The sequence below is a fragment of the Callionymus lyra genome, chromosome 1 (assembly GCF_982586985.1).
Source record: "Callionymus lyra chromosome 1, fCalLyr1.hap1.1, whole genome shotgun sequence".
Taxonomy (NCBI): Eukaryota; Metazoa; Chordata; class Actinopteri; order Syngnathiformes; family Callionymidae; genus Callionymus; species Callionymus lyra.
This window is the reverse complement of record NC_141818.1, coordinates 17,667,814-17,806,244: the sequence shown is the minus strand read 5'-3', so window position 1 is coordinate 17,806,244 and position 138,431 is coordinate 17,667,814. Positions and strand designations below refer to the sequence as shown.

The window sequence follows — 138,431 nt, the reverse complement described above, 5'->3', positions numbered from 1 at the left end:
ACCATCCTGGTCCTTTACTCTACGAAAAACACCTGCTGACGACTTCCTTTTTTAACGACTCTTCTTCTGGTTGTTTGTTTCCTCTCCGTTTAGATTCTCCGGGGCTCCATGGGAAAAAATGCATAGATCAATGACTTGTGCTTATCTCTAGGCTGAAGTTGGTGTTTGAAGAGCAGGTGCACTGTTGACGTAAAGCACCATTAGACGGCTGTCAGGGGAATCAGATCCTTGTGATCATTTATTGCTTTTAGCTCCTCCTCCGCTGCCAGGACTTGAGAGACACGACGGCACACAGCAACTTGGACATCAGGGCTGAATATACACTTCCACACCTCCTGAACAACTCCTGCTCTCCTCTGACAACAACAAGGTACAACTACTAGAACTCTTTAATGCTGTGAAGCATTTAGCTTAGACTGTTTGGGGTTTTTAAACCACTAGATTGTTACAGGAAAATATAGCTATATATTGCTACCTTTTTGTTTAATATTATGTCATGTATAACAATACAAGTTAATACACTTCATCTATTTTTGTTTTATTTATGTCTTAAATATTGTTGAATGTAGAAATAGGAAAACAAAAGTGTTTGATAGTGTTAAATTCATCAGGAGAGGGTCAATACAAGACTTCAGTGAGAGCAATTAACATTAATTATTAATACACTTTCGGAAAATCTATTTTCTAACTCCACAGTAAATACTCAATGGCAGGGAGAATTGTATGTTTGTGTGTATAAAGTATATATATAAATGTTTGCGTGTGTGTGTATTTCATTGTGCTTTGTAACACTTCCTCCTAATTTATTTAAAGAATATAGAAGTAATGCTTGTTATTTTTCAATGTCTTAATATGTAGTATTTTTCAATGTTAAAAAACTTTTTTTTTTTCAGAATGGGTCGAGGTGGAAACACTGCACATTTTACTGGAGCAAATCGGATGGAGGGAATCAAGGAGTGGCAGATTCTAGACCTGGAGCCGGAGCCTTTGTTTATCCGCTTCCTAAGGACGTTCAAGGAAGTCCTTAAATTCATCCTGTTCAGCTACACTGTGTTGTTCGGAGCTCTGCTCCTGGCACAGTGGACAACTTACTTTGTGGTGGCAAAGTACAAGTAAACTCCTCGCTGTATGCAGTGGATACAATCATGTATGTTGTTTTTCAAGTGTATGAGTGATGTTCAAGCACAGTGGCCTATGATGTACTTATTTCATGCTGTTGTGCCTGTTATGGATCTAGAGACTGAAATATCAACTGCACACTCATGTTTTTCTTCAACATGTAAAACTTGCACTATTGTTGTTAACGCTTGTTAATGTCTTTTTTTTCTTTTGCTGTAAACATTTGTCACAAAAGTATGTGTAAACACCATGATGATGACACTCCCATAAGTCAAATATATTCATGTATTGTGGATTTGTTTCAACTGTTTGTTTTAATATTCTGATGGCTCTGTTTTAAGAGCCTAGATTTATCACCTTGGACAATAAAACTCTCTGTTCTGCGTATTTTGTTGTTATACATATTTGTAAATAAAGATTACTTTTGATGTTTTTAGTTCATAAATAAACTATCCACTTGATTTTAACCTCATCTGTCTATCAAAATTACAGCATTTATGTCTAATAATAATTTATTTGTATCAAATACATTCATTTATTGAATGTATATCCATTTGTTTAAAAAAAGATGACAAAAAAGATATTGCTTATTTCAATGCCTAGCTTGACCAGTATGTTGTCGGGTAACAACCGGAAGTATGTGTCATGTGATCGTTTCAAAACGGTAAATAATTACATTATTTTATTTATTTCGTTTTTGTAATACAATTAACATTTTGAAATTAAAGTTCACATACAATGTATTTGAAAACTGTTGTTTATTTGTGTAATTTATTTTAATTTACTTTCGCCGTTTAGTGGAAAAAAACAAAAAACTATGGAGTTGTTTGATTTTACCATCATGACAATCTGAACGAGCGGGGTTTAACAGTTTTGGTCCTATAATTCTCCGATAAGTGGATTTGATGTATTTATTGTGTTAAACCTTTAATTATGAACCGTTTTATAATTTTATGCAACCAAAACTGGCATAATATATCCGTACGTAGACTATCGGTTCCTTGTGTGGGCATCTCGCTCTACTGCAGCGAGCGCATCCCTCGTTGCGCCATCTTGAAAGTGTAATGCAGGGAGAGGCAAAGGCGAGGGAATCTCAAAGTGGAGTTCAAAGTCGAGAGAAACAACTTTACGTTCTAAACATTGCATTTAGTAGTTGCTAATAAGTTCGAACCCCCGCCGTTGGTGATAAAGCAGTTTGCAAGGGGCTCCGGATTTTTACGGCAGTGTTTCCTGCTTCATTCCAGAAACCGATTGGGTCAGAACCTCCCAGCCGATCCCGGGTTAGCACTGTCCCTGTCAAGGGCCCGAGTCCGCACCGGAGTCTCTCTCCGAGTTTCTTACCATGGCAGGTATGTTACAGCCGTGACCTGTCACTCAGTCTGGTCGTGAAAACCCTGTATTTTTTGTGATAATCGCCTGCGTTGGTGTCGGTTAGCTGTTAGCATGTTCCTCAGAGCTAACTTACATGTGTTCATCTTCTCTGGGAACTGCCACCAACTGCTTGTTTATGACTGAAAATGTTCCCACTTTGAGATCATTCCTTCCATGGCACCAGTGACCAGTGTTTGAAATGATCATCGAACACGTGAATGTTTGATGAAAGCGTCTGTGTTGCAGGGTCTGGTGGTGATGTGCAGTGGTGCTTCTCGCAGGTCAAGGGAGCCATAGATGATGACATTGTAGAAGGTAAGTGAACGACTTTTACTGGAAACTCGTGGTTGTGTATTGATAAAAGCAAGTATTAGAAAATAGTCCCAGGAAGAATTTAAAAAAGACAAAAAAACATTCATCAGAAGCAACTTTACGACCATCCTTTTGAATGATCCTTCAGGGAATCACTTGTTGTATCTTCACATGCTTCCGTTTAAAAGCATTTCCGGTTTGTTGTGTAAAGGAAGCTTTTTGAAGCTAAAATCCCACATCACACTACTAGATGCATACAATTCTTCCACCAGTTTAGAGTTCTATTTCTATCTGTTATTGGCTTTGCATTATGATTGGTGGTTCCGTTTACTTGGCTTGCTTATGTGCATTTCATTGACCAAAGGGTTGAATAGAGCACGATGACAAACGTGGAATCTCTCTTATTAGTTTTGTATATCTGATGTACTCCATATTGTATTTTTTTTATGCAAAAAAACAAGTCAAAACTTAACATTTTAATAAACAATATCTGAATGTGCAGAATGAATTTTGTTTTGTCCAACTTGCCGCAGTTCGCAGATGAAATGTGATGCCCAATGTTTACAGTAATCTTTACCTGAACTCTGGGCTTCTTGTGTCAACTTCAAGAAGTCAGTGAGCTAGAAAGAAACTAATAAACTGTGCTCTTCCCCTTCTAGACATGAACAACAAGTTCCGGTGTTGGTCGTAAATGACTCACAACTCAAAGTGCTCGCAATAAATAAAACATGAGGAAACATTACAATGCATTTCTGCAACCAATCGGTTACTTGGTAATTGACTTGGATTATTAGGCATTGTAGAGAAAAGTAATTGACCTGGATTATAAACCATGCTTACAATAAATGGTGAACATTTGACCGATTTTAACATAAGAATGCTGGGAAAAAAAATCGACATTTCAGTTTTATATTTCCCATTCATCGCTTCTAATAATTCAAGCTTCTTGCCGACAGCGGATATCATATCAACTGTTGAATTCAACCACACTGGAGAACTACTGGCCACGGGAGACAAAGGAGGACGAGTCGTCATCTTTCAGCAGGAGCCAGAGGCAAGTTTTAGGATCCAGTGTTGGATTTGTGTTCAGGAACATTAAGGATCGTTTTGTGCGACACAATCTGATGAGTGCATTCATGGAATATTTGTACGCTTGTGTACTGCTACAATGACTTGATTCGATTGTTGAGTCAGAAGCTGTTTTTCCGATATGGTTGCCAAGCATATCATTCTGTGTCCGGGCACACCTGCAAGTACTAAAACCACTTCTGATTCAATTGGTTTTGGTACTTGCAGGTGTACCAAAACCATTTCAAATCTTTTAACATCTTTTTAAATAAAATATCTTAAATCTTTTTCTAGAAATACTGCAAATGTACCAAAGCAGGTGATTAGAGCAGTATAAGATGCACAAACGTTAATTTATACAAAGTAATTAATACTCGATTGTCTCGATCACAACTTTTTGACTTTATTTAAATTTTTCTTCTAGAGTAAGACCCAGCCGCAGTGCAGTGGGGAGTACAATGTTTACAGCACCTTTCAGAGCCACGAGCCAGAGTTCGACTACCTGAAGAGTCTTGAAATTGAAGAGAAGATCAACAAGATTCGGTGGCTGCCTCAGAAAAATGCTGCACAGTTCCTCCTGTCCACAAATGGTACATCAATTGCCTTTTTATGTAAGATATTGATTTAAACTAATGTTGAGTTTGATCTTTATTTTTGTTTGAAGACAAAACCATTAAGCTTTGGAAAATTAGTGAACGCAACAAGAGACCAGAGGGCTACAATTTGAAGGAAGAGGACGGTCGTTACAGAGATCCAAATTCAATCACATCACTACGGGTCGGTACACAAGAACTTCTGTCTATTTTGCTCTTTTCTTCTCCCTTATACCAATGATTCTTCTGTGATTTACTCTTGAATCGTTTAGAGGTAAAATGTCAATTCTTAATCACAAATACGGCCACTGGATAGGTGGCTGTTGAGAAAGACGAATGATTATAACAAAAATTTATATTAAAGGAGTTGAATTCTTTTATCCAGGTACCGGTTTTGCAACCTATGGATTTGATGGTGGAGGCGAGTCCCAGGCGCGTGTATGCGAACGCTCACACGTACCACATCAACTCCATCTCCGTCAACAGTGACCACGAGACCTACCTGTCCGCTGACGACCTTCGCGTTAACCTGTGGAACCTGGAGATCAACGATCGTAGCTTCAGTATCCTCTGCGTTCCAGTTAAATTTAAAAGAACATAATATGTTCATGTCCGAACACTTCAGCATGGCACCTGCATTAAACTTATTATGAAGTATTATTACATTTTAAAAATGATATTTAGTTTTTCTTTCAGTCAAAATCCTACTGTCCAGGGACTTGTTTCTCCTTAACAGTCTTCCTCAGATATTGTTGACATTAAACCAGCTAACATGGAAGAGTTGACGGAGGTGATCACAGCTGCGGAGTTTCACCCAAATCAATGCAACACGTTTGTCTACAGCAGCAGCAAAGGAACCATTCGTCTGTGCGACATGAGAGCGTCTGCACTGTGTGACAATCATGCTAAACGTAAGTATTGTTTAGAGAAATGTTTTAATTGACATGTTACCTGACAACTGTTTTGTTTTTTTGAAGATTGAAATTGTTTTGTGAAAAAGACATCTGGATTGTTGATGGATTTAGTATGAGAAAACGACACATTCTTTGTTTTCCCTAACAGAGTTTGAGGAACCAGAAGATCCAAACAACCGATCGTTCTTCTCTGAAATCATCTCGTCCATCTCCGATGTCAAGTACAGCCACAGCGGCAGATACATGATGACCCGGGACTACTTGACTATCAAAATCTGGGACCTCAACATGGAGACACGACCCGTAGAGACGTACCAGGTGATGAGGCGGTCTGAGGCTTCGGATATGAACCCAAATGTTTTTTCACCATTTCACCACAAGGTGGAAACGTTTCCTTATCATGCCTCTCATTACAGGTGCACGAATATCTTCGGAGTAAACTGTGCTCTCTCTATGAAAACGACTGCATCTTTGACAAGTTTGAGTGCTGCTGGAATGGCAGGGACAGGTACGTGTAGCAGTAAAATGGACTCAAACTTGTGTACTTATTATTTCACTAATACTTAAAGACAAAAATGTATATAAATGTATCTTCACAACATGAACTTGTGTGGTTTAATAATATTTTTTTGCAGTAATGCTTAAGGGTTTAAGTTATGGGGAGATAATCCACAGATGACGAAGCAGGAGAAGGAAATTCACTCCATTTATTGCCAGTTTAACATGGCAAAGTCTTACAATCTGGAATTTTGCTCATATTGGTAACCACTTTAAACTTAAAATCTGAAGCCGATGGGTTGTAATATTGAGTCATTTGTGACGTTTCCACACAATATTCTTTGAATATACTATTTTTCTTTATTGATTTCACGGTTTGTCAAGTAGGGTGGATTATGGGTCTGTAAAATAGACCAGTATCTACTTTAAGGACGGCATAAAACAATGTTCTTAATTCTATATATTCTGTATATGACAGTACTTATTTGGAGGTCTTAATTGTCATTTTTTTGTCGCTTTAAAATCTATTTTCTACTATTTAAAATGAACAAAGTATATCTAAACTTTGTCTCTTCATTCACCAACAGTGTGGTTATGACCGGTTCCTACAACAACTTCTTCAGGATGATCGACAGGGGCTATAGGCAGGACATCACACTGGAAGCTTCCCGGGAGAACAGCAAGCCCAGGTCCGTCCTCAAGCCACGCAAAGTAAGCTCTGGTGGGAAGCGCAAAAAAGAGGAGATCAGTGTAGATAGTCTGGACTTCAGCAAGAAGATCCTCCACACAGCCTGGCATCCACTGGACAACATCATTGCGGTGGCAACAACCAATAATCTGTACATTTTCCAGGAGAAGCTTAACTAGTTTTTGAATAAGTGTTTAGTTCTATTGAAGCCCAAGTGATCTGAATATATTTGTACTTCCCTGAAGGCTCACATTGAGTATCAGTTGTCTCTTTTGTAAGATGACAGGCCTCACTGTTGACAAACGGCAAGATCCAGACCTTCTCTACTCCGGTTTGCTTGACACTGTAGAGGGTTATCTGATATTTTCTTTGACTCTTTTGTAGCTTTAGTTAAGTTCAGGCAAGTTAAAAACACAATTGGATGGATGTCTTCGACTTAAGGTTCTGTTTCTCTTGATGCAACTTAATCCCTAAATTGACCCTTTTCTTCACACAGTGACTGTTGATGCATAAGTTATTTGATGTAAAAACACTGTTTATATTGTTTATATTAGTTTTCTACTCCATCTAGAACACATTCTCACCATTGAAATTCACTTTCGCCACTCTTATTGAACCAAAGTGTTGTTGCCAAATACTCTTTCAATTGGAAGCAAGAATTCTTCTTAATTTTCAAAGTATTCACTATTCCTTGATTATTGATTCTTTGTTTACGGTGTAGATTGGTCACATCCTAGTTCTTGGGATTTCTTTGTCAAGCTCTTTCACTAATCAACGGTAAATAAAATGTTCAAGTGCCGTTTTGGAAAATTTTTGAATCTTGTTTAGCTCTACAGTAATGCTGTTATTAGCAAGACGGCCAAACTAAGTCACACCATAACTGTTTTAATCGAACTTTTCAGATGCTTGATCAAAGTTGTAAATATGTGTTCAGTTTCATGAAATGAGAAGAGTAATTAGAATGGGCTGATTTTTGGGGCAGTTTTTGTGTTTTATGAATGGGAAAATCATACAATCAGATGTGTACTTCTTGAACATGATGTGGACATGTTTATTGATTTCTACTGGTTACTTTTGGACTTTTTCAGCTCTTGTTCGTTCGGACCATCATACAGCTCAGGACTAAAGCTTGTGTGTGTGTATATATATGAAACTTAATGTTGCCCGAGATACCCTTTATGTGTCAGTTACCAAAGGGCTGCTGCCACACATCTTGCTGTGGTATTGGCAGAGAATTGCTCTTACCTGTGGATCTATTTTTTTAACGAACAGTACTGTACCTGTGAGAATACAGAGATAATCACTATAAATGATTTATATTTGTATAGATCAAAGCAATAGGACTGCAGGTGATTTTTTTTCTTTTCTCTTTGAGTGGTTATTAAAGCCCATGTTCGTTTGAAGAAGAAAGCAAACAGGTGGCTGAACCTCAAGTGTTTGAAAAGCTGGAATTTGACTATGTTGCTGGTGTCTTTGTGGATTAGATGTGTCAGATGTTTGAGATTTAATTTTTTTTATTTGTGCCAATTTTTGTTGCTGAAACATTATTGATCACTGTGGAATGAAGCGCCCAGGTCAGACTGGACAGAAAGGACAACTAAAGGTGGTCGAGGGAGGGTAACTGATTGTTCGACTGCTTGTTTTAATGCACTCTTATTGAAAAAGAATCGTTAAAGCACTTGCAGATGAGCTCATTTATGACCACTTTGTACGTGAAATCTTCTTAAGGGATTCAAGTCTACTTTCATTGTGAACACTGTTCAACGACTCCTTCAGCCTCTGGATCTGGACATTGGATTAGGAGTCGAATGGATCTTGCTCATTTACAGAGGATGAGTTACTACTTCATGAAGTCTCACTCAACCGATGACTGGTGAGCTGTTGTCTGGCTCATGTAATGTCCACTGCTCTTAAGATGCTCATTTCATACTAAAACATTAGTCTTTGTGTGGCTGCTGCCACTCTTGATATAAATGGAGAACCTTCATCTATACAGTAGTTTGTATTGTTTGTACAAACAAGGTTAAAACTGGCTTTATTTGATTTAAATATAACTTCATTCTTTAAAAACATTCAAATACAGTGTTGCCTTGCTCACCAAAAAAAACGGATGATTTGTCTGACGGGTCACAGAAGGGGAACTGAACACCTGCTTCAACACAACTGCTCCATACTTTATTGATAAATGCCTTACTTAATATACAAATGTGTCATTTCCAAAAAAAACAACGTTTTTCGACAGTAATGGAATAGAGCTTCACTTGGAATTTAAACGGTGTCCACTTTCTGTACGCATGTTTATTTATGTTTAAAGAAAAATAAAATGCACTTATTTTTGTGACTTAATGTGTTTTTTTGTGTGTGTGTTTGAAGATAAAGTGTGATAAATCTTCTTATTTCCAGACACTACAAAGACTAAAGAAATGTGGGTTTATTACTTTTTTAATGACTTCTATTCCTTGTGTTGGGCATTTCTTATCAGGAGCTGCCACAGGAAGCCAACATATCTTGGGGGACCTACTTAGTCACACTTATCAGTCCCCAACATGTGAAGCATGAGCACTTTATATTAATATATAATATATCAACTTTATTGCATATTGACCATCAGTCCACTTTGTGTGCTTATAATACAGCATATACCTGTGACATCACACTGTGTACTTTTAATGGTATGTTTGGTGAAAGATGATCAATCCTGCTGCTCAGGAATAATCCAGACGACAGCACACATGAAAACAGCAGCTTTGAAGGTCAGTCGATTATTAGATTCAAATCTGATATAAAAAGACAGACTTTACTTGTTTATGTCACTGTTATTGTGTGGTCATGACAACGGTACTGACCCACCATGCGCTATTTGTAGAATGTAAATTTAAAGACGACTTAATCTGTTAAATCTAATTTCCATCTAGACTTGCTTTTGTTTTTATGAAACAAGGGACAGACCGGAGATAAACAAAGCGATGACCGGAAACGACCAGAGCGATTTAAAAAAAATTGTTTGGGAAACAAAGAGTACGTTAGAGTTTAATAACGTGATGCTTCAATACAAATAAGAAAACGATTCATATTAAGAAAATTAGCACAAGATTTTTTTTTTTTTTTATGAATACTGTTTTTGGGAGCGATGATTCGAGGTCCGCGCATGCGCGCCCAGCCGCCTGTGTGCGTGTCAGCTCTTGAACGCTACACTGTAGTCACCATGTCCGCCGCCGCTGCACTGAACAATAACGAAGAGCCCGGACTGCAGGGTACGTACCTCCGCTCTCTCGCCCCCCTTTTCGCTTAACAATAACTATTCGTAACGATACCTTAGTTTTCTTTCATCGTAACAAATGTGAAATTTTTAATGTTATTGTTAAAGTTCCCCTGGACATGGAATTTCCTCTTTGGGAGGGGCGGTTGCTGGTGATGCAGGACGACATCGTGTATCGACCAATAGGATGGCGTAGAAGCCTTGACTGACGTGGCTGTTAGCCAATGACGTCTGCGAGATAGCGTTGGGTGGATCTAGTCGAAATGAAAACAACTCTGAGACAATAGACGAATGTCCTTTTCCTGATAAATACAGAGAAATGTCGCATTTGAATGATTTTAAATGGTATATATAAAATAATAATACAAAATAAACATTTTAGACTTAAGATTTCCACCGATCTTATACATTAGATATGCGTTCAGATTGTAAACTAGGTCAAGTTTTATTAATAGTAAAAGATAAAAAATGGTAGGTTCGGCGATGTAAACATTGCGGGGGTGAAAAAGGGTGACAACATCACAGCCTGGACATTGTTGACATGTCTGGACGATTAGTCTCTCGCCTGGTTATGCAAGCCTATGAAGCCCCGACGACATCAACACACCAGGGGATGGTTTTAACATCAACACGTCGCCTGGCAGCAATAAAATCATTTGTTTTCAACAAGAACAACAGAGGGCGTACCTGGCCATCAGCTGGTCACAAAAAGCTATAATACAGGATTGCATAACAACCCCCTCCTCCCCTCCTGAGAAGCAACTGTTTGTGGGGCAGTGGTACAGATCCAGATGCAACATCCTCTGATGTGGTGTTTTTAGACCCGCGGTGTTGCCAAACAGGTTTTTGAGGATTTGTTTTTCAAGGTTTATTTCTGTGCCTGACAGGCTCATGGGTAGAACTGGAGCTAAATGGAAACAATAGAGTCCAGGGTGCACACTCCGACGAAGTTGTGAGTCCTTCTGCGGACCAGTTAAACGCAAATGCCGGCTCAAGTCAAACCTTAGAAGTGGTGCCTGAGAGCGACGAAAGTCTGATCGGAGGACTTGAGCATGTGCCTTCTTCGTCCTCAATTCATAATGGGGACATGGAGAAGATCCTCCTGGATGCACAACATGAGTCCAGTCCAAGTAGTTCCTCGTGTAATAGGTATGATTTAAGATATGTGTGTGATATATTGGCTGTAATGATGTACAGACTTATAAGACTATTTATTCCTATCAGTCCGCACAGACCACAAAGCCCTGATCAGGACGAGGGTCTGATAACGTTTGATGTTGATATGTCCAGCGCAAGAGGGAGTCAGGTGAGAACACGATCTTTAATATTGGCTATCATCATTAACACTATTGATCTTTACCCTGAAAATGTAAAAAAAAAACATTTCTGTGCAGTCAGAGGATGATTCTCTAGAGAGAGAAGATGATATCCTCATGAACAAAGAAGTAGACTGGGTTGCTGACTGGTCAAGCAGACCTGAAAATATTCCACCCAAGTAATACATCTTTCCGTTTTTTAATCACTTCTAAGTCAATTAGTTGAGTCATTAAATACAAGCCTCTCCTCAGGGAGTTTCATTTCAGACACCCTAGACGTCCAGTGACTCTCAGCATGAGAAAGAGTGGAGTCATGAAGAAAGGTGGCGTCTTCTCGGCTGACTTCCTAAAAGTCTTCATTCCATCGTTACTCATCTCACACATCCTCGTTCTTGGCATCGGGTAAGTCAAATGTAGTTTATTTTGCAGGTCAAAACAAGTTATTTGGCACTAATGTTCAATAAATATGAATGTGTGTCATTTTTATATATTTAAATGCTTAAAGTTACTCACTCTTTCAACCCTTTTTTTTTCTCCTCTAGGGTGTACATTGGGAAAAGAATTGCCACAGCCTCGACCAGCTCATTCTGAGAGGAACACAAATCAGTGCCTGGATGTCCTTCCCTCAGATCAATGTTCACCAGCCCTCCTCAGTCGTCAAGATGTGTGGCTGCATCTGTTCTGTGCACCCATTTACCTCCTGTAACACATAATATGATGTCACGTTGTAAATTGATGTCCATCATACACATGTTGTAATGTGGTTTCACCCCTTTACAACCGCGTTGTCTACAGTTGTCACCATCTTAAATCCAGTAGATAGCATGTGTGTGATCCTGGTCATCTATAGGATTTGATCTGATTTGCTTTTACTCACCTTTAACATTAGTGACATTACCTGCAATTTACTAATCTATCTTTTACATTAAGTGCACAGATGGAGACTCAAAGCTACACAGAGAGGCTGTTGGAAATTGCACACTTTATTTTAATTGTTTGGAAAAAGCTTTATTTGTTAGAAGATATCTATTCTCGCCATTAGAAGCTTATTTACGTTCCAATGATTGAAATATATTATCTTGACACATGTCCGATAATATCTATAGAATCGTAAAACAAAGATGTGTGCCAATTTTTTAGGTTTCCTTTGATGCCGATTTTTTTTTTTTTTAGAATCAAATAGATACAAACTATAATTTAAGCTGTGATGTTTGTAATGTAAAACCTCCTCTCCGTGTACTTGTTAATATGTCAATATTAACTTGTATTATATATTACACATGGAGTCTCAGTGGAGTGTTACTGGTGACAATATCCACCCCAGAATTGTAATTCTAGTGGCCTCCTTACAACGTAGTGTCTTGAGTTTATAGCTCTAATTCACTGCAATAACGTCAGTAACACCTAATATGTTAAGTGAACATAGAAAGCTGACGTCTAGATATGGGTATGACTGAACTATTCAGTACTCATAGATTCTTCATAATCATGCTTACGAGGGTGATCAATATGTACGGCTAATAGTTGTTTATCTGGATTCAGCTTGATTAAATGCACATATCAAGCTCTCATGCGTTTTAATATAGTCAGGTTAACAAGGTTGTTGTGCTATATGGTCCTTAATGCTGTGCAAGGTCAATACTTGAGCTAAGAAGTCGGACAAAGAACTTCTGCATTATAAGGATGTGATATTGCTGCATGTCTATATGGATCTTCATATAATATGAATCACATCTAGTTTATATTCTCAGCAATCTGTGTGATAACCATTTTGTCTGCATCATTTTGAATAAACCTGAATACATTTCTGTCACATAAGCACTTGTGTTGTTGGTTTTAAAAAATACTTATGACTATGTGTTGCTTAATCAAACATTTTGGATGTGGAGCAAAACGTGGAGCAATTGTTGTGGAAATTACGGAACATAAAAATTAAATAATACAAATGAAATGATAAAAGAGAATAATAAAATACAATAAAATATGAGGTGCTACCATACAATGTAATATAAATAAATAATGAATACAAAATACAATATAATACATTAAAATTAAGCGTGTAATTAAACTATTCATTATCCGGGCAGGTAGAAAAAGAAGGGGGAATTGTTGAAAAAGATCAAATAATACATAAATAAATAACTCTAAACAAACATCTGCATTAAAAAAAAATATATATATATATGCATTAAACATTCACAAAATTACAATCATTGAGTCTAATTGAATGGAGGGGAGAAAAAGAATCAAAAGAAAATATAATCTACAAATACTATACAAATAACCTAACCATCCGTCCGGTCTTAAATACAGAATCATAATACAGATAGCTGTATTGAAAAAATATAAAGTTCACAAATGTCCTCAAGATAATAACCGATTTTGATAAATAATTTCCGAATAAGATTATTGATATTTTGTTATTTTAAATATATTTTGAATCGATCATATTGCTCGAATGGCCTCGACTACGACAGTTGATGCAGTTTAAAGTGGTTATAAATAAAAATAAATAATTATTATTAATGAAATAATGGGAACGAGCTGAGCAGGGCGGGGTAGAGCGCATGCGCGATACCTCTTTTGTGGCCCTGAGCCTGGTACTTGTCTGGTCTCTGGAGACCTGTCCTAGCTGATGATAGTCTCAGGTTTGAGAGTGAAAGGTGAACTGAATCCTCTTCCCACTCACCTATCATTGAGGTTATTGTGAGAAAGCTGTGGTTTCTGTCGTGCACCTGCACCAGTAGCCTGAGACTGAACAGGGGCGTCGACTGGACACAAGCATCCACTCATCCTTCCATTGAGGTCTTCTGGTCCTGCTAGCTACTGTTAGCCCGGAGGCTGTCGTCAAAATGTCGGGTTACCAAGGAAAGAAGAACATCCCCAGGATTACAGTAAGTGATGTTTGTATTTAGTTAAGCTCGAGTAGTCATTTGCTGACGTGTTGGTGGGTTTATCTCATTGAAATAGAACCGTCACCGTTAGCTTAGCCGTCAGTGTCGCCGGCGAGAACAATAATAGACACTTCGACACATGCTAGCATTTTTAAACCTGAATGTATTTTTTAATTTTTTTATTTCAAATGGGGTTGACTGTCAATCAACTGGTGCTTTAACCCTTTGATCATAGTTGTGTGATGGAGATGACATGTCATTCCTCCATCATCTTCATTTCCACTTAATAAATCCTCGTAAAAATACATTTGTGGGTCACGATGGAAGTGGTCACTTGTAACTTAAACTGCCTTGAAATAGTAAATAAAAACATGAATTGAATGTCTATCTAATAATAGCAGAGGACGGTGATAATGGCGTGCAGTGGTGGTGCAGTCGTGTTCCAAATAAGTAAAAGCTTTTATTGAAAGTAGGTCATTGGACTGCATCCATCTCAACCTTCTCGCTCAGCTCCCATAATGCTGTGGAACCCAGATTTAAAATAGCCATGAAGTGCTTTGGATCAATTTATGTTGTGCTTCCTATCGATGGATAATAATATTAATTTTAGGGACACATGCCCACCATTGAACCGTCATGACAATAAGCCAAACCTATGATGCACCTCTGTGCTTACCAGCTATAATATTCTAAAAAGATTTATTTGACCAATATTAGCTGTTATCAGTTGTGTCTTGCCCTTTAAAGTGTATACTTTATTGAATATTGTTTTGATTGTATAAGCGCGAATCTGGTCTGGAAAAGCGCTATACAAATAAAAATTACTTACTTACTTACTTACTATGTATAAAGATTCAGTTGTTTTCTCTGACATGAAAAGCAAACAAACCAACACGCATTACAGCTTCAAAACATTTTCTTCTTCCGTTTTTAAGTTGATGTTAAGTGGTCTGGACCTACAAGTCTGTTTACAATATGTCCATACTGTGTGTACTACATTTTAGAGATAAAACCTGTACTTTAAACCTGTATTTGGATGTGTTACTCAAACTAGCTTCATTTTTACTTTGAATAAATGAATGAATTAATATTGTTTATTTCCAGCATGTCAGTTTAAATCATCAACATCACACTGTAACGTAGTTCACATGCAGTAATATGTGAACTACGATGTGTACTTTGTGTGTACACTGAGAAGTATTCCACAGTAGCAATGGTTTTGAAAACACTTGTAATAATAGATTGTACCTACAGTAGTTCAGGCAGCTTGTATTTTAAATATCTTTGGATAAAAGATACTGCAAAAGTAAGATCGGCTTATAGATGCAGCAAAAACTAAATTCCCAGACTTCTATAAAAAAATAATCATCCCAGGAACAATAAAACTCTGGAACACTGAATCACAAGGGGCCCTGGGCTTGTGTTTATCTTTCATTCATTTTTGCTAATTTGCTGGCATTTGGCCAAGATAATAAAACGATTTTCATATAAATGAAACAAATTCAGTCTTTAATTACCAATACAATGGAAGTTATATGAAGTTATATATGGTTGGTGACCACTCTCCTTAACCTTCATTTAATAAACCTTGAACATCCTCAGGGAATCTTATTATTCTGAAATTTTGGTAAGTTTTCTTAAGCAATAATTTAAAAAGGACAACTCTTGTGTTGCATATCACTTCTGTTCTTCTAACTTTGTCTTTTAATACACTGTACGTTCTGTCTTTGTCTTTCAGAGTGACCGTCTCCTTGTTAAAGGGGCAAAAATAGTGAATGATGATCAGTCCTTCATGGCTGATATTTACATGGAGGATGGAGTCATCAAGTAAGTATATTTTTTCTTTAAAAATTATAATAAAAACATCAGTTTAATTATAATTAATCTCAAGAGAAAATGTGATGGATATTATGTATTTGTGTATTTTATCAATCAATGAAAGACATCAGATAAAATGTTTTAGCCTGGAAAAGTTCCTCTTCCCGGTCAATTATGGCTATAACTTCTTACCAAAGGCAACTAGGAGACAACCTCATCGTTCCGGGAGGGGTGAAGATCATCGAGGCTCACGGAAGGATGGTGATGCCAGGAGGTATTGACGTGCACACCCGCTTCCAGATGCCAGACCGAGGCATGGTGTCAGCTGATGACTTTTACCAAGGCACCAGGGCAGCGCTGGCCGGAGGGACCACTATGATCAGTATGTACCACAACATAACCTCGGCCTCTTAAAATTCTAGCACACAGAGAAGTCATGGGCTATGAGATCTAATTATGCCGCCTCATTACGCTCACTTGCTCCAACCTGCTTGTTTTTTTCCCACAGTCGACCACGTGGTGCCGGAGCCAGGTGTTGGTCTGGTAACTGCGTTTAAGATGTGGAGAGAATGGGCTGACAGCAAGTCCTGTTGTGACTATTCTTTGCACGTGGACATCACTGACTGGAGCAAAGCCACTCAGGAGGACATGGAGACACTTGTCAAAGAACATGGTACACAGAAAATATTGAGCTGTTTTATCTGCGTCAGCGTTTTCTGATGATTTATTCAGTGCATTTTATTAACTTGTCCCTTTGATGATACCTTTCCTCTCACACCAGTATCCTTCCTTTTTCCGCCTTTGGCTGCTTCTCTTAAAACGTTTCTATCTTCAGGTGTCAACTCTTTCCTGGTCTATTTGGCTTATAAGGATGTTTTTCAACTTTCTGACTGTCAGGTACGCTGCCCCCCCTCTCCGTGTCCCCTCTCTAACTAATTCTATCTATTCAAACGTTATCATGCATTTTTACCAAATAAGTTTTTGCTCAACGTGTAGATCTACGAGGTGTTCAGTGTCATCAGAGATCTCGGCGCCATAGCTCAAGTCCATGCTGAAAATGGAGACATCATTGCAGAGGTAAGTGTTGTTAGTCAAGTTTTCTCTTGTGTGTAATTTACATTTTTTCTTAAATACTTGTTCTTTGTGGAATATCTAGGAGCAGAGACGCATCCTTGAACTGGGCATTACTGGTCCTGAGGGCCACGTCCTGAGCCGCCCAGAAGAGGTTATTTGATGTTTGACAAACACTTCTCAACAACCTTTAACATCCCTTTTTACTAATAAGCTTAACCTAAACTTTTGTGTGTTTAGGTTGAGGCTGAAGCTGTCAACCGCTCGGTCACTATTGCCAACCAGACCAACTGTCCGCTCTACATCACCAAGGTGATGAGCAAGAGTGCTGCTGATGTCATCGCTCTCTCCAGGAAGAAGGGTATAAATCATCAAATGTTTTATCACTTCATCAAAAACGACGTGAGTATTTGTTTCTGTAGGTGCTGTGGTTTATGGAGAACCCATTTCCGCCAGCTTGGGCACCGATGGGACCCACTACTGGAGCAAGAACTGGGCCAAGGCGGCTTCTTTTGTCACTTCTCCACCACTGAGTCCAGATCCCACCACGCCTGACTATCTCAATTCACTGCTGTCCTGGTTAGTTTGATTTGAATACTTCATCTGTCAATTTTATAAGTGTGACAAAGTCGTTTACAAAATCTTTTTTTGAAGCCTATCCAATTTGTTTAAACCTTCTTAATGTTTCATTATTTCCATTTATGAGATACGGGGAAATGCTCTGTTTTCCTTTAATAGTGACTTATTTCAAGTTGCTTTTTGTGTTCTGTCAATTGATGAGCTGTCAAAAATGAAAATGTGTAAAAATATTATTTAAAAGAATCGGAAGCGTAAATTAAAAAAAAATCATTATGCATATTTAAATGTTGTGTACATTTAAGGCTTTTTAGTCATTTTTAGTAAGCATATGAACAATTTCCCCATGTCTACAATTTCCCATACAGAATTTTGATCCAGCATATTCAATTTTGATTCTAATTATTTTAATTGAACCTTTAATTGTATCATTACAACTAAAAGTTATAGTAAAAGTTTAATTTACCATGATTTAAGTCCATCCTGCAGTTTTATTGTATTTTTCCATCTAACATCTTCATGCTATTACAAGCAGATAACATCACTCAAAACCCTTGCGGGATCCGAGGTTTTAAGAAAAAAATATCTGCAGAATTTAAATGATTAATTGAATCTTCAAATCTCCTTTTAAATAACAAAACTAACATTTTAAAAACACAGGACATGATGTTAAGTCCAAAGTGCCTAGTGAGTTTGCAAGGCAGGGACGTCCTACTCCCTGAAGAGGGTTGCACATGACCACATACCTAAAAAGTGAATACTTGTGCACTGTGATGTCGAGATGGTTGGACAAACACTTCAGTGTCAAGTTGAGTCCTTCTTTCACCACCGTTTCGCTGATTTAACCCCACAACGTCTCCAGTAGGCTCAACTGTGTTTTCTTGGGTCCCAGAAGCACCCGCTCTGCATCTGCCCAGCCTATTGATATCAGAGACACGTTCGGGTCTTTCCTTTTCAGCCAGAGCCAATGGCTGCTCTGCTCTGCCAGCTTGGGAACTCCTTTTTGGCTTGGCGCAGGACTTGCCCGTTGATGCCCACGTCCTTCATCAGCCTCACAGTTGATGTTGCCACAAAGCTCCTGACCATAGAGGGCTACACTACTTGGGCATCGAAGGGGCCCCCTAACCATTTTCTCAGGCCAGAGCTGATCATCCTTTCCATCTTGTCAACTCTTGTGAGTGGGATGTCATACGTGGTTAGTGGCCACATGGATTCGTCAATGACCTCTAGGCCTTTGATGAGTTCTTGTCTGATCGTAGTCCTTTGAGTCATACCACCCTTGAGACTTTTTGATTGGCTTCTCAGTGACCTTTGGGGCAGGTTCTTGGTCGAGGAAGAACCTTTGTTCTATGCCTATAACTAAAGAGATGCTTCTTGATATGGATGGCTTGAATTTCATTCTGGCCCCAGTGATGTACTGATGTACTTCCCTAGAAGGCACCTGGTACAAAGTACTGTGTTTGTCATGGTTGTTATGCCACCCACTTGGATGGTACATTCTGCCACTCACTGCCAATCTCCATGCGTTGCCATGTGATGGTAAACTTTGTCGTCGTGAAACAGAGCTGAAGGTATTTGACATAGCGGTTAACAAGGTTCTTTACGGTCTTGGGTATCCAGAAGTCAAAGGATGAGCGGAAGAAATGCATAAGTGAGGTTTAGAAAAAAACAACGTTGAGATCCCTCTTCACCTTCTTAGCGCTGAGTAAAATCTAACCCAATACATTGAGCGGTCCGATGGGGCGGAATTGGTTGATATCCATAGATTTATAGTAGTTTTTGAGCCAGGACTCCTACTGCACCGTGCTTTAGGTATTAGACCACTCCCATTAGTCTCCTATAAAGTCTAATAATAAAGATTTTGAAAAAATTGAAGATTTTTTATCAGGAAAACATGTAATTTAAAAAACAATTTAGTGATTTTTTTTTTTTAATCGAATGGAGAGAATCTTCTGTTACGAAGTGAAATTTTCTGCTCTATAATAAACACAACAAGCTTAATTTTAATTGGGTTTAATATTTAAATAGCTTGTCATCAATGATTTTTATGGGGTTTTTAGAATAATGATATGTATATGTCAAAAGTGGACAGAAAACGATAAAGACAAAAACAGGAATTGGAAATGTGTTGAGGATGATGGATGATGTAGAAACTATATGAAAACACTTTTTCTAATGTGATTTATTTCCTGTGTAGTGGAGATTTACAAGTTACTGGAAGTGCTCACTGCACCTATCAAACCTCCCAGCGTGCTATTGGCAAGGACGACTTCACTCTGATCCCAGAAGGTACTAATGGCACTGAGGAGAGGATGTCACTCATCTGGGACAAGTGTGTGGTGAGTGAGATGTTTGACACAAACTATAGAACAGCCTTGATTTGTTGATATGTTACTTGATTTATTGAAGTAATTCCTCCTTTGTTTCTCAGGTGACTGGAAAGATGGATGAAAATCAGTTTGTTTCTGTGACCAGCACAAATGCTGCCAAAATCTTCAACCTCTATCCACGCAAGGGACGCATCGCGGTGGGATCTGACGCCGACCTTGTTCTGTGGGACCCTGATGTCAGCAAGGTCATCTCAGCCAAAAGTCACAACCTGGTGAGAGAATTTGAAAGTGGCTTAAACAAAGACGCACTTGTAACATTGCTTTCTGTTGCAGTCTGTTGAGTACAACATCTTTGAGGGCACTGAGGTGCGTGGAGGTCCTCTGGTGGTCATCAGCCAGGGAAAGGTTGTGTTGGAGGAGGGAAACCTTCACACCACAGAGGGCTGTGGACGATACATCAGCCGCAAACCCTTCCCTGACCAGGTGTACAAGAGGATAAAAGCTCGCAGCATGGTGAGCGCATTTAGATGATACAAGATGAAAGTCCGCCTTCTCATTCCTCTTTTCATCCTCAGCTGACAGAGCTGCGCGGGGTTCCCCGCGGCCAGTATGACGGGCCGGTGTGCGAAGTGACCGTCAGTCCAAAGATCATGTCCATGGTCTCGTCAGTGAAGACGTCCCCCACCAAACAGCAGCAGCAGACGCAGCAGCAGATCACTGCCCAGCCGGTGCGCAACCTTCACCAGTCTGGCTTCAGTCTGTCAGGTGAGTTGGCACAAGTGCAATCCACTCTTGTTCTTCTGCTCTACAGGTGACATGTCATGGTGAAGGTAGAGAAGAAAAGATGTTTAATAACGGACCATACGAGGGTGTAGAGTCAGCTTAATCTTTCATTAATTACCATAATATTTGTACTCCAGGAGGCGCTTACAGAAAGGACAAGGACAAGAGCAAGACAAGAAGCTTAATGAGACGATAGATTCCAGATCTTAAAGTTAGATGTCAATTGTTATTTAACAAGAAGAAAGAAAAGTTTCGCAATCCGTTATGACAGAAAACACACAGAATTTGGTGCAACTGTTAAGTTTAAACAAATCCATCTGGCTGACAATGAAGGAAATGGAAAAGCTGTTCATTGGAGACGGCAGCGTAAACTGAATCAGGAAATAATAGCAGACGGCCCAAACCTGACATCTACTGATCGGGTTGGCCAGCATATTTTTTCATCTTCCCGTGTTACTGCCGTGTTAAAAGCACTGTTCACAAAAAGCATTTAATTTAATTAAAATATGTTCTGTATACTGTCTTATCGTATAACATCTTTTTTGTGTTAATAGTTCATGTTACAACATTGACAGCCATGGTTTAAGATACATGCAGCTATATATATATGTACACTTTTCTTTTTTTTTTACTTCGTTGGCGAAGTTTTCATGCCGTTCCCTTATTATAAGCTAGAAATGAACGTTATATTTACAACATGATGATTAAAAATGACACAGTAACAACAATAATCAACACTAATCATTACATGTATTATATATTTGTTTGAATTTTTTTTTTTAAACCATTATGTTTTTTATGGTGATAAGAACATTTTTATAGTTACAATAATAAGAATGAAGAAATACCTGTTAATCAAGTAATAATGAGGAATTTAAATTTTCTAATTTTGTAAGATTTAAGTCTCAGTTAAAGGACAAATCGCAAGTGATACAAACTCGTGCAGATGGTTCTAACTATTATTACAAAGAATTAAGGAAACCTTAAGTTGTGTGCATGCTAGCTTAAAAAGAATGACCATATCATCTTCATTATTTTGTAGGAGCTCAAGTCGATGACAACATTCCCCGTCGTACGACTCAGCGCATCGTGGCGCCCCCTGGAGGAAAAGCTAACATCACCAACCTCGGTTGAGCTGATGACTCCACCGCTCCGGGGAGGGGTTCCTACTTTGCACTGTCATCCCTCATACGGTCTGCCCCTGCTCCCTGACCCTCAGCACCGCACTCACTTTTATTCACACTGTTTCTTATAGAAAAGTTTCTCAAATCATATTTCTTGATTATTTTTATTTATTATTTATGTTAATGGTTTGAAAGCTCTTCTGTTGCATCGATCAAGTTGTAACTGATGTTACCATCTTGGCTGCCAAATTTTATGTGAAAAGAATGGTTTAAACTACTGGATATTTTTCCCTCTGCTCTACTTTCCACCTTCGTGATGGAATGTGCAGGTGGTCGTGTACAATGCCACCCTTCACTGAAAGTCCAGCTGCTCCGTCAGTAGAAAGTATCACATTTTTATACAAGGACGAACACAAACGTTTTCTCATTGCATGCTTTTACATGGCTCTCTCATTGACCCACTGTACCTGGTGTCGCTCCACAATTCACCTTCCTTTTGTATCATATTTAACTTTTTTTGTAACTTTTTCTCGTTATAGTTTGTGTTATGATGTCTGCAATGAAAAGGGGGGAAAAAGGGTAACGCTGCTTTAGCTTGTCAATGATAAAACTTTATTAATTTGTTTGCTTTTGTCATCCCACTAAAAAAAAGTGCGTTGAATTTGAGCTTGCTAACTCCACACCTGGTGCTATATAACTATTTCTATATATTATATTAAAACAGAAATTCTGGTGACTATTTTAAATATATTGCGTTTGAAGCTAATAAACATAAATGTGAGCGTCTGAATCCTGTAGATTTCCAAATAAGATGGTCTATTATATTTAATCAGCAACAACAAGTAATTCAACAATTCCAGCTTCATGACCTTGTGCTATCTTGCAGTGTTATTTAGAGAATCAACGTGTTTGACCTCCTCCTCACACACTCGCACACAAAAAGATGTCCACCTCAACCATCTCCAAGATGTACGTGAGCTTGCAACTCGTCAAGTAGTTTTGTGTTTGAAAGGATATTTGTTGACCGATGTACTTGCCTGCTTGTTTTGTAAGATATTGATAGCACACTGTACCAATGAAGGTTGTACTTGCTTTGAGACCTGATGGAATATCCTCTGGTGTGTGTATATTTTGTTCCCTTACAGCGTGCTGGTGATGTGTCCACTGTTGTTGATGTTGTGAATGACTAGATATCCACTAATCCTCCGACTTCCTGACCAGTCGTTGCCGCACAGTTTCACCATAGATTGTATCTACGTTCACGAGCCACTACACCGATGATGTAATCTGCTGAACACTGGATCACCTCCCGATGAAACGTGTATGTGATGAGAGTTATCAGATCAGGATTCTGGTTTCAAGAGTGTAAAACTGTCAGTCCTGTCAGCAGTTAACCCTTTCTGTGTTGACTTATGTGGATTAAAACAATAAAAAAAGATTGCACCAAACCTTCTTTGACCTCTTAATAGTAGTCACGTAAACTAATTATTACAACTGAGGCGAAAAAACTAAAGAAAGTGATGATTCTTTCGACATAACTACTGCAGTCACTTGTATTGATGTCACAGCTGATCATTATTTAGTATTTAAATTACAAAATGAATAACTTTCACTTCCGTTAAAGTAAATACATTTTGATAACAAGCAATTTGCCTTCCAGCAATTTATATTTTCTTATTAATTCATATTCTTTTTAATTATATTATTATTTTTAATATAATTGTGTTAATCTCACTATATTAAATGTATATTATTTTTATTCTGTAACTGTCATTGTAACACTGGCAATACAATTTTTGTTAGTAATTTATTGAAACTGAAAAGTTATTCTTATGGAAAAAACGATTACCGGTAGTTCCATTTAAAATATACAATAAACAAACTTAATCTTTATATTTCAATCAATACATTTTAATATTTTGTCATAAATTTGAAAAAATGACCTGTAAGAGTAATAATAGTACTGTTAGTATTAGTAGTAGTACAACTTGAAACGCAAAATAATGTAAAAAATGTGTTAAATGTTAATGTGAAGATAAGAAATCTCTATCATTAAAGTAAAGAAAAATGTATGGTTAATGATATACATTTTAATTCAAAGAGAAGTTTGGTTTGACTCCTTTGATTTATACTTTAAATGATACAGCAAATTGTTTGTGAACGGCTGTGATCTTTTTTAATTTATTTATATTTGTGTTATATTATAGTTTGTTTCTATGAATTTTACTCATTTATGTTTATCTTTTTTTTCTATAATCGATAATAAATAAGCGTGTCGGCTACCATGTAATTTAAGAACGAGACACTAGTAGGCGCCAGTGAGTGACAGACAAAAGTGTCCATCACAGCTTCAGTCTTCAGTCAACGTTACCTGCGGGGCTCAGCACCCACGTGACTGCACACGTCACAGCTCCTCTGAGCCCTCCAGCTGATGACTCTCGTCCAATTATGAGTCACATGACTGTGAGGTGCGCGAGCACGAGCCTGCAATCATCGCTAATGACTCTTCACGTGAACTCATGTGACTGTGACATGAATAATTACAGCTTCAAGTCTTTTATTTTAGCATCTGAACCGATGAGGTGAGAAATCATGAGCTTGCTTTTGCTTGTTTTCTTTTTCATAGATGTGTAATATGATCCAAAGTTCTGTCTTCGTCTTCCCTTTTTGTACGTTCGTCACACCTCCAAGGAGCTCGTTGTATAATCAAAGCAGGGTGTGATTACAGCTGTCTGCAGGAGGAGTGAAGCCATTATTAGGTCATAATGGACTTTTCTCTTGTAACCTCTCATTCGCTGACATTTCAGACGGGAACTTTATAAAGTGATAACTTTTTGAAGTTATTACTTTATAATGTACGAAGGAATGGAGAATGGAGTACGAATATTGCATCTTGGGGGAATATGGAGGTAGATTTGTTACTTTATTATTCAATTTAAAACAGTTAAAAAATGCTTACAATAAAAAAGTTGCTTCAATAATTAAAAAATAAATCTTCAATAAAAACTAATACAAAAAAAACTAGTTGTTTTAATTAAAAAAAAGATTTAGATAAATAAAAAATATTTATTGCTATGATTTAAAAAAAAAAGTCGTTCTTAAAAGAAAAAAATCTTCATAGTATTGAAAGACTTTTACATTTGAAACATTAAAACCAGGAAGTTGGGTTTTCACATTAGTTGTGTCATGTCTATGCTGTGTCTCAAATCGCATACTTCTCTTAGTATACTAGAAGTTAGTATGCATCAGGATAGTGTACATACTAACTAGTACGCAAATTCTCCACAGATAGTATGTCTCAAATCAAACTCTGCTGCTACACACTAACTGGAATTGAGGTGACAGCTTTTTCTTCTACTATCTAAGGATGATTTCAACCAGCTGTTTGGACGCTATCGCCACCTGCTGGCAGCACGTTTTGCAAGTTTGGATTTTTGGAAATTTGAAATAATCTGCAACTGTTTAACCTTTTAGTCGTGGCTTAAAATGAATGAAAGTTCATCTTGTACTCAGACCTGACTGGAAATCTGATTTTTATAAAGTAAAACTGCTGCCATGGTGTGTTAAACATATTTTTGATTGATCTATTTTTTTTATTTTTATTTATGTATATATAATTTATGTTTAATGCATTTCTAATCACGGTCGGATTCTCTATTTGTGGGATAGTTGTCTCGAAGAAAAAAACGGAGACTGACTCCTCAAACTTATCTGCAGGATGCAATTGATGGACAAAGATGCGACAGCTGGGAAACAACTGAGGTCTGTTTTTTTTTTTTTTAAATAAATGAACGCAAACATTTTAGATGTAGTTTGTTTAAGTTGAATTTTTAATGTTTATTTTTAGAAATAAAAATTTGCCTCCTATATTCAATATTATCCAAAAGACATTCAACTTTTTTTTTTTTAATAATAATTTAAAATCAAAGTTTCATTTTAAATGTAATCTTCAAATGTCGTCTTGTTGCCATTTCAAATCAGACTTGTTTGGATGTGAAAAATGTTTCACTTAAAATACCAAAAATGTAATCTGTTCTTAAAACAGTGAAGACCCTGTAGTACAGTAACTTTAAATAAAAACAACACAAGTCAGCACTAATTAAAATTTAGGTTTAAAACAATCTTAATATTTTTCAAGTACTGTACAGAGTTGACATGCTAGCGCAGCTATGCTAGCAGTCATTCCACTGAACGCTCAGTGGCAAACGTCTCAAACAAGAAAGGGGGGTTACTCAATCGTGCCAGACTCAGCGTTCCAGATCAATGGTCTATGACTCCTTGCTGACAAATGTCCTACGACATCATTTTCCTATATCGCCCATGTTTTGTATTGTTTAACGAGCTGTTATATAGCTGTCACTCCCAGGCAATATTGGATGAAATGACAATAAAACTCCACAAATCCTTAGATTTGAACAAGACCTTTTTCCCAGTGGAGTTCTACAAGGGTCTGTGCTTGGACTTCTACTTTTCTCACTTTACCCTCTGTTCTGAACTCTCCTGGCTTTTCAGAATCAGATCCCATTCTCAGTCCCACAGGGGAAAATGTCATTGCTACATCGATGACATTGAAGGCATCGTCTGCCTGTCCCGTCCTTGAGGGACAGCTGGTCCAACCCACTTCTGCAATCACAATCCAAACCACCACCATCTTAACTTTGTCAGAGGAATAAATCAATGTGACCTGAAGCTTCTGTCTGTTTGATTTCTTTGTGCAAACTCTCAGGATGACGATGAGACGGCCCGGTCCGAGGGAAGAACGTCTCAGCCTCTGGGACATGACACAACACAGAATCTGATAGGTTTGTAAGAGGCTTGTGGCTGAGTCAGGATTGAGGTCAGCCACTGTGAGGTCATCTTAAAACTCTTCATTAACAATCCCTCTGTTTCTGCTGATGGATGAATACAATTGTGCAGCTGGGATCATTTAAATGTCAAATCCAACAAAAGAAACTTTGTAAAAAAAATCAGGTTTTATTCAACAGAAAATGGTGCATGGGTTGTTTAGTTTCACAGTAGTATACACAATAATCTCACAACAAGAGGCAGCGGCAGATTTTTGATATGGTGAACCTGTAGAGTTATGACTGGAACAGTAAGCGACACTGAACTGGACAAATTCAAAAAAAGTGGAAGACCATGTGAGCACCAGGAGATGGAAAAGAGGTTTGACTAGGATCCAGTGCTGTCACTTCAGGAGAAAAATTGTAAACACTCTTTACTTTTGTCACGAATTGTAAGAATGAAAATTGACCCTTAATTCATTTTATATCACAGCTTTTTATCCACCAGGACAGATCAATAAAGCATTTCTCCACCGAACTCCCTTTAGATCCATCATTTAACCACTAAATCAGCTGGTAAATGTTTCACAAATTGCTTCATAAGCAATAGATGGATGGTGTTTTTTGGAGCTTAACTATTTGTTTAAGTTTTTATTTTTGATCTTAATAGGTTATTATTCTTCTCACCCAATTGTATCATTTCAAAGTGACCGAACCTTTAGTCAAGAATATAAAAAAAAACAAATTCATATTTAACTTTGATTTAAAACATTTGAGCTCTTTTAAATCACACATTCGTGTTTTCTTACTCTGTGTATTTGTAGCATATTAAATATGATATTCAGCGAATAGTGAAGGTTTCTTATTTGTGCGACTAATACAGTTTTATTTGTATTGTTGTGCGTCACCGGCAGCAGAAAATCATGGTTTTTTTTCCGTTTATGAAAAAATAATTGGAAAAAGAAATGAGAATAGTTTAAAGAACGGAAGAGATGATCACGTGTTGTTTTCATGACTCATCTGAATAATCGTCACTCTCCGTGGTATAGAAGTGTTTGTGCAGTGTGTTGTGCATCAAGTCAGGAATGTTACTGTCACCTGCTGTCCCATAAAAAGTATATTGCTAAATGTGTGGGACAATAATATTGGGTAAAAAAAAATCACAAGAATCAATGTTGTTGATGAGCTGCTTGGGGGAGGTCTGTGTTCTCTGAGTACTTATGTTAAATCACCTCTATTTGTGACCTTTATAAACTTCATTTTAGAGTCAAATTTTTCGGTTAGTGTTCTAAAGTTGGTCAGCACAGTGGTCTAATATATAGGGTCATAATAACAAGGTTGGTGGTTAGAATCCAGCTTGCAACAATGTGGTACTTCTCCTTTTGTTGGTTTCTTCAAGGGAATCTTAACTGAATTTATTTTAAATTATGTGTGAGGTTGTATCAGACTAGAAAATAAATGTACACACTTTAATATTAAAGTGAATTAGATACATTATTTTAGAAGTCGGAGCGTCACGTTGACACCTTGATGATAGTGAAGAAGAGTGATTGAAATTGACATCTTCAATTTACTAACAACTTTCTCCTCGGAGACCGAAGGAAAAAGACATGATTTGAGGAAGCGGGAATCATTCTCCATCATTCATGGTGACACTGAGTCGGTGGATCACAAAAGCGGCTCATCTTTCAATATGAAATGGAAAACCATCGCTTTGAAACGAGACAAGAAGATTGAAGGTTTTCACGGATTCATTGAACTCCTGCAGACGGAGCGAAAGAGAAGAGGGAAATGAAGTAAACTATATTATTGCGTTGGATGACGGGCGTCTTCTCAAGTCGTCAATTCGCCTCCTACTGACTCCACGTTTGCCTAATCAGGTCAAATCTGAGTTGGAATTAATTGTTATAATAAATATATTTATTAAATTAGTTGCATCCTGATTAATGTGGAAAAGGTTTAATTTGAGGGGTAAGTCAGTTTTCTTTATATTTAATTTTCGCAGGTCAACAAATGTTTTTCTTTGCAGAGCAGAATGAGAAATAAATAATAAATATATTAAGGTTCTCAAGTTTATTAGACGTTGTTTTATTGACTGTGTCTTTTAAGCATAAAATCCGATTTTAGAGAGACAATCATGCCTGTCATCTTCTTCATAAGGTCCACAGGGACAGTGTGTGACCGAACGTTGCAGTTTTTAAAGTAATATATGCACATAATTTGGGAGTTTTACTGTATTAGATGGGGAATTATTTATGACCACTTCATTTCTGCTGATTTGCAGTACCATAAATACACTTTAATATCCAGCCATAAACTCTCCGAATAAACTCCTTATTCATATAACAAAATATGTTTTGGTTTAAAAAGCGAATGATCTGATCTGGTTTACATTTTCTCACGTCTTTCTTGCTGATATACTTGATGGTTGCGGAAGGTCTTATTTGTGTTGCGAGTATGACAAACGTGCATCGTCACATCTGACATATTTACATCTTTGTTACAGATAAAGTGACATTAAAAGTCAACTGTTCCCGGGTGGAAGGAAAGAACGTCTGGTACCATTGGTCGTTAAACAGGCTCTCCTTTTTCTGAGAGAGACAACTGATGGATTTTGATCGTGGGGAGACTCGTAGCTGGAAGAGGGGGTTCACTGTTTATCTGAGGGGGTGGTCTTTCGGCGCTCTTGAAGCAGCAGCAGGTTCTGTCCAAGCTTTTACTGCAGAGTTTTGCCACTTTAGATCCGCCCGTCTCTCCTTGTCCAGATCCTCCTGCAGGCTCACCAGAGAAGTTCTTCCACTCCCCGCTGTCCCTGGATGAAGGCGTCCTGGACAAGCCCATAGAGGACGAGGGGCTGAGGTGACAGGGCGCCCCCCTTATGTCGATGCCTAAGCTCAGGGGTCCGTGGGTCTGTCTTTGACTCTGTCCTGGAGTCGGATGATGATGAGGATGATGATGATGATGGTGGTGGGGATGTGGCCTCGGGGTCTCGCCCAGACAATGAACTCCCAGCAGACTCTGAAAGGCCTTTTTGAACTCCTGGTTGGAGCAAGGGTAGATGATGGGGTTGATGCAGCTGTTGAGGTATCCCAGCCAGAAGACGATCTTGAAGACGGTGTCCGAGGGTCTGTACGCGGGGAACATGGAGCCTGAGGGGACAGAGGAGGAACGAGCGACTCAGTCTCTGACTTAAGAAAAACAAGAATCAATCATACACAATATTAAACCAAAATAAATGTCCTACTTATTTATTCTGGTCTGTCTTTGAAGCTTCGTGTCAACAGAGGCTTTATAAGAATCTATTCTTCTCCGCAACTTAAATCCCACTTAGTTTGACCTCTAATTCTTGTATTTTATTCTCTCTGTTGCTTCTGAGGATTTCAAACCATACAAAACATTCTGCTGCAAGAACTTTCACCCATTCAAAACAAAACAATTAGTTTATTCTTCAACATTCACAGAACAGAATTCTATATTTTTGTGTTTCCAATATTGATTTCACATCAAAAAGCTTTACTCTACAGCAGTGATCCCCATCCTTTTGCAACTCAGGGCCCACTTTTATGTCTCAAAAACCTTTGCGGCCGACCTCCGACCCCATAAATACGAAGGCATTATAATGCGTTCTTATTTCCTTGTCACATGTATAATACTACAAGGAAAAACAATATAATGAAAATAATATTTGAAAATGTTTAATATCCTTTAAACTTAACGGGTTTTAACATTTAAAACATAATGATGTGTATTTTTATTTTTATCTTATCACATCCCCCCTCCCACAAAAAAATTATACCATTTTGTAAACCATTTTGCGGCCCACTTGCAATACCTTCGCGTCCCACCAGGGGATCGAGGCCCACAGGTTGGGAATCACTGCTCTACAGGACAATTCTGTCTGGCTCGGACTACTGGTCTGTGGTTGATGACAGGGAACTGAGTGCTTACTTACACATGTAAGATGTTTTCTGGCTTTTTAATTGTTACACTTTTATTCTGACTTGGCACGCCTACAGTTGCTCTCTGGATACTGAATGAAAAATTTGCAGCTGGCGTCCTCTGCTGCTGGACCCGGACTGTCTTCTCACCAAACCCCGATCTGTTTCCCACTCATCTCCTGCCAAAGATTCCCTGCTTAAGCCTCTCCCTTCTTTCTCACACTTACTTTAGACTTGAAAGGCAAACCAAGTTTGTTCACTTTAAAACTCTAAATGGAAGCGGCCAATCGAAGCAGTGAAAATCCTCAATCTCTTAAAACTAGCTTTGTAGTTAATCTTTTCCTAAATCTTTCTTTGATTCTGTGTCGGTGTAAACACCGTCACAATAAGTCAAAGTGATCTCGGACAAATCAGCCGGAAAAGTTAGTCGTGTAGAAAAGAGTCATCACAACAACTTACTAATGTCTCTGAATGAAGAATGTTGGTGGGAGGGAAGAACCAGATTGCAGAATATTTATGAATGCATGCACAGTGGATTGTTCGTCTTTAATCTTATATCTTTGGAAAAGTAAGTTCAACAAAATTAAATCTTCTCAAGAGAATTATAGCGTTCAGGACCTTGGACAGTGAACAAGATGGTGTTGGGATCTCCAACTTTTTACCTCTGATCCACTAGTGAGAAATGTATTGGCAGAAGTTAATTGATTGTACATTGAAGGAATATGCTTTTTATTTAAGTGAAAATAACAATAATTGTATTGTGTCCTCATTTTAAAGTGAACATTTTTATTTTTGATTACATTTTTTGGCATTTTCACACGACAGTTATCATGGTCAATTCTTTATAAAGCAGTACAGAGATAATGTGCCCTGGGATAGAGACATAAATAGAAATTTGAACTCGGAAGAAGTTTAACCATCACAAGCATTACAATCAAACGAACACAGAAACATGTGCTTTAGGGACATAAAGTGTGGTGCAAGTCTCTTGGGATGAAAGTCCACATCCGTGGGACATGGAGAACAAATGATCTCAGAAAAAGCTAAAATTGACAGAAAATCCCATTCAAACTGCAATGTTATATTTAAGCTCTTTATCTCTCCTAACATTGGCAATAACTCACTCAGTGCGGTGGATATATCCATCAAAATGTTTTCTCAACTTGAGTATACAGTTTTCTGTTGATTTGAATAAACTATTTTTAAACAATCTCTGCACACATCTCAAATAATATTAGTTTTCTAGCAAAAAGTCTCCACCACATTACACCAACATTTGTCTTTCCAAATTGAGTGAAGAACCTGACATAAGCAAATATTCTTAATAGAATTGTGCCTCTCAATCTTGGAAATAAAACATCATCTAAGGTTCACAAAGATAAGACACACATTCACTTCAAAAAAACTAAAAAATGACTACATAAATGTTCTAAAAACGGTGCTGGAGCTGCATTCATGGCAAATTATTCTAACAAACCAACATTGAACTTTTCTCTTGTCCCGACAGAAAATGTCCTCGTATCAGCAGCAATTAAAACACAGATGTCTCTAGATATTGCTCTGGTATTTAGGAAGTTAATGTGCAAAGTCTTCTGTCGGTGTCTGGCCTTAAGCTTTTTCCATCACAGGCACATTGATACTTCTGTGTCTTAATAGCACGGTCTACACTACTAGTGCCACTTCGTAAATATTATCAGTGTCTTGTCTTACATTCTGTGTTCATGTATATTACTTTATTTTGGTATACAATCGACTTTAAAGTGACAAAATAATCTACAGTGCTAATATTTTCATATGCTTACATAATTTTCACCGAGCTCAGACTGCTTCTGATTGCTTCTTCTGTCTGGATAATTCGTTTTTGTTAAGGTTCTGCCCGTGAGACATCTCTTCACTTTTAATCGTGCAAATGTCTTGTAGGCCAGGATCCCATCTCACCCACAGTACTTATTGGATTTCAGGTACTTTTTTGCAATTTACGAACAATTCAATGCTCAGTTTGTAAAATGTTTATCAGTCGGCATGAATTAGTCCGTTCAAAAATTATGCAGAGTGAGAATAATTGTCCATTTTCAACACCCAAAGTTACTTATTAAAGGGGCTGCCAACCATCTTTCGAAATGAAGCATCTGATACTTTACTCCACTCATCTGCTCGCGCTAAAAGGAAATCATTAATCATCACAGGACCTTGAACAAGAGGCCGCCTTCCGGTTTGGCTGCCTCTTAAAACGGGCCAGGGATGATCAGAAGCTACTAGAAAACACCTCCACACTCATTTAGATCTATTTTCTGTATATTGATCGGCACCGGCCTCCTGTGATCTGGGAGAGAATCGAGAATGGTGAGGACGAAAATAGATTTAAAAATTGTGTGAGAACTCTGAGGCTGTAAATCAGAACCCTTGTATGTGGTGATGAGAATATCCACGGCGGGCTGGCTAAGAGGTGTCCTTGATGAAGAAGCAGAGAAAATGGCCTTAATAGGGACATTAAACGCAGCCTCGCCGGTTACTGCCGTTGTAGAGGGCTCTCCACGAGACCTGGCAGCTGCCGGCGAAACATTACAATTTTTAAATGGCTTGACTTTTCATGCTGCGATTGATGTATCTGCCGAGGAAGAGGGGGGGTAATCTGCTCGTGTCGTGTGCTGCCGCAGACGTTAAACACCGGCTTTTGAAAAATGAGAGGGGGATATAGGGTTGATCGACGGGGGAGGAGGGGAGAGTTGAAGAGCAAATTGTTTTCTGCTTGACTGTACAGCTCATTCTTCGGTCTCCCCAGCTGTGCTAAAAGCCACACTTCTGTTGTTGTACACACGCTTGATAGATGAACTTTTGAAGAGGGAACGAAGGCTGCGACACTGTTTGATGAATGCCGTTCTGTAAAATCAATGCCAGATCACTGCCCTGTGTAGCGTTGAGGCCGGGCCACTGATTGTGGAGAGAAAAACCTCAGCTAAAGGGTGTAAAGAAGTTTAACTGTCTGGCAGAATCACCTACAGCTGATCGAGGAAAAAAAGTGTTAGTCAAGGGGCTACAGTTTCCCCATTAAGTGTTACAACATCTCTGCAGTTGCTTTTATGCTGAGTCTCAGATCGACTGCCATCAGCCCAAGATCTTCGCACCCTGCAATCCCCCAGGCAGGCAGAGACTGCGGTAGACCACTCTTAACTGTAGTAGCAGCTCAGATGGAAGGTAATGGTCCGTTGGTTCGAAGCACTGACAAGTAGCACGTAAAAAAAAGATAATCTTTCCAACTTTTTCTGTGGATTCAAAGGTTAACTAATGTCAAAACCATGTTCTGAAGTTATAAGTTTATAAACTTCTCCCCGTCTGAAATCTCAGCGAACAAGAGGTTATGAGAGCCGAGGCCATGTAATAATGGGTTTCACTTTTCCGCCAGCCAGCTGTAATCAAACCCCGCTTTGTTTATACAATGAGTCCCTTGGGGGTGGAGATTCCGGTATTGATGAAGTGAGGTGACTTCGATGTTTGACCAATCACAGCGGAGTGGGTGTGGTAATGGTAAACAAGATTTAATCTCCGGAAAAGTGTTTTCAGTGGGCAGGGCTTAGCACCATTTCTAATGTATATATTTCATTGAAAGAGAGTTTTGTACCGACAGACACATACTGATGAGTACGATAAAGGTCCAAGATCAATTTAAGACACACTTAAATCAACACATTAGTTTCTTAGAGCAACAGCTCTGTAGTGTGTATGTTTGACTGCCAAAGATGGTCGAACGTATTGATTAGCGATCAAGCAGAAATTGGTTAATGTTTGACCGTGTTATGGTGAACCCCATATCGATTTACACATAGACATTGACATGATTTATTATTTTTATTGGTAGAATTTTAGACATAGTATTCAACCTGCTGCACATGTATACAGTAGATATGCATGATTTACAGTCTACAGTAAAGCTTTTACTGTGTAATCGAGGTCACATTGATTAACCCACGTTAACAAGAATCCTGGGACTTGGAAATGAATAAAATATTTTTATTAATGATAAGTCCATCTAGAGCCAGTCTAGTGATAAATGTGTTAAACTATATGGGTGACATGTTTAGCACTATGTGTGTAAATAAAGCAATAGCCACTAGTATTATAGTGGTAACAAATGGTAATAGTACGAGGACGGGTGTTTGCAAACACTTTCCAAGGTAGAGATGGTTTGCTCAAATCTTATGTTAAAAGTGAAAGACTGCAACACCCAAAATATGTAAATCAAAGACACATTAAACCAGATGTATAAAACTGAAAACCCATGGGCTAAATATGGTCAATTCAGTTGTTTTTTGTGGCCCATAAGAGTTGAAATGTTTGGCTCACAGTGACATTAAATACTTATATATGTTCACCGATACAGGTGACATTGTTTAAGCTTGGTTTTTAACTTGAATGGATAATTTCTGTATTGCAGAGAGCTGTCAAAAATGTATGCAGTTAATAGAATAATAATACTTATTTTAGTCAAGACTGGTGTGTCAAGACTAAGACAAGACAAGACCAAGAAAAGGTTCCCTCCACATAAGTGTCTTTTTTAGCAGCAGCCCATGTGAAAGCAGAGCACAGACCATCACTTTTTTAATCAACTTGAGTTTGAGGGCACATTTTTTTTTCAGTTTTGTTTAAATTTACTTTAGAATCTGTTGAAGACACATTTAAACGCATGATATAAAAATGTTTATGTGAATGAATAATCTAAATAAAACCCTGTAATCTGATCAAATATTTTAATCATTTGTCGACACTAGAACTTAGACAACTTTATCCTGCAGTTAAAACACAGACCATTATTGGCTTTTGTTTAAACTCATATATTATGTCACAGGACTGACAGTTATGGACACTTAAATCAAAATGTTTAATGAATGTTATAAAATGTTGGCTCCTCGTGCATCAGTTAAAAATAACTCGCCAAACCCAACTGATTTTGACGGACTATTGCGTGGGATGGTTTGTATAAGGAATATGTTGGATGCTTTAGAATGGCTTGAATTTAAAGAGGATTTAGTCTATACTGGAGTTATGCAACCAGTTAGCCAATTACTTTGCTCCCCTCGGAACTTTTGATACGCTGCAAATCTACATTTCTGAATTAAGCTGCCTGGGAAATGTGTAGCTTCAAGTGAAAGGGGTTTTTACAGGCACCATTTGGGCAGCACATTTCACACTTTGTAAATGTTATACAGTGTATAATAAAGTAAAATATTATTAGTTCTCACTGACAAAAGAATTAACACATTTCTGGGTACAATAAAGTACTTAACTTCCCACAACTGATTGTTCAGGAGTACTGCCAACATTGATGCTATTTTTGGATTCAGATATTTCTATTTTTCCAAAGGAGAATCAAGTTAATAATTCTAACTTTACAGCTAATACATAAAGCAAATGTGACAGAGACACAATATTGCTATCACTCGAATCCACTTGCGCAGAGAGAATATCCGAACAAAAGACCATATCGTTCACTTTTTTGATTCTGTCAATCCTGGTTTGCGCTCACACATATTCTGCCATCTCCTCTGAGCTTATCTGTAGCAATAAAAAACTCAGAAATGGACTGGTATTTGGATCATCCATTGAAAAATGCAAGGAAACATAAATCAGTCGCTTATTGTTATTTTGGAATTTTTCATTTTTTGAAATAAAGTTGTTTTTTCCTTCACTAATTGAACAACTGCACATTGATGGACGTCAGGACTTTATCTCTCCATACTCTGTGATGGAGCGTCACTGACACCGGCAAGTGCGGCTAGAGCTGAGAAGGAGTGTGACACTGCATTGAAAGGGTCGGTAATATGTGCCAGTCTGATATTTCAGACTTGCAGGCAGGGGAGCACGGGAGGCTGTCAGAAACCTGGAGATTAATGAGGTCTATTTACAGAAGGCCTACCTGGCCCAAGAGTTGACTTGGCTCCTTCTTGGCCATTATGAGGATTGAAATTACACGGCTCTACCGAGATAAGAAAAAATTCAATAAACAATTAAATCGATTTCATCCATCAGCACTCAACCTGCACAGATTAATCGATTTCAAGAATAAATGGATGTTCACCTGCTACTTTCTTTTAACACGGTTATCTCAAGATGAAATGTTCTGAGAGCAATTCAATAACCATCTCAGATTATATGTCACAGAGGCTACAATTGGCAGAAAATGAGCTTGTTTTCATGGAGATTTGTAATTAAATAAATAAAGCATATTCTGGTATTATATTCACTGCATTAATCATTAGTGCACTTTCTACCTTCAATTTTATTTCATGTGCAGAGTCTTATCAAAACACTACAGTTTACATGGCAATAAATCAAGTTAAGGAGTTCAAGCATCTCCGATCTTGCTCACAACTAGGGGGGGAATGATGTGTGACACTAGTTATTACAATCACGAGAGGCTCGAGACACCCAGGAAGCAGATCTGTGGGAGGGAAATAGAGTGCCCAGGGGAAACCCACGCAAGCAGAGAGAGAATATAGAAACCACTCAGAGAGAGGGCCGAGGTTTGCACATTGCAGAGAGTTGCCTCGAGCTGGAATCAAACCTGTGACCTTTTTTCTCCGATTCTAGATAGATTTATGTAATTTACATCAATCCTTCTGAGTCATATCTACATTATTATGAGACTTAGTTGTGTCTTTGACAGACCCGCAACTACCTCCAAAGATGAAACCGAGAGGGACATACTTTTAACCCTTTTGAAAGCCAAAATGTTAGATCCTAAATCATGGGTCACCAACATGGACACCTATGGAGTACACCTTGCACTGTTAAAAAAATTTTTTCATAAAATAACCATCTTATTGTGTATGATTTCTTTGTTGCCCCAATGGTATTTATTGAAGAATAAAGAAAATGATCAGTGTATTAAAAGGAATAAAATAAAGCATCCAAAATAATGCATATTAAGTTATTTCAGAAGTGTGTACCAGATTATATTCGCCCTTGGAGTAGCTCCTCAAGAAAAAGCTTGGTGACCACTGTCCTAAATCATGTTCCTAGTATCAAGACGAACCAGTTGTTAAGATGGAACTTGCTCATAATTCCCTAACATAGCTTTACTAAATGTTGCTGTCGCTGCCATTGAATGGTTAAATGTGACATTCCTCAACTACTGAATCAATGAGCATCTATTACTACATTCATTTAAAGAACATTCTAAATAGTTGGATGTTTTTTTTCCACAGATTTAAAAGAGTAAAGAGTAATTCCTTCAACTTGACTTCATTATGTTTTCAATCAAATGATGGACCAATTTGTTGTTGACTACTGAAGCGTAAGCATTGGGAAGAAAAAGACGATACATTTGGTGCGAGCTTTGATACTTACTGATGGGCAACACCAGGAAGAAGGGCATCCAGCACAGCACGAAGCAGCCCACCACAATGCCCAGGGTCTTGGCAGCCTTTTTCTCCCGTGAGAACTTGAGAAGCCTTAATGCGAAATGTGTTCGCCTGCGAAGGGCCTCGTCCTCTGACACAGCCGCGGTTCCTCTGTGTATCCTGAGAATTACAAACTCTGAATTGGACTTCTCAGTCTTTTGGCCCTTCTTCAGGCCTCGGCTCTCTCGCTGAGCGACGACGTACACCCTACAGTACATGGCCAGGATGATGGCCAAGGGGACGTAGAAAGAGCCCATGGCGGAGAAGATGGCGTACGCCGGCTCCTCTGTTATTTTGCAGATGGATTCGTCTTCCGGCGCTGGCTCCTTCCAGCCGAATAACGGTCCGATGGATATAATGACGGACAGCGCCCACAGTAGTAGCACTGCCAGCAGCGCCCTCCGCTTAGTCATTATAGCTGGGTACCTCAGAGGGTAGCTGACTCCAATGTAGCGGTCCACAGAGATCACGCACAGGCCCATGATGGACGCAGTGCAGCATAGCACGTCCACAGCTGCCCAAACATTACAAAACGCCCGTCCAAACACCCATCGATCCAGGATCTCTAAAATGGCAGAGAAGGGTAGCACGATGGCGCTCAACAGAAGGTCAGCCACCGCCAGGTTAATGATCAAATAATTTGTCACCGTCCGCAGGTGTCGATGGCAAACCACCGACAGGATGACCAGGATGTTTCCGACGACTCCGAAAACGATGATGATCCCGAGCACCGGTCCCAGACTCACGGCTTTGACCAAGTTGAATTCTGGGGCTGACGTCTGGCTGCAGTTGGAACAGTTCTGAGTCAGAGCTGGGGTCATTGTGTCCAGCTCAGGGACCATCTGTCTCAGTAGCACTCTGATGTCCACCACTCCACCGAGCAGGAATCCATGACTGCAATGTGGTTATCCAGCTCCCTCTGCACAAGAGGAACATTCTAATGAAGGGCCATATGTACTGGTGGCTCTTTACTCTCTAGCCAAGAGTTTTATTTAGAAAAACTTCAGAATTAATTCCACTGAGAAAAGCATTATTTATGCAAATAAAAGCCTCACAGTTCGACTCATGTAATCCTGAAAATGCTCCTGTATCTAAATTCCTCCATTACTATGCAGCAGGTGGCAAAACAAATTTGACAAAAAGCATTACTGGGGAGAGGTGGGCGTGCACAGTCCCGCACATGCTGGTTCCTTACTTGGAGTAGAAAAATGATATTCTCAGTATTCTAAATATCCATATTATATATATTTTTAAAGAGCGAGGCAGTGGCAGTAGCTAAAGTGCTGAATCGTCTTGATGGATTTTCACTTGCATCTCTGACTGCAGCTGCCGGATCCTTGGAGAAAAGAGAGAGAGGAAGAAATAATATGCTTTGAAAAGATTGACACATTTGATACAAACAATAAAAAAAAGAGCAGGCTGTATCTCACCCTATTACTTTTCTCTCACATCAATCTGACGCAGGTGACACGTACTGAAACAGTGTCAGGACAGCATGACCACACTCCCAATCAACCGAACTATTTCTAGATCCCTGTTAACATCTCGGACTAGTTCGAGATTCATATTTGTACATTCATCTGTGAAAGGATGAATGTAATAAAGCTCAGTGTTGTTTAAGGGGTTTCATTTGCTGTTGTATATCTACTCTTGACTCTTACATTAGAGGTTAAAACCCTACAGCTAATCAATAATTAAAGGTTTTCAGACTTGTATTGATAAAAGGTCACTCAGATGCTGTTCATTCATTCGGTCATCAGTTCACTGCTAGCATGGATTAGCTGATCGGTTTAAAGGAGGAAACAGCAACTCTGGATCCATCACTCTGGCTAATTTCTAACATCACTAGCTTAGTTTATTTTGGCGCAACAAAGGCAATGAATATAATTAACTTAAGTTTAAAATCTCTCTAAAATATTGATCACATTTTTTTTTTCTTACACAGTCCTGAGGGACTTGTTGAAGTAATCAGGAAGATGAAACGATAAACTTGCACAAAACAGCTTTTCTTTACAAATGTAGACACAGAGAGTTAGCCATGGCGAAAAAGGGCATCTAGGGGGAGCCAGAAACAGTATTTTAAAATTTAGGGATAGGCTCTCAAAGATCCAATAATTAATAATTTATTGATTAATGTTTCAGGCATCTGTGCAAAACAACCTTCAACTGAAATAATTTAAACGATTAACCTGATCAGATTTAAGTTATTTTTTGAGTTTGGCACTTAAAATTTATACTTTCTTTTTTTTTAACCATGCTGTAATATATATATATATATATATATATATATATATATATATATATATATATATATATATATATATATATATATGTGTGTAATATAGCTAAGATTAATATTCTGCCTTATCTAACCTTGGATCTTGAAATTAACTGCATATATTTGCAATTCTTTATCCGTTTCATCAGCCAGACAGGGGACTTAAAGGCTTACACCACAAAGGTTATATCTGAATCAGAATGAATGGCAAAGTAGTTTTTTTATTTTGTTATTAATAACTTGAACCAGTGTTAAAACTATTTTTATGATGGACAACAAAGTCTTCTTATAGTAGCATCTGTTGGGTGCTACACTGACTGGATCTGGAGTATATTATTTTCCGAGTTCCCTATTCACCGAAATCCGTTGTTAATTCAATTTAACAGTCCTGCTGTGATTCTGACATTAAGTAAACGAAATCACAGATAATTTGAAGTAAAATCAATGTGAGATTTCCTCCTCTCTTGTGTGTCGTTGCCACCGCTCAGTGACACACCAAAAAGAGAAATTCAGCTTCAGTATAAGTGGGATTATTGTGCTTTAATCCCTCTCCCAGCCGACACGAAAATTGATATTGATGCTAAAATTTAATTTGGCTTTGGATGTGCTGCACTCTGACATTCAAACAATTGCCGTGTGTAACGATGACAGATGTGGAAATAATCTCGTCTGTGAGGATTTGTCATGAATGTTCCTTAACCAACGTGAACTGGAGCCAGGAAGTGGGGCCTTGTTGGTGATTTTGGGATTTGGCTTTAAGCTGCTTTCAGACTGAAAGTTAAACTGAATTGCCCTCTTTCCTGTGCGTGTCCATCCGTCAACCTCTTGATCTGGAACAGTGCAGCTCCCTCATGACTCCAGGTGGCATTAACCACTGGCTGACATTTCACTGCAAATGGCTGCTCTTCTCTGGATGTACAGCTGTTTAGCATACCAGATAGATCTGAGCTGATGAGCTTTCGAATCTTCCTCTAGAAGTCTGCAACCGCCTCAGACCATTATCCCGCGCCACACCTGGGACTGTCTTCCACCCACTCTACACCAGGGACGGTGATGCCTTCATGGTAATATTAGACTTCTGTTTATCCACAGGGTCTCATCATTATGAACTGAATCTGATTACGATCTCCGTTTCTTAAAAATATTTCAACCCACTGCAACAGTTCCATGTGCACCACATGCTGCGTTTGACTGCGGAGGAAGATGTGTGTTCGGGACTTGTTCTTTTCCATCAAGTTGATTAATGGTTTACTAGCAGCATAACATCGAGGGGATCCCTGCACCTGGGGTTTATTACTGTGGGCATCAGGGGTTGCCAGGTGATGACCGGTCGCCACTGTCAGCACTGAACCCATCAATTTAGTGTCTTCATCATTAGACGGCAAGAGTAGATTTTTATTTAGTCTATATTTTCCCCTGTGCCTCTTACTTCTCCCCCTATTTATCCTGGACTGACTCCAGACACCTTATAGATGGCAGGAGAAAATGAATGACAAACAAGTGGATGAAAGTCAGAAGGAAAGTCAGGGAGCTTCATTTTACAATATTGTATTAAGTCAAAAACAAACTCTTCTTTTTTATTTCCAAAGGAATACGTTTCTTCTTCTAATAATAATAAATGAATAAAAGCTTTTGTTTGCGCTTGGCGCAACAGGGCGCTCATTTGAAGGGGCTTATCTCTGGTGCGACACGGGAAATGACAGACTGCAGAGATTCGGATAAAATCTCTATTTTAAGATCAGAATTTATTAAAGCGCGTAAGAGATTTTTTTCAATCTCAGATTAAAAATAACGCGGAACCTCCATGTTGGATCAAACGCACTGTAAACTCGGCACATATTTCAAAATCAACGCTTCCAAATGAAAAAAGTCTCAAAAGTAGATCAGTTGTGTTGAACTCACCGAACTTTGGTTCTGATGTGTCCGCGCAGGACTGGGCTGGTCAGGGACGCGCAGGAACTGTCCGCACCGGCACGTTCTTGGAGTCTCTCCTCCGATGAGTTCGGGTCCTAAATGACTCACTGCTTTATCCTCGAACCGCCAATCTCCTCCTCCCCAGCCAGGCTCCATCCTCACCCCTGCCTGGTGCTCACCCCTGCCCCGCCTCCCCTGCAGCACCACGTGCGTCATCGCCACCAGTCATTGTCCGCTTTTTTACTTTTCATTCACAAATGTTCTCCACTCACCGAGACAACAATGACAGATTTACTGCGGCAATATCAGATTAAAGTGTCCCGTCTGACCCGAGGAGTCATTTGGAACAATATTTCCCTGCGTCATTTTTGTGTAAAACCTTATTTTACTGAACAATCCAGACATGTTCCCAAGCCAGAGTGTGGACCTCTTGTCTAGACTTTCTGAACCTTCTTACACATCAAAATATTATTTTTAATTTTTAATCATTCAATCATTCTCAAACTTAGTTTTTAGATCCAATGCAATGCAAATAGTTAGTCTTCTTAACATAGTTATGCTCATTGAAATGTGCCATGCATAAAAAAAAACAGTGCAATCATACATGAAAACACACCTACACACATGCTATTTTGTAACCGTTTGAACATAGAGAGTTTGCAATAGTAAGTAAGTAAATGTTATTTGTAAAGCGCTTTCTAGACCAGGGTCACAAAGCCCTTGAACATATTTAAAAACTCTAAAAGGCCAAGACACATAAGACAAACACAGGAGTTCCAGAAACTCAGGGAAAGGCCTGCACAAATAAAAAGGTGGACTCCATCAAATGCAGAGTTAGAGGAATATCGTTCTAAAGCTAAGGAGCAACAGCCTGGAAGGATCTCTCTCCTCTGGTCCTGAAGCGTGTTCAGGAACCATCAGTAGATTCTGATCCACAGACCTAAGAGCCCGAGCTGGAGTGTAAGGCTGGATCAGTTCACTGATGTAAGGAGGAGCCTGACCATGAATAGATCTGAAAGTAAGAACCAGAATTTTAAAATTGATCCTGAAAGAAACTGGCAGCCAGTGAAGAGTTCCGGGAAATGAGAGTTCTTCTACTTGAGCGGGTCAGAACTCTCGCTGCAGAGTTTTTTTTATCAAGTCCAGGCGAGACAGCTCCTTCTTGTTCAGACATGAAAACAAACTGTTGCAATAGTCCAGACAAGAAGATCGAATGTATTATAAGCTCCAGATCATGCTGTGACATAATTTTCCTAAGTTTAGAGATTTTTCTCAGTTGAAGGAAACAGTTTCTGTTCATTTTGCAGTTGTATCAAAAGAGCAGTAGAGCTGGAAGTCATCAGTAAAAATGTGGTAAGAAACATCAGAAAATCTCTGAATGATTTTACCGAGGGGAATCAAGTAGAGCAAAAATAGTAAAGGACCCAAAACAGAACCTCTAGGGACCCCACACAACAGATGCGCTAAATCAAACTTTATTTGATTGGCAGATACACTGAAACTGTGCCCAGAAAGGTATGACGAGAACCACTTAAGGCTGTCTTCGTAGAGTGATGTTTGCGAAAGCGAGACTGAAACTTCTCATGGATGTTGCTCTGATCCATGACCACAGTTGACAATCATAATTTATATACATAAAATCACATTATATGAGACATAAAGTTTGAAACGTTTACCTTTTTTTATTGAAATGTTGTTGGTTTTTTAACCGTTCACACAAAAAGTAGTTATTTACATGTTTTATTAGTTGTTATTGAAAAATGTGATTATAGACCAACAATTGGTATATAAAAAGGTAGAGTTTTCTAATAATTGGATTTAAAAGGGAATATTTTCAGAATGAAGGGATTTTCTTTACCTTTAGTTTGAAATTATTTTTCCAATAATAAAAAAAAGATGCATTTTCTAAATTCAAGTGCACTATTATACCTGAATTTTTATATATTGAATTTAAAAGGCTACCATCTTAAAAAGTGAATTAATTATATATATTTTTTTTAATTACTGGGATAAAATATATCAAACTCGTTGAGATTAAAACTATTTAAAAACAAATTAATTATTGGATCAAATAAAAACAAATTCCACCTTTCAATACATATCAATCATGGATGAAATTATTTATTTAATTATAAATATATACAGGTTCTAACATAAGAAATTATGAAAATGATATTCCTCTATAATAACAATACCTTATTCTAATTGTGAGTAACATGAATGCAATGTAAGTTCATCAATATTTATCAAGAATGATAGAAACAAACAGAATATTTCAGACTAATTCAATAGAAAAAAAGTGATGATTATGGTGTAAATGATTCTCTGACACTGGGATGTTGCGCAATTTGATCAATACATTTGAGCTGGAGGGATGACAGATGTCAGTTCAGGTCATCCTCAAGAGAGATTTCAATGATCACTTCATGACTCAGTCTTCACAGAGGGAAACATCCCCTTGGATTCTCAAGAGCCACGAGGAGCTGAATGACGGAGAAAACATGTATCTGGGTCTAGAGTCTTTCTCACAGGGAGACATGTTTACCTCAACACTGAAGAACCCAACACCTGCAGTGAAGTGTGGGTAGACAAAGCAACTCACACATTTTCAGATACAAATTGATTGAACGCAAATTTTCAGGCAAGAAAAACGAAACGCCGTGCACGTTCTTATTTGTGAAGTGGTTAGTCAGAGGCTGACAGGGGAGGTTCGAGAATAGCATGTTCTCTATCTGCAACCTGTTGAGTTGCGGTGATCTGTCTGAGACGACCAGTTTTCTAAAGATGCTGGAATCAATATCTCTGCACCGGGAGAAACATTTCCCGCCGCGCAGGTAACAGCCTGAGCCGAGCGTTCACATTAATGTTGGCATTTACAGCCACCTTCATCTTAATTGCATGTCGAACGATTTTCCTTGACAAAGCTTTTGACTTTTGACGGTATCTTCTCGAGTACGGCTCGTGTTTCCAATAGTTTAATCTGAGGGAAAAACATTAAGTTAGAAAGTTAGCCGGCGCTTAAATAAATGGTTTAAATGCTGTGAAACTACTCACACCTTTACATTTACCTGAGGAATGTAGATAAGAATGAAGATATTAAGCTGTTGTCCATGTAGGTCAAACACCAGTACTTCCTGTTTCACAGCTTTAATGAGCAGTTGTGACCCAAGAGCTTCTGTGTGGAACACTTTCCTGGTAATATGCTTTAATATGAGAAACAATCAGTGACATTCTTCACCACTGGAAATACAATCGATACAACAAAAAAACAATAATATAAATGTATATCAATATATGGAACCTTTGAACCAGCATATGCTCTAAAAAATATCTATATCAATATGGATAAAAACTGTTCATTTAAGTAGGTAGGTAGGTAGAACTTTATTGAAATTGTTTTTTTTCAATTAGCTACAGCAAATACAGCAATTTTTCATAAAAAATAAATCCAAAATAAAATAATAACAAAGACAAAGAGAAATAAAGAGAAAGAACAAGATGATACTATCTAAGTCTAAAGATAAAGAACATTTTTTTTATACCAAATCTTTATTGATTTTATTATTGCAATGATGTTCTCTACTCACTGTGTTTTGCAAATGAATGTATACTTTCGCATACCTTCGCAGATGCACCCCCATAAAGCAGGGGTGTTAAACTCAATCACAAAAGTTGATTTAAAGAATTGAAGTCGTGGGCAGAGAAAAAAAAGTTGATTTACCATATTGTCTTCAACAGGAAGTAGGAGCGTGGTTGCGGTCTTTTCATTCTTTGAGGAATGATCTATCCCTACTTATCTTCATTGAATATCCTCATCCACATCCTTCAACCTGAGTTTTAATCTTATTCTTATCTTAAACACAATCATCTTTATAGGTGACAATAATAGCATGAACCTAATCCTACTTTCGGGCCACATAAAATGACTCTTCTGGCTTTTACAAAGACACAGTTTTTTTCAAGTGACATCCCAGATGGTAGATGGCATCACTCAAACATTTGCGAGAGCCACGTTTCATTACCTTGTTTGTTCATGTTCTCTTTTGGATATGTTTCACTTAATTCTCCCTCCCTCTGTCGACCCCCCCTCCCCGCCACCTTCCCAGCCAGTCACAGCAGGAGGCCATCGATACTGAGGGTGGTTCTGTTGAGTGTTCTGCCCTTTAAAAGTACATTTTTTTCTCGACACTGTGATTCATTCATTGTTGATTTAGCTGGGATTTGTTTTTCTCCAATATAGTCTCACTGGATCAGAGCGACATCCATGAGAAGTTTCAGTCTGGCTTCAGTAAACATCACTCTACGGAGACAGCTTTATTAAAAGTGTCCAGAATTCACTGTTCTGGTTCCCTTGGATCTGTCTTCAGCCTTTGACACAGTTGATCAACAGATCCTGTTGAGAATTCTGAGGGATGAAGTGGGACTGTCTGGGTCTGTGTTAGAATCGTTCTCATCTTACCTTTCTGGGCGCAGATTTAGTGTATCTGCCGATCAAATGAGGTCTGAATCGGCAGATCTGTTGTGTGGAGTCCTTCAAGGTTCTGTTCTGGGTCCTTTATTGTTTTTGCTGTACTTGATTCCCCTCGGTAAAATCATTCAGAGATTTCCTGATGTTTCTTATCACATTTTTGCTGATGACATCCAGCTCTACTGCTCTTTTCATCCAACTGAGCCCCAGAGGTTGAACAGCAATTGTTTGCTAGAAACCAAACAATGACTGAGTGAAAACACTTTGCAGCTAAATGTGGATAAAACTGAAACTCTGGTGATTGCTCCTGATGATAAGGTTCCAGGGTTGAGTCAGTACTTGGGTGACTTAGGTCAGTCTGTCAAACTGAGCTTGAGAAACCTGGGTGTTGTATTTGATAAAGACATGTCTCTTGTTCAACACTGCAGAAAACTGAAAACTGACATAAACTGTTTCCTTTAACTGAGAAAAATCTCTAAACTTAAGAAAATGTTGTCACAACATGATCTGGAGCTTGTAATCCATGCGTTTGTGTCTTCAAACCTGGACTATTGCAACAGTTTGTTTTCATGTCTTAACCAGAAGGAGCTGTCTCGCCTGCAGTTAGTACAAAACTCTGCAGCGAGAATTCTGACCCGCTCTAGTAGAAGAACTCACATTTCTCCAATTCTTAAAACTCTTCACTGGCTTCCAGTTTCTTTCAGGATCAACTTTAAAATTCTGGTTCTTACTTTCAGAACTATTCATGGTCAGACTCCTCCTTACATCAGTGAACTGATCCAGCCTTACACCCCAGCTCGGGCTCTGAGGTCTGTGGATCAGAATCTACTGATGGTTCCTGAACTCGCTTCCGGACCAGAGGAGAGAAATCCTTTCAGGCTGTTGCTCCCAAGCTTTGGTACGATCTTCCTCTCTCTTTGCGCTTGATGGAGTCTACTGACTCTTTAAGAAACATCTTAAGACGTTTTTATTTGTTCAGGCTTTTCCTTGATTTTCTGAAACTCTTGTTGTGTTATCAGTTTTATATTGACCTTTAAAATATATTCTTTATTGAATATTGAGTTGATTGTTTAAGCACTTTGTGACCCTGGTCTGGAAAAGCGTTATATAAATAAAAATTACTTACTTACTTACTTATTGCCGTTCATTTTATAATTATCTTATTTAATTATTTTTTTCTCTACTGCCACCAAAACAAATTCCTATGTTGTGTTTACAGCACTGGCTATAAAAGTCTTCTGATTCTGAGTGTCTTGAGATAACTTATGAATTATGGTTATGAATTGAATTGAATATGTTGTTTTCAGGCTTTAGTGGCTGTGACTAACAACAGCAATGAGTGATGTTTTAACCCCCATTTCTTTGCTCTCTTTTGTCCAATCAACCTGTGGGTGTGTCACAGGTCCCCAAGTTAGTTGGTAGAAAGAGCCTACTATCGGTAACTTCCCCAAAACGCGGATCGCTCGGTTGTAACACACCTTAGATTTAATAATACCTTCGGATAGAAAAGATGAACTATTTCACTTATTTTTCCCAACCATAATTTAAGTGACACAAATAAATGAGACACCCACAGTGGTAGCTAGTTAGCTGGCCAGCTAAGTATCCATTTTTTTTATAATTTGAAGATTTCAATTATAGATTCAACTGTTTACAAACCTCTGATTTCTAGTATTAAATTAAGAAAAGGTTTTGTGCTAGCAGAATATATCTCCTATACATCTCAGTGTCCGTATTGTCTGTTACAGGGTGGTGAAGATGAACTTGAAAAGCGACAATATGAGTTTCATTAATCTGGATTTATTCATGAGGTGGAAAATATATAAATATATATATGATATATTTTACAAGTCAACAAAATGCCATGTTTAAAAAGATAATTATTTATAATATTATTGTTATTAAAGGGAATATGCCACCAAACGTCTTTTCTTCAGACACAAATTAAGCCCCGTTAGAGAATATAACATATTCATAAAAAAAGGAAATGCTCTTTACATCTGACTGGTGGGGGTCCTGCCAGAAGTTAATGGAACATCAGTCCTTTTGTCATTTCTGATCATGAACCATGTAGCGCAACTTAATTAGATATCGACTTTACGTCTTCTCGCGGTTAACAAAATCAAGAATGTGAAATAGGATCTAATTATTTCAAATAATATCACATCATTTGAACCCGTGTGACGTCCTTTTGTGTGAGTCGGCTCTCAAATGTTTGTCCAATTGTTTCGGTTGCTGGTTGTTGTCATGTCAGGACTAATTCTGCCTGAATGGGTGAGGAAGGATATGCTGACATCTAATTATATGTACAGCAATAAAAAACTGAGTGGAAATAATTCATATTTTAACTGTAATTATATGTTTTCTTACAACTAGTCAGGTGTCCTCCTACACATACGTATTTTCATCTAGAGGGTTGCGACACAATAAAGGAGCGGAATATAAAAATATCCGTTTAGGAAGTTCAGAATACTATTTTACAGATGCAATGTTCCCCCAGGGCAAACCAATACCAATTTTAATTTGAAATAAATATAACACTACCTTACCTAGACAAGTTCCCACTGATTGTTGTCTTATTGTCCTCTATCCAAAAGATCAAAAACATTTTTCAATTGTTGTGAAAAAAGCCATATAGAAATGTCATGATTGGAGCGAGTGCCATTTAACTTGTGAAGAAATATGATCCAAGATGTGAAGATGCTGATGCCTGTTCACGTTAAACCACTTCACAAAGAATTGAAGGTTCTTTAAAGCTATTATTGAGTCAAAACTGTCGTGTAAAGTTTTACAAATCTGTAAGTGTATCTGTAACATGATCTGAAAATGTGTAACTTGATTTACAAATGTGAAATTTTGTATAAACATGCTCAAATCTCAACTTTTCTGTGTTTCAAAATTAATATTTACTAATTATATCCATTATTATATTACATTATTTATGACAAATTTGTAAATCGAGTTACACATTTGCCGGTTATAGTACAGATACACTTGCATATTTGTTAAACCATTTGACATACATTTTACATCTTTGACTCAATAATGGCACAATACGACTGTGTCTGCATCATTGCAAAACATCATACATTTACAGACAAATCCTGTTACACACAAAATACTTGTAATATTGCAGAATTGTGACAAAAGTCTCATGCGTGAAGAGTAACGATTTGTATATTTTTTGGTTAGATGTGGATGTTTCAGACCTCGTGTGTGATTCTTGACATGTCTATGTTTCAAGATTTGTGCATATTTATGGAAAATTACACATTTGTAAATGAAGTTATACGTTTGAGAATCACATTACAGATAAACAGCTGTACTGTTTTATACATCTGTAAAACTTGTAATGCATTTTTGACAGCTTTGACCCAATAACAGCCTCATAAGAGTGGGTGATAAAAATGTCGATACACTGATATATTACAGTATTTATACAAATCAAAATAGTTTTTTTTACAATACTATATCAGTATTTGAACGCACTGTATCGATTGTTTTTCTTTTGCAAAAATAGGATTTTTCTGTTCAAATTAGTTTGATATTTTTAATTACATACACATATTGACGGTGTTTGTTTATTTTTGTGTTGAAATGAAACTGCAAACTGTAGATAGCACAATGAAATCCTGCGAGATCCCAGCAATGACTGAGGACAAGTGGATACAGTCAACTGTTTTGATATATTTTGTTTTCAAAACAAATAAAAGCAGTTAAAACTACTTGTTTCTACAGATTAATAATTATCAACAATTTTATTTAATCCAATCTTTTGCAGATGTTTCAAATAATCTCTAATTAATTGATCTTAATTTAACATAGCTCATTTAAATAAGTTATTGTGCAGAAGAAAAAGTGTATTCACAAACTAATGTATTGTTTGAACAGACTTTTAGTCATTTACATTCTGCTTAATTTGAGACTCAGGTGTTGCTGCAACTTTTAGTGTCTTTAGTCTAAATCGTTAGAAAATAAAAAATAAAAACATCAGGTCCATAAAAGTAATTTAAGTTAAAACATCAAAAAACTGTTGTGTGGAGTCCCTCAAGGTTCTGTTCTGGGTCCTTTATTGTTTTTGCTGTACTTGATTCCCCTCGGTAAAATCATTCAGAGATTTCCAGATGTTTCTTATCACATTTTTGCTGATGACATCCAGCTCTACTGCTCTTTTGATCCAACTGAGCCCCAGAGGCTAAAGAGCTTAGTCAATTGTTTGCTATAAATCAAACAATGGCTGAGTGAAAACACTCTACAGCTACATGTGGACAAAACTGAAACTCTGGTGATTGCTCCTGATGATAAGATTCCAGGGTTGAGTCAGTACTTGGGTGACTTAGGTCAGTCTGTCAAACTGAGCCTGAGAAACCTGGGTGTTGTATTTGATAAAGACATGTCTCTTGTTCGACATTGCAGAAAACTGACCAGAAACTGTTTCCTTCAACTGAGAAAAATCTCTAAACTTAGGAAAATGTTGTCGGAACATGATCTGGAGCTTGTAATCCATGCGTTTGTTTCTTCTCGTCTGGACTATTGTAACAGTTTGTTTTCATGTCTTAACAAGAAGGAGCTGTCTCGTCTGCAGTTGATTCAGAACTCTGCAGCGAGAATTCTAGCCCGCTCAAGTAAAGGAACTCACATCTCTGCGGTCCTTAAAACTCTTCACTGGCTTCCAGTTTCTTTCAGGATCAACTTTAAAATTCTGGTTCTTACTTTCAGATCTATTCATGGTCAGACTCCTCCTTACATCACTGATCTGATCCAGCCTTACACCCCAGCTCGGGCTCTGAGGTCTGTGGATCAGAATCTACTTATGGTTCCTGAGCACACGGCTCAGGACCAGAGGAGAGAAATCTTTTCAGGCTGTTGCTCCTAAGCTTTGGAACAATCTTCATCTCTCTTTGCGCTTGATGGAGTCTGACTCCTTTAAGAAACATCTTAAGACGTTTCTATTTGTTCAGGCTTTTCCTTGAATTTCTCGAACTCCTGTGTTGTTCTCAGTATTATCTTGATCTTTAAAGTATGTACTTTTTTGAGTATTGTTTTGATTGTTTAAACGCTTTGTGACCCTGGTCTCGAAAAGCGCCATATAAATAAATATTACTTACTTACTTAAAAAAGAAAATAATAGCTATAGCTAATCCATCATGTGATAGCATGACAGCACTATTATCAAGTGGACTAGAATATTCCTAAAACCTGATTGTGATAAAGAAAATGTTTTGTATCTCACGGGGTAGGTTGAGGCACGATGGCTCTAATAGTTCACTGTGTAATAGAGCTGCCATCAGCTATTGCTGTAATGAAGAGCAGCCTAATTATGTCTGGAGAGTCGCCTGCGTAGTGAACAGGACACTAATGATGGCCCAAAATTGTCTCTCTTATTGCTCAGCGCGATACCCTGCGACCATGAGATGCTGTGGCGCTGACACACACACACACACACACGCTTCTGCACGCCAATATTGCTCTGGATCCAAATAATCCGTCACTTAATTAATCGGTTCATATTGATACAACAATATCAGATGTCTATGGCATCTGTGTGCAGCTGTGACTGGAAAGAACCAGAATTGGGTTTTAATGCATTTATAGTTGGACAGTTAATATATTTTATTTTATTATACCTTAATATTTTTTATTTTATTACAGTGATGCATAGTATTAATGAATTTTTGAATATAATTAGTAATAGTATTTGATGATCTAGTAAACTGGTAGACGAAGTTCTTCTCTTGACTTTTATTTCCTTTTTGTCACAGGGTTCAGTAGATCACGGTACTGCCAGCTTTTAACTTTTGGTTTAAACATTAAATAATTTTTTCAGCTGCCCTTCATTTCAATTTTTACTCGCTTCTTAGACTTTTGTTGGATGATCATGATTAAATTTTTTCCTTTTCGTAGTTTCAAATTATTTTGTTGCATGAAAAGCTCCCCTAAGAACCTTGATTTTAATAATAAGTATCAATTAATATAATGAATTGTTTGAAAGCATATTTTAAACCGGGTCAATCTGACTAAATGACACAATAGAATGTTTTGCATTTGCCAAAAATTGAGTAATTAGTAGTATAAAAATATTACCCTTTCGAGTAAGCACAAAATGTTGAACCGAATGTTCTTGCTTGGGGGGGGGGGTACAATTTTATTTTGTTTGAAAAATAAATTAAAATTATTTAAGCAATGATACTAATATAGCTTACTAACATATATAGCTTTTTTTAACAGTACGATCTGTATGATGATTTAATGCACTTGAAAATTTGAAGGTAACTCGCTCCCAATGTTTTGAATAACACTTACCCTACCTTTACTGATTTTGAAACCGCCCTGCAGAACTTTCTCTACCAATGTCTCCACAGCTTGCTCTGCTAATTCAAAGTAAAACAGCGTTCTGGACCAACTTTACAGACACGTGAGATCCTGCCTAAATGTAATGTTCAGTCTAATTTATCTGCTCGAGGTGAGAAGAAACACATTTCCAGAGCTCAGTAATTTGCAGAAACAATAATATTGTTTCCAGGCTGCAACTGAGTTAAATGCCATGTTTTAACTTGCAAGAGAGAAAGGTTTAATTGGAGCTATAACTCTTAAATTAAGACGCTGATGGTACACATCTGAGTATTTCCCTCACAAGGGAGACTCAATTGAGTCTATGTTTTGTGAGCTCATTTGTGCCGTCGACAAAGTCGTGCAGCCAAATCTCTGTGACATCATTTATGAGAATGAAGAGAAAGGTTGAGTCACTTAGGGCTCAAATTAAAATGGCAGCATGAATACGAAGAAAGGATTGAAATTAGAAACGCCGGGCTGCTGTTCTTGGTATTTTTGGAAGACATTTTCTAAAATGAGAAGACGCAGCTACAGGAAAGTGATTCATAAAAGGTGTTAAATATATGGAAGTATATCAGTAGAATCTGAATATTTAATGGTTTGATTTACATTTTGAAATGGGAAAATAGGAATATTTTACATAAAACTTTGGATTGTTTTTTTTATTATTATTTGAATAATTAATTCAGCAATTTCTATATTGAAATGTTGATTAAATAAGAGTTATAATACAATAAAAAAAATTTCATAATTTCAAAATTAATTATGTCTGTTTTATAGTTTTATACTCTAATTTTAAAGTGTGATTTCATTCATTCATTCATTCATTTTCTACCACTTTATTATATATTCAATGTTTTTTTTTTAATAACACATGGTGGTAATAGAGCCGTTTTTGGAATCTTATGCATTGATGCACCAGTGCTGCTAGATCGTCTGTGCATCGCAAGATTGGCTGAAAGTTCGGGTAGCTCAGTAGTATTTTTGTATCCTCTTGTGCTACTACTTTAGAAATATGTTATATATATAAAAGGCTATGAACCAAAAATATATTTTATTTAGAAATGTGTCCTTTTTATAGAAAAAAATAGCGTTTCAAACTCTACGCGCTAAAAATATTTTTAAATATTCAAACTTTTTTCATTTAATTATTTAACCTGTGTGTTACCCCTGGGTCAAGGTGACCCGAAGGCCCGAAAACAAACATGATTGCGGTATCCCTTGTGTTGTCTCTGGGTCAAGGTGACTGACCTGAGATAACACAGGGGTTCAACAAAACAATTCAAACTTTTAATATACAAAGAATTGTATTCAATTGTTCAATAAAATAAAATCAACCTTTAAATATGTAGACAATTACTTCAATATATAAAAATAATAATAATTACATTTAAACAAAAAGATTGAAGAGATTCGAAGTTTCATCATTTTAAATGTTAAATTCAACCATTCAATATTCTAATGACACTGATAAACTTCCTTATAAATAAAGCATGATTCTCAGATTGAAGATGTTTCTTTTATAATCCCACAGAGACGGATTATCCACTTAGCCAGCAGCAAATGTCACAGGTCGCACAAGACACTGTTATTTTGTTATGCTTTAAGCACTTTTAATGAAAATATGTATCTAAGACTATTTATCCTTGAACATGTGAATAATGCGAGCTCTATGAACAATGGTGTTAATTCTGCCTACAGGTGTGTCTATGTTTGTCTGTGACTTCACACTCTTCTCCAGACGCAGGGGAAAACAGGAAGCATGTTAGTGTAAATGTGGGCGTAGAGGTGGGTGTATGGGGGGTATGGGAGGGATGGCTTGCAAAGCAGTTTTAATTATTCTTTTCAGGCAAATTGTCAACAATAGCTATGAGTAAATTTCACGCTCTGTCACTCAGCGGTCAGGTTATGTACATGCATGACCAAACAGATGGAAATATATTCAGAACACAGTGATCCAGCACGATGACCAATCAATGCATCAGATGTAGCTGCTGTAGAGCAAGGATTTTGAGAAGTTCAGAGATATCTAGACGTGCTAATATCAACAGCTCATGTTTTATCTTCTGTTGTATCATTTCTATTTTAAACCTGCAGGCTGGATGGAAAATCTATTTTCCCAGAATGCAGCAAGATTACAAAGATGGCCTGAGAGGCCACCTCAAGAAATGAACACCCACACAAAGGAATAGAACCTGGCATCCGCCTGAAGCTGACACTGGTACATTTTTAGTAAGGAAATCTGACTCTGTCATGTGGTTGTCATGGAGAAGTTCCACTATAAATCATTTGCACTTGAGTCTCTATCAATCACACCCCAACACCTGATCTTTACTTATTTTTGGTGAAGTGTTCTTCATAAACTTTTCAATCACTTCTCTTATTAGCCATGTTTTATCAGTGGTGATTACCTTTAAAAGCAAAAAACTAGTTAAGTATTGATATAATTTCAAATAATAATTCAAATCCAATGCAAATATTATTATATTAGATCAGTAAGCAACAATTAAACATATAAAATTAAACCAGATATTTGTTATGAGAAGACAGATTTGTACAATAACTTGCTTTTTGTCCCTTGTACTTACAGTCATTTTTAGTAACTTATAGCATTTTCATTTAATATTTAACGAAGATAAGTCATCACGTCTTCGAGGCAACTGTTGGTATGCAATTATATGTATGTGGTTTATTATGTAATACAGTTAATCATGATTGCTAATATATTTATACAGGGTGTAATTGAACAATATATTATTGATGGTAGAAAAAATAATATTTCCTTTTTTAGTTTGACATGTATTTACAGTATTTTACAAGAGGGTGGATGGATTGCTGGACTTTTAGGGGAGAGTTTGGAGAAAACTGCTTTGATTCATGGACTGGTCACAAATTTTTGAGAAATGTGGTAACGGATCATCAATCAACAGTTTGTTTTCTTGTCTCAACAAAATGGAGCTGTCTCACCTGTAGTTGATACAGAACTGCAGCGAGAATTCTGACCCGCTCTAGTAGAAGAACTCGATCCTCGATCCTTAAAACTCTTCACTGGCTGCCAGTTTCTTTCAGGATCAATTTTGAAATTCTGGTTCTTACTTTCAGAGCTATTTATGATCGCAGGCTCCTCTTACAGTGATCTGATCCAGCCTTACACTCCAGCTCGGGTTCTTAGGTCTGTGGATCAGAATCTACTGATGGTTCCTGAACACGGTTCAGGACCAGAGGAGAGAAATCCTTTGAGGCTGTTGCTCCAAGCTTTGGTACGATCTTACTCTCTCTTCATGTTTGATGGATCTACTGACTCCTTCAAGAAACATCTTAAGACATTTTTATTCGTGCAGGCATTTCCTTGATTCTCTGTGTTTGTCTCTGTGTTGTCTTGACCTTTTAAGTATATATTTTATTGAATATTGTTTTGATTGTTTAAGCGCTTTGTGACCCTGGTCTGGAAAAGTGTTCTATAAATTTAAATTACTTACTTACAATCCTTTCTATAAAGTTTGTCACTGTAGCACAACAGCAGTGCTTTATAATGCACACCAGAGGAAGTTTAGCTGATTAAAAATATATACATTAAATATACAATCTACAGTAAAGTGTCCACTTCTGCTACATTTAAGTGATCAAAAAGGCGGATTTAAAGTGTGTGTTTGGGGTAGGTAAGGATTGAAGACACAATTGCTATGTGCAAAGAGTTGATAACTTAGAGGTTGGAAAATGTGTTTATTCGCGTTTTCTCCTCCCCATAAATGGTAGATTCCCCCAAAACTGCAAGTTTGTTCAAATAAAATCATGTGAACTTTATATGGTTGCTAGTCTTGGCTTGTTTTAGTTTGAACACCTTCAGTTCAGTTCACCAAGCTCCCAAAGGTTATATCTAGATTTATTTTAACCTAAATAAATTATACAATGTGTGTACTTATGTGTGGAAAGCTCTTTAGGATAATTTATATGTATTTTTTATCAAATCTAGTTTGTTTCAAAGTTGAACATACAAATAGCAGGTCACCCTCACTGCTGCCCGCTTCAGGACCTGCCCCACCTTCTTGTGCCCCCCTCAGCTCCACACAACCACTTCCCAGCTTCACCTCCCTCCAGGTTTACGATGTACTTCGGAGGATTCGTCCAGGGAAGGCTGCTGGTCCTGACAAGATGTCTGCTCGACTGCTAAACACCTGACCTGCTGAACTAACTGAGCCGCTCCAGCATATCTTCAACCTCAGTCAATAGCTGGGGAAAGTACCAACCCTGTGGAGGACTTCCTGTATCGTTCCAGTCCTGAAAAAGATTCGACCGAGCGTGCTACATTACAGATTAACGATTACAGACCGGTGGCACTGACTTCGCAGCTGATGAAGACACTGGAGCGGCTGGTCCTCAAACATCTCAGGCCACAAGTCCAGCACGCGCAAGACCCCCTGCAGTTTGCCCACCGGCCTGCAGTTGGTGTAGAAGATGCCATCCTTCACCTCCTGCATCGGACCTACTCCCACCTGGATAAAGGAAGCGGTTCAGTGAGGATCATGTTCCTGGTGTTTTCCAGTGCCTTTAACACTATCTAGCCCACTCTGCTGCAGGACAAATTGACACAGATGCATGTGTACCCTGGTCTGGTCTCCTGGATTTTGGATTATTTTACTGATCGACCACAGTATTTCAGGCTGAAGGACATCACGTCTGACACTGTGGTGTGCAGTACAGGAGCACGTCAGGGGACAGTACTGGTTCATCATCTACACTTCAGACTTCTGCTACAACTCAGAGCTGAGTCTCGTCCAGAAGTATGCTGACGACACTGCCATTGTTGATGCATCAGGGACAAAAGCGAGGAAGAGTACAGAAGTCTGATACGTGACTTTGTGGACTGGAGTGAGAGGAACCACTTGCAGCTGAACACCTCAAAGACCAATGAGCTGGTCTTGGACTTCGGGAGGTCCAGGACAAAACAACGTCCAGTGTCAATCAGAGGCGACGAGGTGGAGATAGTTGACAACTATAAGTACCTCGGTGTGTGGCTGGACAGTAAACTGGACTGTTCCTGCAACACAGACTAGGAAAGTCCAGAGTAGACTGTACTTTCTGAGGCTCCGATCATTTAACATCTGCAGGAAGCTCCTCTGCATGTTCTACCAGTCTGTTGTGGCCAGTGTCCTGTTCTATGCTGTGGTGTGTTGGGGTTGGAATGTGTCCAAGAGGAGTGTCAACAGGTTGGACAGGTTGATCAGGAGGGCTGGCTCTGTGGTTGATATGAAGCTGGACTCACTGGTGACAGTTGCAGAGATGAGATCACTGGACAAACTACTGTCCATCATGGATGATGACAGTCATCCTCTGAACACTGTCATCAGTGAACAGAGAAGCAGATGGAGCCCATGAATGATCCTTCCCAGGTGCAAAACTAATAGACTCAAGGACTCATTCATTCCTTGGGCTATTAGATTGTACAATTTTGGAATTTTGGGGCAGGAGTGGAGTGAAAGTATCTTGAAATTCTGTTCTATCTTAATTTTAGTATCCTTTGTCCATTAGATTGTATCATCTTGTTCTTTCTTTTTATTTCTCTTTGTTCTTGTTCTTATTTTCTATGAATAATTGCTGTATTGCTGTCTAATTGAAAAATAACCATTTCAATTTCTTTTATAATCCCACAGAGACAGATTATCCACGTAGCTAGCAGCAAATGTCATAGGATCAATAAAGTTCTACCTAACCTAATAAACAATCAATAATTACAACTGGGAAATGATTACGTAAAAATAAAAGATCAACATAAATACCCTTAAAAAACTCAAACATAAATAACTTATGTATGTATTTGTTAAATATTCAATCTAAAAAATTAACGAAACACCGTTACGATCACGTGACGTGACGACATCATCCCCCGCATGCGCACTGTCGACTGTGGCATTGTAAACACGGAAGCGTCACATGAACAGAGTCGTCTTTAATCTCATGGAACCCTCGTGCAGAGCCTTTTATCACAAGTGAGGGAACTTTAAGTATCGAATATTTCAAAACAATTGGCTCGCGAGATGCTTAATTCCCTAAAAGTATTCTAAAAAACGTCACCGAGTGTTTACTGACCTACATGAAAAAAATGCCTGCTCGCAGCGTTATTTCCAACGCGGGACCGAACAAGGTCCAGTACTCTCGACTGGCAACCGATGACGACGGATACATTGATCTGCAGGTAAACATTCCATACATCCAATACAATAATGTGTATTTGTAAGGGTCTGCAGGTTTGTCGACAAATACTAAAAATATAAATACTTAATGTGTGTTAGGTTTATACACTTCTAAAACAGACGGTTTCTGCAGTTTATAAAGTTGTTTAATAATGCTAATAATGCTTATTTCATTTTTAATGGATTTAACTTTTTGAATTGGGTAGTCCATTGTCTATAGTACTATATAATTTAGAGTACAGTTATTCCACTGACCCTGAATTCTTTTTACTACACTTTAAGTTTAGCTCAAACCAAAAATGAAAGTGGAATTTGTTTATCTTTAAAGTTTTAAAAGTAGGTTTTCTGCTATGGTATGATGGCTTTTATGGGAATGTTAACTGTGTTGGCTTTAGTTTATCGGTCACTCTGATTTTATGGCTTAGCGAGTTTCCATTCATTGGGGAACAGCCCTAAATGGATCTTAACAGGATAAAGGTTGCAGACCCCTGGGCCACTCTAGTGCTCTGTTAAATCATTCTTGGTAAGAGACTTCAAGGTAGACCAAGCCAAGAGCACAATGTACCTGACATTATAGCTCTTATGATCGAGACTCAAAGAGGAGTGTACATCTATTTGCAATGCTAAGCATTGCTTGTATAATCAGAAGTGAAACTAGCTTATTTAGAAGTAAGCAACACCACCATGTTTAGCATTTCATCCAGAGTTAAGATAAAATTGTCATTTTTAAAGAACATCATGCCTCATTGATCGTAAAACATTTGCAACTCGCATTTTCTGGTTCATTGAAGGAAAAAATTACTTGAATGAAAAACGTGATTTGTTTACTAAAGTGTTTGAGAGTCTGCCATTTTGTGTCCTAACTGCATTTTATTTTTATTCAACAGGTTTACCAATATCAATACCAATACCACCAATATGTATGAAGTATTAATCCATTCTAATCATTTAATTGACCTCTTTACAGTTTAAAAGAAGTCCACCCAAGGTTCCGTACAAGGCCATCGCTCTCGCCACAATTCTCTTCTTCATCGGCACGCTGTTGATCATCATTGGATCTCTTCTCTTAGCTGGATACTTTGGTGTCACCGTGAGTCGAAATAAAAAGTTTCCTGTCATAATCAATTTACTTTTGGCAAACCAATGATGTTTCTTTTATCGTTTCCCAGCACTCCGACCGTACAGTTCCTGTACTCATCATCGGGATTCTGGTCTTTTTGCCGGGAATCTATCATCTCAGAATAGCTTACTATGCATCGAAAGGCTACCCAGGCTACTCCTATGATGATATCCCTGACTTTGATGATTGAGAAACTCAGTCTGTTTTGAAAACATCATCTTTTAAAAGCATCTTTTATGAAGTTGATGTTTTAAAAAATAATTTAAGGGCTGATCGTGATATCTTAACTAGCTTTATTATGCAGTAAACCCAAACTTTGTCTGCTAGTTCGCTCCGTTTAATGTATTGTTTTGCACAATAAACTCATTATTTCAATCTTTTAGTGTTAAGTGTTTTTCAAAATATAATAAGGCAGGTTTATTGTGACATATAAAAATGTAATGTCATAATTCAAATCTTAAAAGGAAAGTTAAGTCATATGCTAGCTTAGCTGTATGAGAAGTACTGCATGTCATACCAATCTTTTACACTGTAACATTCTTCTTTTATACTTTTCATTTAATAATAATCTGTGTAATAAAGTATAATTTCCAGCAATTACTCTTGTAAACAGTAAATAAGGGTGCCATTAGACAGTTTTTAAAGAAACCGTTTACCAATTCTGGAGAGTAATTGTTGCTTTACTTCACTAAAAATCTAAAAATGGAGAGAAATCCTTCCAGGCTGTTGCTCCTAAGCTTTGGAACGATCTTCCTCTCCCTCTGTGTTTGATGGATCTACTGACTCCTTCAAGAAACATCTTAAGATGTTTTTATTTGTTCAGACTTTTCCTTGATTTTCTGGAACTCCTGTTGTGTTATCAGTTTTATCTTGCCCTTTAAAGTATATACTTTATTGAATATTGTTTTGATTGTTGAAGCGCTTTGTGACCCTGGTCTGGAAAAGCGCTATACAAATAAAAATTACTTACTTACTTACTAAATTTGACTTGCGGGGAAACTGTTATCCATCAATCTATCAGCAAATGAAGTTCTTTATTTACTATTTATTTATGGATATGCTTAATAATCGACATATCCTTCTATATTTACAAAAACGTATCTGTCTTGTATAGTCTGACCAGAACATCATGGTTCAAGAATTCTTTCTACCCGGCTGCTGTCTGGATCATGAATATTGCTTAATCAAATAAATATATTTAGTTTTCTTTTATTTTTTTTATTTTTTTCATTATTTTTATGTAATTTATGTTTCCACCACAAAAAAAACACTGGCAACGAGTCACCTACTTGTAGAGAAACGTTTATGTTTGAATTTGGCGCCACTTAACGGTCGCTTGTTGTATGTTGAAGCAAAAGTGAAAAACACAGGAATAGTTGAAAGATAGTTGTTAGTGGTCAACTGGAAGTTTTAAAGCGAAACGATAAAAAGTTGTTTCCTTCAACCTACTCTCTTATTTGCTTCACACGAGCTGTTTCTATTTTTGGTGAAACAATTGTCATCTTAAAAGAGACACTTTGTCAGACATTCGTGCCACAAGGATTCTTGCAGCTGGACCTGCAGGAGCACCAGGAGCCTGAACTCATCCTTCAGTTAACAGGTAAGAAACTACTTATTTCCTGACTTTTGTTTGAGAGAAAAGTAGTTTTAGTTTTAGCACATTTATGCTACAGATAAGTGAGTGTTTGTTGTTGCCACAGTCTCTTTAACAGATATTGTGGGTTGCTAGCTATAATAAAAGGCAATATTTCATAAATTATTGTTTCTTGCTAACGTTTGTTAGCTATAGCATGATATCAAAATTAGGCGGGATTTAGTTTTGCTAATATAGTCCTAAATAGGATCAGCTTTGAACCAAAACTACATCTTTGAAACTAAAATATATAGTGTACCAAGTGTTGTTATAATAAATACGTGCAGATAGTATAAACACTATATATATATATATATACAGTTATAGTCGGGGATGGTGAGTTTTATTGGTGATAATACATCACTATGTTGGTAACTACAGTGCTAACTGATGAAAAGTTTGTGTATATCACTCGTTCTGTGTGTATCTGACACCCGGTGCTTTGTGTCGTGCTTCAGCAGCACATTCGTCTTTTGTTGTGAACCCCCAAATCTGTTCCCACGAATGGACGCTTTTGTTTGAGGCGCTCAAACACCACCAGCTCCTCTCGGCCAGATACAGCAGCGCGCAGGCGGAAGTGCACGTGGATTCTTTCAAAATTAAAGTTTTGGTCACATTTTAATTATGAAGAGAATCAGGTACGTACCTTTATTTAAAGGGCAAATAAGCATGTGGAATTAATTAATTTAATAAATCCCAACCTGTATGCTCGATTCTATGTGGAATAAAGCAGCTCATCTCAAATATTAGCATTTTCGGAAAATGCAAGGCACACCATTGTTAAGGCCATATTGAATAAAATTAGGAGTTTTATTATTTATTTTTAAAGAATGTTATAGTCCAAGTCAACATGCTTTTTCTTAACTCATTTTTTTAAAGGGAAAATAATATGAAAAACAACTCATCAGTTACTTGCGTGTTTCAAATATTGAAGTCTTCCTCTGATGCAGTAAGTCTCTCATCATGACCATGTTTTGAACGTATTACTTTATAATGTTCTCCCCCGTCTGAAATCTTGGTAAAAAAGAGTGAATGAATGAAAGAAGAGATAAAAGAGGTTACGAGAGTGGAGCCCACGTAATAATGGGCTCCACTAACTCTCTTCCAGCCAGCTGTACTCACGCCCGCTTTGTTTATACAACGCATCCCTTGGGGGTGGAGGCTTCAGGGATTGAAGATGCACGGTGACCAACCTTGATGCTTGACCAATCACAGCAGCGTTGGTGTGGTTGTGGCAAAAATAAATTGTATTCGTGGGCGGGGCTTAAGCACATTTTCTGCTACAAATGTTTCATTGAAAACATGGGTTTGTGCAAACAGACACACTGAGTACACTACATTGATTTAACAGACACTTAAAAAATCACATTAGTTGCTCTTTAAATGTACTTTTGTTTTAATAAATAATCAAAAAAATAACCTAAATGTGAGAATTTAGTTGGAAATTATGGTTATAAAAAAATGAATGCGTCACTAAACTCCACCCTTTTTGAGATCTAATGGCTTCAAAAATAACAATTTAATGAATATGTGAAAGTATTTAATTGTGGAAATTTTTCAAAATACATTGAAGTCAAAATTGTTAAAAAATAAATGTTATGCATCCTTTAATGTTACCCCCATTTCCTCTTTCATAGTTGTTTATTTGAAAGGTTACTATTTTAATTTAGATTCATTTTATTTGTGTATTATTCAGCTGAAAATAATACTAAATGTTTAAAAATAATCGAGTACTTAACAGAATCTGAATCGAAAAACTTCCAGTATTGAAAATGAGACAGAATTTTGTTTGTGGCGTTGTGGAAATATCATACACATTAAAATGGATTTAGATAAGTGGATCGTAGATTAAACATGGCTAAAGTGAAAAGTGAAAGTGCTATTTTAAATAAACATTTTTTTCTTAGACAACGCAACAGTTGGACAGATGGACCGTCTAAGCGTGCTTTTATTTTGGCACTAAACGTCACAGGATTTGTAGTAACGTAGCGTCTTGTAACTTGACGGGAGACTGGGTCGGGAGGAGGGGTTCACCAGGATGGGAGGAGAGTCCTCAGACCATCAACATCAGGGGTTTCTAGAAACGTGCGGGTGAATCTGGCGCATGTTTGCGAAAAGACGTTTCTTCACCGATCTAGACAGTTGAATACCTTTTTTCACCTATTATATAGTTCTAAGATTACGTGTCTTTTTTCGGACGACTTTTAATTTTTTTTAAAAGGATGGACCTCAGCTGCGTGTAAAGTTTAAATGGACCTAACATGGACTGATGCTGGTGTATTGGCTTCGCAGATTTATTTAAACGTAATGTTCAAGGAAGATTGCTGTATCTTCACTGCCATCCACTATATGAAGAAGATGTGACTACTTTCATTTTATATTTTAAATATTATTATTTTGGAAACAATCAAAGTTCTCGTAAGAAACGACTTTTAAAACCTTTTTCCTGCGAAAAGAAGGATCAATGGAATAATGAAGTAGACCTCGAGCTTTGACTGAGAAAGTGCCTAAAGCAAGGTAAGAAGCTGAGCTGCACCTGCAGCCTACATCCTCTGTGGTAACGCGACGTGTAGTAGACATGTATAACACATGTTAAAATAAAACACCTGTCACCCCTCTGGTTTTACATCTTCTCTAGATCACATCCCTTCATTTTTTTCACATTCATAATTTTCACGTGTAATTTTCAGCAGGACTTTTCTGTTTTTAAAAAATATATATATTACATTAATCACTATAATCACAGTAAACACATTTTCATGGCCTCTTAGGACCTTAAAGTGGGCAACAGGGTTCAACAAAAGAACAGCTAAATGAGGGGTTCCCACAAGCCACGCTTTCTGGTGTCAGAAGCAGTGATGTGGACAAAAGAAGCACCTGTTTAGTGTCACAGGATGTCTGGTCGGTGCCACAGAGCGTCACAATCACTGCAGGGCAGAAGAAAAAACAACAACAAGACTGTATCATGTTATCTTTTTTTTTTTTTTAGATAATCTAGCTGCGTCTCCACATGGTGGAATATGCTCCATGGTGGTCTTGTTTTGATTTTCTCTATGCTAATCCCAGCACGTTGAGTTTTCCCTCCTTTGTTTTGGCTTGCGACTATTGATCACTGAGGAAAGGGGCATTACTCAGTGCGCCTCTATTCCCTTGTGAAGCGGGGAGACTATTTGTCTGGTGTAAATATTTAATGCTTCCTTTTCTGAAACGACCGTTGATCAAATAACCACCTCTGTATGCCCAACATACTTTTACAATAATGTATTTATAAATAAGTGAAATAGGTGTATTGTGGCTGCTTGTGTGTAGTTATAGATATAAGCTATAGTTTTAATTTCTTATGATTCTTTTATCTTATTTGAGTTTTGGCAAGGTTGAGTTAAAGCCCTGGCTGCAATAAAAAGGTAAATTGCTTTTAGACCCTAGGGCCAGATTTTAGGACCCGTCCAGGGGCAACACAAACCTGTCTTTTATGTGCTCTGTTGAAAAGCTGGATGTTTACAGGGGTATGAATCAGGGTTGTGTAGTTGGTGAATGTTATTTTAGACGCATCTTTGGAACGAGGAACTGTCATCTACACCGTGTGTGTGAAATTCAAGGCCCGAGGGGCCATATTCATGTTGATACTGAGATCTTTAAAGATGCCAGTTTTTATTAAGTAAAAAAATGATGAGAGTATTTTAGACAAACACAGAGATAGTTAAGATATATTGAGCCTCTATCAAGGAAAAGACAATACACTTCCTGTTACAGACAGTCTGGTGTAATATACATTTGGTTTGGCCTGAACACCACTGAAAGATTTCGGTCCCTTGTGTGATTAAGTTTGATAACTTCTGAGCTACAGCTATGCCCTTTGGATTTCCTTTATCGATGCAAATGATTTTACATACAATGCTTGTTTATAGATAACATATGTTTTTTGTTCCTCGATCATTTTGGCTCTCATGATTGTTCTTTTGAACACATTCCTTCCAAAAGAAAAAGACAAGAAAACTCATGTGAGCCTCAACAATCGTTCATAGATGAGTGTAAAAACATTTTTGCGGGTCATTTGACATCTAGTTAACATTCCAGTTCAATAGACAGAAACTGGTTCAGCCTCGATTGATAAAGATTATTTGGAAAAGCTGAATTGTGGAGACCAATACATAAAAAAAAACAACTTGGTGATAGATTGATCCTGATGGTCGATTTAGAAATGATACACAAATTGAAATTGGGTTTTAGAAACCCATATCTTTGTTTTGACAGGATCTCAGACTGTGATCGTGCATTATTAATTATTATCATGAGGGTTAGCTTTTAACTTTACTCTAGATTAGTAATATATTGCTGTCGTGCTTGATAGAAAAGAAAAATTGCTGTGATGAACAAAACACTTCTCATTGATCGCTCTAAAGCGTTATATATAGAGACTATGTATGCATATAAATGTACAAATAATGTTGTATTTTAATTAATGTCTATACAGAAATAAATAAAATATAGTCACAAGCTGTAAAACCATACTTGTGCCTTTCCTGTAGATGGCCATAAATTACATTCCCCAAACATTGTCTTGTAAATTGTTTAAAGCTTGGATCTTAGAACATTTGTGTTGCCTACTGGCATTTAAGTGAGACCTTCTGATCTGATAACAGCATTTGTGACTCAAGTATTTATCATCATTCAAATGTCCTGTCCCTGACAGCATGTGTGACACACAGTGGAGCTGTTAGAAATGCCAAATTGGGAACACAAAGAGTTTCATGTCACGCTACACTATTGAGTGTCAAAGAGATATACCCTCAATAAAGATCATGCTAACCAAAAAAACAGATGGCTACTAAGCAAAAATATGTATGTCACCAGGAGAGGTCAACTAGTATTCGATACTGACCTCCGTGTTTGCTAGGTCAACCTGAAGTGGTGCTTAAAATCTGGACCAGAGCTCAGGAGGTCGTTACCTTTAAGTTCTCACGGAGTAGTAACAGTGTCATGTCTTGAAAGTAGATTTATGGCCCTGACCTGTCGCTGAGGTCTCGGATCAGGGGGGTGTCACAGACTTAGACGTAAAGTAGCTAAAGATGGCTGCTCTGCTTTTATGAATCGTTCCTTCGAACAAGCCATCATTTAATAGAAAGCTATTTCTAACAGCAGATAAAAATGACATTTTTGATATGATCCTGCTTAGTAATGAACTCCTGCTGTGTTTTCAGGGCAAGCAAGAATCAATTGTTTTTAATTAACAACAACATTGTCACATGTATCTTGTGATAACTTTGGCGATCCATAAAGAGCAGGCTTCCCCTGTCACGAGACCGGAGTTTCACACGTGCCCGTTACAGGCCAAGTTCATTTCCTTTAAGCTAAAGTCAATACAGATATAGAATTGGGTTTTGGTGGCATGGTGTGAAATCCATGGATTGATTGTCATTCTGCCGTGTGCTGGTTCAACCAGTCAATGTTAGAATGACTGTTCCACTGAATAACTGCAACAGTGTGAACATATTTGGCCTCGAGTGAGCTTCTCAAGACCACATATCGATGAGTTTCTGGAATTGTGACGGGCCACTAGTTCATGCTACAGGCTGCTCTGCATTAAGACTGCAGCCTCTGTTGGGATTAGCAAGGATTAACTCAAAGAGTAATGCTACCGCTTATCAGGACTGTATGTCACCACCATCACTGACGTTCTTAGGTATTCCACTGAAACACAACTTGCATTCAAATCCCCAGTTTTATTTCTTATGACTCTTTTGCATTATTCAGCTGATGTGTGTGTTCATGTGTGATGACTGGGGTATGAAGGAGCACAGGCTGACCAGCTGTTGTGTCACACTCCTTTTTACTTCATATTATACCAAATTAATCATAAAGCTGTCAATAACAGACGTGTATGCAACCATCTGGCCAGTCCATTATTGTTCATTTATTCAACATTTATGGCAGAAGATGTAAGTCAGGGGTGTCAAAGTCAATCACACAAAATCCTTTAGCGATCTAGTTCGCAGGCTGAACAAAATTTTACCAATCTCTTCCAAACAGCAAGTTTGAGTCAGATTACTGCATTATTTAGTATTCTTGGATAATAAACCTTATCATCTCTGTGTTTGTCCACCTTTATCAAACACTCACAAAGCAAACTTCTTCAACATAAATCTTACTCTTATTAAAAAGCCTCTGTAAAATGACATCTTTAATCTATGTTTCTTATCTTATCTTTAACACTGGCATCTTAAAGATCATGATGTCAACATGAACATTAATCTACTTTTATTTGTGCCAACCATTGGAGGGCCACATAAAATGACCTAGCAGGCCGGAATTGTACCCTGGACCAAAGTTTCACGCATCTGGGTTAACTTCTTACATCAATGTACAGTATGTCATGCTCGGATAATCTTTATATTTTTTACATCAAATAAATATATGTTTGCCAAGTCAAAACTAAAGTTTCGGGACAGAATTGAATGCCTCAAATCCACAATGATTAATTGATTTTAATGTTGAATATACTGAACTAATATATTTATTAAATCATCAGGCATAGACTGAGCTTATTCCTTGTGTTGTATCAGGGTCAAGGTGGTAACTTGAAAATAAATGCGTACATCGAATGCAGTACAGCACGATTAACCAGCTCTGTTCTTACAAGTTAAACTTCTGTTTTGCACTAATTTTTAACAACTGAAAAGTCGACCACTTGAAATACTATGGGTTTAAGTTTTGCCATTAGTCAGTTAAACATCCCAACAAGAATAAATCTTTTAGAAGTTTTTTAATTATGACCATTGTAAGGTGAAATCGTGGTGAAATTAGTTGTACTTGTCTCTGTGAGGTACCATGTAGACACGCATGTTAAGATTGATTGGAAATGTCATCCAAAAGTGGTTTAGTGTTCCCATTGTTATTCCTCCCAGTAATTCAATACTCAGTCATAAATATTTAACCAAGTCACACCTGTTAGTTTAACAAGCATGTAGGAAATCTCATCCGACAATTTGTCTCAACTTTGTATTAACCTGATTTTCCCAAGTTTGATGGCTGAAAGTTGAGTGTGTCCTTGATGTGCCTCACCAATTTGATCTGTAATTCAATTACACGGTTAACACTCCGAGCAGCAGAGCAGGATTAGTCTGGGTGTTACAAATGTACCATCCAGAAGGCTAAGTCATGACTAGATCCAAAGCAATTTGTGTCAATGAAATCCAGGGGAGCACAGGACTATTTAATCGCAAAAACACACGTGTGGCGCACTAGTTAGTTGCTTATTGATCAATTTTGCTTTTAAACTATCAATTGAAGTTACTTTACTTGGTATTTAGTGTTTTAAAACTATTTTAAAACACTGTAAATAGAGTGGTGGCAATTCATTATCTATGGTCAGCAATCAAAATGACCACAGGCTTCTTCCCTACTGCCCGAGGAAATGATGGTTAGTCATCCGCCTACTTCCACACCTGCAGAAGAAATGGCCTGCAGGCTTCCTCTCACTCTTGTTCCTACATGCCAGCTCCATCTTCTGATGTGGGAACCGAGCTTACAGGACCGCTCACCATGGCTTAAAGGGATGAAATTTAAATGGAGAGAAAAACGCTCTCAAAACTCTCAAAATGTAAAAATCTGCGTCCAGGTTCACTCTGACCAGTTATTCTCCCAACTGTTGGACAGATTATAAGATTGAAAGGTTATTTTTCAACTCCATCATCATGACCTTTTATTTTCTCACCCCTGCTGGGCAAGTAATGGTCGCGCAGTGGGAGGGATCCGTCACTGCTTCCAAACCTAGCAGTGAAGTGACTCTCTCAATTGTGCACAAATAATCATCCATAAGTGCCGCTGAGACCCTCTCTTTTTGCAACTGTAATCTTCCACTCCTGGCCCTTTAAATCTAGTGTCGCTGATTTAATGTTAATGGTCCTTTTTGTTCTTTTTAATGGTGTGTCGTGTCACGTGTGCCTCTTAAAAAGTGAGGATTAATAATTTGTTGTGCCAGCAAATGAATTGTTGTGATGCGTTTTTGATACAAGCATGGAAACAGAAAATAACCCGAGATAAATTCAAGTTTCATGATTTTTCTTCTCAACTTAATGTCAACTAAAGGATGGGAGAAATTTAAGATTAATGCTTTTGCCTGGTTTGAGTTACAGTCAGAAATATATGTTGATATGACTGAAGCAAAAGGGGCTCAGTTTTCTTGGTCCTCCTCGTCCAAAAAGACACACTTCTATCCAAATACCACAATGCAAATACAACTTCAAAATACATCCATATTACTCCCACATTCTTCCACCCCGGTTGGACATTAGGGTGAGTAGAAAATGGGTTGAAATTTGAAATTTGAGTTTAGGGTGAAATCTTAATAGGTCAGTGTGCCAAGCATGGTTATTTGGCAAAACATAGGGGAAAAGATACATTTAAAGATACGTTGTCTTAAGTAACTTATATTTTTTCAATTACTCTGGTTTTGGAACATGTGTTTATGTCATTTTGGTTATGGCCTGCATTGTTCTGTGTTGGTCCGGACCATGTAAAGTGGTGGTCTTGGTCTGTCATTATATTGTCTTTTCCTGAACTGGAAAACACATTTAGTCTTCTCTTTAGTTTAAATTTCCTTGACTCAAAAAAAGAAATTGGGCTGTTTGAGCTGTGAGATTTGACAACTCCTGGTTTTCAACTTGCATATACCAAAATACTTCTTTTTAATGTGAAAATTGAGATTGTACTTGATCACGCATTTCTAAATACATCTTGGACCTGTATCTGTACTTTCAAATTAGCTCTAATATAACACCGTGGCTCTATTGTCACTGTAATACGGCTTTGTATGTGTATTCAACAATGCGAGGCGGGTAATTGATCTTGCTTAGTATTGAAATGTGTGAGCTCTGGCTTCAGCTGTTTGCATCGTTCAAAAAAGGATTTGTGCTTTTGTGCTGCACATTAGCTAAAGCCGCACATGCAGGTGGTGAAGGTGCACGTCACAGTCAGGTGCTCTGCATTTGCGGCCAAAGGTCTGGATGAACACCAAGCAGGTCACTCGCAGCGCTGTCTATTTCCAGCATCTACGTTCCATTTAAGCACTCATAATAAGGTCACATCTGGAAGTCACACCTAGCAGATTTAGACACGACCTTCTGTCCAAGTTGGACCAATACTGCTTACGCTGTAAATACATAGGGCAGGTCAGGTCAGGATATACAAACCAACATCTACTATACAGTATGTATTCCTAGGATACAATGTGGACCTGTTTATAAAGAAAATGTGTGTGTGTTGCAGGTTGGGAGATGTGTGACGGTGTGTGACGGACGGCCATGGGACTGGAGACACGCTGGTTTCAGGCTGTCACCACTGCTCTTTGCATCTGTCTGCTGTGTGAGTATCATATTATAACCGCTTTTTCTGTTTTATCATAATTATCAGGTTCCTTCCTACATCAGAAATTGTGCACAATCAGAAACATTTATATGAACTTTCATATTAAAAAACATTGACACTATTGGTGTAAGAAAATATTGATACATTTTAATATCACGGTAACATTAATATTCAATAGCAATGTATTTATTTTCTCTAATATGCAAATATTTACTTGTTTAATTTGTATTCATTATCTTGTGGAATACAAATACAGATAACTCTGTTTAAATTCAGTAAGCTGATGTTAAGCGTGCAATAGCATTGTGTGTTTACTGCTATGACACTTATACAATTATATTTTCTAAAAAGAAACGCAATATTGTATCATTGCCTGTGTTGTGATACGTATCGTGATATGCATCATTCTATTATTTTAATACGACCAAAACTATATATTATATCATTTTTATTTATTTATTTATTTTATTTTATTTCATATATTTATATCATGTTTAACCTAAAGTGGCCACAGTAAAAAAAAATGTTGACTGGCAGAACCCTCAATATAACTAAGCTAGGCAGACGCATAAACATTGTTGAGAGTGTTAGGAACCAATTCTTAGATTTAGCCTGAAGTCTTCATAATAAAACACCAGGAAGTCTCTCTTTAAAATGTCCATTAGATTAATCACAAACTATAAAATAACAAAGGTCAGGAACCGTTTACTTTAATGTAACCAAAGTTCTGTAATCTTTGTAATAACAAATGTTATTTAACTGTGAAAGCTGTCAAATCATCTTAGCACGCCAATAGCAGTCTAAAGAAGATTACTTTCTTTTACTGTGGTCATGATTTAGCTTGTAATTACTGCTCAACATCTGTTAACTACATATAAGAAAAGTGGTTTTGTGTAAAAAAAAAAAAAAAGCCTTTGAAGTTTGACGTTGAATTGTTTTCTCACCATTTGTTCACCTTTTGTGCCAAAATGTATTATTTACCTTCTTCATTAGCGTGCGTGAAGCCACTGGCAAATGTTATTGGAGATCAATTGACATATGTCGCAGCTGAGCCGCCTAAATTCTGTTTAAGCAGCACCATCATGGCGACTGGCACGATTCCCTGCATCAGGGTGAAAGTGAAGAAGAGTGGTTACAGCAGACATGACTTGGGGCCAGTGGGAATGGAGGCCAAAATCCAAGTTAAATAGTATCTCCGGGTGTGGATTTAGATCAATCTGGGATTTGTAGAGCCCCCCCATCCGGTGCACGCTCCACTGTGTGTGCATGTGTTCATTGGGAGGGGGTTATGGGATTGATTGTGCTGGTCCGTAGACCATGTGTGCACCCCAGGGGGTGGTGGGAGGTCGGCTAAAGGGAGCAAGAGGGGTCTGCTGCTGCCCTTCATCACCAGCGTCAGCCCCCCCCACCCCCCCACCCCTCTCTCTGAGATTAAAGTAATCACCAGGACAGATGAGTGGCAGAGCGCTGGCACCCAGTTGTGCGTTCGCCCACGTGAGCACGAGGCAACTTGGCAGTGCAAAGCTGGAAAGTAAAGAATGCTCCAGGTGTCTAATGGGATTTACGTGTATTTGCAGGCTTTGTATATACATGATCGAGTCACCAAATGCTTCACTTATTCTGACATCAACTCTATGATAGCTCTTTTCTTTGGTAATGTTTGCTCACAAGCTAATCACACATGGTTTAGGGCTTTATAGTGTTAACCAATTATGTCGGATAAAGCGGCGGTACTCTATTAACAGTTATGAGTTATATACATGTTTAAGTGAACACTCTCAACTAAAGCTTAAAGTCGATTCAGCATTTCCATTCATTCAGGTTCATGACACTCCAGAGAGTTTTGCAGCAATAGGAAGGGGTGATCTTTTTAGGTCAATCTTAACTATGGTTATGTCTAACAGGACAGTAATAACCTGACTAGTATAGCTGTACAGCTTACGAGGACACAACCATGGACAGTAGACCTGAGCTGTGCCTCAATGCTTTCATTGAAGGAGTGTAACTTCCACATTATGTTTATAACTCATAAAAAGTTTGGGTTCAATAATCTTTCCAACTGTCATTAAACTATGTGATTATTATCTGTAGTACAAAATGATCCGTGAAGCTCTGTAGTTAGTAAGTGTGTGAGTAAGTAAAGGTTATCTGAGTATGACTCCATTGGGCTCCTTAGTATAACTGTGCAAGTCTTTGTAGTAGTAGTATTTCTCTGAGAAGATCCATAGTATTACTCTGTAAGAGGCTTCTGACTAGGGAACCTCAAAGTGTATACTATGAAGCTGCATCGCACTTGATGCACCTTACAATGTGGTTCTCCTTATAGTCCACAGAATAGAAATATTATCTTGTTATCATTTTAATTAATAAACACTTTTGACCAACCATTTCATTTAATACCTTCCACTGCTTAAACCCTTTTCTTTTTGATAATGCAGTAAAATATAATTGTTGGAGACAAATCCATATTTGGTGATGCCTTTGAATGTGTCTGATATGCATTAATATTGTACATCTTCTTCTCTAAGGTGTCTCCGGAGGAGAGTCGACGCTGGTTCGAGCGAGAGAAGGCACCTCCGCAGAGTTGGGCTGTAATCTCTCCTCTCTATCCCAAGAAGCCACCACTCCAAACGTATTTCCTCTACATGTGGTGGAGTGGGTGCGGCTGGGTTACAATGTTCCTGTCCTCATTAAATTTGGAGTCTACGCTCCGCGTGTTCATCCCAACTACAAGGGTAAGATTCAAATATGCAATCACACCTCTGTACAAAGACAGTCATTCTTGTGAAGGCTTGTCCCTTAATGACAGGTTAGTTGTCTGCACAACTACAGGGGCTTAGAAATATATTTTTCTTGTCACTTCAGCCATTCTCTGATTACATTGATGATCATAAAGCATCCTTTTGAGTTCCAAAAGCCCCTTTATCTGTCTCAACAAAGTGCTTCAGAAGTAATAATTTTGTCATGCTTTGTGCCCAAGACACAGACTTCAGATGCTTCAGAAGCTTCATCTGTTTTATCTCAAAGCCAGTTTGATCACAACAGACTCCAGTAAATTATACATTTGCCACTTTTTTCCATTTCAGGGAGACTCTAATTTTTGAGACCTTTTCATTTTATTCTTTACAGGAAAATGCTTGCTTATGGATACACCTGAATTTTCATAATCACACTGTTGTCTCTTCCACCATTTTTCCTTCTTTTAAATACCATAGTTTAAACTTGTCTGAGTAATGTCGCTTAGTGGAAAGTTGCAGATATTATTTCTGATGGCTTGTTGGAAACAAATAGTGTATCATTGTTGACAACAGAAATGTTTTTGAGTCATTACCATCACCTTCATGTGACTTGCGTGTGAATGAGTCCTTTTGTCTTAAAGCTTTTTAACATAGTTTTAAGCCCTTAAGTGAATGAATAAGGACTGGCCGGATGCTTCCGCAGTGACGTAGTAGTTAAGACCTTGCAAGTTAGACCCCCTTCTCCCATCCCATAGAGATCTATTGCTTTCAGCCAATACAACACAAACAATAGAGTACAAACAATACAATACAGCCAATACAAACATTTTTGGAATTCATTTAAATATTTTCTGTGTCTTCATAAAGATAAAAGTAATTCGAGGACCAGTAGTGTGCGGTCTTAGTGCTTTTGTTGTGATAATCAGAGCATAATTGTCTTCCCGGCTGGTATTGTGTTCTGTAGGTAAACACTTTATCAGAAGGTACATTTTAAAGGGATGTCATGATATGATAAGTATGATTCAAGTGAAAACACCTCTAATTCCATCAGGTTTCTTTGCGGGTGTCTAATCCGGCGTGCTAGTGAAAGACGCACGAGTGCCAGAAGAGATGTCATTTAATGGAGGCTGTTGGAGGGGGTGGGGTACTTTGGCAAGAATGGTATGGGGAGGGGGTGTTCTAGAAGCATAGGGGGATTAGAGTGTGGTCTGACAGCATTTTTATTAGTATGCCGAGGGGTGACCCAATAAGGGTTCCTGCAGGAAGAAGCAGAGATGAACCATTTGGAATTATGGGAGTTTTCTTGGTGGTGCATGATAATCCCATCATTGTTTACCAGAACAAAAGACAAAGAGGGGTGTCACACATCCTCCCCTGGCAAAATAAAAACAGGAATATGAGGACACCATAAATCCCAGAATGTCCCAGATAATGAACCATCTACACGGTTGAGTTAAACCTGATGTTTCCTTCTGACTCGTTTCCCGAAATGGGTTCTGGTGTGATCCATAAACACATAAAATGCAAGGGGCATTTAAATGGAAACGCCTTAAACAGTCTTCACCAAGTTTTTTTTGGTTAACCCCTTTTTTTCCCAGTTGACCATGTCATTGTCTAGAAGCAGTCATCCTACACACAAGCATCCTTAATGATGTAAACAACATGGCCAACTTTAGTCACGCTGTTAGATGTCCCAATATTTTGTCATTCTCCCTGTGTGGTTGTCTGGCGTAGGGTTTACCCCCGTCTGCCTCAGATCCTCGGATATCCCCTCCTACGGGAGGCAGATGGCAGCATCTAAAGCATGTCAATGCTGTTGGTCTAATGTATCCTACCCTCAAATTAAAGCGTCCAGGGATTTTGGATTTACTGCAAGACGGGGTGGTAGACGACAATTTCCAGATCTTGTTCTGACTTGTCTGAGATCAGAAGCTTGAGGTTTAAGAGCCAAACTTTGAACTTGAGTTCAGTCTGTTAAACTGAATAATGTGCCTGGATTGAGTGTTTTATATGAATTCCGTTTGTCCTGATGTCTTCTCTCATTGTCACATATAGAGATTAAAGAATTCCTGACCATCTGTTTCTTCTCAAGTCCACTTAGCCATTAATAGCAGCTGAGATGAAAGTGGTATCTCACAGTTGGTAGAGTGCATTTAATGCACTATATTTTGATATGATATCAGGTGTATTTGAGATTGTAGCGTGTAATCAAAGGAGTGTTACGGCTACGGAACAGTCTCCTTCTGTTGTCAGTCAGCTTAAGTTTCGCCAGTCGGCTTAAATTGGAAAGGTGTTGTTTAGCTTCCGTTACATGTCTCCGTTTCACACCCAGCACGACTGGACCAAACCAAATAAACTGTGACACCCTATTAAAGTCAGGATGCTTGATTTCATAGGAGAAATGTCCATTTCTTGTGATGTCACAGCAGTTCACAGCGCTACAGTCTGATCAAACACTTCCTGACTGCTGAAGAAAATCCCTTGAGACTCTGAGCAGGAGAGTCCGACCTGCGGCTAGGAAGACAATAAGCAGGAGCCCCGGATCACAGCAGGCCCCCATTTATCTCTCAGTGGGCTCCCCTAAGAGCCGAGAGCGAACTTCTCACAAGTGTTCCTAGACTAACCATGAACTGGTTAACCTCATCGTGAATCTATTGAGGTATAAATAAATCATCAGAAGCTACTTGTTTCTGCTCAGAATTCATGGCTGTCTTTGATCTTCTATTTTTAGACGTTCTCATTAATCGTTTGTTGATCATGATTCTGAAGTTTTGTGGGTTTACAGAATTTTGGGCATCGCCTCCAAAACATAATCAATTTTTTTAATGAACTTTGAAGAAGTTCTATCCTGCATTTCTATCTATTTTATTCAACATTATGTACTTTTATAATTTTAAACTCTACATGATGTAAAAGTGCCACATTAAGGGGGTGCTTTTAGACTTTCATTCGTCTGATCCAAAAAACTGAAACTGGTGGAGAACACTTGTTATTTGAAGGACTGAGAAGTCAGATCTTGTAGGCTGAATCCAAAATGGAGCACTTGAAACCTCTACAAGCGTGCTCCCGCCAGAGGCTCTAGGGTTTAGTGGTGTCCCATTGTGCAACTATTTTTTAAGCCTTCTATGTGATCTTTTCAAGCAATTCATACGTGAGGGAATTCCCATAAATCAAAGCAGTGTCACAATAGATGTTTTCCCGCAATTTCCCGGATAAGGACCCAAAAAAACCCCCCATTTTCTTGCATTTTCTTTCATGAATTCATGTATTTTACAAGATTAAAGTTTATTTATATTTTCTTTATAGTACAAAATATATATTCACATTTATATAGATACGAGTTTATTTGTATTTTCTTTATAGTACAAAATATATATTCACAATTATATAGATTAGAGTTTTTTTGTATTTTCTTTATAGTACCCTTTTTATTTTTTTCCGCGTCCATTAGTTGTCCTTTTGGTCTGCTTTACAAAGCATTTTCCATTTAAATGTATTTGAGCCATGGCAATTTCACACTCCCAACAGCGCTCCAGTGAAGTCTAATTTAAATGATAAAAAACCCTAAAATGAGCAGAATTCTGAACCTCTAAAATGTGCGCGTTGCTATAATTCACTTGGTTCCAGAAGAGAGAATGCGACAGCACAGACTTGAATGGTATCATATGCCACCTCGATGTTTCCAAACAATTCTGTGATGCTGCCGTCGATCTTTCCCTGCAGCCCAAATTAAACGCTCAATTGATCTCTGAGGCCACGTCAGGGAAGAGGCATCAAACAGTTCAGGCACCACGGCCTAATCGTATTCTGAGAAGTGCCAGTGTTGAATCGATTAGAGCACCTGAAGTTAAATTTAACCAAATCCATTAACCTTCCAAAAGCAATAGTCAACTTCCTTGACCCCGAGCAGGATTGAAATATAAGAAACAAAGCCTCATACATGGGATTATTATGTGGTGCAGTGAAAACTGAGGTACACGTGTGGAGTGTTTTTTTCCCTGTGCAGGGGTTAGAATTGCTGGACAGAGTGAGAGGGGCAGAGTTAACTGTAATCTATCTCACGACAAAGAGCTATTCATAAGAGGGTTAAACTGATTAGGGAGACAGGAGGATTGAAGAGAGAAATTTGGGGGAGTGGGAGGGGTAAGCTGTCAAAGGCATGGGGCCCGGCCCCAGACTTATGATTGTATTCAAATCAAAACACATCCCATAATGCACCTCTCCCCGGCTCTCTTGTGCACATACGGATGGACAAAGAAAAGCAGTGCCGATGCTTTTCTAAACAGAATAATCTGTCTTCCTGTACTGCTGTCGTGGCTTTTGTATCAGCGTGTTACCCATAACACCCCTCGGACTGCTCTGCCAGTTAGTCGTGTTCGATTAGCTGAAAAAGAAAGTTCTACAAGTAAAATATAGTTGAGAGAAAGATTAAGTCTTAACAGTAAACAGCAGAAAAGGCTGTTTATTTTCTACATGGTGATACATGGCAAACAATTGATGCACGTGATACTTATAATAAGGTTTTAGCTGGAAATACAAATAAGATTAAATTGTATTTTGAAACAAAGATCAAGAACATTAAGACAGAACATTGTGTTATAGTGCTGAAAATGAAAAAACAAAATACTTTTTTTGTATTCAGGGACAACATGAAAAAAATATGTAGCAAAAGTTACAGAGCTAAATCATGAACAGGGTCAACAGCAGTCAAGGTCAAACTGCTGGAGAGGTTGCTGCTTGACTTGACACAAGGTCTAGAGAACATCTCATCGAAGAAAGACAGGTATCATGATACCGACCCACCAAGTATTTCTTTGACCAGTGTTGTATATTAGTCTGTAATTGGCTGAAAACTTCCCATAGACAAATAATACCTTTTAAACTACCATTTATATCTATGTGATTGTATACTTGGCTTGATAATGCCATAAATACATGCCCTTTACGTTTCTGCATTCAAATTTAAGTTTAAAGCCCGGGGTAAAAGAGCCAACCTTTGGACTTGAGGGGTTACTTCTAATCTGCCACCCACTGGGTGAGAATCTGAGCCTAGCTAATGTGAAGACGCACAACACACACGTTCAGAGAGCAATACTGGATTAGCGTTTCTAATTTCTCCCCATGGCTGCACCACAGCTCGACCTGTTGGAACAAAGTCTGGTTCTAAGGTAGACCTGCGCTGTCATGTGATAGCTGCGGGAGAAAAAAACAGTCCAGAGGCGAAGGAGGAGGGTGGGCACGAGAGCAGAGACCCGGCTATTGTTTCACTCTGGTGTCCACCATATAGTCTAATGGAAGGACTTGTGGACCCTGAGCTCATGTTGAACCAGGGGGAGTGATGAATGTGTCTGGTGGGGAGTTACGGAGCACCCGGGGTCAGGAAGGTCAACCTTTCATTGGTTGTTTGAGGAATTATTGGTGCACACAATTGAAGTAACCTCTCCTTAACCTCACTTTCATTTCCTTTTTGGATTTAGAACCTGGGTCTGGGACTTACGGCTCAGGCTTATTAGTCCTGATGCACCCTTTTGGTCTGAGATGATATTCATCTTAGCATTAAAACCATTTGACCGGGAGCACCTGTCCAGTGCCATTTGAAAGATTGCATTTCCTGCCAGGGTTTACAACCCTGAGATTTGAAAGAAGCTACATTTGTCACTGTTTGTTGGCCTTTTGTTGGGGGCTCGGCTGGAGGGAAGACCATCATTCATGCACCCTCTGTGCACTTTTGCGCAACAAAACTTCTCAAATAGAAATCCAGAAATCTTCTTGTGCTTCTTTAAACATCTCAGACAGTATGATCCCTCCCACTAGGTGATGGACGCGCCCCGGAACATGCATGGTCCAGCTGTGTTTCTACAGCAACTGAATTCAAATGTAAACCTCCAGCCTGGGTTTTCTCATCACCATGGTTACCCACCAGAATGAGAAGTGGGGGGCTGCCGTTTCTTTGTAGTGATGGACAACAGGAAAGGGTTAAGCGTTGGACTGTGAGAGCAGAATTCCATAGGAGAGGTCTCGGGGCTGGGCAAACTCCAACATTTGAAAATCAACACAAACCCACGTGCCGCTGAAACCACTGCGCATGAGACGCTTCAGCTTTTTTCAAACCTGAAAACAGCGTCTTTTAAATCACACGCTGGTCAGCTGCAGGTTACAGATGGATTTGCACGTGAGAGTTTTTTTCCCAACATTCCTTACAGTAATCCCAGAAACCTCGATTTACAATCGCCTCAAGCCTTTACCACACCTGCTATCATGTGTGTCAACATTTCCACTCCTGCAGCCCAGCCCGAATGGCCGCTAATGCCGTCTTTAAGTCGGAAGTATGTTGTTTATGGAGCATCGTTGAGAGCAATGATACTCAAATAGTCGTCTGTGTCAAGAGTTCAGTTGATCATTAGCAACAGCCCCGGTCAGGAATGCAGGTTAATTGTTAGCTATTGTTGCCAGCTTTCTTCGCAGTGAGCTTCTCCCTGACTTCAGGGCACTTGTAAAGATAGCACTATATTGTACATATTGTCTGGCTTATCCAGTTCTCTTTTATTAGTCTACCACGGCCAATTAAGCACTTTTATTTCTGACAGTCAAATGAATTAGAAATAATGCTGTTTAACAGTTTGTTTTATTTTGTACTCTAATTGTTATGGTCAAATAAAAATACTTCCCCCAATAATGGATTAATCTTATCTAAGTTTTTTCTGGAGTCAGATAATACTTAGTTTTCCTTTTGTGGGTAATATTCTATGCCCTACATTATAAAATTCAATTTTTAATTATTTTTGGTATAAAAATATATATATATATATAAAGTAATATTTGTTTCTTTCTATGATACAAATTTAAAATATTAATTTCTCGTCAAATTATTAATCGCATTGATTATTTTAATTTAAAAAAATGGAATTAGTATCATAAAACAGTGAAAAACTGATTTACAGACAGTAGTGGAAGTAGTTAATTTTGATCAAATATGCCAACCTGGCAACTGTTTAAATAGACATTTGTTTAAATAAAACTAATACAAATGTCAAAGAATCAATCTGGGTCAACACTGTGGCACAAAAACATTTTATGACATTTCAAACACATCTGCATTCTGGCACTTTCTCATGGAAACAACTGATGCCACGCAAGGTGTGCTGGGCAGCAAACAAGTGTCCGAGAAACTTCCTCATACTTGGAGTGTTTACTTTCAAACCGCTCCGACCAGAGACTGGTCCGAGCAACGTGTGTGTTTCCCCCCTACAACACATCCTCCTCTTGTTAAAAGGCCTGCGATTGAAGGCAGAAAAAAGAGTTCATTGAGAGTAAAGAAGGGGGAGACTTTAGTGCTCAGTCACCAGGCAACCAGTAGATCAAGTTTCAAAGCCTGACAAGAAGTTGTAAGAAGTACACAGGAGAGGAGAAGGAGTGGGCTGTTGTGATATTGAGATAGGGGTGTAAGAGACATGCAGGCTTACATGTGTGTGTGTAAGTGCAGACATCAGGATGAAAAGTTAAAACATGCTACATGTTGAGTGTCTCCCTGACCTCTCACCTCAGTCTCCAAAACATCCCCATTGACTTACATGTGTGGGCCATGGACAGATTTTTGGTTGCAAAGGGTTTATTAACTTGTTTAATATCTTGGTGGTTGTGGGTTTGACGCCGCCTGCTCTCGGCTTGTCTGGGCGTCAGCATGTTGTTGTTGTTTTGGAATCGGATGATCGTAAACTGGCAAACACGTAAATCTGGCCAACATTTAAAAGCCGAGGTTGACAAGTTTTCCATCTGATTAAAAATGTCCTAATTCAGACATGGGCAAAGTGAGGCCCTTTGACTGTGACCCTCATGAGGTCAAAGTTCATGTAGAAACTATTCTGTTTTTTATTTATATCATATCTTGTCTCTAATAAATCTTTAGGTCACCTTGTCATTTTTACTAGTATCTATGGTCCCTTAAAAAGATTAATGTAAATTAATTTTCAATAATATTTGGAAATTATTTATTATTAACATTACATTTTTTAATGTTAAAATACAATACAATAATTAGTTTCAGCTTGATTTTATAACTTCATTCTTTTTTCACTCATGACAGCCACTGTAAAAATGTGACCCCTGAGGAAATTCTATTTCCAACTACTGTCCCTCTTTGGTGTTTTCAGCCACTGTTGTGGTTGACTGTTTCAGCAGAAGCGTCTGGAGCTCAGAGCGATGGTGACAGGATGGTTTTGTTTGTGGGCATAACTTTCTGGTATTGCCTTGCCCCAGAGTAAGCCCCCGACCCGCATGTGCTGACTGTGCCTGTCTGGTCCTGTGTGGGTTTGCTAAGCACAACTCTCTCTCTCTCCCCCTGACCCCCCCTCACCTCCCACAGGACGCGTGTCTCTGACCCGAGGTGCCTCTCTGCGGGTGGAACGGTTGACCCTGGAGGACGAGGGCTGGTTCGAGTGTCGCATCCTGCTCCTGGACAGCAAAACGGACAACTTCCAAAATGGCACATGGACCTTCCTTTCCATCACAGGTGCTTGCACGGCAGGAATCTGGAAAGCCCAGAGCTGCCCAATCTGTTGCACGTCTCTAGTTAGCAGCCAAACAAGCTCAAGTCAAGTGAGCAGATGACTGTGAAATACTCACTGATCACTCTTCTTGTGAGCACTAGGCTCGTGTTACAGACTCCTGCACACAATTGTCCTGCATAATGGTTACATCAGTGGATGTATTACGTGTCTTTTCAAAACCTTTATCAGCTCTCATACTGAATAACAAGACAGTTTCAGAGAGATTATGCCATGTTACAGTTTGACGATCCACAATATGAAGAAAACATTTTTCATTATTCAAAAATCTATTGCTGTGTCAGGTCCATGACTGTCTCGTTTATTTCAGTCCTCTCAATAAAACATGAATCACAAAATTATTTGCTAATCATCCATAGATGTTTACTCCAAATAAATGATCATTCTGCATGTAACTTGGTTTTCGTCATTTCAGTCGCGTCTCTGTGTTTCAGCTCCACCTGTGTTCATTAAGAAGCCCCCCACATTTGTGGAGGTTCTGCTGGGCGAGTCTCTCACCCTCAGCTGCGGCGCTCATGGAAACCCCCGGCCCACGGTGGTGTGGCACAAAGACGAAACCCCCATCGAGAAACACGAAAAGATTAAAGTAGGAACGCTTGACTTTACTATGAAGTTGAATATATTCATATTTTTCTTTCTTATTTCTTTGCAGGTTCTGAACGGGACCTTGTCTTTAGCCTCGATCAGCAGAAATATTTCAGGGGTTTACAAATGTCACGTGTCCAACTCAGAAGGGAACCTGACTCACTACACACAGCTGCAGGTCAAAGGTCAGTACAACAGTGATTCATTTTATAGACTCAAAATCAACACAAAGTAACAAATAGAATATACCATATGTGTAAATATTGTATTCAGTAGCAAGTTAACTGAAGATGTTGTCTCTACTGCCATCTACTGTCTTTAAATTGGTACTGCGGTCAAAAACTGGCGTTCCAAGACGTTGCATTACTTTCATATTGATTTTTATTAATTCGTCAAAAGGTCCCCCGATCATCATCATCTCTCCTGAAGACACCACACTCAACATGTCCCAGGATGCAGTTCTGCAGTGCCAGGCCGACGCGTACCCTTCCAACCTCACCTATGAGTGGATGAAACAAGGACAGAATGTTTACCACATCGAGTAAGAACATCATTGTCAGATACAATAGTTCATTATTTTATATTGTCATCATCTTGTCATTTTGATAGATATTGACTATGACTAGATATTTCTGATATAATAAAGGTCTGCTTATGTCCACAATTTATTTTTTTCTGCATAAATTCAGGTCCCTTAAATCCAGAGTAAAGATTTTGGTGGATGGAACTCTACTGATCCCCAATCTCATTCCGGAGGATGCTGGGAATTACACCTGTATTCCCACTAATGGGATCCTCACCCCGCCTTCAGCTTCTGCCCATCTAAAAGTCAAACGTAAGGATTTAAGAAGTACATTTAGGAGTTTGCCTTTTTCCAAAGGTCATTTTTTTTATTACGCACATCCCTCTCAGATCCTGCTCGTGTCGCTCGGATGCCCAGAGAAACATTCCTGCCTTCAGGCATGGAAGGCGTCATCATATGTCCCATCCAAGCGGATCCACCGGTGCTGTACGTCAACTGGACCAAAGACGGCAACATGTTGGAGCCAGAAAATGTAAGTTATGAGATAGAAAGCAACAATTTACATTCAAGTTCATAAATATAGTCTTCAAATATTTTACATTTCTTAAGTAAAAAATGGAACTTTGTTTTCCCAGATTCCTGGTTGGATGGTGAACTCCGAGGGTTCAGTCTTCATAGCCAGAGCCAACGATAACGCCGTGGGCATGTACACCTGCACCCCTTACAACAGCTATGGCACGATGGGCCAGTCGGAGCCCACTAAAGTCATCCTGAAGGTGCGTCCTCACGAATAAAGACATAAAAATACAAATATTAAGAGTCCACCTGAACCCTTTTGCTGACAGGACCCGCCAACCTTCCTCGTCCCTCCACGGTCCGAGTACCTCCAGGAGGTGGGGAGGACGTTAATCATCCCGTGTGAAGCCACCGGAGACCCAGCTCCGAATATAACCTGGAGCAAGGTAGAGCTTCAACACCATGTACAAATGAGACGCCACAAACGAACACTGTTTTTTTTCTTCAGTTCGGTCCGACTCCTCGGTCACCCTTCTCCGTCCTGGCTAACGGCTCCCTCCTGCTGCAGCCTCTCAGTAAAGACCACCACGGGGGCTGGGAGTGTCTGGCGTCTAATCGAGTGGCTACTGTTAGTGCCGGTACAGTGGTCATGGTTCTGGGTAAGAGAGAACAATACATTTTTAGTTACTTTAATATTGTTTAATTTAAAATATCTCCTGTACTGATCATGGACATTATTTAATGTAATGTATTTTATTTATTTATTTATATATATATATATATATATATATATATACAGTATATATATATATATATATATATATATATATATATTTGTACATACCCAGTTTAAGGAAATGTTTAACTTTTTATTTTAATGTATTTTATTAATTTAATTTTTATTCTATGCTGTCATGAACACAAAAATAATCCTGATTGTTTACAACGCTACCAATAAACAGATTTTGATTATCTTATTAATATTAACTGCTTCTCTGGTGGTCTCAGGCACCAGCCCTCATGCTGCCTCCTCAGTCATGGTGACCACGGAGATGAATCAGGCCAACATCTCTTGGGTTCCTGGTTTTGATGGTGGATACACTCAGAAGTTCACTGTCTGGTCCGTAACGACACCTTTCGTCTTCTTACATCAGTGGTTTTAGTAAAACTGTTTAAAATCTTCCTTCAGGGTCAAACAGGCGTCCAGAGGGAAACACGAGTGGGCGTCTCTTCCAGTGCCCACGTCCAAGAACTATCTTCTGGTGACCGGGCTACTGGCTGGCACCAGCTACCAGTTCAGTGTCCTGCCTCAGAACAAACTGGGATCTGGAGCGTTCAGTGAAATAGTTTCTGTCAGAACTCAAGGTGTGTACACGACTGTAAGATCCTTGATTTCTATTGATTATCCACCTGACCAATGCTGGTGCTTCTCATCAGCCGTTCCCACGGAAGCGCCCACAGTCGTCACAACTATGCCGTATTTGGAACCACCTGTTCTGGTGGAGGTTAATCGGACCGAGCAGGGCGTCCTCCTGCAGTGGCTGTCTCCTCAGGATCCATCCTTTCCTCTGACCGGCTTCGTGCTGCAGGCCCGTCGGAATCAAGGCATGTGGGTCATTCTGACCGGAAACATTGAAGCCAATCAGAGTGAGCTCCTGGTACAAGGACTGTTCAGAGTAAGTTTCACGTTAGAAGCTTCAAGTTTTATTCCGAAATTTCACTCTAAAAATCCCTTCTTCAGGACTCTTCCTATGATCTTCGACTGATGTCTCGCAGCGACAAAATCCTCAGTGAGCCCAGTGATTCTCTCGACGTCTCCACTGATGGTGAACAAAACAAAACAAAAACATTTTAAGAAACCACAGGCGACTCGCACTGACCATTGTCTGATCACAGGAATGAAGATTTATCCGCTGCAGCCCAGTTTTTTGGCCAACGTTCCGGAGCATCTCTTGGCCGGAGTGTTAGGTGGAGTGTGCTTCCTCTTCCTGGCCATCGTCCTCTCCCTGGTGACAGCTTGTTACATGAGCAGCAGACGAACACGACGGCGAGGAAAGAGAAGACAAGGTATGTTTATTTTTTCTGCTATTTAACTTGTTTTTTTTTCTAATTCTTTATGTCTTGTGTTTCTCAGATCTATTACCAGGTTTCCAGAAGAGAACCTCTCAACAGTAAGTGTCAATCAACTGAGATTATTTTTTCAGATGAATATTTCTGTGGTAGATTATCAAGGGATTTTACAATTAGAAGGTCAAATGTACTTACCGTGTATTGTATTTATCTTTCTGTTAGCGAAATTACTAGTAACAGATTTCAATAAGCATTTCAAGAAATGTCTGTAATCTGACACTTGATTTTATTTCAGTGGTGTGTCCAATATCCATCTGGATCCACCCATTTCTTAAGGATAAACGCAGAAGGAGCTAACTTACTTGTGCTACAGCTCCTGTTCTGTGTGGGCAAGTGACTTTACTGCCACCTGCCGTCTTTCTAGGCGAATTGCCATCAATATTACATATGCTATCCATGAAAAATAAAGTTAATATAGGATCACAATAACGAATTTAAAAAATCTGAATATTGGTGTACAGAATATCGCTATTTTGGTCAACCTTAAGAGGTCTTACTGTTTCCCAGATTTTCTTTGCCCACGGTACTATTTACCGAAAAATGTCTATCTATTGTTCAAATTGTTACAAACAATTGTTTAAGCAGATAAACTTCTACACAACAATAAAACCTATTGGGACACACTCACCTTATTTATGGCAACAAAACGGTGAACTCCCATGATGCATTTCTACACACTGCTCTTTTTGTGTAAAGGCTCATTTGGTAGCTACAATACTGTTTATAAATTCAACGTCTAAGTTGCTATGAAAAAAAAGAGGTGGTTGGTTGGCGGCAAAGCATTATGGGAGCTGTTCTTAGTCAACGTTACTGAGATACATAGATATATAGATAAATAGATAGATAGAATAGAATAAAATAAAATAACTTTTTCCAGTTAAATTCTGACGACTTGGTTGTGTTTCTTTTTATCAGAATCCGTTCTCCTCCTCCCAGCCCCGACAGTGTCCTGAAGCTGAAGCTCTGTCCCGGCCTGCCGTTCTTCGCCAGCTCTTCCTTTGACAAAAGCAGCCGAGGAGAATACCAAGACCAGAGGAAGCAACTCATCTCCAACTCTTCTCCGCCGCCTCACTACACGCTCTTCGAGAGTCACCTGGGTTCAGAAGCCCCCTCGCCCACAGCCCTGGAGTCCATCTCTAGAGGACCGGACGGACGCTTCACCGTCCAGCCTCTGCTTGAGCGCTGCAGCTCCTACAAGAAAAACGGAATACTGAGCAATGGCGGTGCCAGCGGGTCAGGGAGCAATCGGACCTCTCTCAGGGAGTCTCCAAAGTCGAGCATTCTGAGCTCAGAGAAGGACCGGAAGGACTCTCCTCTGACCATCATGGCCTCCGAGCAGGGCGTGTTCCCCGCCTCCCCGGGGAGGGTCCAGGCGATGGCCAGAAACTTCTCCCGTCACGGCTGCTTCTACTCTGACGAGGAGCAGGGGTCCGAGGGTCTGCTGGAGCGAGCCAGCTTCTACTCCGACAACAGCGAGAAGAAGCCCAGTGATTCTTTCAGAAAGCATCGGGTCTTGCTCAACACGGAGGACATTTTGTCCAACCTGGGCCGTCGCTTCAAGCATCAGGAGAAAGACAGAGGTCAGAGAGATTATGAAAACATGGAGAGTGATCCGATCAACTCACAGCAGGAGAGTTCACAAGGAACGGACAGGAAGGAGGAGGACGAGCCTGTGTGGAAGCTGCAGGACGTCACCATCAGGCAGAAGCACAGAGCGCCGGGGCAGACCAGCAGAGTCTCCGACTACCGTAGAGCCTGCTACTTCGGCAGCACCAGCAGTCCCTTGCACCGGCCTCCTACGTCACAGATCCAGTGGGACATCAGTCCAGTATCGTCCGCCACCAGTCAGGTCCCGGCCACGTCCCCGAGGTCCCAGCAACCCGGCTCAAGTAGACTGACCTCAGAGAGTTCCATGGATCACACTCAGTCTCCGGTCACTCAAAATACCTTACTGGCCTCTCCAGATATGACTTCAGAAAGACTCTTTGTGGGTCCTGGGAGGGAGTCTGGCATGTGCAGGAGGTCCATGACTGAGCAGGGCTTGAGAGAAAAGCACCAGGGCTTCAATTCTGCCTCCAGGTCCAGGAGTTCATATGCTTACGGCACGCAGCCATGGGACTCTAGAAGTACTCTGCTTCTCAGAGACAGCTCTGGATCAGACCCATGTTCACCAACGTCACAGGTACAGAGTCCCTCTGGTTACGGTACTTCAGCGTATGAGCAGCAGGACATCAAGCCCTCCAGAGACCTGGAAGTCCGGATGTGTTTAGAGCGAAGGAGTTCCGACCTTGAAAAAGAAGGAATCCGGACTCGGTCAAGGAAGAGCGACAAGGGTCTGTTCTCTGAAGGCCTAAGTCCGGTCACAACACTGACCCTCGTGGAGGAAGCTGAGAGCGACCAGTCTCAGTTTTCTGTTGCCCGGCCTGAAAACAAAATGTCTCCTCTGCAGACGAGTGCCATCCTGGAATATCTCAGTCTCCCCGGTTTTATCGAGATGAGTGTGGATGAACCCACGGAGGAGCCTGAGGTGACAGAGACCATAGAGCCGACACCGGATCTGGTGGCTAAGCCTGACGTGGTCCCCAAGAACTGGGAAGTTCACGTGGTGGAGCCAGGCCGGGCTAAGGGGCTCCATGAGGGTGACGGCTTTGAGGCGTCTAAGAATCAAAGTCTCAGGCGAGAGTCGCTGCTCAGGGTCCGGTTTCCAGATGAGGTGAGAGCTCCACCTGCTGTTCAGGAGAAGACAAGCAGGCAGCTTTACGATGAAAAGACTCGAATACGAACTGCTAATACAGGTGGAGAGAGATGCGAGTCCAGACCAGGTCCGGCTCATACTTTGTTCGGCGCTGCCCGGAGCGTGGCCGACATCATGACCAAGCGTTCTCAGAGCTTCATGGACAACAGGGGCCCTTCGCCTGAGCGACCCCCGTCCCAGGGCAGCAGGACCAACAACATCGCGTCTCGGATCTGTCAAGCTCCGGTGCCGTTCCTGAAGAAGTCCCTCAGCATGGGTCCCAGCAGACCCTTCACTGGTCACCCACGACCCTTCATCAAGAAGTCCATGAGTCTAGGTTCTCAGAGGTGGGAGCACTTTGAGAACCCCAGGACGTACGTCTCTGAGAGGTGCTACTGGGACCAGTTCCCCAATCCTGAGGTGATGGTGAAGTCGTACAGTTTGGGTCGGACGCCTTCGTCCTTTCCCCGCCCGGGCCCCTCCTGGAGAGAGTATGTTCCGTTCAGACGGCCCAGCCTGGAGAGACCTTACCAGCCTCAGAGGTCCCTGCCTACTCTTTCTTACTTCACCCCCCAGATGTACCCCCCCAGACCCACCTCTGTCTCGCCTCTGCTGGAACCTTCTGATCCACGAAGACAAGCCACTGTTTTCCCCGAGTCCTCCCGCTGGTCCCCTTATGAGGAGCCTCCGAGGTCTGTCCCTTACTGTTACGTCCCTATGCCCCCCCCTGTCCCTCCATGCCCCCCCTGGCCAGGACCCAGGGCAGAAGGTTTTAGACTAGTAGACCCCAGACGAGGACCTCCAAGGCACTATCTCCCCCGTGGCATCAGCTGGCCCTCCCCTTACTACCCCCCGGTGGTCCCCCGAGAGGGGGAAGGCTACAGGCCCGTCACGGGTCGAGTCGGGGAGACGGAGATGCGGGAGGTGAGGGACGTGGGTCGGACCAGCTACGCGAGTCAGAGCAGCGGTCGAGGGAGCGCCGGCCTCTTCCGCCAGTCCCTGTCCGTCACCCCGACTCTGCTCAGCTCCCCGGAGACCACAGAGGAGAGCGAGCGGCACCGCCGGGAGCCGGAGCACGACAGAAGAGCTAAAAGGTGAAAGACCAGGAGGGACCCGGAGCGTCTCCCCTGGTGCAGGAACCATCCTTGTTGCCAAAGTCTTGTGAAGCGTGTGGTTGTGGCGCCGGCATGTTTTCTAACTGTGTGTATCTCACTAGAAGGAACACGTCGGTAGATGAGAGTTATGAGTGGGATTCTGCTGATGTCGGCGCGGATCCGGAGGTCCTGGAGGCCGTGAGGTTCGGTCGAGGGGAGTCGGGGTGCGCTCCGGCTCACGGCCTCCAGGACCAACAACCAAAAGGTGACTTTTTTTTCCTTTCCTTCTCTCATCGTGGTCGTTGTTGTGGCATGTTGTGATGGTGCCGCATGTGCTCGCCCCATGACTTGTCCATCCATACGTGTCCCCGCTGCCTCTCCCAGGCCCCCCCGCCCGCCCTCAAGCCTCCGGCCGCAGACCCTCCCTCAGCGAGGAGCGCTTCAAGGCCCTCCGCCTGGAGTACCAGCAGTACCGCAGAGCTCGGGAATACGTTTGTCCCCGCGAGCCCTGTCACCCCTCGGGCTACGAGTCCGACTCCGACGCCCACTCAGCGCTGCTGTAGCAGCTCCAGCGGGTCGGTGGCTCCTCCTGCTCCTCCTCCTCTTTCCTCCTCTTTCCTCCTCTTTCTGCTCGCCTGCTCCTCCTCCTCTTTCCTCCTCTTTCTGCTCGCCTGCTTCTCCTCCTCGCATGTTGCTGTTGTGACCCTCGTCTGTGGGTCTTATGGAAGTCGATCAGTGTCCTCGGAATATTGATTTTCAGATGTTCTTTTCAATGTTTATAAAGCATTTCAGTAGTTTCTATTGAATAACTGAATACAATATATTATACATTAGATAATATAATAGATTAAAATATTTGAATATTTTCAATGAAATTCATTTTGGGTTAAATATTCTTATTCCAACAGTTCAAATAAACATTTTCTAACATTTTTCTTATTCATAGCCTTGTAAATAATAAATACATTTTTTAATAGTGATGACATGATTTTTTTTTTTACATATAGTTTGATATTTTAATTCCAATAATCAAAACATGCATGTTTTTTTTAATTATTGCTATTATGATACCAAACTCTGTGTGGTTAAAATTCACCTTGAACATTAAATATTCTACCTTTAAATGAATAATAAAAACTTTAAATTTGATGAAACCTTTACATTTATAGATGACTGAATTATTGAATTAATGAAAGTTTTTAAAAACCAAAATAAAAAAGTCAACTTTTCAATATTCTGATGGCCCTGATATACTTCCATGCTGTCCACGCGCCTTCCTTCAATGAAACATCTTCTGACTGCAGTAGTACTAGTTCACTCACTACATCTTCATGTAGAGGCAGAGCTGCTTCAGTTTGAGCTCATGAAGCTCATTTCTAACTAAAACACAGCAGTTTGAACGTTTCTTCATTCACTGATTTTAACCTCTTTTTATCTTCCCTTCGTTCCAGGTTCTTCTGAGGACAATAGCAGTCAGTGACGGTAACTCTCGTCACCGCCGGTCAAACCTCATGTCACTGAGGAAGTATTTATTTCTAGTTAACTCCGACAATCAGACGGGACCGAGGCGTTCGCAGCTAAACCTTGACAATGATTTAAGATGTTTTCAATGATCCGTGTTGGTGATCCTGACTTTTCCAGACCAGTGGCAGCTACGTGTCAAATCTGTTTACTATGAGTCGTACGATATTTCCCGCTCGGTTAACACCCATGTTTAAATGTTTAAATGAATGTACAAATGTTGATATGTCGGAGCTGTAAAGTCTATGTCCGTGACCGAAGCTACTGTTTCCTGAATGTTGGCTCACCTGGGAACTCGTTTTTTTTTTTTGCCTTATTCTCGTCATTAACCCTTCGTCGAGCTCTTGTTTGTTCCTCTAAACATGGATGTGAGTTTAGTGAAATGTTTACCAGTCACATCACTGATGTGGGAGCTGCACTGTGAAAAGTTCACTTTTGAACTAAACGTCTGTTTCAGCCATGAGCTCTCCTTCTTGTTTTTTTTTACTGGAACTGCTGTTTTGACCTTTGAGTTGACTTTTGCAGCATTTGACGTGTATTTAAGACAGAATGATTTTAGCAAATATACATTTATGCTTCTGGGGTTTTTGTACAAAGAGGAATTTTTATATCTGCCACCCGCTGTTTTGTCACTTTTATATGTTTGTATGAATAAACGCTTTTATTCTACACCATGTGCATCTCTTCATATCGTCTCAAAAAGCTGTCTCCTGAAGGCACTTGGATTGTTGCAGTGCTTTATGGGACTGGTAGTAAGAGCGAAAAAACACCTTAAAATATCTTATTCAAGGAGTCGAAACGCACTACAACAGTTGACAGTTTAATTAATTTGGAGGCTTTTGTGACTGGATTTGAGTGAAAAGATTTAAGACGATACCTATCAGTGACAGTGGGTTGATCAGGACACCAAAGACCGGCAGGTAAATCCAGGTATTTATTGATCACTTATCAGATGTATAAACATTATGTACAGGTGGAGGTGAGTGAGTGAAGATTGAATGTAGAAAGTCAAACAGAACGAGTATCACGTCACAAGTTCAACCCTCAGACCTTAAGTCCTCGTGTGAAGGACTGCGGTCCGAAAGGTTTCCTCACAAATCATGCATAGAAAACACATCATACGTGTCACAGATCACAGATACACTTAAAACAAAACAACACAACGGAGCACTGAATTTTTAAAAAAGCCGACAGTAAAGAAAATCTTTCGTTCTGGACCAGATGTGTCGGACGCTTCAAACTAAAGTGAACACAACACGGGCAGGAGGTTAATAAATAATGTGTGATGCTGGAATATAAAAGCTTGAAACAATCTTGCTGTGTTTTTTTTGGGGGGAGAATCTATCAAACATCATCAGAGGGACGACCTCTGACGCGCCGCCGTCCATCGGGTGGTTCGTCGTGGTCCGCTGTGTCGAGCGCATCTTTAACCGTTTGTTTTCCTAGTAGCCATTTACATGCAGATCACTAACAACTTCAGCGGTGAGAAGAACCCGCTCCTAAATGTTTGGGCCACCACTGTAAGCAAGCTCTCATGCACCGAAGCATCAGTCTGAGCGGCTGCACCGGTCCAACACCCAGGATTTTTGCAAAGACATCCAGTTGGTACAGAGCGCTGGTCCAGCCAGGAGACGGGCCCGGAGATGCCGGCCCGAGTTATTAAGGCGTGTAGGCCGGCGGCGGCTGGAACTGGTTGGTGAGGTCATAGTCTGCGGGGAAGGTCTCGCTGCTGTCCTCCATCTCCGACAGCAGCTCCAGCGCCTGCTCCTCCTCCTCGGTGGGGTAGTGGCGCAGCAGGTTGGCGGCCGTGGCCAGGATGGAGGCTCCGCCCGCACCTGCCACCAGGTAGAAGCTGATGGCGAAGGTGACGAATATGAGCGAGCCGTGATACTTCTTGTGCTGCTGCTGGAGGGAGTAGATGAGCTCCGAGGCCCAGTAGCAGAACCCGATGACGGTGGCGCACTGGAGCACTGGGGGAGGAAGAGTGACAGACGTGTGTGAGGGCTTTTACACGAGTCTTGTTCTATAGAGGCTTCTGGCTTGAAAAACGAGGGTACAATTTGCATTTCAGATGCACTTTGCTGCCATTAAGGGCCAACATGTGACTGGCATCCAGGATTAGAAATAAATAAACACCTTTATTCAAATATGATATTACTCTTCATAGATGAACAATACATGAGTGGATGAGTAAGACTAGAAGAAACACCATCTCTGAACGTCTATGTCGGACGCAAATGATGCATTCACTGACACTGGGATTGTCACGGTGCGTTCAAGACCGTATGTATTTTATAACTAAATGCAAAACCATCTATGACCAAATGGCAATTACTTCAATGAACAAATTAACACAGAAAACACTGTGGCTTTGTTTTTGTAACATTCCATTTAAAAAATAAAAACAATGAGGTAAAACGCCCCTCGACCTTCGATCTATAAATACATATGCAGTGGTGCAGGTTGTTGACCTTGACCCTGAGATAACAAGGGTTATTACCACTAATTTAACAGGAAACAACCTCAAATCATGGCGCCAAGATCAGGACCAAGATAAGTGAAGATTACATCGTGGATTTTATTAGTTCAATGTTGTCTGCACTTAATTATTTTAGTTATTTAAATTATTTATCATATTTGACACAGTTTTGGTTTGTTTGTTACGAATTGTACTTTAAAGGTTGTTCACCCTCCTGCAACCCAGATTTATTTCAATCGTTTCCTATGTATATATATATGTATATATACATTTTTTTGAACCTTTTTTATTATTATTGTTTAATCACAGCATCCAACCTTAGACTGGCCTGTACACTTGGCAAATTCTCTTTTCTTCCTCTCTTAATTTAAGTCCATAATAACACCTCACATTGTTATTTTTATTGCTCACAGAATAGCAGAGAGTTTAACTGTAGCCATTAACTCAGGCTATCTTAGTGACGTATTTCAAATTACCTGTAAGGATGTGTGCAAATGCGTATCTGCGGGTGATCTTCAGCGCCGGGTGTTTGGGTCCGAACACGTCCAGCAGGAACGCAGTGAGACTACAGAAGATGCCCAGGAAGCAGAAGGCAGCGATGACCCGCAGCAGCAGGACGGTCTGAGGGTTCACGCAGTAATCTACGAGAATCACAGACAGTTATTCACCACATCAGCTCCACGCCTTCTTCACCTGCAGAGGGACGCACCTTCTAAGAGTTTGGGGTCCACGTAACCCAGGACGTCCGCCACCCCGAGCTCTTGTCTGGGACAGGTTCCTCCGTGGACCCGCAGCCAGGCCGGCTCTGCCAGGGCCGTACACAGGGCGGTGATGGACAGAGCCCCGGGCAAGGCCGAGATCAGAGATCGCTCTGGTTGTTTGGGTAAAGAGGTGCCGGCTCTTCTCCTGCGGCCTCCAGGGACGCTCTGACCCGGGGGGGCGTACATGGTGACCCGAACCTGAGGATCCGCAGCTCGAGTCGTAGACTGAGGCCACAGCAACCGTGACAAACGATATATACACGGGGGGAAACTAAACCGGATGACACCGATCGGTAGTTAACTTGTATCCTGTTAGATGTTTAACTATTTTTAACAAACAAAGTGGGAGATATCAGAACCGGAAAAACGGTTAACAGATGGTCTTCAGGCCCGTGTTAGCTCTGTTGTTAGCTTGCTCACTACTAACGTCAAATCTCGTCGACGTCTTTCAGCGAATAACCGAAAATTAATACTTAAAACAACAAAGAATGTATAACAAAAGTGAACCTGTAAGTATGTTTACGTCCCGAGTGCGACAAAAAGGTCAGAGAAGAGAAAAACAAAACAAAAGAAGCTGATTTGGTTTCCTTATTGACTTCCTTGTTCTCTACGTTCTTCTTCGTCGCTGAATGCTGGACTCGATGCTGCCACCTACTGGCGACAACCAACAACTGCTGTAACTACACTTGGAATAAAACGTTTTTTAATGTAATACTATAACGACTGATTATGTTTGTTCATTGATTACGATTAGTTTTTACATCTAATAAAAGAATAAAGGTTTTGAAACTGGTGAACATTTATTATTGTTTTCAACAATAACATTTTTCAGAAACTCTCAGATATTCGCAGTATTAAAAGAGACTCAGATTAGCTCGTTTATTTCAGAACATTTTGTTTTATTAAACTCTAACTATTTAAATAAAAAAAAATGTTTCTCCCAACATGCATTGCACGCTGTGCACACATGATAACAAAGATGGCGGCGTTTCCTAGTCAGCTAAGTTACTGATAAACTTCGACCGTTATAAATCATTCGGAACATCAGCATTAGAGACCAAGTGCGTTCGATATAAAGGTACCGGGTTTCAACAAAAGTTCTTCTTTCACGTCACATTAGTGAACGCGAATCATCAGCAGTGACAGCTCGATCTTCACACCTGCACCGCCATGAAAGAATCTCTGACTCTGGTCCAGAGGATCACTGCTCACCCGGACTCCCGGTGCTGGTCCGTCAGCTGGAACCCGACCGGGACTTTATTCGCCTCCTGTGGTGGTGACAAGACCGTCCGGATCTGGGGACAAGAGGGTACAAAAATAGATCAGTTCCTAGAGTCTTATCACGAAGTGGCAGATTTTGCAATGTAGCCACTAACTTAACATCTATTCACAGGAGACTCGTGGGTCTGCAAGAGTGTCCTCCAGGACGGGCATCAGCGCACAGTGAGGAAGGTGGCCTGGTCTCCCTGTGGCAACTATCTGGCCTCCGCGAGCTTTGATGCCACGACTTGTATTTGGAAGAAGAAAAACAACGAGTTTGAGGTTTGATTTCTCTCGATCTACGACTTGACGGATGGAGGTTATCGATAAAGTTATTTTCAAATGATCTCCTACAGAGTCTGACGGTGCTGGAAGGGCACGAGAATGAGGTGAAATGTGTGGCGTGGGCACCGTCGGGGCACCTGCTGGCCACATGCAGTCGAGACAAGAGTGTGTGGGTGTGGGAAGGTGAGCGTTTGCTTTTTTTTAAAAATGAAAGAAAAGAGCAGCTTCTGAATCCGTTTGGTCTCCCAGTGGACGAGGACGACGACTACGAGTGCGTGACCGTCATCAACTCGCACACGCAGGACGTCAAAGATGTCGTCTGGCACCCCACACAGGAAGTGAGTGCGGTGCGGTAGAAGTACTTCCTGTGCTGTTGACTCACGTCCTGTCTGTGCAGCTGTTGGCTTCCGCGAGCTACGACAACAACATCTGCATCTACAAGGAGGAGGACGACGACTGGGAGTGCAAGGCCACGCTGCACGGACACACCTCCACGGTGTGGAGTCTGTCTTTCGACGCCACGGGAGAGAGGCTGGCGTCCTGCAGCGACGACCGCTCCGTCAAGATCTGGAGGGAGAATCCTCAGGAGAAGGGTGAGGAGGAGACTGATGGTTACTCTTGCAAATGTCACTGTGAAGGCACACGTATATATTTAGGGTTGAGTTAACTGAGAGGGAGTGAGATGACGAAAGTGATGTTGGGGCACAGGTTAATGTTAAGTTGGTTAATTTAGTGAAAAGGTGATTTTATTTTTGATAGGCTAGTTGAGAAGTGTTGTTTTACAAGTAGAATGCCTTTATAAACTGAGAAAAGAGAATAAACAGGAGTTTTTTGTTGCTGTGAATGTCAAATAGATAAAAGTAAATGTATATAAAAGAATTATGCTTTTTTTCCATGGTATTACCATTTAATACAACTGTTATTACCGAGGCAAAAAGTCATTAATGATCATTACCAGATGGGATTTTATTGGGGAGTAATGGACAAAAGAACTAACGTTTAGAACAATTCTACAAGCATTAAAGAAATAAATTAAATTCTGCCACAATCATCTTGTGTAAATGTTTGATTCCCAGTCTTGATGAACTTGTTTTCTTTGTAACAGGCGACCTGTCATGGAAGTGTGTCTGCACGCTGTCGGGGTATCACAGCCGAACTGTGTACGATGTTGCCTGGTAAGAGTTCAATCCTCTGGATTCGCATGTTTCTGTCCTTTATCAAAAAGATGTGTATTCTGGACGAGCTGAGAGCAACAGAAAAAGGGCTCACTGGAGAAAACATGATGAATACCTTATGTTTTGTTAAATGTACCAAAAGTCAGACTAGGAAACGAAATAACGGCTTTAAATAATGAGTTTCTGGTCAAATGACAACGTAAAAAAAACCTCATCTCTTACACATGCCAGCAAACAATGATCATAAATTCTATCAACAAGAAAACAAAAAGTCAAATTAGAAAATTCTGAACAGATCTGTATCTACGTCAACAGAAACAGCTCAAGTATTCAGTACTAAAATATTGGCTCCATATTTTAAATACTTAGTACGGCCTTAAATAATAGTTTCATCATTCTTTACAAGCAAATTAACCACTAAAGATTAGTTTTTTTACTCAACATATTGGCGCTTACAAGCCATTATCTCCAGAGGGATTCCTATTATCAAACATGACATTTAAAAGAAACCATAATCAATATCAGCTCATTTTATACCGTTCCGTGTGCTCAGGTGTCGCCTCACGGGAGTCCTGGCCACGGCCTGTGGAGACGACGGCGTGCGGGTGTTTAAGGAGGACGAAGCTTCCAATCCGGACGAGCCGCTCTACTCCCAGGTGGCTCAGGTCCCTAAGGCTCACACGCAGGACGTCAACTGCGTGACCTGGAACCCCAAACAAGCCGGAGTCCTGCTGTCCTGCAGCGACAGCGGAGACATCGCCGTCTGGAGGTTCCAGGAGAGCTGAAGGTCGTTGTGAGACCAGAACCACATGAAGATTAACATAAGAGTCCCTTTTATCCAACATTTTCAGATTAATAAAGTACATGAAACTAACTGTCAATTCTCTTTATTGCAAAAAAATATAGCAGGAAAGTACTAAAAGTTCAGATGACAACTTGACAAGTTTTTAAAATGTAAAAACAAACTATTTGAATAACAACTGGAGCAAACTTCACGAACATGGAAAGTCAGACGTGAAATGATGACAAGTGATGCTGACCTCGGGTCAGTTCATCTCCACAAAGAGAAAAGTCATGATTACAAAAGACCTAAAGTAAAACGAATGATCCCTCAACAATTAAATTACAACATTTTAATCCGAGTCACTGTCGCCATCGCTGTCCGCCTCTTTGACGTCCACGCTGAACTTGTACTCCTGGTCACAGCCCATGTAGGCGTCGCTCATGAAGTACAGCGTGTAGTTGTGGACGCCCATGGCTGGAGCTACAAAGTCCAGTTTCACCTGCCGGGAGAAGGAGCATCATCACTAAAGTGGACTTCTTATGTGCATGTGTTCGGTAGATACAACATGGAGCATAAGTTGAATACAACACATTAAACAATAATAATAATAACACTGACCTTTGCTTTCTGTTGAAGAGTCAGTCTCTTGATGGAGATGAGACTGTTCGATTTGGGGTCTCCAATCACCACCCACCAGCCTTCCTCACGATTCTGGGAGAGGAAAAAACAATTAAGATCACAGCTTCTACATTTTCTTGTGACGACTGCACAATATAACTATTATTTCAAGAAGAAAAAGAAGCCAAACGAACAACTTATTAAAAGAAAATGCACAGAACATATTAAAGCCTGTGAATTATACTATTCTACCAGCAGGGGGAGCCAAATACAAATATGTACACTTGCCTGTGGGAACAGAGGAGCGATCACAGGACCGGTCACTTCCTCCTCACGCTCTAACTGGACCTGAACCAGAACTGCACTGCCACTGTGGAGGAAGAACGATTGTTAATCCAGGATATAGGCCAATGAAGAGCAGTCGAGAGATGTTGTTACAAAAGTCTCTAAGTAGAACCTAAAGTCATTTTCTTCTCCTCACCTCTTGATATTGTCTCGCTCTGCAATGTCGTACGCCAGCTCGATGTTGGGGTAGCGGTTACAGAAGCGAGCAACGTCGGCCATCTGAGTGTCTGAGAGCTGCAGCAGCCCCGTTCTGTCCTCGTCCTCCATCTCCATGATGTCGAAGATACTCTCCACGCCCTGGAGTGACAAAGTAGTGACAATCATGAGGCTTAGACTAGCACCGTACACAGGTCACGTCTCTTAGAGGCAAAGTGTTACATCTAGGGGTTCATCATTGTCATGTTTGTGTTTATCATTTGTCTTTATAGGTGTATTTTACATTTAGTTTAAATGATTGTAACCTTAGTTAAATCTTTGCAGGAGGATCAACAAACCATCATCATCATCATCAGTACCTTGTCTGTGCAGCGTTTGATGTGCTCGGAGGTGAAGAAGGGCAGCTGTTTGAGGTACGAGTCTTTGGACCACATGGCCTGGGTGACCATCTGAGCAAGCTCCATGGCGGCCAGAGCGGGACTGAGCCACCCGTTACTGGACAACACATCCACGCACGCCTGGATCAGACGGACAGCCTGACGAGAAACAAGAAATTGAGTTTGGCGAGTCATGATTCATGAAACAACGTTGTGGTGATGCGTCCGTCAAACCTTGCTGAGGATCTCCTCGGTGTCCGACTGCAGCTCGGCGCTGAGCTGCATCCTGGAGAGATGCGACTGGAGGAGAAGGTTGGTCTTCACGTGAGGGTCGTTGAACTTGGGGTTGTTCAGCTTGTGAGGAACCTTCTGTGCCAGCTGAAATCATCACCAGCAGATGGAAGAGATCAAGTCTCTGTCAAACCTTCAGCAGTCACACACACACACACTCACCTGTCTGAGGAGGGTGTCCTCGTGATGCCGGATGGGAATGTTCTTGTACTCTGCGGCGTTGGAGATGATCTCGATCAACCCTCGGATCTTTGTCTTGGCGTTGAGGGACATGCTGAACAGCTCTGGAAGACAAAGTTAAACTCATGAATAATACTGGAGTGAACCATTTGGCAAAGTGTTATTTACTGTAGATTTTAAATAAATATAATGTTTATATATTTTTAAGTTTCCTATCACATGTATAAGAACGATTTGCCCCTCCCCCACACTCACCGATGGTGGTGTAGTTGATGTAGTAGTAAGCGGCGATCATGCCCAGATTGAGAGGTGCCACGTCCATCTCATCCTCGATGCTGATGCACTTGGACTGCTCCAGGTCGTGCAGCGTGTTCTCCACCAGCTCGGACAGGTGGTCCGACAGGTGCCGATGGGACATGCCTGCAGGTACAACACACATCCGTCAGTTTCCTGAGAGACGCGGCAGAGACGGCGGCGCCAGGTGTGTCCACGGGGGTCACCTTGAAGGTTGTAGTAGTTGGGGTTCTGGGTCATGCGGCGGTAGAGGAACGTCCATGTCAGATAATCCACGGCGTCTTGTTTGTTCTCCACCGTCTTGGTGACGATCTCGGCGTTGAAGTGGTCGTGGAGACAGTGGTCCAAGTGAGACTCTACTGGCAGAGGCTCGTAGAGGAACTTCTTGAAAAAGTCCTGATGGGTTTAAGAAGACGTCGAGTCAGCTCTTTTTTGATGATCACTAGACTGTTAAAGCGGCACTAATCAACTTTTTCACAGGATGCGGTAGATTACTAACTATTAATCAAAGGGCTTTAACTTTGTCTGGGTGACACAGAGACGGCAGTTGCAATTGTTTCCATCATCACTAAAGAATACCTTTTTTAACATGTTGTCCGTTATTGCTTTTAGCCATGAAGGAAAATTCTCACTGAGTTTTGACCTTCCAATGTGTTTGCCCAAAGCAAATTTTATTTTCATGTTTCAAAGTTTTTCTAGACTTCCTAAGGATCCATGGGAGCCCTGAACTTGCAATGGGACTGTGGCATGTAGACACTTCATTTCTTACATTCGCAAAAAGGATCTTACTTTCTTGGAGCCCTGACACATGATGACACATCGTCCCTCATCGTCCAGTATGGGTCGGTTGGCTTTCCCCACCATCTGCAGGACGTCATAGATGGGATAGTCCACATACCTGATGGAGTAAAACAAAGAGGTGTTAATAAGTGTTAAAGACACAAATGGATTAAAAAAAATCGTCTTACGCATGGATCTTGCCGTTGTAGTACTGCGTGTCCATGACGATGACGAGGTGAGCAGAAATGTTGATTCCCCAGCAGAGGGAGCGAGAGGACACGACGACCTGAACGGCCCCTGATGAGTAGCAAGAAGAAGACAGAGTTTAATTTCAGATCCAAACACATGCGCGTCAGGAGCCTCACCTGAGTTGAAGAGCTGCTCCACAATCCTGCGCTCGGTGGCCGACAGGCCTTCATGCAAGTAACCAACACCGTTGGCCAGAGTCTCTTTAAGTGTCGCATCATTTATCTTCTCCAGAAACGGAGCAAGATCCTTCTCTGTGCAGTGCAGGAACCTTCAGAGAAACAAAAAAAGACACAATTTTAATTCAAGCCATTGAAATGATGAGTGTCTGGGACGAACCTCTGGGGGACGACGTCGGCGGCGCAGAAGGTCAGGATGTCGATGGCTGTGAGACGAGTCTGTCTGCGAGATGGTACGAACACCACGGCTGGTTTGGAGGGCGAGTGCTTCATGATGGCGTGGTAAACAGGCTTGGCCATGGACAGCAGGCGAGTCTGGGTGTGGCTCACGTTGAAGCCCTGATAAATGAGAGAGAAGGATTCATGTGAAACAGGTCATGTACTTGGAGTCGCTCGGGATTTCACTGACCTGGATGTGGAGCTCCAGAGGAACTGGCCTCACGTTGGGGTGGAAGTTAAACGTGGCTGTGGTGCTGCAGCCGAGCCAGTGAGCCACGTCTTTGGCGTTGGACAGAGACGAGCTGAGGGCCACGATGCGGATGGGGCGCTCGATCTGAGAGGAGATGTACCTCATCCTGGAGCAGATGACCTCCAAGACCGGCTGAAACCAACACAGGACCGTCAGTGATCAAGTCACAAATCACTTTCAACAAAAGTTCTTACCCCGTTCTCCCCTCCGATCAGATGAGTTTCGTCCACGATGAAGAGACTGACGTTCTGGACATTCTTCCTCTGCTTCCAGCGGCGAGACAGGATGTCCCACTTGTCTGGCGTGCTGATGATGATGTCTCCCTTGCCCAGGAGCTTCAGGTCAGTGCTGGTTTCTCCGGTCAGCATCACAACCTTCTTGTTCAGGACGTCTTGAAACTTCTGGTGCCAGTCCATGAACACCTGACAAACAAGACCATCAAAATTTAACCAACAAATATGAATCGCCTTTCAGTGTTTTTCAAGTTTACACATTTCATTGGTTTAGCCAAATCATTTGTCCTTTTCCTTCTAAATAAATGCAGATGATATTATTGCACTTTCATTTGTGTGATTTATATAATGAGTTCAGAATTTTAAGTCAAATAATTTTATGGATCAATCAATTCATTTCATCATAACACACAGGCCTGGTCTACGGGAAATCGTTCAGCCATACTTCCACGTCACATTGACTGATCTAGCAACACACCTGCTCTGCCAGCGCCTCCATGGGGGTGATGTAGACACAGCGACCTTCAGCGTTGTGCAGCAGCATCCTCAGAATGGCAAACTCAGCACAGATGGTCTTCCCGCTCCCAGTGGGAGCTCCCACAAACACATTGTCGTCACTGTTGTAGACGGCGTTGAACACTGCGACACACAACACACGGTCAACACCCATAACGACCCACACAGGGACACAACTCGGCTGTACCTTGGGTCTGAATCGGGTTGAAGAAGGGGAACTTGTTGTGGTAGAGGGCCTCGAAGGCGGAGTTCCTGAGCGCGGTGACAGGAAGTGGCTGCAGGTCCAGCAGTTCAGTGGGGGGCGGGTACTTCTCCGGGAGGATCAGGTGACGGAATGAAACGGGCAGTTGAGTCTCACAGGCTGAGCAAAAGGATAGGAAATATTAAAATTTGAATACTAAACACCTTGAACGAGTCACTTACAGAGCCAGCGGTCGGAGACGACACGGATGAAGTACTGCGGGGGCAGGGGCTCGAACACTGGCACAAAGAAGGTGACCAGGTGTTCATCCTGAGCGTATTTGGCTTTGAGCAGGAAGTACTCGTGGTGCAGGATGACTTCACTGTCCACATCCTCAATCATGATCCAGAACGCCTCAGACGTTCCATGAATCTGCAGCGGAACAGTTGCACGTCAGCGATATGAGCTTGAATCAAGTCTCACGTCATCGACAAACCTTTTCATCCCACTGGAAGTCTGGAGTGATGGTCAACTCCACTTTCAGAGTGGAGCGGGTGATCGGCTGCAGGTGGACAGCCAGATCCAGTTTTGGAAACTGGTGGACGTATTTGTGAATCGTCTTTCCCATCTTGGGCATTCTGATCAGCTCGCCTGAAATGATTGTACTCGTTAGTTTCCCTGTTGTAGAGAAAAATTCCATAAAGTGGAAAACTTGCCAATCTCATTGTGGTTCAGGTCGTAGAGACGCTCGAATGGAAAGTTCTTCTTCTCGATCTTCTTGATGACCTCTTCAGGCAGCTTCTTGAACTGCCTCAGTGGAGACATTGACTGCCACCTGACGACATCAGCAGAATATCAACACACGTTTCTTCACAATATATCATGGTGTTTGACTTGAAAACTTCTTTAACAACTTTATTAAACTGGTGATCTGCTGTTTTACTGATGGAAATTGTATCAAAAAAAACAGAAATGACAAAAGCTTTGAATTAACAGAAAAGGAAATCAAAATTCTGTCAAGAATAAGGTCTTGATGTTGATTAAAGTGTTGCAAACGTCATCACTGTTACGAATACATTGCCACAAACACTCACATTCTCTTGTCAATCATCTTGCAAAGATTCATGGTCTTGTCTGTGAGTTGAGCCCATCCTCTGCTCAGAACAATCTCGAAAATGGCTCGCATCAACCTGCCAGCACTCTGAGGGGAGGACAGAAGAAAGTAGTACATTACTTCAATTATGTCATTCCATATTTTCCGTCACAATGTAAAAGACTAAACCCTTCAATAGCGAAACCAACAATTCAACGATTGATGTTGCACAGTACCTGTGTGACGTAAACCATGTCAGCCATGAGAGCAAACCCTTCCAGTTTGAGCTGAGAGATGTAGGCCTGAAGCAACACGTTAATCTGAGAAGAGAAAGCATTTTGCTACAGATTAAGAAATATTCTAAAATAGAAAGAGCAAACATTGTTACAGCAAAACGATAATAGCCGACGGTCAGATGTAGGTATAATAATAAAATGTACCGAAGACGCTCAGTCAGACATTATTCTTTGTGGACAGCAGAAACGTACCTTTGCACTCGGCTCTTCAATGCTCTCCTTCACCGGAATAGGAACTCTCTCCAGCAGCTTCTGGAGCTCGAGCTTCTCTTCCTGAAAAACAAGTAACTTATTTTATTCCGTTGAAGAATAAGAGCAAACGTGCATCATATGAGTCAGACTTGCCTCTCTCACTGTGATGTTCCTGAACTCTGAAGACAGTGAAAACACCCGGAAAAGCTCGATCTCACTGAGGGTGGGCTTTAACAGCTGGTTGTAGGTCTGGATGGAGTCGTGAGTGATGTAGAAGTGACTGGCAATACGTCCCAAATCGGTCACCTTCAGGAAGCACCAGGAAGATCAAATAAATGCAAAAAGACACAAAGATAGCCGTTCTAAGAGTAAGTCTCACCTGGAAGGCCCCTGAGCGTTTGTCATATTTCATCAGGTTGTTCTTATCCAGGACGCTGGACGCCGTGTGAGTCAGGTCAGTCCTGCGCCTCTCAAGAAGCCGGTCAGCGCTTCTGTCGTCATGAGACACTCCGTACAGGGTAGGGTTTCGGAGCATGCGCACGTACAGGTAGGTGTATCCAAGCCAGTTCACAGCATCCTGGAATTAAATGACCAACATACAAGTTTGATCAGCGATGCTTGTTCCACAGAGCATTTATTTGGACATGTCTTGTTCATTTTAGATTCCAGCTCAAGCGGAATTAAACTATTTTAAAAGAATATTTATTGAAATCTTTGATGCTATTTTGAAGCAGGAGGGACTGACCTTCACATTCTGCACGTTGCCCAGTACAATCTCAGCGTTTAGCATGTCCGGCAGTTTGCTAACCATCTGACTCTCGATGGGCAGCTGCTGATTGAGCAGAGACAGGTAGTACTGCAGCTCTCCGTGAGATGTGATCAAGATTCCCTCTCCCTTTGTGTCGTACTGAGGACGCCCGGCACGACCAAGCATCTGCAAACACAACAATGATTAGTGTGATGAAAATGAAACAAGATCTACACATGTAAGAAAAAAAAAAAACACACACCTGAAGAATGTCCAGAGCGCCGAGTTCCGTCCACCTGCCTTTCTCTGGGCTGTACACCTGCGTGCCTTTGATGATGACGGTGTGTGCAGGGAGATTCACTCCCCAAGCTAGAGTGGCAGTGGACACCAGCACCTGGATGTGTCTGTCGCCAAACAGATCTTCCACCAGCGTACGGTCCACTCGAGTCATACCAGCGTGGTGAATGGCGAAGCCGTACGGCAGCAGATCTTTCAACTCCAAGTTCTGAGACACAACATTGAAAATTCAATAGAATCATGACAACTCAACAAAACTTGAGGCTGTCGCTCACTTTGCACTGCTCGGCTTCAGTCCTCAGAACCTCAGTTGAGGCAGATCCTTCTCGAAGGAACAATCCGAGGGTGTCTTTCTCCAGACACATGTCACGGATAGCTCGGGCGGTCTTTCCGGTCTCTTTACGTGAGTGAACAAACACCAGGACCTGCGCCAAATAAAAAACAGCAATTAGGAGCGCATTTATTAAAATAAGATGAATTACCTAAAACATGTTTGCAGTTTGTGGAAGAACAGTTACAAATAAACAAGAGAAATGTTTCTCTTCTACAGATGAATATTTCAAAACACAAAATGGAGGGAAAAAAACAAACAACCAATAAAAACAATACGATCCGCTACATAACCAAGTTCAAGATAACAAACTTGCCTGATTCTTTCCAGCATGCTCCATGATTTTCTCATAGACTATTTCATTCATAATTTGGAAACGCTTGATGGCCTTTTTCTCCGTGATTCCAACATAGGTCTGTTCCAGTGGAACTGGACGGAAGCTGTGAGGAGACAAGAAGACATGTTAATGAAGGACATTAATCAGGTTCCATTTATTATTTTTTATTTATATGTGAAGTTGTATCTCAAGTTAATTGATTTATATTGCATGAATATCGTTTTGTTAAGTGTTTTGGGATGTTGTATTTTGTCAAAGTTGAATTATGTGCTGTAGTTACATATTTTGCATCACATGGTTAGATTGTGCATCTCATCAGATGTCTTTATTTTTATATTCACGTTCCATTGTTTGTAGGGCTGCTCGTGGGAAGCTTAAGTGGTGGAGAAATCAATATTTTTCTTTTTCAAGGTACGATTTATACCTTTTAAAAAACTGTCCGACTCATTTGCTTCCATCTTGAAGACAGTTCCATTAATGGTTCCAGATATATGATGTAGATCTTGAATCTCAATTCTAAATGTTTAATATTTCCCATTTTATTTGTAACTGCTCTTAAGGTAATTGGAGAACACATTGATCGACAATGTAAAGGGGATACTTGCAAGAAGCCTGAGAGCAATCTAAAAATGTTTTAGTTCAACCTTTTGCCAGAAAATAAAGAGCAAAACGGACAAAGAACCGTTCTTGACCACACCAGCAACACAAACCTGTTGTCAAAGTAGAAGAGACCCTTTGCTGGGTCAACACGCAAACAGGTGGCCACGTCATCGTAGTTTGGGAGCGTGGCACTGAGACCAATCAGACGGACGTCCTCCTGGGTCAGCTCTACGTTGCGGATGGTTCTGGCCACCAGAGACTCCAACACTGGACCTCGATCGTCGTGAAGCAAGTGGATTTCATCCTGCAGGTTAAAGCGTTTAACATCATTTCCATTTCATTTTCTGAATTAATGTTGCTGCTGCAGCGTCACTTACGATAATGATGAGGCGCACTAGCTGGGTGTAGGTTCGCTCTCCTCCTTTGCGAGTGATGATGTCCCACTTTTCTGGGGTGCAAACGATGATCTGAGTGGCGTTGATTTCCTCTTTGCAGAGTTGGTGGTCTCCGGTCAACTCAGACACTACGATGCCATAAGTTGCCAAGCGCTGAATGTCAAAAGTATTCAACCAGAATTGAATCAAATTAGTAAAATAAATAAGGCAAACATGCATTTCCAGACTCACCTTACTGAAACTTCCAACCATCTCCTGCACCAGAGATCTCATGGGTGCAATGTAGATGATCTTGAAATCGTCCACGTTAATAGTTCCGTCCATGTTGATGTGTTTTCCAATTTCTCTCAGCATGGCCATGAGGGCAACGTTGGTTTTACCAGCACCCTGTAATGATGAAAGGGTTTCATAAACATTAGCGGAAACATTTTATCACAGGAAAAGGTTTATTCAGTTAGAGGCCAACAAGAAGCAACTTGTGAAGAAACTTGTGTCGATATTAAAACATTGATTGCGTCGATGATCTTAAAAAGCTCAGAGAATCATTTCGAAAAGCCTTGGTATAAAAATGTTGACATGTCACAAAGTCGACTCACCGTTGGTGCGCACAAAAGCAAGTTCTCATCCGTGTCCATGGCAGTCTTGAACAACTTGCTCTGGATTCGATTCAGGGTTTTGAATCCTTCAAAACCAGCCTGTGCATATTTTGGCAACTTTTCAATGGCAACTAGCACCTGAGGAAAATAAAACAACATTTTTATCTGCAGGTAAATAAAATACAGCATCCAGGGTTGAGTTCAACCCAACAAACCTCATCATCAGTGAAAGGTTTTGGTTTAAGTGCTGGAACATGGACTTCTTCGTAACCTTTGCGCTGTTTGCGAAATGAGCCATCTGGAAGTTGACATCTCTTGTTGGCCATAAAGTGGCTGCCCTGAGTGAAGGCCAAGTCTTCCAGGTCCAGCAACTGTCTAGACTGGACTGACTAGAAAAGGAAAAGCAAAAATAAGATAAGCATTTGTAACCGACTAAAAAAAACAGATCAACGTGTAATTGTCATAAACTACGGCCTAGAAATTCTTACCTCCCCGTGATCAATGTCCATTGCTTCCAAGTCATCAACCCGGGATTTTCTTAATCTTTCCCTGCGAGAACGTTCCTCCTAAAAACATGACGAATATAAGCAAAGATATATCGACATGTAAGGAGAAAAATATGGATCTTACACGTATGATGTCCTCTTTTTCTGTCTCCTGCAACTGATAAAGAATCTTTGACAGTTCCTGGTCGGATTCCATCTTTCCAATGATTCGTTCCTTCTCAGCCTCGCTCTGAGCACTTGCCAGCATTGTACAGTACTGAACTGTAAGTAGAGAACAAGATTTCACGCTACAACTCAAAATTTAACACGGAAAAATATGAGAAAAAAGGGACATACTCATGCGACGATGCTGCCGCAGGACTTTAATGAAGTCGAAGGTGTTAAAGCCGAGCAACAACACAAGCTGATTTTCACATTCTCTGTCATCACTGGCAGTCTGGGGATTTCAGGGAAAACAGTTAAATCCATCCTCAAAACAACACTTCTGTGTGATAAACAAAAATAGAAGCGCAGACAAACCTTGAGAATTTCTAAGACTTCATCTGCTTTCTTCTGAGAGACGATGGCATCGTCATAGAAGCGACTGAGTTGACGCTGGAGCCAAAAGGCATCAATGTCTCGAGGATGGAGATCCTTCTTCTTCACCGTCATCACATCACCTGTCACACCAAGCTGGAAGAAGAATTTTCTTTAATTTCTCTGTATAGGTTTTGTGAACAAACTGTGGCACTTACGTTGGCCGTCAGAGTGCAGCCAATATCTGCTTCCTCGCCTTCGTTGTCCTCATCCGAAAGCTCATCACGAACTTCTCCATGCTGATCCTCATCACCCTCCTGTAGACCAATAATTCAGTTAAGAATTTGACAAAAGAAAACCATGCTGTGGTTTACAGAGTAATAAAAGAAAGCAAAAGTATAATACCTCCTCATCTTCTCCAAACTGGACATTGACTCCATACGTTTCATCAATGTTTTCATCTATGATGAAAAGAACATAAATTAGATTGGAAGCAAATTTATTTATGGTACAATAGGAACTCTAATTCATATTTTATTATGTTTAATTGTATTACTTACCCATATTTTGCAAATCCTTGTCTCCTCCATAGTCTGTGATCTTCTTGCCAAGATTAACCAGCACATGATAGCGTGTGTCATCAGCAGGCCCCAGAAGTTGTTCCACTTCACGTCGCCTTTCCTTGTCCCTCATTTTATCATTTTTCAGCACCGCCAGGACTTCATCAGCAGCTCCACACAGAATGTCTCGTGGCTGCATTGAGTAAAAAAAAAAAAAAAGGATTTTAGCCAACAGCATGTCAAATTAAGATGCTTACTAACACTGAACTGACCTGATCTCCCAACGCAGCATGGATGAAGCTCAGCAAAACCTCATAAGTTTCTCTGGTTTCTTTGGTTTTGGGCTTGTACACGATGCCCACCATTTCATCAATGCCTTCTGACAAGAGAGTGAATCCCTTCATCTTGTTGATGTCATGTCTGTCCTCGTCTCTTTTTCGCCTCCTGTTAGAGAAAAGGTGGGAAACCATTATATTTAAAATTGAACATTAGTGTATATTGCATGCATCTTGTTAGCTATTGATGCAGTCTCTGGATTCCTTACTTGCTTTTTTAATTAAACAAAATGTAAAATTGTAAAAACAGTTTACAAAGCTGTAATTATTATTGAAATTGTATGATGTGTTTTTAGGTTGCCATATTTTTCATCAAAACAAGTGTCCCTATTTAATAACATGTTAAGTTTATAAAAAATCTTTAAATTTAAAAATAAATGTCCATGCATTTACAAAGACATAAGCCACGGTCAATGTTGATATGATAACCGGCTCAACTTCTATCTGTGATATATACGACATAGCCCATAAACACTTTATTTTAAAGTACAACAAAGAAAAAAAAAACCCACTTTTCTCGTCTTTCCTCCAGCCTCTGTGGTTTGGTTCTCTGAGCCTTGTCCCCCATCTTGGACCCCTCCAGCTTTCCCACCAGGGACAGAACCTCTCCAGTGGGCTCATCTCGCCGAGTTCGATCGATCAGTGATCGATCAGCTTGCAACACCAAGTTCGAGTTCTAAATGTGGAAATTCACAAAATGAAATTAATATTGGCTTAATAACTTCGTGCGATATAATGCAGGTGGAATGTATTATAATGAGAACAAACATTTACCGCGTGTTAAAAACCGTAATACAACGCGTAAAGTTTGAATGAGCCTGAAAACTCACCGCTTTGTACTCGTACTGCAAACTACGAGCGGTAACGTCCGCCATGGTGCCGCTTCACTGTAGTAGCTGCGGCCCGTTTACAAACAACTTTGATCCTTCAATCGACTTCTCGGCGGCTCTGTAAAAAGAATCAGTTGACATTAGATCGAAATTATTATCAAACACGATGTAACTTAACGAGATTCTTCATTGAATAAAATGCGTGTACCTGACGTTGTGAATGCGCCGCTAGCACGAGCTCACAACAAGCAAGCGCTTCTACACACTTCCTCTTCCGGGGTCGAAGTGTCGCTGTGGTCAATGCAGCGCCCTCTACAGGCGCGGAATGGGGCGAACACCTGCTGAAGCGATGCACTATCTGAACCCCAGAGGGAACCAAATCATTTCTATAGAGTCACTCAGAATTAGAACTAGTCTATTTTAACATTCGATGACTAGTAAAAACAACTTTACATGTAAAATAAAACATGTAACAGATGTTTACGGTCAATATATGTTTTCACCTTGTTGTTAAAGGAAAGTAAAAAAAAAATACTCACCAACATTCACATTCACTACACAATAGGCATTATGGTAGTTCAAAGTATTCAATTTCTGATATCCTTTCTTTGAGTAAACTTTTTCCACAGACTGACAGAGTGGAAATTCAAATGAAAAGTGCAAATGACCACCTGAAATCACTTGAACAATAAAAAAATACATACAAGTTAAATTGTAAACACAAAAAAGTCATATCAAGGCTTTTAGATTGAGAAAATTGAAACATTGTATGTATATATTTACTGGTGATGAAAATTAAATTAGGCAAACTTATGCACAGGTTTGACTCATAATGTTTTTTATTTTATTTCTGCATTTTCATTTTGCCCACAAGTAGCAGCTATTTTAGGAAGTATGCATATTTTACAGAAGACTTTGCTGTTGAGTCACAAATAAAACATGGCAGGATGAGAGCCAAGGGCAGCATGAAATCTAATCAACGGTTACAAATGGACCGTAGACATGCCTGCTTTAGATCCTATGAGGCGCTCTTGGCCTCATGAAGAACCATGGCCTTTTATTATTTATTTAATTAAAACAAACTCAAGCCTGCTGTCTTAGCACCTAACTTTAACATTTTCAACTTGTGTTTTTATTCATAATTTATGCATCTGTGATTATTTTCTTACAGTCATACTGAAAAGCATTTTTTAACAAGTATTATATTTTTTCATTAGTGTGCTAAGATCTTTTTCTTGAACCTTTGGAGTATATTTCTATAATCTGGTGTCTCAAAATGTTAATAAACGACAATAATAAAGTCAATTTCTGTCCCATTTACCTAGTTTAGCCCATATCTTTGTTATAGATCACATTTTTATTCTCTATCCACATTATAGTCTATATTAACGATCACAAAGTAGCTATCTTGTACAACATCCAGCATGATTATACCCTTTTGTTCATTCCATTCGTTTAAGTTTTTTCGTGGGCTTGACAGCTCCTCGCCAAAATCACAATATACAATGTGATGTCTTAAGAGAGGGGTGTTAAACTCAATCGTACAAGAGGTAAAAACAAAACAAAACAAGGGCCCTTAGGATTCTTGGAAGCTGAGCCCACCTTAAGTGTCTTCTAGTTATTTTCCTTCAAAATAGATTTTCTAATGTTATTTAGATTTTTGGTCCATAATGTTTCTCCCATACCCTGTATTTAAAGAGGCACCTTTCATAGGTCCCCCCAAAAATGTATCTTCATTAAATTGATTTACTTTCAACCATTTAACAGGCTACAGTACATAACTTGGGGGGTTGATACATTTAATTAACAGTATAAGTTATTGTCTATTTGATGGTGATAATAACTTTATTCTATACCTTTTGAAATATTCTGATGCCAACGTTGCAGAAAATAAAATAAAGAAATGAAAGAAGCCTTTTTCCTAAGCATGCTTTCAATCTCTGAAATCATCCAACCTTCAAACCAGGTCAAAGAGACCCGGAGGAAACCCAGCTGACTGAAAAAGCCTCTGAGGCTCTTGAGGCATCACAGTGAACACAAACACAGTCAGTGGGCCATATTTAAGCTAATACAAACATTGTGTATTATTTGAAACAAGTAATTTAATGACAGTCAAGTTTAACTAAAACCATTTAAAAAAGAAAATCCCCCTTGAAGACACGATGTAGACATTTGCTTGCGACACCTGCCTTTGGGGTTTTTGTATGAATCTGCCTCTTTGACTACACAAAGTGATTCGTACAACGTCCTGTCAAAGGAACACCACATGAGCTCACCTCAGCTGTCTCAGCAGCTGTTGCCGTGACGCCATCTGCGAACACACGCCGCTCTCAGGACCCCAAACAGAAGTGTGAGAGATCATCTTTGGAAAAACAACACAAGACAATGTGAATCCAGCATGTTTCGATCTTGTCCCAGATCGATTCAATCTCCTTCTCTCTCACACTTTGCTTCCTGTGTGACCCAGACAAGGTTTTATACGAGACTGGTTGAGAAAGGTTACGTCTTTGCTGCCAGGTGATGCCAAAAGCAGCTTGGCTTGGAGCAGGTGAGGTGTTGTTGTGTAATGCTGGCGCTGGAGTAGCACTATTCTTGTCGGTGTGAATCCATCGCTGCAGCTACACTATTATTAGGATCAAGATCTCAGAGGGATGATCATACAAAGGCAGAAATGCATCATATTTGGGAAGTCCAACAAAGTAAAGACACGTCGAGGCAAGATAATGTCTCTCTGTACAGGTTTATTTACATGATACTATTCTGTTGTAATGCTGGATAGCCAGATTATATGTAATACATAAATATCAACACAGTTTGTTGTTTTTTTCCGTTTTTTGTACAAATTTGCATATAACTAAGAATCATAAAGGGAAACTCAAACGTTAACATTTATCTTTTAAAAAGAAAAAAGAAAAAACGCATCCTCACAGGGTAAACACAGGTCACAAACATACATGGGCTTGAATGCGTCGGGCGGCCGTGACGCCACACTCGGCACAGGTGTGTGATCAGTCGCCGTACACACGGTGCTCTACGACCATCACAGCGATAGCAGTTGAACAAATCAAAGTTGAACTTGGTGTCTATTATTATCATTTGTTTTCATTGATCTAGCTCTGGCATGCTCCTGTAGTTCTGTAAACATGTGCTGATAAACCGGGCGAGAAAACGGGTGAGAAAAAAAAAAAAAACACACTCACATACATACATACATACACACACACACACTGTGCTCACATCAACATTCTGTTAGCGCATTAAAAAATAAAAAGTCATGAATTCACATACCCTATTCCACAGATGCACTGGATACATGCGCTAACATCAGTACAATATCAACAGAAAACAAGAAATAATTGTCTCTTAGCAAATAAAATCTTGGTAGAGATGTCAGATGTCTGTGTGTGAAAGAGGAAAAAAAACAATTGCAGGCGAAAAGCAATTCATTATTCACCCATCACTGATGTTGACCCGCCAAACATTTGTGCACACGTGTTGCAGGTCAGACCACCGGCAGACGCTCATTCACTCAGGTCCATGTTAGAGTCCAGATTGGGCGAATCACGGAGTAACTGATTTTGTCCCTGTCTAGCACATCGCCTCCTACATTAACGGAAATAAAGCCTCATCACAATCAAACCATTCAGTCAACATGGGCATGCTGATCAGAGGGGTCACCGAGGCCGGACACACTGCTTCGTCACCGCAGATGACAACAAAGTAAACGGGAAGACGACAAGGAGCAACACAGCAGCTGTGAGGTAGGTAAAGCCAGGGAAGACAGAGACAAAGTAGCAAAGCCCCTTGTGCATATTGTGGGACAGTTGCACAGCACTCTAAACGTCGGTGGACTCCAGTGAACAAGAGATCTGAACTGGTGTGGTACGAAGGATGTGCCCAAATCTGACACAAAAGTTAGGTTTGAGCAACACGGCTGTCTATGGTTTGGCACAGAACGGCGCATGGTTTGGGTGAGAGGAGCACAGCATACCTTGGACAGTTACTCTGGGCTGCTCTTCATAAGACAATACGTATTAGAAAATGAAGGACTCGACAGCGGAATTCACACCACAGAAAGTAGAATAAAACAAATTAATGGATTAATCAAAAGGGAGAAAAGTGATCATTCATGCATCTTCCTCAAACATGATCTTTTCTTTTTCTTCTTGAGGTCGTTGTTTCATCAAGTCCTTTTTTCGATCGTCTCTTGGCCCTGCGGCCTGCACTCATGTTAAAATGTGATATACTCCAGTCTTTTCAAAAAAGGTGTCACCATCCATCATCACCGCCATCGTCGAAATCTCCACCGTTGGCATTTGTTAAATCTATATTCTCTGGATCTTGTCGGCCACCACGACAGGGTTCTCCTTACGAATCTTGGCGGCGGCCTCTGCCTTGTAGTCATAGGGACAGTTGTGCTTGTCCGAGTACCTATGGATGCCACAGAACAGGTTGCCACAGCGACAGTCGAATCCTAGAGGGATACAAAAATCAATATAGTCAACCGTGGACACTTGACAAATAGTACTTGATTTAACCAATCAGTTACATATATAAATATATCAACATAAGACTTTTCTGTTTCACATTATTAAACCTTCAATTCAATTCAATTTTTTCAATTCAATTTTATTTAAAGTATCTTATCATAACAAAGTTATCTCAAGACACTATACAGTTGAAATAAGACTATAGTTGATTAAGGAAAAATAGATCCCAGCAATTCAACAAAGAGCAAGAAGCGAAACCTCAGATTTGTGTTCTACAAAAACATTATAAGGTGATACATTCAACATATGTGAAACGTATACAGAATGACAAACCCTCTTAAATGGAAATGGTGACAAATTAAAGTTAATAACTTCAATAATTTTAATCATTATTATTATTCTCCATGTGTTTTAATCTCATCTTGTCCATCACATCAGTTTCAATGAAACTATACATTTTCACTAGAGACAATCAGAATGCAAGGTAACACTATTGAGAGCCTATGAACCATTAATGAAGTAATTACTATATTATTATCGTAAGATACTGTTAATAATCAGTAATGACGTAATAATAGCTGCTAAGAAGCGTAATAATTTGCTTATTAATGGTAATACGTCTTAAGAACTTGACTCACCAGTAAGGCCAACTCTTTTGCGGCACATAAAGCACCGGTTTTTCTTCTGCTTTGGGGTGTCGCCTTTACTTTCGTCGCTGCTGGACGAAGCTAGAGGAGTGGGACTCGAAGCAGCAGGCTGGTTTACAACTGCAGAGGAGAGACAAATTAAGATTTTTAGCAACATCACATTAAGTTTAAGCAACATATTGTTTTACTCTGCTAAAGTGAGTTGTTGTTTTGCCCCAACATGTTATTAACTTAATTATAACTACCAAGTAGTTACTGAGTCTTCATCCGTCTACACACAGAACTCTGTATATTTATATCCAACCACATTGCTGCAGTAAGAAGCAGCCTATAAGAATCTTAAGGAGCAGTACAATGCACTACAACATCTCCTAAAAGCCTCTTCCTGTGTTTGGCAGGCAATGGTGCAGTACTATGAAAGAGCTCTCTGGCAGGCACCGTTCACTATGAGAATGTCCTCTGGTGTAAGGATATTTTTAACCAGGGTTATTTTTAGCCACCGCTCCGTCTTGGAGACGGTAAGAAAAAGAAATCAACTGAGGTGTGCACGATGGCAACAAAAATACATTTTGGCCGAGTTAACTCCTACAAGGCAATGTTTGCTTTCGGCAGCTCGTGTCAAAGCAGTCACGTGCCTACGTGTCAAATGTCTCTGTGTGTATTTACCAGGCTCTAAAGGTTCTAGTTTCTCCTCTCTCGAGATGCTCATCTCCGTCATTTGTTGAGTCACGGGTAGAGATCCTTGAATGTTTCTAAGAAGGATGAAAAATGGTTAACGACATCAGGCATGTGAAAGGTGACAGAATGTCACACCCATGTTACACAAAAACAGAGAATCAAATCTACACACCTAGACATATCTGGTGAAGAGGCAGGGGAGGCATCAACCTTGGCTAGACTGGCTTCTAGTCTCTGGATGGCAGAAGCTTCTGAGGTAGGACTACCAGCTGAACCTGGAGGACATTTGATTTGAGTTAAAACAAGCAGGAGGAAAATGATTTAACTTTTAAGTAAATCGAGGCAAGATTGCACTGAAATCAAACTGGAATGTAAATACATATTGAAAACCCACATAAGCTCAATTCCATAATTGTTATGTCAGATGTTCGTCTGCGAAACACGTTCGTCTCGGTGGAAAGACGAGTTGTAACAGGTTGTTGAGACTGAGGGAGTCTAATGTTTGACGCGAGACACCCCCTAACCTTGAAACTGCCATGGAGAAAACAGCTGTCTTTCATTACACTGAGTGGAAAAACAGAGGGTGGGGGCGGGAGCGGGGGAGCTGGGAAAATACACTGACTCGCTCAACATTGTGTCCCCTTCCTTAGATAATAATCTCCAGCTAAAAATATGATTCAGGTGTTTTTTCAGTCAGCTGCGAGTTTGATAAGAATGCGATCCGTCGGGGCGCACGTGAGTCGACTCACCCATAGGGCTGAGGGGACTCATGCGATCGCTGCTCTGCTGCCGCGTCAGGTGTTCCTTGTAGCACACAGAGCACATTCCGTTGGTCCTAGGGTTGCCATAGAAACCACAGCCTGTGGCACAGAGCATGGGCACTTGGCTCTGGTTGGTCTCTTGAGCCATTGCTGAAAAAAACAACAACAACGAGATTAATTACAAGACTCAACACGCAGGAGAGTGATCGTAAACAATTAAGCGACACATAGGATCCAGAGTCAATAATGGAGACCAGTTGGACCGAAACTTGTTGCAGTATAAACAAGGATGAGAGATAACAGTGATGACATTTGGTAGAACTTGAGAGCAGCAGGACCGACTGTTTAGATTTGCCCTTCGCCCTGAATTCAGTGATGAACAAGAGCACTTCTCCACAGGAAGTCTATCAAAGCCAACTGTATTCTGCTGAGCACGTTGGCAGAAGACGAGCTCTGTCCTCTCCCCTTGCTTGAGTCACTGTTGTGTCCCCTGCTCAACTATTCTATGCCTGGTCCGACATAAGAGTAACTTAAGCTTAAAAATGACTTGATTTTTCCGTGAAAAGCCAAAAGGACAGAGAGCTTCCTCTCGATTAAAATGCTAGTTAAGAGCAAATATATACCTATAATTTAACATGTTACTAAAACATACTAAATGGGTTTGTTTTTTTCTACTTTGGAGTAAACTAACATCATTAGTCAATAATTTATCTTCGAGTTAACAATCATTAGAAAAACAAAACTAGTCACTGATCACTGTTGACAGTGTGACAATCAATAAAGTAGGTCAAGAGCACGGTCATCGAGTATTGCATCAGCAGTATTTTCCAAAATAGGTTCCAAGCAGAAAGAGTCATTTCTCCACGCCCTCACGCCCACAAAACAAGCGTGTGTGCGTAAAACGTGTTCCAGTGACGTAGTTTCAGGGTTGCAAAAGTAGCAGGTTGAGTAATGCGAGACGCTGTCTTTTGGGCAGCAATTCTAAAAAAACCCTTGACAAATGAACAGACAAATGAACAGGAAGTTCTGGGGAAGAGTCCTCCTCCCTGCCGACACAACCGTTTTAGACACCAGCTGATCGATGGATGCCGAAAACACTTAACTGGAAAAGCGAATCACAACAACAAGATCGCCGACCTTTGGTCTTGTTGTGTACAAAGCAGTCGCTCCTCTATTTGTATAACAAGCAACAGAATACATGGAAAGCTGAATGGGACTCCAACCTGACCCCTCACACATACATGGTGATATTAAATCTTGAGACCACCCCCTCCCAACCTAGCTCACACACTACAGCTTTTCTCTGTGTTCCAGCAGGGCATGAAAAAAACACGTCAACAAAGGGTTCCCTTGGAAAACCCACAGACCCTCTCTCTCCCTCGTGAGTCACGTGTTCATCTGGTGACTGCAAATACATCAGAGGAACTAAACCAATGGAACAGGAACTTGAGGAGTCAGACCAGCTTTTTAAGACCGAAACTATGGCCTTCCTGTTTTGATTGGACACTGAAGCGGGCCATCAACCGACAACCTTTAGATGATGGAAAACATTGTGTGGAAGAAAAACATCTCGGCTACACTACGAGCCCCTGATTAATAGATAGACGCCTCCTTGCTCTAGAGCACAGCCTTGGCAGGAAACGCAAATCTACTAAATAATCTGCTTTCAATTTACCGTGTTGTAGAGCATTTCCAACTGAGTAAAAGGAGGGGGGGGGGGTTTCCAACACCAAGCAGATTATCAGCAGCTCCCAGCAAACCTCCATCAACTTCCGTTGATTAAAAATAACTGGTCGGACTTGAAATGGTGCCGGAGCCTCTCAATACGGAGACGACCGAGTCTGATGTGATGAAGTGTGGTCAACAAAAGACTGTGCTGCAAGCCTGGCTCATATTTCAGGCCCTGTAGTGCTAAAAAACTACTGAGTCACCCTGGAGGACAGAACACAAAAACCCTACTGGCGTTTAGTCAAAAAGCAGGTTTAACATCTAGTCCAAAAATACAACATGGAGAAGCATCGGGTTGGACCAGAACCGTTTGTGTTCAGTGGATTCTACAGCAGTCTAGACAGTGTGGTCTCTGCTCCCTTTGTGTCTTCCTTTGTCCTCAATCTTCCCTGCTTCCTGTTTTTCTTTTTTTTTTAAAGCCAAACACAAACTCTTAATTTTCCACCAGATCTCGTCTTCAAATCACACGTGAACACGGTTGTGGTCCAGAAAAACAAGGGGATGATGTCACACAGATCTTAACACAAAAACATCAATGTAGAAACTACAGTCAACAACCATAATGTTTTGTTTTTAAGAGAGTTCAATCCCACACGCTGACTCGACCGTTCCATTAAAAATATAGATTTAACCACTTTTTCTTGACGGTTCGTTTCGACAAAATGTCTATTTCGAAACAGGAATTAGAAGCTTTAGTTCCCCATCCCCCCCCAGCTCGGTCCACAGAACAACACTAACACTAGCTAGCAGCTCCCTCCCCTGTTCTTCTCTTCCAGACAGTCACGTTCGGAGACTTGTGATACATCCACGGACGAGGAGGAGGAGGTGCTCTCCTTCCTGTGGGTTAGTACTCGTTAAAAAAAAAAAACATCCCAAAAAAAAGACAGAAAACTAGCCTTGTTTACCACAGTGCTCGCACACACACGCACCAGCTGACCTTTCAATCCAACGTTAAAGGTCGCCATGACCGACCAGCAGCCACCTCAAACGCTCAGCTTGTTTTTAATCCCAAAAAAAAACATCCTCTCTGATCAAAAAGAGAATAAAAAAAATAAATCACCTGCTTGACAATCGTAGTTTCAGACTAGACGAAAAAAGGGGGGAAACTGGTGCGATATTCTTTCAGGACAAAACCGGGGGATGTCGCGGGTCCTGGCAACCTCCTCCTCCTTCTTGGGGGTCTTCTTGTTAAGCGTGTCCTCGGGGTCAGACCGGTTCTGATGAGTCTCCCTGCCTCGCCGAGCGCTCCCTCCGCGATCTCTTTCTTCCTCTCCGTCTCTCCAGCTCCTTCTGGATGGATGTTTGTTTCCTTCTTTAGTAAGAGGAGTGGCGGGTGACGTCACGGGTGCCTGGACGCGCTGCCATTGGCTGCCCTGGAGCTCCGTGTACAGTTCTCAGAGTCCTGCCTCATTACACACACACTCGTCATCCTCCTACAAGGACACCAAGCTTTTTTATTGACTATTCTGCATTCATGGTAGTAGGCCATGATCACTGCAGCTCAGCTGTAAAAAGATCATACACTGAGGAGGGTGGCTTTCAGGGTTAGACCTTTTTTAAGACGTTTTTATTTGTTCAGGCTTTTCCTTGATTTTCTGGAAGTCCTGTTGTGTTATCAGTTTTTATCTTGATCTTTAAAGTAAATACTTTATTGAGAATTGTTTTGATTGTTTAAGCACTTTGTGACCCTGGTCTAGAAAAGCGCTATATAAATAAAAATTACTTACTTACTTACTTACTTTTCAACTACTTTTTATGGTTCCTTATGACACAATCATGGGCTACACACTCACGACGTGTACTATGTTGACACCCAAGTGTGTAAACATGTTTGTACTACTACTAAGGGACCGGAGCAACAAGTAGTATTGCAACATTCTGTTCTATTTTCCGACAGCCTATCATAGTTAAGTCAGTTTTCTATGAAATACTGCATTGTTTACCATCAACACGTCTGGGTTACCTTAGTACAAAAATATGTGTGTAAAAATCCCCTGTTTATAGAAGTACTGGTCTCTAGAAATGTATGAGACCATCTGATTTACTCTTAGGCTGAGTTCTTCCTGGAATTCTTTAATGATTCATCAAGAGGATATATTTATAGTTCAAATATCTTACTTACTTAAAATGTTGATTTATTAAAAAAAATACATGAATAATTCAGTACACTACACACAATTTGGAGAAAATGCTGTTGGATATTTGAGAAAAGAACAAAGAAATAAGGTAAACAACTTAAGGGTAACCACCAGTAGGAACTAGTGATGTCAAAGAAGTCAAAGATCAGAACAAACTAAACATAATGATGAATCTGACCCTGTATTTTGCCTCTTTTTTAAAAAACAACTCCACAAAGTGCATGTTAAGATGATCAAGAAATTATTGAATGTACCCAAAATAAGATTTGTTGGTGTTGGTTTCTCTCTGGTTATGTCAAGAAACTGTAAATGTCTAGAATAGTTAAATCTGTAATAAATGAAATAATGTCAATTTTGGCCATTAAAGTTGTTTTTAAAGAGTTGCTTCATCATTGCTTAAATCAAGTTGCAAACATGTTTCTCTCGCAGTGTTTTGTGTGTATCATTTGGGCCCCTTAAGGTCCAACAAGTCCCAACGTATTCCCTCACTTTGTCATTGAAACTTCGGTCTCTTCCCCGGGCGCAACATGCTGGGCCAGGCAGAAGACAAACACTTGGGCTGCGACGCATGTGCGCTCCAGTCAAACATGCTGTCATCGTTTATCTACGATTCTTGGAACTCACGGAGCCAGTACAGTCTGTTGTGTCAGGTTTAAGTGCGCTCAGGTGAAACTAGTAAAAGGTGAGGTGAAACGTGAGGAGTTTTTGAAGTTGGCCTTGAAACTCCTTGTTAACTCCCTGTTAACTCCATGTTACAAGCTAACACATGAAAGAACCAACAGTATATCATTTTTTTATTAAGTCATCAAACTGTTTTAACTGTTTTAACTTAAAGTGTACTTTATGACATTTCATTAACTGAACAGTTGAAATTCAGGTTATTTAAAGAACAAAACATCTTCAACCAAACTGTGTTTCGGGTGTAAAAACACTTGTTGTTTTTCAATAAAAGTGGGGTCCAACTATTGTACAGTCATGATCTTTTCATGTGTAAAGAGAGGCCAGAGAGAAGGAGAAGGGGAAGACAGACTGGTTTACACTGAAGTCTTTGTGTGTGTTTCTGTTAACACAGCCCTGTACTGAGCAGGTCCATATGTGTGTTCAATGTACGTCTCCTTCATATGTCGAGGTTCATGGGCTCTAGTAATGGGAGGGGGCAGCTGAGGAGAGAGTGTGTGAGGTGTCGAGTATCATTACCCATCCCCCTTGAGTCTGCTGTGTGTGTTTGTAGGTTGGAGTGTCTGTGTAGGTGTGTGTGGGTGGGACGGTGATGTGGTTATTTCAGATGGTTCCTCCTGGACACAGCCACAGGAGATGCACGTGACGGGTTCAAAATGACTGTGTTTCCGTGACAACCCTCGCCATACACATCTTGTTGTATTCATTGTGTGTGTGTGTGTGTGTGGGGGTGCACAGATTAGTTATGTGGAACAGGCCGTGTTTAGTAACCAGGCAGATACTGGACCACCAGACCTCACATATGCATACACACACACACACACATGCACAGCTGTGCCGGGCGTCAGTGTGGTGAGACCCTGTTGATAAAGGGTCTAGTGGTGGAAACGGCAGCTTAGCCATTTACATAAGCCGTGTGCGGGACTTGATAAGCTCTGCTCTGAGACTGACTAAAGCTATTGCTCCAAACTTGATCCCCACCCAGCCCCCCTCAACATTCACGCCCATGTACAGATGAGGGGGAGCAAAATGAGCATTTGTGTGTTAATGAATATGATGGTATTATTCAGACGCCTCTATTGTCAGGTGGTTAGTGGTGGACATTTGTGTTGCTAATTGTTACAGTTTCAGGTCTTTCTACACCCACTAACAGAGCAGTTTAACCCTGAATAGTTTCAGAAGTATTATTGGTTATATATCTGCATATGTGTAGATTTAGCTCCAACTCTATTCAAACAGTGGTTTTAGGCCTGTGGTTCTAATACACAGACGGACTATAAAACTCATTCATTAGTTAAGAGAAATTACAATACCATATTAGGATAGTTGGGGATAACACTTGTTGGGTTGCTAACTAGCATTAAATCACAGACCAAATTAATTTCAGCAATTACAGGTTTAAACTTTTTACAACTTTTTTCTATACGATTAACAGAGGCTTCTAACTGTTGCGTAACTGGTTACGCGTAGGAGACGCGTGTGATCCCAATATGCCATCTTTCTATCTCATTTGCACTAAAGGGTTCTATCTCCATTCAAACACCTCTGACCTAATCCAGAAAAGCAAACCCCTTCCAGTAATTAAACCCAAAAAAACTAGTACGTTCAATTAGATACTTAACTTATTAAAAGTTACTGTAGTATTACTTCGCGATTATGTAGTATTACTTTGCCATTACCTTAAGGCATTAAGGAGGTACAAGCCGGACTATATTTATTTTGTAATTTACAAACATTTGAAACCCTGTATAACTACAATCAACACTTGTGTGTAAATAAATGTTATACTTGACGTTATCATAAAAGCTTAAAAGGGAGTCCTTTCTGTCAAAGTCTCACAACTTTATTGAAATAACACTGGTGATAAATGTGTGGAGGAGTAAATTAAAAAAAGTTTTAACAATTTTTAATTAATAAAAATCAAAGTAACCGTTTTAACCTATAGACATATACACCGCTATCAGCAATACAAACAAATCTAGCCATAAAACTACGACTTTTTAATATGTTTGTCAACTTTTATTTTGAAACACCAGAACTAATGAAGAATTTTCCAGACATGAACATAGCAAATATATATATATTTTTAACACAATGGAATGAATTCATCACATACTCATTAGCATTGTTGAAATACTTGACCAAATGGATCACTTTAATAGGCTGAGGAGTGGAGTGTAATCCGTCTCGGTGGAAAACTAGTGTCAGAATGTATATTTTGAACCAAAAGAAGACATGACTGGTTTTGCCTCACCCTGAAAGTGGGAGTGAGTAAACTTACCTTTGACAATGAAGGGGAACAATTCAGAACATTGGAACTTGATCTTAAGATATATTTCGTCAAAAAGATGACTAAATAAAGATGGAATTTTAGAAGATACTATTATTTTCACTCTATGCTATGTTAGCAAAACGTAGATTTATTAGAGAGGTCATCTCACAGCCTTCACGAGACTATACTGAGCAGCTCCTCCAGCCACAGTTTTTGAAGGACAGATATATTCGTCATCTATTCCTGCAGGCAGGAAGCTTCATTATTGAAGCTCTCAGTGACCACATGTTCTCTTATTTATGTCATTTAGCTGAGTATTCGTTTATGTATGATTCTCAGCATGTGCAACACATGGTCATCCTTAACTAAACACAGACCTAGGATTCAAGGTTCAGGTGTGTCAAACTCAATCCCACAAATCCTTTAGCTTAATTGTAAATGTAAATTGAAACAGGAACTATGAGTGATTGTAATCTTTTTATTCTTGGATGTTTGATTATCTTAATTATTTCTGTGTTTGTCCTCCTTCAACACACATTAACCAGCTCAGTATTTTCCTTCAAAAAGTTTAACTTATATTGGTCGTAATCAGTTTTATTGCCAGTGTTGTAAACACAAAAAACACATGTTTTTTGGGTGGCAGTACAGACTTAAATGATAGAATAAGAAACACAATGTGAGCAATAGAAAAACAGAATCAAGGCAGCCATTGCTGTCGACAATAATTTTAGTTACTTAGCTTGAAAAAATGGCTGTATGTATTGGCTATTGGAAAAAAACAATTTCATTCAATAAAGTTTTACCTTACCTTACCTTATCTTAAACAATCATATCATTATAGGGCACAATATAAACATGAACATTGATCTACTTCCATCTGAGCCAACCAACCAGCTGGCAAAGACATTTCTCTTCTACTGATTATTTCTGCCTGAAAGTGTTTTATTAAAAAAAAAAAAAAAAAAAATTCACTGTTGTAACATTATCTTTTGACACTTGACAAATCAAGACAATCGCAATCTGTAAACAGATTAGAAATTAAACACAAACTCTATGTGATTCATCCGATCTACAATGCAAAAAAGGCTGGGGGACCCCTGCTTTTAAAATGGAGGGCTCTGGGTTTACATTGATTATGTTATTACAGTGTATAGTGACAATAATTTAAAGTTTAAAAAAAAAAAAAAAGGTTTAAACACTTTTTAATTACTTTATTTTATTTGCAGTAATAACGTTTCCATGTGATGTTGATACCATTAACAGGAGACATGGCTGAACAACAATGATGTGGTGAGAGAAACAAGACTGAAGAGAAAGGATGGAATAATCCACTGATTCAGCACCAACACTGAGACTGGGACTGAGTCCATTCATTTTCTTCCTCGCTCCACTGCACCTCCCTGTGTAATGAATGTACTTGTTGAATCCGAGCAGAGGATGTGGATGAGTGGGGGGGAGAAGCTGTGAGAACTTCGTGTGTCTGCACGTGTGATTCTTGTGGATCAGCTGTTGGGAAAACAAGCTGCACTTCTGACTGTCACCTGAAGACATGATGACATTTATTTGACTGTGAGCTGCTTCTGATATATGACACTGTGTGTCCGTTAATAAGTGTGAAGCGTGTGTGTGTGTGTGTGGGTCCATGCGTGTGTTTTGTGTTCCCCCGACACTGGCTGCTCTTTGTTGCTGCGCCCTCGTGCACACTGGTATGGCCACGTGCTTGTCTGTCTGCGCCCTCTGGCCACGCCCCCTCGCTGTAATCCAACAGTCGCAGCCGCCAAACTCCGCCCATATCCGCCATAAACCCCGCCCCCGAGCCAGTGACGCGGCCTTTACTCACGCATACATACCACGCTCTTTCCCTCTCTCTCCCCCCCTGCCTCGCTCGCCCACCGACACACACTCCAGCACGAACAAGAGGGTTGAGCAACACACTTCTGCTTTTCTCTGCGCACCCCTCCATGTGTCAGGTGTTGGGTTTCATTCCTGAAAAGTACCGCTCAGTCCAACAAACACAGGGAGGCCCCCCACACGTGGAAATAGAAGTACAGAAGAAGTACCCAACTTTTTGTATGTTTTTTTGCCTCCCCCCTTTATTCTTAAAGTCTTCTTGAGGACATTTTGAGAAACATGCTGAAGGTTCTGATACAGCTTCAAGCAACTCCTTTGTGTAAAGAGCAGTTGTTTTTGATCTTCTGTGAAGTTGTCCTCCAGGCCCTCTGGTTCCCTCCCACAATTAAACAATACAGGTTATTTATTGACTCAAAATTGTCTTCGATTATCTGTCTTTATGTGCCCTGTTAGGAACTGGCGAACTGTTCAGGGTGTCCCCCGCCTCATACCCCAGGATGCTGGGATATATTTTTATTTATAGTGAGGCATAAATATCCCAAGTCTGGGATAATTCTGGTCCTTTAATGAAACTGCATTTATTCTACAGTCTGAGTCATTAGAGGTTTACATTGTCTTTAACCTCTACATATATGAACTACACAATTTAAGCAAGTAAGTAAAAGCTAATTTTTACAAACATTTACAGAAAGTTTTTACCACTAAATGCAAAATGTGTCAAAAGAAAAAGCACCACAATATAAATACAAATAATTATGTTATATATTTAGATATTGTTCACTTCTAATATAAGTATCTGTATATATATAAAAGTTTAACTTCCTAGTCTACAGAACATTAACTTTTTTTTTTTTATCCTAATAAGGTTATTATTTATTTGCTGATTGAGAAAGAACTAGTTATCCAGAACTCAGTTAAAACATGTTCTACTTGAATCATCTTGTATCTGTTAACGCTTTCAACCGAATCAACAGTTTATAAAGTCATATCTAGTGGTTACAGATGACTGTCCTTTTGTGGACAATGTAACTACAACACAGATACAAATGTACTTCATTCCTGAGTTAATCTTTGACCTTGCAAAAAACCACATGACTTCTTTCAACTTAGATTGAGAAAAATTATCTTTTTTTGTACTTCTGTAGTTTTCAAAGTAGGAAGTGTGAGTTGTGTGAAAAATAACAACCTGTGGCAATCCCCGGAGATACCCGACACAGAGATAAACCGTACAGAAAGAAAGTAAAAGCAAAATGTAGATGTTTTGGGCAGTAAAAGTTGTGCAATTTATGATCTGTTAAGGAATCATAATGTTTATTTTGGACACATTACCTGAAGGGTAAGGGGGTAAACGGCTAAGGTTGAGAAAAGTTTGAAGGAAAAAAACACGTTCAAGTTCAAGTTCAAGAGCTATCAATCAAGCCATTTTTCCTGGGGAACCATTCTGTTGTTTTGTTGAAATCACATGTATCGACTTAAATACCACGTTTCTGTGTGCAACCCTCCCCTCTGGTGAAGTAAATGTGATTACAGTCGTACCTGACTGAACCATACTTTTCTCAATTTGCTCGTCTCTCCTTCCTAGTCTTACCTTCAGGGCTACAACGTTCTGCAGTTTTTACGTTGAGTCAGGTCGGCAGCTGAGAGGCTTTATTGCTGTACAAAGTTCACCCACTGGTTGTTGTTGAGGCAAAAACAATGTTTTTCCTTGTTTTTTCTTCAGCTACAAAAAGAAGCACAAAAAGTTTTTCGTTCAACATGTTGTACACTATTCTTGCCTTCAATCTCTTTGTGGACTGTGTTCTCTCTGTGACCTAATTAATGAAGGACAGATCGTCAGTTATCAGTGAGTTTGTGACGACAACAGAGCGATGTGTGACGACTCACTATCTACTCTCTACTCACTGATCTCCGTGAGTGACTTTTGCTCTTCACATGATCTGCTTAGAGATCCTCATGCTTTCCTGTTTGCTTGTCTCACTGATCTTAACGCACATCAGCGAGCTGGAAAGCATCTCTGGATTAGATATGATTTGACCTCCTTCTTTGATGATTGAGGAAGTACTGCTTATCCTGAAGGCATTTGAAACACAGTCTTCTCGAGTCACACATTGTATCAGTTAACACTTTTAAAACAAAAGTTTACAGTGCCTGTTTTAATTGTATAGTTACAGATTACATAAATATTTAAAAGTACTTTGGAGTTAATCCTGGACTTTTCAAAACAACATGACCGATCTCATTATCGCAGTATTGTTTCCATTGGCTACTTATCTGAAGTAGGAAGTGTCAGCAGTAAAAACAAAGAAAAAACAGTATAGTAATCCCCAAAAAAACAAAAAAAAACAGTATAGTAATCCCCTAAAAACAATGACAAACCAGTAGAAAAGTAAAAATTACCACTACTGTTTGTATTGTTACACATTTCGCTAAATATAAAGAGCATACATTGTTTTTATAAAAAAAAGAAAAAAAGAAAGTTTTTCTTTTCTTAGTCCCTTTGTGGGAACATGGGCTACTGGAGACAATCCCAGCTGTTTAGGGCTAGAGGCAGGGGACGCCCTGAGCAGGTCACTGGGCCCAAAGGGACAAACAACCACTCACAAACACCTATAGATGAATACATATCTCATGTATATCTTTCCACAGAAAAATTGGAGGGTGTTTAGTTTGAAGAAGAAAAAAAACCTGATGACATCTATTTTATTTTATTTATTTTTATTTTATTTGATTTCTTTTTTGACGGTAGGACAACCATTTTGTCTCAGCTGTCTCCAGTCAAAGTACACTTATATGGTCGATCTTCTTGCCGTTGAATCTTGATCCCCCTCACTTACACCTCACGACCCTTCTGAACTCACGAGTGAAAGATTCCCTCGAAGAAGAAGTTATGTTTAGCAGGAAGAAACCGATCTCCTCCTCTCTCTCTCTCTGCGTGACATACTTGCAACAAGCACACAAACAACCGACACTGTTGCGAGGTTTTTAAAACGTGTGAGCGCAAATATCACCAGCTGGGACCAAAATGTTGACATGAGCTGAGTAAAAATGTTGTTTTGCGAGTCAGATGGGTGTGTGTGTGTGTGCTGGCGACTGGACGCTGGTGTGTGATAACAGCGCCCCCTGCTGGTTAATTAAGTAGTTTAGATAAAGTAAGTTAGAATCACCGTTTGGTAAAATAGAGCGTTTCTCGCAGATTAAGTATTTAAAAAAATGTAAAACAGGGAGAAATGTAACACTTAACTAAGCTATTAAAGTTGAGGCTATTACTTCTGTTATACTATTATAGCAAAACCAACAAGTCTTAAAGGATAAAGAGAAAAATCGAATAGTAACGATGAACACCAAAAGTAATGCTTTAACACCTGATACAACGAAACATGAATTAATACCTTGCTAAACTATTGTATCATAATTAGAAAATAAATATGTATTCAACTGTAATTAAACATAAATCTTTTTTGTTTCTGTTTAAAAGCGTAGTTTAAATCTTTTAAATGTTTCCCCAAATACTCCTGGAATTCCATATAGCACTGCAACATCTCCTCCTAGTGCTTCCATAATTATAATCTACTTCTTCATTGCAAAATAAATGAATTGTGTATGTGCACAGCTGCAAGTTATTGTAAATAAACAGCTTTCAAATATTGGAATTCCACTGAGAAACATTTAATCAGACGATCAAGCTCAGCTGTCATATTCTCCCTGTCACTCACGGTTGGTTCAAACGTTCACTCACACACACCAGCAAACACACACACCAACACACACAGTATAAAAGAAGTCATAACTGATGTGAATAATTGATTGCTAGTGAAATTATTCAGCTCTAGGGTTTCCAGGCTGTCATTGTCCGTGTTTCGGTCGGATGGATGGGCATGAAAAAGTGAACTCCTCATGCAAGATGCTCGTCATAGACCCCCCACTGGATATAAACAAACACACTCAATAAAACACCATTGCCCCTCTGGAGGGTCTGGACTTCAGAATAGGAAGAAGTCGTCCTTGTTTTGATACCACATGATCACCGAGGCCAGAAGATACAGCAGTGATATATGTCCCGGATCAGACGAAGAAGATGGCTCAAGAAAACCTGATCACGACTGAGGATGAAAGTAAGCATGTGTGCTTTTATTAGCGTTATGATTGTTAAAAGAAATCTTTAAATTAGTTTGGTCATAATGCTCTCGGGTGGATCTTTACCCACCAACGCTCATAAACAAGTAATCTTGTAACCACTATGCTAACAACACTGATATAAATAACATAATGAACATACAAAATATATACTCTAAATATATATATTTTTATTATTTTCTTTGTTCTTTTCTTTTGTTCTTCTTTGGAACCGCAGTGGCTGCTTAGATATGTACTAAAATAAAACGTTATATGCCAAAGAATCATGTCACTGTAAACTGTTACTTTTGTTATTTTTCAATTATCTTTTTTTTTCAAAATAGGACTTTATTTATTAATTTATCCTTTTAAATTAAATTAAATCAAATCAATATAATCCTTTCTATTGTTGGGATCCAAACTTTTGTATAAATAATTAAAGTTAGAATTAAAGAAACTTTATTCTAACTTTATTAACTCATTACTGATTTACATTTTGTATTTTCATTAATTACTTTTTAATTGCAAAAATATGTTCCGTTCCTTGATTTTTTTTCTATTAAGAATTAAATACAATCATAGATTAATTCAGGACTCTGAATAAAAGTTAGACTTTTAACTGGTTTAAACAGTCGACATCACATCACTCCAGTTTTAGCTTCACTGCACTGGCTTCCTGTGCGATTTAGAATTGATTTAAAAATGTTACTGATTACTTTCAAAGCTCGCCGTGGTCTGGCTCCCTCTTACATCTCAGACATGCTGACCCCCTATCAGCCGGCTCGCAGTCTTAGATCCTCGGGCAGGGCCCTTCTAGCTGTTCCAACATCGAGGCTAAAATCAAAAGGGGACAGAACCTTCTCCATCAGGGCACCTCGACTTTGGAAAGGCCTGCCCAAGGAGATAAGACTGGCTGAGTCTGTGCCTTCTTTTTAAATCTCTTAAAACACACTTTTACAGACTGCCTTTTGTTTGATGTCGCCTTTTAACCCTTAACTGGGTTCATCAATTGGCTTACTACTCTCCTTTGTTTTCAGTGTTTTTATAATTTTATTTAATAATATTTTCCCTGAATGGAACGCATGTTGTTTTATTACTATGATGTTTTAATGTACTGTGTCGTTTTAAACGTTAGTTGTTTGTTTTTATGTAATGCACTTTGTAACTATTGTTTAAAAAGTGCTTTATAAATAAAATTATTATTATTATTATTATTATAGATGATACTCAAACGATAAAATGAATGCAGTAGAAGACGAGGGCCAAACACAAATAGGATTGTTGAGCCTTTATCAAACTGATGTGGCCATATTTCAGATAAACTCCTTTAATAAGGAATAAGAGATAAGACTTCCCTCAAGCAAGTTTATACTTATCCAGATATGTATTAAAAATGTATAAAATGGCAATTTTAAAAGGCCAAACCACCTTATCCTTGAAGCATAGCTGGGTAGGCCAGCCAGTTTTAAATCAGGCCCATGATGCATTGCAACAGGTGACAAGTTTTTTTGTTTTTTTAGTTTTTTTTTAGAAAGAACTATAGATCTGTATGGATTGTGTTTGTTGTTGTCTAAACACCTCTTGTTAAATCATGTTATGCCACGTTTAGAATCAAACAAAGTGTAGCCGAGTCTTCGAGAATCAAACTTATCCACTTAACAAGAGAAAAGAGCAGACGCACGACTTCTTCTCGTCACCAGAGGCTGCATACTTGGCCTGTGGCCCTGAGCTGTCTCCCCCATCTCTGTGGACCAGACCAGCCTGTCTCCCTTCATTAGGCCTCGGCTGGTCTCTTTTGTGCCCCTCTGCTGCACACGGCTGTAATGACCCGAGCAATGGCTGCTCGGGTTTCACCGGGAAGAGACATCAAAGGGCACAGTCAATAAATATCTGCTCAAACTGTCACTGGTTGTCTTTCTCTGCCTCTTCAGCGGGGACAATAGAAGCAGGTAAACAATGAGGAGCGTGACCGATCAGAGGGGTCACCGCTTAATTCATCCTGTGGATGAAGGAACGGGTTTAGTACTGGGGTCAGCTGAGGACAAACATTACCATAGACAGGATAACATCTCGTCCTCCAAAGTAACAGACCTCAAGGGGGAAACTGAAAACAACATCTGGGATGAAAAACCAACAAGTGTTTTTGTGAGAAATGATATGAATGAGATCATTGTGATGGAGAGATCACGACTACTGTTCTTACAAGCCAATAAAGGTTCTCAAAAAGTTTTGATTTGGGTCAGTGGATGTTTGACTTGAGACACCTGACACTCATGCAGCTCTACAATCACTCAACAATGAAATTAAAGTGAGATTACAATAGACATATTGTGTTACTGTTGGCCAGTTTGCCATTTTTAACAATGGAAACGTATCGATAACTGGAAGGTTATGGTCTTGGATGTTAGTATGTCCACGGAATCACTTTATTCTGCTTATCTGATGTCAGGTAGTGGCAGCAGTCCCTCGTCCAGGATACCAGGAAATCTGGAGACATCATCTCTCCAGGTTGTCCTGGGTCTGCCCGAGGCTTCCTTCCAGACCTGAAACAATTTGTTTTTTATTGTGGGGGGTAACAGTTGATCAAGATATTTTCTGGATCTCCGCATTAAAAAGAAGAGAAAAATGTACTTGTGACCCTCGATTGTGGGCAAACATATTTTGTACGGCAGAAATACAGTTGCAAAAGAGACATAATAATAACAGTAACTGCAAGTAAGTGAAAATGAAGAAACTTGAAGCTCTGTTTCATTATGCCATGGCATTGTAATCAATTGTATATTATTTATTTTATATAAACATTTTGTAATTGTTTTTATGTGTAAATGTGTTTTGCTTGCGATCCATGTCTATCTTGTAAAAGAGATTGCAATCTCAATGAGACTAACTCGGCTAAATAATGGGTAAATAATAAATAAATTACATATTAAATGTGTTATTAATATGGTAGAAACATATTTTAAAACTTGGATTGGTATAATAGATGTCCTGAGAAGCAAACATTTTTGACTGGCAATAACATATATTTATAAAAATAAAATATACTGGAGCAAAGCTGATCAATTATTGGGAGCGCCTGAAGAGTTTTCAGCTCTTTTATATCTTAAACAGGAACAAGTGTAATCTTTATACTTATCATGCTGTAGAAAAATTCTTTCATTCACAAATCTTACTCGCTTTTTATTTGCTCTCTTTCACAGTTGACATTGGTCTTGACCTCGCAGGTAAAAGTATTTTCTTCCAGCTATGAATTAAATGTATGACTGGATACATAGAATGATAAAACACACTCGACAATCATGATTCAAACACTTCATGTGATCTTGTTGCAGTTGACGAGGTTGAATTTTGTCTGGAGGAGCCAAAACAGGAACAACGTCGAAAGAAAAATCATGAAAAAAGGGAGAATACAAGAGTTAAAGGAAGGAGATCAGCATCATCGAAGGATGGTCGAGATGATAGGCAGGTGGAGGACAGAGATGAAAGAAGAGAGAGAAGACGGAGACATAAGAATACCAATGTTGAAAAGGGCAAACAGAGAGATGAGGAGCAAACAAAGGTAGTGAAAAGCAAGACATCGAAACAGAAGAAAGAGGTAGAGAATGAACAAACACAAAAAACACAAAAGGAGAAAGAAACTGATCATACAAAGAAGAAAAAGCATAAAAAACTAAAGAAGAAAGACGATGATGACAAAGAGGATAAAGACAAGCTGAGAAAAAAGAAGAAAAAAGAAGCCGAATCGAGGTAAGTAAAGCTTCCCCTCTTTATTTTGAAACAGAAGGTGGATTTTAATATAAAGTTCCAGTTCAGAACAAGACTCTGTTGAGAAGGAAGGAAGAGAAGAGGAAGAGGCGAAGGAGAAGGAGTTGAGGCCAGAGTGTCTCACGCCGGAGGAGCTGGAGGAGCTGAAAGAAGCAGTGGAGGACAGGAAGCGACTGATCCAAGCACTCAGAGGGAAACCATGGCCCATGAAGAAGAAGCTGCTGACTTTACGGTACTTTAACTGTCCTCGTCTTCATCATCAGAAAAGAAGTTTCAAGTATATTCCAAACATGTGCAGAGAGTCTCAACTGTTTGTGGAGAAGTACGAGGGAGCTCTGGGGAAAGGCAAGGGCAGGAAGTTCTACGCCTACAAGGTCATGATGACTAAGGTGAGAAGGTTCAGAAATATTGAAACAGTAGAATCGATTTATATTCACTTCATTTATAAAGAAATGGATGAAGTTTCAACGAGACTTTGAAAACTTCAAGACTGCTTGTATCCCCTGGGAGATGAAAATTAAAGAAATTGAAAGTAAGTTGACATTTAATTGTCTGCATCATCAATTATTCTACATGTTGATCTTTATTAATAATTCAGTGTTTCCTCTACTCCTCAAGCTCTGTGCTTTTTAAACTTGTTTTTCATTGTGTTTTTGCATTGTTTTCTGATTGTTAGGCGACCTTGAGTGCCCTGAAAGGCGCCATATAAAATAAATGTATTATTATTATTATTATTACTCGACTCAGGTCATTTCGGGTCATCAGTTGCTTCTTATTTCATCTTCCTGCGCTGGATGTACGGCATCAACATGATCCTGTTTGGTCTCAGCTTCGGCCTGGTGATGGTTCCAGAGGTTTGTGCCTCCATGGATCTGTGTCTTGGTTCAAATAGAGTTTAAACTTCAAAATCTTTGTTCACCAGGCTCTAATGGGAAGACCCTACGGCAGTATGTCGAGAAAGACTGTTCCAAGATCAGAAGCAGGCAGTGCCATGGATTTCGCAGTGTTATGGGACTTCGGGGTAAGTTTACGAAGACTAGACGTTACTCATATGGCAGCAATAACTTTTAACATTTAACGGGTTAATATTAATTTTAATATTTTTTAAATTGAATCCTACTCATATTATATTTATATATAAAATGTAATAAAAATAAAATGTGTATATAAATATATACATTTCACTGAAAGAATTCAATACAATGAGAGTCTACAAAACACTAATCCCTGAGAATCCTATACAAACTTGTTTAAATGTTTGTTTTAACTAGAAATATAAACATAAATAAATAAGTAAAAATGACAAAGTTTTGTGTTTTAAATTAAACACTGCAAATAACACATTGTTGTTTCCTACCATACTGTGAAATGTTTCCTGCATAGGAAGAGTTTGATAGAACATGGCTGCTGCTGAGTTTTCAAAATGAGTCCTTTGGCCACAAGAAAATCGTGCCCAAAAAACCTTTTCAAGAAGTCCATCAATGCAGTTGTGTTAAGAGTTGGTTATCCAGGCTGATACAACGTCAATCACATGATCCTTTGTAAGTACCTGTGTCCAATTTATCACAAAGAGCATCTGGGTAAACTTATGTTTACATTTTTTACTAAATGCACAGTGGTCGCCTTTTACGTTCAACTATATGTTAAAAGACAACTAATGTTAAAAACCCAACTCTCCTGACTCATGTTTCAAATGTTGAAGTCTTCCTCTTCAAGATGCAGTAAGTACCTCATCATGACCATGTTTTAAAGGTTATTCATTTTTTAAGTTCTCCCCCGTCTGAAATAAAGAGTAAATAAACAGGATTTTAGCTTGAGAAAAAAACAAACGTTTTCTTTTTGTGGAGCTTAATCAAATTCTCTCATGTAAATATTTCAATGAAAAGAGTTTGTACAAACACACACATACAATAGAGGTCAAAAGTTCTATTTGATAAACTCAAATCAACACATTAGTTGCCCTTTGGGTATTGTTTTATGTTTCTAACGTCGTAGATAACTATAGATAACCTAGGAAAGATTATGGGTCCACTTAAGAATTGTTGACAGTTGCTCTCTGACAGTTGTTTCAGGATTAGGTAGCTACACTTTGGAAATGGAAGATGAGGACATTGGTAGAAAAATAATTGGAATTGTTTGTGGGTTTCAGGGGTACGCACAGTACTCAGTTCTTTTCTACGGCTTCTACAACAACCAGCGGACTATCGGCTGGCTCAAGTTCAGGATGCCTCTGTCGTACTTCCTGGTTGGTGTGGGCACTGTGGCCTACAGCTACATGGTCGTCATCAGAACGTGAGTTGTTGTGTCCATTTTCAAATTCAACTCTCCACTCATCTGGCTTCATGTCGACAGGATGGCTCGTAACGCCAACGAATCCGGAGTCGGAGATGACAACAGCTTCAACTTCAGCTGGAAAATGTTCACCAGCTGGGATTACCTGATCGGAAACACGGAGACGGCAGATAACAAGTTTGCTTCCATCACCACCAGCTTCAAGGTGACCACGCCGGTCTATAGACGACCAGCCGCTCTCTTCATAACACTTGATACGTGTCTTTAGGAAGCAATCCTCGAGGAGCAGGAGAGCAGGAAAGACGACAACATCCACCTGACCCGTTTCCTCAGGGTGTTGGCCAACTTCCTGGTTCTGTGCTGCCTGGCAGGAAGTGGCTATCTCATTTACTTCGTGGTGCGGCGCTCACAGAAGTTTGCTCTGGAAGGGCTGGAAACTCACTCTTGGTGGGAGAGGAATGAGGTAGACTGTCAGAGCAGTCAGTACAACAAACTTATTAACAATACCATGAATTTGAGGGACGTGACACATTAAACAATATTTTTGTTTTGTTCTGTGTTAAGACTTCATTTAATTATTTGCATTAGCCATAATAAGTCACTTTATTTTAAAGAATGGGCGAACTAAACATTTAAAAACTAGGCGACCTTGTTTTTTTACTTTTGTTTAGACGGTTTTGTTTTCTTACATAATTGACATTATTCTGAAGAATGTAACAGGGGAGGGAGTGGAAAGTCCACATCCAAAAGCTACAAGGAAGCAAATATGGAACTGAAGAAGAAGCTTCAAACGGTAGCTAATGTTTTGCCTCAAATATATAAAACAAAACACTGAGAAATACAATTAGTTTGGCATCATTTTGATGAATCTTTTCTGAAATTGGACTGTTATTGCCTGAGGCAATAACCTTTAATCTTAAACCTTTAATAGTTGTGTTTGTAAGCATGGAATTCCAAATATACATACAAGTAAATACAATAACAAAAAAACAACAACTTGTAATTTGGCTCACAATTCATTTATATTTTTCCTCCTACATGTTTTACAGGTGTTGTATTCTGATTCTTGAACCATTGATATAGACAAAAAAATGATCTTACTAAACATTTAAAAACTAGGCAACCTTGTTTTTTTACTTTTGTTTAGACGTTTTTGTTTTCTTACATAATTGACATTATTCTGAAGAATGTACTTCCTCTTTGACGAGACATAGTTTTTTGCCGATCATTTTTTTCTTGTCAAACAAATGTTTTTGGGAATTCAGAATATGTGTTAAACTGACTTAGAAGCTAGTAAAAAACACTCTACCTAACCTCCAAAAAACCAAAAATCTGGCAAAAACTCCTCTTAGCAGTGTCAGTGGAGATTCAGAATATGGTCACCATTGGTTAGCAGAAAATGTTTAATAAGGTGGAATTAGATTGTTTGTTTTAAGTGGAAATGGCCTGGACATGTATCTCACATGGCATTATTAAATGTGAACATATATATTATATTATACATTTGAGTTAATGTGATTGAACCAAAAAAATAAGCATTAATAGTAAATGTCACTGAATAAATAGCTGTTTGAATAAATTGGTCCTGCAGAAAAAGTGACTATTTACTTCAGGAAATGTTGAGCTACATGTAGTTTGATCAAGTTATATCAATATTTCAACTTCCTACTGACAATTATCCTAATCAGAACCAAAACGTTATTATGTTTATTGCACGTATTGCAAACACAACGTAGAAATGCTGCGTAGTGTTGACAGTAGCAATAGAATGAATGAAATAAACATACATGAATAAATACATTAAATGAGTTCAATTTTCTTTTTCATAATTTGTTATAGATGAGCAACTCAGTGGTGTCCTAAACATGTGTTCACTCAGGTAAACATGGTGATGTCATTACTGGGCATGTTTTGTCCGATGCTGTTCGACGTCATCAGTACTCTGGAGAACTACCACCCGCGGGTGGCCCTGCAGTGGCAGCTGGGTCGCATCTTCGCTCTCTTCTTAGGAAACCTGTACACCTTCATTATTGCACTGATGGACGAGATCAACGTCAAGGTCAGTCCTCATCTATTAAAGAGTATTGACGTTTCTAATTGAACGTCTTACCCTTCATTTTAAATTTAACGTTCCTACTCTACATTTGCAGAGGGAGGAAGAGAAGATTGTCAAGTATAACATCACCATGTGGGAGGCCAGTCTAGTCAACAGAACA

At 39.7% G+C, this 138,431-nt stretch overlaps 11 protein-coding genes across 14 annotated transcripts in view; 7 read left to right on the top strand and 4 right to left on the bottom strand.

Annotated features, from left to right (window-relative positions):
• The first annotated feature begins 2,185 nt into the window (after positions 1–2,185).
• On the top strand, positions 2,186–8,904 carry ppp2r2aa (protein phosphatase 2, regulatory subunit B, alpha a). Its single transcript, XM_087795571.1, has 10 exons — positions 2,186–2,468; positions 2,737–2,805; positions 3,759–3,856; positions 4,295–4,460; positions 4,535–4,647; positions 4,849–5,026; positions 5,210–5,374; positions 5,526–5,695; positions 5,794–5,885; positions 6,463–8,904. Exons 1-10 carry the CDS (start codon positions 2,462–2,464, stop codon positions 6,740–6,742), a joined length of 1,338 nt encoding a protein of 445 aa, XP_087651697.1. The 5' UTR covers positions 2,186–2,461; the 3' UTR covers positions 6,743–8,904.
• An 835-nt stretch (positions 8,905–9,739) lies between these two features.
• Positions 9,740–12,956, top strand: bnip3la (BCL2 interacting protein 3 like a). The gene is made up of 6 exons (XM_087795560.1): positions 9,740–9,817; positions 10,710–10,971; positions 11,047–11,128; positions 11,217–11,317; positions 11,391–11,540; positions 11,681–12,956. The coding sequence occupies exons 1-6, from the start codon at positions 9,769–9,771 to the stop codon at positions 11,727–11,729; spliced, it is 693 nt and encodes a 230-aa protein (XP_087651686.1). The 5' UTR covers positions 9,740–9,768; the 3' UTR covers positions 11,730–12,956.
• Positions 12,957–13,729: 773 nt separating this feature from the next.
• dpysl2a (dihydropyrimidinase like 2a) lies at positions 13,730–23,182 on the top strand. Its single transcript, XM_087795548.1, has 14 exons — positions 13,730–14,032; positions 15,771–15,859; positions 16,048–16,232; positions 16,359–16,523; positions 16,686–16,747; positions 16,847–16,927; positions 17,007–17,075; positions 17,162–17,282; positions 17,344–17,500; positions 19,695–19,836; positions 19,929–20,099; positions 20,161–20,340; positions 20,403–20,592; positions 21,653–23,182. The coding sequence occupies exons 1-14, from the start codon at positions 13,991–13,993 to the stop codon at positions 21,742–21,744; spliced, it is 1,746 nt and encodes a 581-aa protein (XP_087651674.1). The 5' UTR covers positions 13,730–13,990; the 3' UTR covers positions 21,745–23,182.
• Positions 23,183–29,089: 5,907 nt separating this feature from the next.
• On the bottom strand, positions 29,090–38,695 carry adra1aa (adrenoceptor alpha 1Aa). The gene is made up of 2 exons (XM_087805561.1): positions 37,801–38,695; positions 29,090–29,667 (listed from the first exon to the last, which is right to left on the bottom strand). The coding sequence occupies exons 1-2, from the start codon at positions 38,693–38,695 to the stop codon at positions 29,090–29,092; spliced, it is 1,473 nt and encodes a 490-aa protein (XP_087661687.1).
• Positions 38,696–58,763: 20,068 nt separating this feature from the next.
• On the top strand, positions 58,764–60,534 carry tmem230b (transmembrane protein 230b). Its single transcript, XM_087805436.1, has 3 exons — positions 58,764–59,039; positions 60,005–60,127; positions 60,207–60,534. The coding sequence occupies exons 1-3, from the start codon at positions 58,938–58,940 to the stop codon at positions 60,345–60,347; spliced, it is 366 nt and encodes a 121-aa protein (XP_087661562.1). The 5' UTR covers positions 58,764–58,937; the 3' UTR covers positions 60,348–60,534.
• Positions 60,535–61,674: 1,140 nt separating this feature from the next.
• On the top strand, positions 61,675–92,230 carry igsf9b (immunoglobulin superfamily, member 9b). Of its 4 annotated transcripts, none has more exons than XM_087795518.1 (22): positions 61,675–61,757; positions 71,058–71,153; positions 73,685–73,891; positions 82,257–82,403; positions 82,893–83,044; positions 83,111–83,228; positions 83,443–83,584; positions 83,733–83,878; positions 83,956–84,098; positions 84,202–84,342; positions 84,412–84,528; positions 84,591–84,741; positions 85,091–85,202; positions 85,272–85,447; positions 85,520–85,758; positions 85,824–85,908; positions 85,979–86,149; positions 86,217–86,253; positions 87,128–90,040; positions 90,163–90,305; positions 90,425–90,615; positions 91,492–92,230. In XM_087795518.1, the coding sequence occupies exons 2-21, from the start codon at positions 71,093–71,095 to the stop codon at positions 90,601–90,603; spliced, it is 5,580 nt and encodes a 1,859-aa protein (XP_087651644.1). In that variant the 5' UTR covers positions 61,675–61,757; positions 71,058–71,092; the 3' UTR covers positions 90,604–90,615; positions 91,492–92,230. The 4 variants fall into 4 exon arrangements, with proteins under 4 accessions (XP_087651644.1, XP_087651654.1, XP_087651634.1 ...); XM_087795528.1 differs by lacking the exon at positions 61,675–61,757 and adding an exon at positions 63,917–64,307 and having other exon boundaries at positions 90,166–90,305; XM_087795508.1 differs by lacking the exon at positions 61,675–61,757 and adding an exon at positions 63,917–64,307.
• A 251-nt stretch (positions 92,231–92,481) lies between these two features.
• Positions 92,482–95,437, bottom strand: tmem127 (transmembrane protein 127). Its single transcript, XM_087795495.1, has 3 exons — positions 94,750–95,437; positions 94,517–94,681; positions 92,482–93,531 (listed from the first exon to the last, which is right to left on the bottom strand). The coding sequence occupies exons 1-3, from the start codon at positions 94,985–94,987 to the stop codon at positions 93,221–93,223; spliced, it is 714 nt and encodes a 237-aa protein (XP_087651621.1). The 5' UTR covers positions 94,988–95,437; the 3' UTR covers positions 92,482–93,220.
• A 325-nt stretch (positions 95,438–95,762) lies between these two features.
• On the top strand, positions 95,763–98,396 carry ciao1 (cytosolic iron-sulfur assembly component 1). The gene is made up of 7 exons (XM_087795483.1): positions 95,763–96,110; positions 96,195–96,343; positions 96,418–96,529; positions 96,596–96,684; positions 96,744–96,939; positions 97,452–97,521; positions 98,075–98,396. The coding sequence occupies exons 1-7, from the start codon at positions 95,972–95,974 to the stop codon at positions 98,304–98,306; spliced, it is 987 nt and encodes a 328-aa protein (XP_087651609.1). The 5' UTR covers positions 95,763–95,971; the 3' UTR covers positions 98,307–98,396.
• Positions 98,393–111,138, bottom strand: snrnp200 (small nuclear ribonucleoprotein 200 (U5)). Its single transcript, XM_087795471.1, has 45 exons — positions 111,011–111,138; positions 110,803–110,920; positions 110,485–110,648; positions 109,910–110,081; positions 109,638–109,830; positions 109,483–109,538; positions 109,296–109,394; positions 109,081–109,233; positions 108,898–108,997; positions 108,686–108,822; positions 108,544–108,621; positions 108,271–108,444; positions 108,056–108,193; positions 107,691–107,846; positions 107,442–107,612; positions 107,175–107,368; positions 106,444–106,567; positions 106,072–106,221; positions 105,762–106,004; positions 105,497–105,685; positions 105,131–105,328; positions 104,901–105,057; positions 104,752–104,828; positions 104,500–104,583; positions 104,265–104,371; positions 103,887–104,005; positions 103,667–103,821; positions 103,413–103,602; positions 103,177–103,350; positions 102,952–103,112; positions 102,435–102,662; positions 102,181–102,372; positions 101,932–102,110; positions 101,712–101,863; positions 101,535–101,643; positions 101,356–101,464; positions 100,773–100,962; positions 100,528–100,692; positions 100,255–100,376; positions 100,036–100,179; positions 99,784–99,960; positions 99,405–99,565; positions 99,212–99,293; positions 98,924–99,016; positions 98,393–98,804 (listed from the first exon to the last, which is right to left on the bottom strand). The coding sequence occupies exons 2-45, from the start codon at positions 110,845–110,847 to the stop codon at positions 98,655–98,657; spliced, it is 6,411 nt and encodes a 2,136-aa protein (XP_087651597.1). The 5' UTR covers positions 110,848–110,920; positions 111,011–111,138; the 3' UTR covers positions 98,393–98,654.
• Positions 111,139–113,523: 2,385 nt separating this feature from the next.
• zfand5a (zinc finger, AN1-type domain 5a) lies at positions 113,524–120,405 on the bottom strand. Its single transcript, XM_087795458.1, has 6 exons — positions 120,167–120,405; positions 117,367–117,528; positions 116,790–116,892; positions 116,606–116,691; positions 115,931–116,059; positions 113,524–115,276 (listed from the first exon to the last, which is right to left on the bottom strand). Exons 2-6 carry the CDS (start codon positions 117,524–117,526, stop codon positions 115,128–115,130), a joined length of 627 nt encoding a protein of 208 aa, XP_087651584.1. The 5' UTR covers positions 117,527–117,528; positions 120,167–120,405; the 3' UTR covers positions 113,524–115,127.
• A 9,715-nt stretch (positions 120,406–130,120) lies between these two features.
• Positions 130,121–138,431, top strand: part of tmc1 (transmembrane channel-like 1) — an 11,225-nt gene continuing 2,914 nt past the window's right edge. Inside the window, exons 1-13 of the mRNA XM_087779213.1 lie at positions 130,121–130,157; positions 133,359–133,382; positions 133,491–133,905; positions 133,961–134,155; positions 134,222–134,312; positions 134,374–134,455; positions 134,671–134,777; positions 134,846–134,944; positions 136,073–136,215; positions 136,276–136,420; positions 136,484–136,678; positions 138,095–138,274; positions 138,366–138,431. The exon at positions 138,366–138,431 is cut by the window's right edge and continues 87 nt beyond it. Of these exons, the coding sequence (XP_087635339.1) occupies positions 130,121–130,157; positions 133,359–133,382; positions 133,491–133,905; positions 133,961–134,155; positions 134,222–134,312; positions 134,374–134,455; positions 134,671–134,777; positions 134,846–134,944; positions 136,073–136,215; positions 136,276–136,420; positions 136,484–136,678; positions 138,095–138,274; positions 138,366–138,431 (1,779 nt within the window). The remainder of the gene's footprint in view (positions 130,158–133,358; positions 133,383–133,490; positions 133,906–133,960; positions 134,156–134,221; positions 134,313–134,373; positions 134,456–134,670; positions 134,778–134,845; positions 134,945–136,072; positions 136,216–136,275; positions 136,421–136,483; positions 136,679–138,094; positions 138,275–138,365) is intronic.

What these genes read in the sequence shown, in the direction of transcription:
- ppp2r2aa (XM_087795571.1), top strand. An exon ending in AGATGATGACATTGTAGAAG is followed by an intron (nt 2,806 to 3,758) that starts GTAAGTGAACGA and finishes TCTTGCCGACAG; the next exon opens with CGGATATCATATCAACTGTT. An exon ending in ATTCAATCACATCACTACGG is followed by an intron (nt 4,648 to 4,848) that starts GTCGGTACACAA and finishes TCTTTTATCCAG; the next exon opens with GTACCGGTTTTGCAACCTAT.
- bnip3la (XM_087795560.1), top strand. Translation starts at nt 9,769, where the DNA reads ATGTCCGCCGCCGCTGCACTGAACAATAACGAAGAGCCCGGACTGCAG. An exon ending in CCAGCGCAAGAGGGAGTCAG is followed by an intron (nt 11,129 to 11,216) that starts GTGAGAACACGA and finishes ATTTCTGTGCAG; the next exon opens with TCAGAGGATGATTCTCTAGA. An exon ending in CCTGAAAATATTCCACCCAA is followed by an intron (nt 11,318 to 11,390) that starts GTAATACATCTT and finishes GCCTCTCCTCAG; the next exon opens with GGAGTTTCATTTCAGACACC.
- dpysl2a (XM_087795548.1), top strand. Translation starts at nt 13,991, where the DNA reads ATGTCGGGTTACCAAGGAAAGAAGAACATCCCCAGGATTACA. An exon ending in GACACTTGTCAAAGAACATG is followed by an intron (nt 16,524 to 16,685) that starts GTACACAGAAAA and finishes TTCTATCTTCAG; the next exon opens with GTGTCAACTCTTTCCTGGTC. An exon ending in TTCAACTTTCTGACTGTCAG is followed by an intron (nt 16,748 to 16,846) that starts GTACGCTGCCCC and finishes CTCAACGTGTAG; the next exon opens with ATCTACGAGGTGTTCAGTGT.
- adra1aa (XM_087805561.1), bottom strand. Translation starts at nt 38,695, where the DNA reads ATGGTCCCTGAGCTGGACACAATGACCCCAGCTCTGACTCAGAACTGT. An exon ending in CTTCCTGGTGTTGCCCATCA is followed by an intron (nt 29,668 to 37,800) that starts GTAAGTATCAAA and finishes CTGTCCCCTCAG; the next exon opens with GCTCCATGTTCCCCGCGTAC.
- tmem230b (XM_087805436.1), top strand. Translation starts at nt 58,938, where the DNA reads ATGAAAAAAATGCCTGCTCGCAGCGTTATTTCCAACGCGGGACCGAAC. An exon ending in ACGGATACATTGATCTGCAG is followed by an intron (nt 59,040 to 60,004) that starts GTAAACATTCCA and finishes ACCTCTTTACAG; the next exon opens with TTTAAAAGAAGTCCACCCAA. An exon ending in CTGGATACTTTGGTGTCACC is followed by an intron (nt 60,128 to 60,206) that starts GTGAGTCGAAAT and finishes ATCGTTTCCCAG; the next exon opens with CACTCCGACCGTACAGTTCC.
- igsf9b (XM_087795518.1), top strand. Translation starts at nt 71,093, where the DNA reads ATGGGACTGGAGACACGCTGGTTTCAGGCTGTCACCACTGCTCTTTGC. An exon ending in TGGTACAAGGACTGTTCAGA is followed by an intron (nt 85,759 to 85,823) that starts GTAAGTTTCACG and finishes TCCCTTCTTCAG; the next exon opens with GACTCTTCCTATGATCTTCG. An exon ending in CCAGGACCAACAACCAAAAG is followed by an intron (nt 90,306 to 90,424) that starts GTGACTTTTTTT and finishes TGCCTCTCCCAG; the next exon opens with GCCCCCCCGCCCGCCCTCAA.
- tmem127 (XM_087795495.1), bottom strand. Translation starts at nt 94,987, where the DNA reads ATGTACGCCCCCCCGGGTCAGAGCGTCCCTGGAGGCCGCAGGAGAAGA. An exon ending in GGACCCCAAACTCTTAGAAG is followed by an intron (nt 94,682 to 94,749) that starts GTGCGTCCCTCT and finishes TGATTCTCGTAG; the next exon opens with ATTACTGCGTGAACCCTCAG. An exon ending in ATTTGCACACATCCTTACAG is followed by an intron (nt 93,532 to 94,516) that starts GTAATTTGAAAT and finishes TTCCTCCCCCAG; the next exon opens with TGCTCCAGTGCGCCACCGTC.
- ciao1 (XM_087795483.1), top strand. Translation starts at nt 95,972, where the DNA reads ATGAAAGAATCTCTGACTCTGGTCCAGAGGATCACTGCTCACCCGGAC. An exon ending in AGAAAAACAACGAGTTTGAG is followed by an intron (nt 96,344 to 96,417) that starts GTTTGATTTCTC and finishes GATCTCCTACAG; the next exon opens with AGTCTGACGGTGCTGGAAGG. An exon ending in ACTGTGTACGATGTTGCCTG is followed by an intron (nt 97,522 to 98,074) that starts GTAAGAGTTCAA and finishes CCGTGTGCTCAG; the next exon opens with GTGTCGCCTCACGGGAGTCC.
- snrnp200 (XM_087795471.1), bottom strand. Translation starts at nt 110,847, where the DNA reads ATGGCGGACGTTACCGCTCGTAGTTTGCAGTACGAGTACAAAGCG. An exon ending in CTCTTCTACTTTGACAACAG is followed by an intron (nt 106,568 to 107,174) that starts GTTTGTGTTGCT and finishes GTCTCCTCACAG; the next exon opens with CTTCCGTCCAGTTCCACTGG. An exon ending in GCGCTCTGGACATTCTTCAG is followed by an intron (nt 105,686 to 105,761) that starts GTGTGTGTTTTT and finishes TTGTGTTTGCAG; the next exon opens with ATGCTTGGTCGTGCCGGGCG.
- zfand5a (XM_087795458.1), bottom strand. Translation starts at nt 117,526, where the DNA reads ATGGCTCAAGAGACCAACCAGAGCCAAGTGCCCATGCTCTGTGCCACA. An exon ending in ACTAGAACCTTTAGAGCCTG is followed by an intron (nt 116,060 to 116,605) that starts GTAAATACACAC and finishes TCTCCTCTGCAG; the next exon opens with TTGTAAACCAGCCTGCTGCT. An exon ending in CAAAAGAGTTGGCCTTACTG is followed by an intron (nt 115,277 to 115,930) that starts GTGAGTCAAGTT and finishes GTATCCCTCTAG; the next exon opens with GATTCGACTGTCGCTGTGGC.